This window comes from Spermophilus citellus, assembly GCF_964194105.1.
Source record: "Spermophilus citellus genome assembly, chromosome: 4".
Taxonomy (NCBI): Eukaryota; Metazoa; Chordata; class Mammalia; order Rodentia; family Sciuridae; genus Spermophilus; species Spermophilus citellus.
In genome coordinates this window covers 33,474,820-33,618,998 of record NC_138185.1, presented here as the reverse complement: position 1 = coordinate 33,618,998, position 144,179 = coordinate 33,474,820, and the positions used below count along the sequence as shown (strand labels likewise).

The 144,179-nt window shown below is 36.1% G+C and overlaps 2 protein-coding genes across 2 annotated transcripts; both read left to right on the top strand.

Moving 5' to 3' along the window:
• The first annotated feature begins 26,224 nt into the window (after positions 1 to 26,224).
• TMX4 (thioredoxin related transmembrane protein 4) lies at positions 26,225 to 66,519 on the top strand. The gene is made up of 8 exons (XM_081291728.1): positions 26,225 to 26,614; positions 35,393 to 35,508; positions 43,897 to 43,942; positions 45,572 to 45,700; positions 48,477 to 48,522; positions 55,508 to 55,609; positions 60,863 to 60,926; positions 62,073 to 66,519. The coding sequence occupies exons 1-8, from the start codon at positions 26,439 to 26,441 to the stop codon at positions 62,441 to 62,443; spliced, it is 1,050 nt and encodes a 349-aa protein (XP_081147854.1). The 5' UTR covers positions 26,225 to 26,438; the 3' UTR covers positions 62,444 to 66,519.
• Positions 66,520 to 68,968: 2,449 nt separating this feature from the next.
• On the top strand, positions 68,969 to 138,863 carry HAO1 (hydroxyacid oxidase 1). The gene is made up of 8 exons (XM_081291729.1): positions 68,969 to 68,979; positions 94,447 to 94,598; positions 114,102 to 114,357; positions 121,820 to 121,995; positions 128,108 to 128,199; positions 135,639 to 135,797; positions 135,977 to 136,046; positions 138,251 to 138,863. Exons 2-8 carry the CDS (start codon positions 94,466 to 94,468, stop codon positions 138,319 to 138,321), a joined length of 957 nt encoding a protein of 318 aa, XP_081147855.1. The 5' UTR covers positions 68,969 to 68,979; positions 94,447 to 94,465; the 3' UTR covers positions 138,322 to 138,863.
• Positions 138,864 to 144,179: the final 5,316 nt, after the last annotated feature.

Here is a 144,179-nt window from a genome sequence, read left to right as displayed (position 1 = left end):
CCATTTATGTGACTTTCTAGAAAATAAACTACTGGACCAAGAGCAGACCAGTGGTTTCCAAGATTAAGAATAGGAATGAATTTGACTACATTGATTAAATATTGGAAACTTTGGCTGGGCATTATGGCTCCTGCCTTTAATCCCAGCAACTCAGGAGACTGGGGCAGGAGGACCTCAAGTTCAAGGCCAGTCTCTACAATTTAGTAAGACTCTGTCTCAAAAAAGTGGGGGAGGGGCTAGGGTTGTAGCTCAGTGGTAAAAACCCCTGGGTTCAATCCTCAGTCACACACACACACACACACACACACAAAAAAAAAAAAAAAGGAGGGTCAGGGCAGACTTCTATGGGCTAAGTTTCTTCAAAAAACAAATGGTAAGATATAGATGATTGCCAATTTATAGTAGTTAGACTTGTAAGTTTTCCTCTTTATGATGTGAGCAAGTGATAACACATTTGATAGAAACTGTACTTTGAACTTTGTATTTTGATCTTTTCCCAGGCTGGTAGTATGTGGTAAATTACTCTCTCTGATGGGCATCTATCTCTCACTTAGCTGAGTGATCTCAAGGGTGAACAACACTTACTATACAGTACTCTGTGTTGCCAGGCTATGATGCTCAGAAGGTTAGGTATATTAAAAACATTTTTGACATACAATATTTTTTAAAATGGGGCATAATCTTACTGGAAATGAAGACCATCTGTAATAAGTGTGGGAAGGAGAATTGCCAGTGATTAAAATAAACTTCAAAACACATTAATTAGTTGCAATACATTGACCTTGTATGTAATCTGATCATATCAACAGCTAGAAGACATATTCAAGAAATTAGGAAAACTTGAATCGACTGTGTATCAGACAGTGTTAGGCATTCATGATATTCATTGCATGCTTACTCTGCTCTGATTCACGTTCCCTTTGCCTCATGAATGCTGGAACCTCCTTCAAAGGCCACTGTAAAGCACCCCAGACTCACCCATCTGGAATTGTGACTCTTCCAGCCACCTGAGGACTTCAATAAAGTGTTGTATCACAAGAATTGGGTTGTGGCAATCCAAGAAATATCTGAAGGAGCCAAAGGATGCCCATGAGGAAGTGCACTTCAACTTAAATTTGGAGAAAACTTTGGCCCCCTGAGAAGGAGGAGATGATAAGTAAATCTCAGCTAATATATTCCTTCTTTCTCCCTAAGAAGAACTGATCTCATGCATGGGTTCTCTCTCTCTTGCAGTTCTGGGGATTGAATCCAGGGGCAGTCTACCACTGAGCTACCCTTTTTATTTTAAGATGGAGTCTTGCTAAATGCTGAGGTTGGCCTTGAACTTGAGATCCTTCTGCTTCAGCCTTCTGAGACACTGGAATTACAGGTGTGCACCACTGCTCTTGACTGGATTCTCTTTTTAGCAATCTAGGAAACCTTGTGCAAGGTGGACATATTTGCAGGAGACTATGGCTCTGAATCTCCATTAGCCTCATGTCACCTCTTTTTTTTTTTGGCTTCAAAAACATGTCTGGAGTTTTATTGATACAAATTGAAAAATTCCCTAGAAATGACATCCTGAAGACAAGGGACCAATGAATTTAGGAGGTAATTGGTGATCTGAAGAAATATTTTGGTTAGCAGAGACTATCACAAGTTTAGTGAAAGAAAACATGGCACCTGGGGTTAAAATACACAGAATGGGTTTTACAGGCATTTTAAGGTGGCAAAGGGATTTAAAGCACCCCTTGAAACCTGAGAAGACTAACATTTAAATTAGAAGATTTTATTATTTGGAGATATGAGAAGCTAAAAAGAGGTGAAGGAACAAGTTCACACCTCAAGTTTCATAAAAGGGCTGGGTTTTGAGTGCTTCTGCTAGATACTCTTTAAGACCCTGTCTTCAATGCAGCATCTGCCCTGGATGTGTCTAACTATTATCTTGTTATGGCCAATGCACAGATCAGTGTGAAGGTTCAGGAGTCTTCAAGCGGTTCATTGGTTCTTACCAGATCCTCCTCTTTACCCTCTTTGCGGTGTTGGCATCAACAGCTTTCATCTTTCTAGGTAAGGAGTCCTTATATTCAGCACCGTGGACTTTGACTTGGAAACTGCCTTCATTTTATTTCACAAATTGCCCCAAATGACTCTAGCATTCCACTCTTCTGGATGCCCCTGAATGTCACCTCTTCCTTACTCTTACAGCTCCAGATTTTCACCTTCTCACTCCCACTCCCCAAAAGAGTATTGGTGCTTTCAATCTGGCTCCAGGCTTTGCTCTCTCGAGAATCTGGGCTCAAATAGTTGGCATTGATATTCCTTTTTTACAGATGAGGATATTTATTTGTGAAACTCAAGGAAACTGAGTAACTTTGATGTCATATAAATAGCAACTGTCAGGCCAAATCCAGCCAAAATCATACTATATCTGCATATCTGAACTAAAAGCAAGCACACACACACACACACACACACACACACACACACACACACGCACACATACGGAGTTATGTCTTGCTAAAGGCAGTGAAGTGACAAAGATGGGACAAGTAGAGTAATGTCCTGAAGCTCAGCCATCATTTCTGAAAGAACAATAAAAAACAATGGTCAAACCTAAAAAGGGCATTGTTACTAATATATTCAGAAAGTACATCAAATCTACTAATATATTTCAGGAAGGGTAGAAAAGGCTTTTATTAGGCAGAGTTCCAAGGATCTCTGCTGTTTTTCGCCAAAGGACTTTAATATTGTCACATTCTTTAACTTGGTCACAATCTTCCCTATGCCAAATACTCCATTATCAAAATTAAATTGGCAGTGTTCAGGTATGGCAGAGAAGCATTTTCCATGAATATGGACAAATAGTGATCCAAAAATATCATTTCTTTGATTATAAGTTGCATGCTTCAACTTCACTTTTGCTAATTGCATTTATTTAATCATTTAATAATAGATAAAGATTCACATGGACTACAAAGATACTCAGTTGGAAATTCCCATCTTACCCTGTTCCCAACTACCAGCTTCTTTAATACACTGCTGAGTAGCCTTCTGAAAGGAAGGAGTTAAAGTCATTTCTGAGAGCCATTCACTTTCTTTATCAGGGTCATGCATTCCGGATAAAGAGAGAGGATCTGATCTAACCTCCAAGCCATTTGGACCTCCAGGTAAATAGACTTATTGATTTTAAGAGGAAGAGGCATTATCTTTGAAGGGCCCTTGGAAGACAGCCCCTGTATAAAGAGCCCACAGTCATCAGAACCCGGAAAGGTGCGGCTCCTTACTGACCAACTGTCAAATAGGCTACACTTGAGTACAACATGAAGCCTCTTCATCCTCCTTTGAAACTTACATTGAGAATGCATCTGCAGGTGTTGGGACCACAGAGCCACCAAGAATTCACAGACATCTCTCCATTTCATCTGAGCATTTTGATTGTCATTCTTAATAAAGCTTGACAAGGGGAAATATGTTCCTGATTCTTGGCATTATGAGCATTATCTCAGCTTTTAGGACTTCTGTGTATATACATGAATACATCTCTTTTCTAATTTATTTTTATATCAGTGGTGATATACTATAAACATTGTTTTGAAACTTGATTTCTCTTCCAATTAATTTAAAAATCTAGAAAACAAGCAAAGAGAAAAGGAAAAAAGGCAAGGGGTCACTTATAATATCACCAAAATACTTATCTGTGATTTTTACATTTGTTCAATGAGCAAACTTCGCAGAGAAAAAAATAAATGCAAACTATGCTAACAGAAGTGTGGAATCTGGCAATTTGATACATTGCTTCTGGGAACATAAATTGAGAAAATCTGTATGGAGAACGGGTGCTATGGAGCACTATGGCTGTCAAAGTTACAAATGTGTATTTCCTTTAAGGCAGAGATTCTGCTTCTAGGAAACAATTCTACAGATATACTTTCACATATGCAACACAGTCCAGGCAAAGGATTATTTATTGCAACATTGTTTACAAGAGCAAAAGTTTGGAAATAAACTGAATTCCATCAGTGAAAATCTCCATAAATACATTATGCATAATTTATTATGTATAAATACACAGAAACTGTTAAAAATGAGAAAGCTTGTGTTTATGTACTGATATGGTATTGTCTCCCATTTTTATTAGTTTCAGCTAGACACCATAATACTTTTTATTAACAACTAGAAAGATGATGGTATATATCCTTCAAGTGATTTTTTTTCTTGTGATCAAATATAGTTGTGTATTTTCCAAGATGATGTCATACTAGACATACTATTTTATAAGATAATTAATTACATATTCCAATATTGTCAGCATTATCTCATGTTAATAAACCTCGACAAGATGAAAATTTTAAATTCTTTGGTTAAGGTAACATACACTGGAAAAGTGTGCAAACCCCAAATGTAAAACACCGTATGTCATCACTAGGGGAACAAACCCATTTCAAAACACCCAGGGCAATCCCTACCTACCGTCTTCTGACTTGTTAATGAGTTCCTCATCAGTTCTGTTGGTAATAGAATCACATTTTAACAACTGAAAGTGCTCTCTCTGTATTCTAAATTTTGCATTTTAGAGATTTCAGAATATTTTCCATTAGCAATATAGGGTGAATTATGACTTTCATTCCTGACAATAAATCAACTACAACTTATTTTTCTGTGGTCTTCTTACTAAAACCTCAATTGATCATTTACAGATCTGAGCCTGGGAGGAGTTTATGATGTAACCTATATGAAGCTGAAGTTTATCCACATAACTTCACATGTCCAAAGTCATAAAGATATTTAACAAATTTAGGACAAAATATCTGAGTAGCTTTTTAAAGGATTGACCCTGGCAGCAAATTGCATTATTTAGTACACTTTCAACAGGACATCTCTATGTCACCTTAAAGATGGTGACCTGAAAGAAATGATTGTGAAAGACATCTAAAAACACAGTGATGCTTTCAAATATAACAAATTTTGAGACTTGTGTTTCTTGGAAACTTAGTGTTCCATAGAAAGCTGATAGAAATACAAGTGGAAAAAAAAAACAATCATAGGAAAAGTTTTTCTTAGAAAGTTTTTACAAATATAAGTAAAAATGACTAAATGTGTACCCCAAACTGCTCTTGTTAGCAAGTCTTAACTTGCTATTAGGGATAGTGTACTCTATTGACGTGTATCAGGATAGATGAAGCTCATGAATTGTCAATGCATTTCTAGACTTTGTGTTGTTTTTGCTAAAGTTAAGCTGGATTGTCTCTTCCATTTTCTGTTCCTCTCCTGTCCTCAAGTTTGTTAACTGCCACAGTCTGGCTGGGCAAAATAACCGGGGGGGTGACAAGCAACTTGTGAAGATTGAAACAGTGGGAACCGCTTTATTGCAGGACAGCAGAGGTATATATACCTAACTGATTATACACAGCTTGTTTCAATTAACATCATCTAGATACAGCAATCAGCCAATAAGGAATCTCCATCATCTTAATGGCTCGGTGGCGTTAGCTCACAAACCACTCCTCCTGGCAAACTGCCAGGCGCCATCTTGACTTGGTTGTGGCCCTCAACAGTTAACCATATGGGTTTTTTATTAAAAGAACAGAGGTGAATAAAGCCAAGGTCAAGGAAAATATTATTTTCTCAGGTATGTGTGTGTTTGAGTGTGTGTGTGTGTGTGTGTGTGTGTGTGTGTGTGAGTGTTTTGAGAAGAACTTTGATGCCTTAGTTATTGGATGGGAGGAATTAGATTTGATTGTTATATTTCTTTTTTTTTAGTTAGAGGAGAGAGAGAGAGAGAGAGAGAGAGAGAGAGAGAGAGAGAGAATTTTTTAATATTTATTTTTTCAGTTTTCGGTGGACACAACATCTTCATTTTATTTTTATTTGGTGCTGAGGATCGAACCCAGCACCCCGCACATGTCAGTCAAGCGTGTTACCGCTTGAGCCACATCCCCAGCCTGATTGTTATATTTCTTTTAATTGTCTTTTTTTTTTCCTTTTTTAAGAAGCCCTGTGGCTTAAATGTCCCTTTCATAAGACTTGAGAGATATAAACAGGGTTCTTTTGGCATACCTTTTGAATGTGGCATTATATTCTTGCTCCATAACTGAGCTATGTGGTGTATACTTTTCTATGCATTATGAATGAAAAAAATCTGAGATTTAATATCTATGGGGTGTTTATCAACACACTAATGTATGCCAAGTCAATATTTAAAACTGGCATGTAATTGTCTTATCATTCAGAGTTTTGAGTTTATGAAACTCTATGTTAAAAGAAACCTTGTCCTTGGATCTTTGAATAAAGAAAAGGTTTTGGGATAACAAAAGATATCTGTTTCACAAATTAAAATTGAAGAAGCATTCAGTGGTCAAATAAGTTTAGGAAGCACTGTTTTACAGTCTTATTTGATCTCTACAGACATGTTTTTACAATGCCCATCAACTGAGAAAACAAGTTTAGCTTGCTGTACTGTGAGTGTTTCTGATCATTAGCATAGCTACCATATTTATCCTGACAACCTCCAGACACTACATTCACGTCTTCAGTAGTCCTTGGGGCTTAGATATTTTTATCACTAATTTCTAAAGTACATGGAGGAGAAAAACATTTCAATCTTATACAATGCTTTCAGAGAATTCACTGTATAGGACTAGCATATCCTAGATATGAAAACACTAAGAATAAAAATAAAAGATAATTACGAATCCTTATAGGTCACTAACAAGGGTGATGCAAAAATCTTAAGCTAATATTGGCAAACTGAATCAAAAAAATTATTTGGATCCAGTACTATTACTAAACTGCTTCTCCCACTTGCCCTCACCCAGAATCAAAGCTTGCTTTAATATTAGAATGTAAGTTAATATAATTCATACATTATACATTTCAAGCAAAAAATCATGATATTTTCCAAAGATACAGGAAGTGTTTAATAAAAGCCAACACTAATTCCTGGCAAAAATTTTTAGCAAATGAGGGATAGAAAAGAGTTGCTTAATCCAGTTAAAGAGTGTCTATGAAAAAACTGCAGTAAATGCCATACTTAATACTGAAATATTGAAAACTTTCCCTTTACTAAAACCACTAATAACAAAACTAGACAATTATGCCAATACTACTATTTCTAGTCAACTTTGTATGAAGGTCTTAAATAGGGGAGAGTGGAATAAGAAATTGCTTAAAGACAGGAAAGGAAGATATGAAATGCTCATTCCTTTAGAACAAATTTGTGTATGTAGAAAAATAAAAATCAGAGTGTGTAACAAATTAGCACAAATCTGGGAGTTTAAAACACACATATTTGTAATTCATAGATTCTGTGGGTTGTAAATCACGACCTAATAGGGTTTTTGACTCATGTTCTCAGTTGACCCAGGAGTTCCCATCTGGTGCTCAGGGACTTTTTCCAAACATACTCAGGTTGTTGGCAGAAATAACTTTCTTGAGGTTGAGGCCAGCCCCATCCAGAAGCACTTCACCTATGCCTACTTGCTTCCCAAAGGTTAGCAGGAGAGCATATGTCTCTTCAGGAAGAGTCTCATCTCTCTCTTAGTTTTTAAATGATCAGGCTGGGCTCACCTGAAGAAAACTACATTTTGAGACCTTATTGATATCTGCAAAATCCCTTTACCTTTGCCTATAACCTTACCTAATCATGGGTTATATCCCACAACACTACACAAGCCCAACCCACACTTAGCAGCCTGATACCAGAGGGCAGGAAGCCCAGGTGCCATCTTAGAACTTGTCCTGCCGCAGAAGTTGAGACAATTTTTTTTTTTTTTTTTACGTGAGTAAGAGTTTAGGCAGGGCTGGGGATGTGGCTCAAGTGGTAGCGCACTCGCCTGGCATGCGTGCGGCCCGGGTTTGATTCTCAGCACCACATACAAACAAAGATGTTGTGCCCACCGAACACTAAAAAATAAAGATTAAAAAATTCTCTCTGTCTCTCTCTCTCTCTCACTGTCTCTCACTCTCTCTTTAAAAAAAAGAGTTTAGGCAGTTAGATGTATACAAAATTTATATAGATAGTCATTTGTGATTTTTAAGTAATAAAAACAAAAAATTAAAAAGACAGCATTTAAAATACCATTTAAAATTGAGTAATTATTAGCTGATACAACAAAAAATGCAATCTCTTTTTTTTTCTTTTTTTTAATTTTTATTATTGGTTGTTCAAAACATTACATAGTTCTTGACATATCACATTACATTTGATTCAAGTGGGTTATGAACTCCCATTTTTACCCCGTATACAGATTGCAGAATCATATCGGTTACACATCCACTGTTTTACATAGTGCCATACTAGTGTCTGTTGTATTCTGCTGCCTTTCCTACCCTCTACTATCCCCCCTCCCCTCCCCTCTCCTCCCATCTTCTCTCTCTACCCATCTACTGTAATTCATTTCTCCCCCTTGTTTTTTTTCCCTTTTCCCTCACTTTCTCTTATATGTAATTTTGTATAACGATGGGGGTCTCCTTCCATTTCCATGCAATTTCCCTTCTCTCTCCCTTTCCCTCCCACCTCTTGTCCCTGTTTAATGTTAATCTTCTTCTCATGCTCTTCCTCCCGGCTCTGTTCTTAGTTGTTCTCCTTATATCAAAGAATACATTTGGCATTTGTTTTTTAGGGATTGGCTAGCTTCAATTAGCATAATCTACTCTAATGCCTTCCATTTCCCTGAAAATTTCATGGTTTTGTCATTTTTTAGTGCAGAGTAATACTCCATTGTGTATAAATTTTTTTATCCATACATCTATTGAAAGGCATCTACATTGGTTCCACAGTCTAGCTATTGTGAATTGTGCTGCTATGAACATCTATGTAGCAGTATCCCTGTAGTACGCTCTTTTAAGGTCTTTAGGGAATAGTCCAAGAAGGGGAATAGCTGGGTCAAATGGTGATTCCATTCCCAGCTTTCCAAGGAATCTCCATACTGCTTTCCAAATTGGCATCACCAATTTGCAGTCCCACCAGCAATGTACAAGTGTACCCTTTTCCCTACATCCTCTCCAGCACTTGTTGTTGTTGGACTTCATAATGGCTGCCAATCTTACTGGAGTGAGATGGTATCTTAGGGTGGTTTTGATTTGCATTTCTCTGACTGCTAGAGATGGTGAGCATTTTTTCATGTACTTGTTGATTAATTGTATGTCCTTCTCTGAGAAGTGTCTGTTCAGGTCCTTTGCCCATTTGTTAACTGGATTATTTGTTTTCTTATTGTTTAATTTTTTGAGTTCTTTGTATGCTCTGGATATTAGGACTCTATCTGAAGTGTGAGGAGTAAAAATTTGTTCCCAAGATGTAGGCTCCCTATTTACCTCTCTTATTGTTTCTCTTGCTGAGAAAAAACTTTTCAGTTTAAGTAAGTCCCATTTGTTGATTCTTGTTATTAACTCTTGTGCTATGCGTGTCCTATTAAGGAATTTGGAGCCCGACCCCACAATATGTAGATCGGAGCCAACTTTTTCTCTGATTTGATATCAAGCTCTTTGATCCATTTTGAATTAACTTTTGTGCATGGCGAGAGAAAGGGATTCAGATTCATTTTGATGCATATGGATTTCCAGTTTTCCTAACACCATTTGTTGAAGATGCTATCCTTCCTCCATTGCATGCTTTTAGCCCCTTTATCAAATAAAAGATAGTTGTAATTTTGTGGATTTGTCTCTGTGTCCTCTATTCTGTATCATTGGTCCACCTGCCTGTTTTGGTACCAGTACCATGCTGTTTTTGTTACTATTGCTCTGTAGTATAGTTTGAAGTCTGGTATTACTATACCGCCTGATTCACACTTCCTGTTTAGAATTGTTTTTGCTATTCTGGGTCTTTTATTTTTCCATATGAATTTCATGATTGCTTTATCTATTTCTACAAAAAAAAATGCCGTTGGGATTTCGATTGGCATTGCATTAAACCTATAGAGAACTTTTGGTAATATCACCATTTTGATGATGTTAGCTCTGCCTATCCATGAACAGGGTATATTTTTCAATCTTCTAAAATCTTCTATTTCTCTCTTTAGGGTTCTGTAGTTTTCATTGTATAAGTCTTTCACCTCTTTTGTTAGGTTGATTCCCAATTATTTTAATTTTTTTGAGGATATTGTGAATGGGGTGGTTGTCCTCATTTCCATTTCAGAAGATTTGTTGCTGATATACAGGAATGCCTTTGATTTATGCGTGTTGATTTTATATCCTGCCACTTTGCTGAATTCATTTATTAGCTCTAGTAGTTTCTTTGTAGACCCTTTTGGGTCTGCTAGGTATAGAATCATGTCATCTACAAATAGTGATAATTTAATTTCTTCTTTTCCTATTTTTATGCCTTTAATTTCTTTTGTCTAATTGCTCTGGCCAGTGTTTCGAGAACTATGTTGAACAGAAGTGGTGAGAGAGGGCATCCCTGTCTTGTTCCAGATTTTAGAGGGAATGCCTTCAATTTTTCTCCATTCAGAATGATGCTAGCCTGAGGCTTAGCATAGATAGCTTTTACAATATTGAGGTATGTTCCTGTTATCCCTAGTTTTTCTAGAGTTTTGAACATAAAGGGATGCTGTACTTTGTTGAATGCTTTTTCTGCATCTATGGAGATGATATTATGGTTCTTATCTTTAAGTCTATTGATGTGGTGAATAACATTTATTGATTTCCATATATTGAACCAGCCTTGCATCCTAGGGATGAATCCTAGTTGATCATGATGCACGATCTTTTTGATATGTTTCTGTATCCGATTTGCCAGAATATTATTGAGGATTTTTGCATCTATATTCATTAGAGATATTGGTCTGTAGTTTTCTTTCTTTGAAGTGTCTTTGTCTGGTTTAGGAATCAGGGTGATGTTGGTCTCATAGAATGAATTTGGAAGTTATCCCTCTTTTTCCATTTCCTGAAATAGCTTGAAAAGTATTGGTATTAGTTCTTCTTTAAATGTTTTGTAAAACTCTGCTGTATACCCATCTGGTCCTGGGCTTTTTGTAGTTGGTAGTCTTTTGATGGTTTCTTCTGTTTCCTCAATTTATATTGGTCTGTTTAGGTTATGTATATCCTCCTGACTCAATCTGGGCAGATCATATGACTTAAGAAATTTATCAATACCTTCAGAATCTTCTATTTTATTGGAGTATAAGGATTCAGAATAATTTCTAATTATCTTCTGTATTTCTGAAGTGTCTGTTGTGATATTGCCTTTTTCATCCCGTATGCTAGTAATCTGAGTTGTCTCTCTTCCTCTCTTCGTTAGCATGGCTAAGGGTCTGTCAATCTTATTTATTTTTTCAAAGAACCAACTTTTAGTTTTGTCAATTTTTTCAGTTGTTTCAATTTCATTGATTTCAGCTCTGATTTTAATTATTTATTGCCTTCTACTTTTGCTGTTGTTTTGCTCTTCTTTTTCTAGGGTTTTGAGATGAAGTGTGAGATCATTTATTTGTTGTTTTTTTTCTTTTTTTAAGGAATGAACTCCAAGCAATGAATTTTCCTCTTAGAACTGCTTTCATTGTGTCCCATAGATTCTGATATGTTGTGTCTGTGTTTTCATTTATCTCTAAGAATTTTTTAATTTTCTCCTTGATGTCTTCTGTAATCCATTGATCATTCAGTAACCTATTGTTCATTCTACAAGTGATGCAGGATTTTTCCTTCCCTTTTTTATCGTTGATTTCCAGTTTCATTCCATTATGATCAGATAGGATACATGGTATTATCTCTACTCCTTTATAATTTCTAAGAGTTGCCCTGTGACATAATATATTATCTATTTTTGAGAAGGATCCATGTGCTGCTGAGAAAAAAGTGTAACTTCTTGATGTTGGGTGGTATATTCTATATATGTCAATTAAGTCTAGGTTATTGATTGTATTATTGAGTTCTGTAGTTTCTTTATTCAACTTTTGTTTGGAAGATCTGTCCAGTGGTTAGAGAGGTGTGTTGAAGTCTCCCATAATGATTGTATGGTGGTCTATTTGACTCTTGAACTTGATAAGAGTTTGTTTGATGAACATAGCTGCACCATTGTTTGGGGCATATATATTTATGCTTGTTATGTCTTGTTGGTGTATGGTTCCCTTGAGCAGTATGTAGTGTCCTTCTTTATCCCTTTTGATTAACTTTGGCTTGAAGTCTATTTTATTTGATATGAGTATGGACACTCCTGCTTGTTTCCAAAGTCCATATGAGTGATATGATTTTTCCCAACCTTTCACCTTCAGTCTATGTATGTATTTTCCTATCAAATGCGTCTCCTGTAGGCAGCATATTGTTGGATCTTTTTTTTTTTTTTTTGATCCATTCTACTAGCTTGTGTCTCTTGATTGGTGAGTTTAAGCCATTATCATTTAGGGTTACTATTGACTATGGTTTGTTCTTCCAGCCATATTTGTTTATTTATGTTACTTAACATGATTTTTTTTCCTCTTTGATTATTTTTTCCCCTTAATGTACTACATCCTACTGTTGGTTTTCATTGTTATTTTCCATTTCATCTTCCTGTAATGTTTTTCCGAGGATGTTTTGAAGTGCTAGTTTTCTAGCTGCAAATTCTTTTAACTTTTGTTTATCATGGAAGGTTTTAATTTCATCTTCCTTTCTGAAGCTTAATTTCACTGGATACACACTTCTTGGTTGGAACCCATTTTCTTTCAGCATTTTAAATATGTTGTTCCAGGATCTTCTAGCTTTCAGAGTCTGTGTTGAAAGATAAGTTGTTATCCTGATTGGCTTACCCCTAAATGTAGTCTGCTTCCTTTCTCTTGTAGCTTTTAAAATTCTCTTCTTATTCTGTATGTTGGTCATCTTCATTATAATGTGTCTAGGTGTGGATCTCTTATGATTTTGCACATTCAGCGTCCTGTAGGCTTCTAGGATTTGGGATTCTGTTTCATTCTTCAAGCCTGGGAAGTTTTCTCGTATTATTTCGTTGAACAGATTGCTCATTCCTTTGGTTTGGACCTTTATACCTTCCTGTATCCCAATAACTCTTAAGTTTGGTCTCTTCATATTATCCCATATTTCTTGGATGTTCTGCTCATGGTTTCTTAACAGTCTCACTGAGCTGTCTATGTTCTTTTCAAGTTGAAATGCTTTGTCTTCATTGTCTGATGTTCTATCTTCTAAGTGTTCTATTCTCATTTGGGTTTTTAATTTGGTTTATTGCTTCCTGCATTTCTAGGATTTCTGTTTGTTTGTTTTTTATAACCTCTATCTCCCTGTATAGTTGATCTTTTGCTTCTTGGATTAGTTTATGTAATTCATTGTCAAAGTTATCTTTCATTGTCTGATTTTGCTGTCTAATGTCTTCCTTGAGACTCCAGATCATCTGAAGCATGTATATCCTGATTTCTTTATCTGAGATTCCATCTGCTGCAGATATTACCTCTTCTAAAGTTGAGTTGACCTGAATTGCTTGTGGTCCTTTCTTTCCTTGTCTTTTCATACTCCTCACGTTTCTTTCTGCTTTGTGAAACTGTTGTTTTATTGATTTTCCCCCTATATATTTATATTGCTCTTGTATAGTTGCAAAGTCTCCCTTTTGTGAAGCAAGACAATGTTAACAGTTCTCAATATCAATAGTACATCATCTAAGCACATGTTTTCCTTATTACTACATTTATAGCTAGACTTTATGTCTACAAATGTTGGTTTTGATTATCTTTTACAAATATAGTCATTAGTTTCATGAAAGGCATACCATTTCTGGTAGCTTGAAGAAAACTGAATTTCAGGTGTAGGATGTTAAGTTTAGGAGGAAAGGAGTGAGGGTATGGGGTTAATCTAACTTAGTAACTTTGGAAAGCTCTAACCAATAGATGGGTAATTTATGGAAGAATGCATAGATCAAATTCCTATCTGTATTTATAAGATTACCCTACTTATAAATAGTAAAATTTAGGGGGTTGCAAGTGGGATAGAGGGAGTAAGAGCGAGAAAAACAAATAACAAGGAAAGAAAGAGAAAAAAAGAGAGCGGGAAAAAGAAAATCAGAGAAAAAAGAAAAAAATAAAAAGGGGGGGAGGGAGGTGGGGCATATGCAATTCCTCTATATTATATTATTCTGGTGATTCAGTTGTTAAAGACCTTTTTCATGCACAATTTTTGGTTTCACATATGTTGAGGTTGCGAGGACCAGAGGGGGAAGGGTAGAGGAGACTGGATGAATGGATGAAAAGAGAGAGAGAAGAGAAAAAAAGAAAGAAAAAAAGTCTCTCAGAACTCTGTTTTCTTTTCTTCCAATTGGTGGCGTTGTCTATTCCTAGCTTGAGTCTCTGGGTTCAGGGTGGTGGTGGTAGTCAGTGTGAGAGGACTTGAGCTTCCACCTGTGGCCTCTCTACTCTTATTCTCTGAGATGTGAACCAGGTGCCTGATACGCTGCAGAACCGAGCTGGTAGCCATGCCCACCAGTTGGTGGGTTTTAAGGGTTGGTGGGATTTTCCAATATGAGTTCCATCAGTTTTTCTCATAAGGTGTTTGATGAGGTGGGGGGTGTTGGGGAAACCTTATGTTTGTCCAGAGCTCGGTCAGGTGACCGCACGGGCTGGTGGCTGGGCCCCTCCTCCAGTTGGGGTGGTCTGTCTACTGCGCTGGCGGGCGGCTGTCCCCCTTCTCCAGGCTGCATGGTCTGCCTACCGTGTGGGCGGGAGGCTGGGCTCCTCCTCCAGCTGGGGTAAAACAAAAATGCAATCTCTGAAAAAAATACAAAACTTTAATGAAGATATTAAATAAGTTATCTTTTTCTATCTTGTTACTGTATATTGAACCCAGGTTCATTTTACTACTGACCTACATTCTCAGCCCTTTTTATTTGTTGAGACAAGGTCTTGCTAAATTGTCAGGGCTGGTCTTGAACTTGTGATTCTCCTGCTTCAGTCTCCTGAGTAGCTGGGATTACAGGTGTGTGCCACCCTCCATGCTTAAAAAGGACATCTTTAAAGAAATGATATATATTATTGATAGATTGAAAAACTAACTTGATATACCTAGGGTAATCTTTTTTAAAAATCCAACAGGTTTTTGTTTTTGGTTTGTTTGGTTGGTTTTAGGATTGGCCAGAATATAATAATTCTAAAATGTATATGGAAAAATAGAGAAACAAGAATAGTCAAGGAACTCACGAAAAAGAAAAAGAGGGATAATTTTCTCTACCAAATATCAAAATATGTCATAAAATATATTAATTAAAGCAGGATATTATTAATATAGGGACTAAAATAGGTCAATGTTATAATTTTGAGCTGTTTATACTTAGCTTGTGACTTACAAATGTGCATGTACTCTATGGCAAACAGGTTAGTATATCAGATCAGTTAAGGTAGTATATTATTTCTTGGACCACTGAGGAACCATATTGAATTGAATTGAGTTGAATTGAACCGAATTGAATTGAATTAAATCCCTACTTTACATCATATTAAAAAATTAAGGAGTGTAAAAGCCTAATAATTAAAAAGATAATTGGATACATTTTTGAGGATAATATAGGAAAAATAGATTTGTGACCTTACATTAGAAGACAAATTCCTGAATAGGATTGTGAAAGTACCAATAAAATAGAAAACACAGGTAAGTGTATTAAAAACTTTTACAAACTTTATTCATCAAAACTAATTTCACCATGAAATTAGTAAAAAACTATCTAGGTTTCATGGCAAAAGACTAATTTCAAGAATACATAAAGAAATACTTCAAATGTATAAGAAAGTCTCAGACAACCCAACAGGAAACAAATGAGCAAAATACCTGAACTAGTTCTTCATTAAAGAGGAGAAATTGGCAAATAAACATTTGTAAAGACTCTGTAGGATATGACTAAAGATCCACCATACAGAAGATTCTTACAGTAGAAAATAGAGGAAGCGGGGTGTAGTGGTACACATCTGTAATTCCATCTATTTAGAAGACTGAGGCAGGAGGATACCAAATTTATTAAAAAAAAAGATGGAAAAAGGGGGATAATTTTCTCTACCAAATATCAAAATATGTCATAAAATATACTAATTAAAGCAGGATTGTATTAATATAGGGACTAAAATAGCTCAATGTGATAACTTTGAGATATTTATACTTAGCTTGTGACTTACAAATGTACACCTTAAAGTGGATAAATCAAATTTTTTTTCGTACAAGCAATCAGGTATAGTAGTTTAAATGGAGTACAGCTACATTCACTGAAATGAATAAGGCAAACCCCAGCGACTTAGCAAGACACTACCTCAAAATATAAAATGAAATGGACTGGAGATGCAGCTCAGTGGCAAAGAGCCTTTCTTTTTTTTTTTTCTCAAAATATACTTATTTTATATATAATAAGTATATTATGCTTAGTACTAACAAAATAAAGGACAAGAAAATACTGGAGAAGATGACACTCAAGAGGGATTTTTGTGTACTACCAGTAGAAATATAAATGGATACAACTATTTTGGTAAAGAATTCAGTACTATCTGGTGAGGTTGAAAATACACATACCCTGGGATTCAGTATTCAGTCCTATGATGTCCACCAACTGGTAGACAAGCATGCTAGTGTTTGTGTACACAGATGGTCCCACCAGCATTGTCTGTGGTCCTCTGAACCTAGAAGCAATTTAAACATTAATCTACCTTAAAGTGGATAAATCATATTTTGTTCATACAAGCAATCAGGTGCAGAAGTTTAAATAGAGTATAGCTACATTCACTGAAATGACTAAGCCTTAAAAACATAATAATGGGTAAAAAAAAGTATCCATTGCCTATTATCTAAAAGTATGAAAGTCACTTGAAAATTCTATTCACAAAATAGGACAGGTAGAATTCTTTTCTGATATTTAGTGACATGAGCTGTGACATCAACTGTGAAGGTAGGCAAGCAAACAATTGCCACATAAGTTGAGACAGAGATCACCTCTGAGAGGGATGGAGGTTTTTGTGATTAGGGAGGACCAAGTGAGAGACTTCAACAGTGCTGAAGATGTCCCATTTCTTCACCTGTTTGATTTACATGTGTGCAAATGTTCACATTTGTGCAAGGTTTCTTTTAACATTTGACTATTGCGAGGTGTTGTTCTGTCATTATACGATATTTACTAACATCCCTTGTCTTAGTCCACTAGATATCACTAATATCCCTTCCCTCCAACGTTTTCTGATAACCCAAAGTTCTCCAGACATGGCCAAATGTTCCCTGAACGACAAAGTCACTTGTCACCCTCTGTTGAGAACCACCTGTACAGTAGTTTTCTAATGAAAATCTCTGACACAAGATTAGTTGTTACTCTTGCACATCGGCCAACACCATTTCAACTTGAACCTACATTTTTTTAACATAAATAATACATGGTGGACATTGTATACCACCTCCCAGGAGTTCTTTGCTGCTTGTTTAAATCCTGGGTATGAGATTGCTTCTGTTCCTTTATCCAGTGAAAGCTTTAGAGGCCTCTATCTTATAGAAGAATATTTGATTACCTTGAATGATTTGATGAAAAAAACTTTAATTTGCATGGCACAAAAATAAGAGAATGTGCTTATATTTTCAAAATAAATGTCTTAAATGAGCTTATTATTTCTGTTCTATTGGCATGGGAAGACTAGTATTTTTAAGAGTTATCTGGACTTATTTTCATTTTTGTTGGTTAAAAAAAGAGTGAAAGGGAAAATTTGACAACACAGAGCATGTTTTATATTACAAATGTTTTAAAGTATGTGCTGTCTTGTATATAAGTATAATTTGAGAAAAATAATGTTGATTAATTAGGGTTTAGGCACTGCTGTAAATCTGTTATGGAACACAGGAAAAGCATCATTTAGTTATGTTAGAAAGAGGATCATTGTCACAACTCAACCACCTGTATTGAATCAAATCATTTAAATACTCAAATGTGTGCTTGTGCAGTGGGTGTGTGTGGGAGTGTGTATGTGTGTGTGTGTGTGTGTGGGTGCACACACGTGTGTGTGAGCATGCACAAATGCAAGCAGTCATTCAACACAAGTTATATTCCTACATAAAAATTCACTTAACAATATATTTGTTCTTAGTTATGTTTTAAAAACTCCTTTAAAAGAAAGACATTTAATAATAAGTGCTAAAAAGCATAGGATTAAATCAGGTACAATATTTTAAGTTCATAAATATGCAACATACACCTGTAAAATCATACATTTTATACAGGTATTTAAGAATTTTTAATTTATACCATTCATACTCAGAACAAGTAGAGGGTAAGGATTTTGATACGCCGTAGTATACTATTATCAGTGTTTATGATGTGGATCTGGAATAAACTTGCACCCAACTGTAATAACCAATTGATAAAATGTAGAAATTTTGTTAGCTGTTGAATATCGAGTAGACAGTTTAAAATAAGACATAGGGGGATTCTTAGGTCATAGAATTTGGCAAACTCAACAGATGAGGGTACCTTGGCCTCTGGAATGTGGGTTTTAAAATACTAGCACACCACATGTGCTTAGGCTGAGTGCTGTAACATGAACTCTATCTTATTATATTAGATTTATTAAGTATTATGTACATGCTTTAGCAGTAAATTGTAGAAATGATTCATGAAAAATATGAACTTTTGCTGGGCACAGTGGTGCACACTTTTAACCCCAGTAACTCAGGAGGATGAAGTAGGAGGATTGTGAGTTCAAAGCTAGTCTCAGCAACTTAGCAAGACCCTGACTCATAAATAAATAAATAACTAGATAAATGGCTGAGGATGTGGCTCAGTGGTTAAGTGCCCTTGGGTTCAATCCCTCATACCAATAAATACATAAATAAATAAATAAACACATAAACAAATGGACTTTTTAGTTAGGTTTTCACTTAAAGAATCTATCTCTAACATTTTCCCTGTTTCTATCACTAACATAGAAATCACTGCCCACTCCAAAATATTTTATTAGGTAAAACGCAAGGTATTATCTAATATGCTAATGCTTATCTGTATCTAACTTTGGCTTTAAAAATTTTATATGAAGACAATTGGAGAAGAGCTTGAAATATAGAAAAAAGATTATAGATTATAAATGTAAAGTTATTACCCAGAGAATATTTGATTTCTACCTTTATTGAAATATAAACACAAAAAATAATTTAAAAATATGAGTTAAGTATGTTGAGAAAGATTTGGCTCAAATATCAAGAAATATTTCCTAAAATAAGATCTATAGAATAAGGTCAATTCTTGCTAGACATGAAAGAACTGATGGTATAGTTAGCATGTTTTATTTCCTTGGAACACAGCAGTAAACTCAGTGGACATCTGTGTTCCTTTCCAGTTTCTTCTCTTCAATAAAAATAAATCTTGATTAAATGTGTCAAGTGCAGAAATACAGATCCTGATTTCTCAACCTTCAAATGCCAAAACATAAGAACAGATATTTCTTCATAATAAATGTGGTTGAGATTTTGTTTTTACGTTGAATTTAAACCTCAAAATGTTTTCTTCTTTATTTTGCAGTGCTGGAAATTGAATGCAGGGCTTTACCTATGCTAGGCAAGTGCTGTACCAGTAAGCTACATCCTTAACCCAATGTAAATTCTTTTTATTTATTTATTTTTCAGATACCAGGGATTGAACCAAGGGGCACTTAACCACTAAGCCACATCCCCAGTCCTTTTTATGTTTTATTTTGAGACAGTGTCTCACTAAATTGCTTAGGGCCTCTTGCTAAATTGCTGAGACTTGTTTTGAACTTGCAATCCTCCTGTCTCAGTATCCTGACTCGCTAGGATTACAGGCATGTGCCATTAAGAAAGCATAACTGGCTTTCTTAATCTTATGGCATTTTCCCAACCTGAAAATTTCTTTGCTCCTCTTCTTCATCTTTCCTCTTCCTACCTACATGTCAGAGTAGTTCTGAAGTTCACTATCTTGCATGCTGTATTCTCAGCCTTTCCATTGTGAAATGATCTAGATTACTGAATAGTTTAGAATATGAATCAGTTCAATTAGCCTTTTTTTCGATATCTTATACAGCATCTTTTGGGTTACTAATTTCCAAACACTGCTTAACTATTATTATTTAACATATTATTGATTAATGTTCTGTCTCATTTAAAACAGAGATTCATACCTCCTTATCTCACAAAACCTAGCACAAGGTCTGTGTACCATCTGTTTTCTATGAAATTTGTTCAATAAAATGAAGACACCACAGGTTGCGGTTGTGGCTCAGCGGTAGAGTGCTAGTCTAATACATGTGAGACCCTGGGTTCGATCCTCAGCACCACATAAAAATAAATAAAATAAAGGTATTGTGTCCAACCAACTACAACTAAAAAATATTTTTAAAAAATTTTAAATGAAGACACCAGTTCATGTGCTCCAATATGCAAGGTCTGATGATTACTGGAGAACACTCAACATTGTAGGTAATGTTACACATTATACATTTATTTCCTTTCATATATGATTTGACCTATTTAAGGTACATGATTGCTATTAAATAAATTTTTTTCTCCTTCTTTTCCAGTTTCCATTTAGTTGTACTTTGAAGTTGATATGTACATGCAAGTCATGTACAGAGAAAAAAAAAAGTCATGTAATCAAAGAGAAAAATCATAAAGTGAACAGTATTTATAAAGGGAAAATTGTGACTGAAGTCCTCTGAGGATTTTATAATATTGGGGTGTCTGTCTAGTCCTAATAACAGTTGGTTGACCCCTAAGGAGTATCATAGAGAAGTATCAAATAAACACTTAGTAATTACAAAATGTACTTTTCTGATGAGCAGTATGCTTGAGCAGCTTTTTGTAATCATCTTGTTATTTTTTTCTTCTGTGAATATGTGTAATCTTGTAATTATGTATAATCTTGCTATTATCGCTTTTCTTAATTATTTGTAGAACTTCAACTTTAGTTATTAAACCATTGTGTGCTATGGAGATTTCAGACCATTTCACTCTGTTTGGCTTTACTTTTTCACTATTGTTTTTTCATTATGTGGCCAATTTCTAGAGCAAAAATCTCCTTGCAGTCTTTTACATGTTTTTCGCCCTGCAGTGATCTTGGAGACAGTCTCATGTTGAGAGAACAGAGTCATAAGTTTGAAACAGTGTAGTGTGTATTGTGTACACCTGACTGGTTTACAGCTTTTTTGGAGAGTTTTTTGAGTTTATTGTGAATTTGTATCACAGAGAATGGAGATTTGTGAGTTAAGCCTCTGTGTTTGTTATTGTAGCTTAAGTCTATCTTATCCTGACTAATATGTTGCATATGTAAATATATATGTTGCATATATGTTACACACATACACACACACACAGAGTATGTTTATTTCTTGGGTCTTATCTATGAACTATTTATCTGCTTGCTGCTTCTTATGCCATTATCTCCATCTCTCTATTTTATTGCAACTTTACAGTAGGTTTTAATACCTAAAAGGACCAAAACCTACATAATTGCTCTTTTCAAAATCCCTTTGACTGGTCATAAGTATTAAGACAGATTTTTAGAATTCTGATAAAAAAAAAGACCTCGGTTGGATTTTGAATCATTTCGACATTATATTTATAAGTTAATTTGGGAAAATTTACTTCTGTGTCAAAAAAAGTATTCTAGTATGTTCCCTGTATCTCATATGTTTCTTTTAATTTTTAAAAAGGAGTTTTTGTTGCTATTGTATAAAATCTTTGTCTATATTATATTTTTAAATAAATTCCTACTTATACATAGAAAGAGAACTGATTTGCCTACCTTATATGCAGCTGCTCTTTTCCTGGGCTAACTTATTAGCAAATAAATAAATAATGTTCTGTAGAAACTTCGTTGATTTTCTTTCATCAAGACATGGCCCAAAGCTTCTTTCTTAGAGACTTATTGAGTCTCCTTCTGGATTTGTTTCTAGTCACTAGTCTGCATACACTTCAGCTTATTTCCATCCTTCATGGTTTCTTCTGCCATCTGTTCTAGGACATATTACTGTGTCCTATTTAAATTCTCCTTCCACCTCTTGTTCCTGTAAGGCATTTAGCAAATCTGTTTGTGTAATTAAATTCCTGTACTCTCATTACTTTATAGACTAATTTTACAGCATTGCTTAGCTTATTTAATATTTCCATACCAGTTTCACCATTCTCAACAGGAAAACCATTGCATATCATTATTTCTATAACTTACAATTTTAGATTTTTGTGATCTGAATGCAATCTCCTTACCTTTTATTGATTATTTCACTAATATCAAGTTCCAAGTCGCCAGTTTTATTGAAGTCTTTGATTGGTAACTCTGTATTAAAACTTGGTACCATTAGAACATAAGATTTTATCTCTCTTGAAAATTATTTTTCTACACTCATTATTCAAGCAAAAAAGTCTCAGAATACAGATAGTTATCAGATTTTTACAGGTTTGTTTATACAAATATTCTCATTTTAAAAATCTTTTGGAATGTGTTTAACCAAAATTTTATGACCTTCTAAGGGTACTTAAATATCACATCGTCAAACCATTTGGCTGTAGCAGGCTTAAAAATCATTCTCATAATTTTGCACAAATCAGCATCTCACAGGCACCTACCCACAAAAGTTAAAAGGGGAGAGGGAGTTCCCATTCTGTTTTGTAGAAATACCACTGTGTTTTCCCTCAAAACACCTAACCTACTACAGAATAAGTCATCAAAGGAAGACAGAGGGTTGATCAGAATTGCATAAATTGTGCTTCAATAATAAACTATTCCAAATTTTTTACTTTTTGGTAGATTAAAAATGGTCACAATTGCTGGGTGTGATGATGCATGCCTATAATTCCAATGGCTCAGGAGGCTGAGGCAGGAAGATTGCAAGTTCAAAGCCAGACTCAGCAACTTAGGGAAACCCTAAGCAATTTAGTGAGATCCTGTCTCAAAATAAAAAAGGGCTTGTGATATGACTCAGTGGTTAAGTGCTCCTGGGTTCAATCCCTGGTACAAATAAATATATAAGTAAATATCAAAAAGGGGGTCAAAATTTATTTTGCTGTTTCTTGTTAAGTGGTAAAATCCAATTCCTCTTTTCTCCATTAGGCTGGCCTTTCGTGCTTTGTTTGACCACTGGAATATGGTACAGGTGACATTTTCACATCTTTGAGTTGAGGTTAAGAAGCAGTGCAACTTCTAGTTGTATATGGGAGCTTTTGCTGTAGAGGTCTTAAGGAGGACACTCCCAAAGTGCCAAGCTATAAGGAAGTCCAAGATACCCACAGGGAGAGGATGTAGGATAAGAGAGATGTCTGATCAGTCTCTTGTTATCCCACCAATCCTGTATCAAATGCCAGTTGTGAATGAAAAGATTTTGACTCTGGCCTTAGCTCCAAACATCTGCCACCACATGAACACACACACACACATCATCATCATCATCATCATCATCAATCCCTGGAACCATAGCGATGAGTTGGTTGGTTATGTAGTAACAGCTAAGTTGAATAGGTTATCATAATGAATATTTCTTGCCTTTGTGAAGTGTGTTACCTTCTCATCACTGTGACCAAAATACCCTATAAAATCAACTTAGAGGAGGAAAAGTACAAGAGATTCCTTTTCTTAGTAGGAATCATGTATTTTTGTGTAACCATAAGTGCCCCACAATACGGCCATTACAAACTTACTCTGGGGACCGAATCGCTTTCTCCTAGTACCAGATACCACTCTTCATTAAAATGTAAAGCAATATTTCACATATGAAAATCATGTACATGGCAAAGTATCGTAAATCTTTATGGATTAAAACACCAATATTTATTATGTCATAGTTTCTGTGGGTACAGTGCTCTGCTAAACTCTTGTCTTCTGGCTTTGAGTTACTCATCAGGCCCATGTATCTCAAGTGTACTGGGGAAAGATTCACTTGTGGGTTACTCACATGGTTATTTCCAAGTTTCTGGTTTTGGCTGAGTGTTGGACTGAAGCCTCAGTTCCTCATGAGATATTGGCTAGAGACTTCCCTTAGTTTCTTGTCACTTGAAGTTCTCTATACAGTGTCTTGGAGTGAGCAAGCAAGCGGGGAGTCTGAGCAAGAAGGAAGATCTGATATTTTGTAAGCTTGTAATAGAAGAGCAATGCCACCACTTTTATCATATTCTGCTAATTCAAAATGAGTTGCTGGGCCCAGTCCACACTCAAGAAGAGAGAATTACACAAGGGCCTGAACACCAAGAGATAAAGATCTTTGGGCCTGTGTCAAAAATTGTTTACCCCAAGTACTGCTATGAGGAGTGAATTCTGCTATTTTGGAGATACAAAGATGCCTAAGGTAAGACCCTTAACTTTGAAGAGTACCTAGTATGGATTGGAGAACTGAGGTGAGAGAGTGATAACTAAGTGTAAATGTGTTGAATCTAAAAGGGGTGTGGTAGAGTTACACATAAGTGTTATTGGATCTGAAAGGAGATAGCAGCACATTTTGCATGGTCTATTGGAGGAACACTGTGAGCTACACGACAGAGGTTAAATAATGCCTCACTAGGCAACTAGGGAAGAGGAGTGTTTAAGCAGAATAAAGATGCAAGGAGGCATCAAAGTACCAGTGTGCTTTGGGAAAGGAGGGTAGTTTTGTGTTACTGGAGCAAGGGAGATTGTGGGAGGCCATCCTTGCACGTGATTGAGGGAGATTGGAGAATGGTAGAATGTAAGCAGGTACAAATGAAGCTGAATGTGAAGGACATTACTTCGGGAAAATTAGAAGGCCTCAAAAGTATTATAGGGTATTATTGACTCCAAATAATAATAACCTCTTCTGGATTATACCATGTCATAGGCATTATACTTTTATTATCTTCGTAGCCACCTTTTAAAGCAGGTTCTATCATTATTTTCATGTAAGTTGAAGTTTGGTACAAGCCACAATCACATGGCTAGGAAGTGTCAGAACTGAAAGGCTGTCACAGTCTGACAGCAGCTGCTTCCTTTTACACTGCTCTATGCCTCCTCAAGACAAAGTCCTTTCCACACATTCCTGCTATCCTGTTTCCTACCGGTCTTCTCTGTCCTCCTTCATCTGAAGGCCAAGAAATGCAATTCCTGAACACACAATTTGTAGTTGAGATAGGAAGTGCTCCAGCAGTGAGTTTCTTTGGTGCCTGAGATGATTTCTCCCTCTTGTTAACACAATAAACTATTTTCTATTGACTGTAGGATTGATGTATAACAGTCTTAGTAACATTCATTGCAAAGACATTTTTCTAATTTACAATAGTTTGTAAACTCTTTAGGGTTATATTTTGATGATAAGAGCTGTGTCTACATAGGTTTTATCTAATACTAATTAACATCTAATTCAGACAAGCTCTTTTCTGCAAGTAAAACTCATCTTTCTTATATTACTGATTGGAGAGTGATTGCAGGTGCTTGAAGTACTCTTAGTGTGTCTAAGCAACCACCTCTTTTTTCAAGATCTAGTAACTACTCTACTGTTTCATGCTTTGTACACCTAGTAAACGCTTATAAAGCAACTTTGAAATCACTCACCCACGCTTTAATTGTAACCAGTCTTACATACTCAGGGTGTGGTGGTCTCGAAGATTCATCTAATGTATTATCTGCAAAGAGATTTGGAAATCATTTAAGACTACAGCTTATTTTATTTTTAAAATTAATTATTTTGTTTATTTTTAGCACAGGGGTTTGAATCCAGAGGCACTTTACCACTGAGACACATCGTTAGCCCTTTTTATTTTTATTTATTTTTTTATTTTGATACAGGGTCTCCCTAAGTTGCTTAGGGCCTTTGTAAGTTTCTGAGGTTGGCTTTTGAACTTGAAGACTACTTTTATTTTAAGACACTAACAAAACTATAGCTGAGAGAAAGGTGAAGTTCATTGCATTGCCAATGGCCATATTCTTATTAACTGATGCAACCATCTGTCAGTGCTCATGTTTTAATTTTCAATAAAATTAAAATATTTTAGTAAAAATTATATAAAATCGAATCGTCTAGTTTCGTCATCATCTCCAATTACGCGGTGATGCTTCAATGTATACATGCAGAAAGCACTTAAAGTTTTCAGCGAGAAGCCAGCCCACATGTCCCTCCAATTTTCAGTGACCTTAAGATTACTCCACAACACCCTGCTGCTATTTTAAAGAGCGTGGATTTTAAATGACCGGCCACTTTTCTCTTTAGAGAAACGCACGCGCTCCAACCCGCTATTCCAGGGGTTTGAGCGGTGCTGGCACAAACTTAAACAACGTTGGGTCATCTGTTTATTTTCAGAGTGGCAGTCAGGGAGAAAGGGCGGCTGTTGCCATGGCAACCAACACCCCGGGCAACGGCTAGGCAAGGCGGGAGGGGCGTGGCCTCGGCGGACGCAGGCCGATAAGAGGCGGTGCCGGCCGCCCGCCGGTGTCTTCAGCGGGGTCTGTACACACTGCCAGGCGGAGGCGGGGCGGCTGGGCATCTCCTCTGACTACCTGGCAAGGCCCCGCCAGGCGGGCAGGCGACCAGGCCTTGGCCCTGTAGTTTCCTTGGCCCACACTCCCTGCTGGGGAGTGTCGCTCCGCGCCCAACATGGCGGGCGGGCGCTGCGGCCCACTGCTGACGACGCTTCTGGCTGCCTCGGTTGTGGCATTGGCGGCGACCGAGGGCCCCGAGCAGGCCGTGTTGCCGGCGGAGCAAAGCCGAGTCCAGCCCATGACCGCCTCCAACTGGACACTGGTGATGGAAGGCGAGTGGATGCTGAAATTGTGAGTGTGCCCGCCCGCCCCGCTCGCACATTATCCTCTCGGGCGCCACCTTCCCGAGCCCGCGTGGTCGGCTCGCAGAGTGGTCCGGCTGGGCTAGACCTAGGGCCGGGTACCCACCCTGCCAGCGACCGGCGGCGCGGGGGCCGACCTCATTTGCGCATGCGCGCACGACCCTCCGCGCTGACGGCTAGGGGTGCAGAGCATCCCCACACTTTTCTCACTTGCTTTAGGGGAGATTGTTTCAGGGAGAGAGAATGCAGCTTACCAAGGGAAAGAGGGGTGGAGGGGAGGAAATATGCATGAAAACCGTGCCCTCACAGGAGCGAGTATACGTGTACGGGATAATTGGCAGTCATTCAGTGACATCATGTACAGTATGAATACGGAGGAAAGGATAGGTGACATTTGTGTTGAATAAGTTACAGCAGAATGGAGAAGGGAAACCACTTTGTATGAATGTCTTAGTTTTTCTTTTGAAGACCTTGAGATGTCATTGTGAGAATAAAACATTAACATGCGTGCATTTTAGTTTTAAAACAGGATTACAAATAAATGCTGATACTATATAATTTTTAGAGGTCCGACTCTTAGATGAATTTAATAATTTAATTGTGCTGACTTTATAAAGAGTAGGTTATTAACAAATTGTTCCTTTTAACAACAGAAGGTAAAATGTTTTCAGTGCTTTTGCTTGAAAGGGATGGGCAGCTGTTTTTTAGTTAGGAGAAGGCAGGGGATTTGTTGGTTGTAGCTTTCAATTAACTCTGAATAGTAAGGGAGTGATCATTTGAAAGAAGACTTGAAGTTGACAGAGGACAGTTGTTTGAATAGACTTGAGAGACCATCATGATGGGCTTTTAGGGAAAATGAAGTTCTGGAGAAATAATATCTGAGACCACATCTCTGTAGCCTGTGGTTTCAGGCCATATATGTGTATATATATTTCCTAATATTTGATAATTAATTTTTCATTCAGCACAAAAGACTCAAAATTGGAGTTTCGATTTTTTTGATTTTAAGACCAAATTTTGATTCTTTAGACTGCAATTTAGATTGCAAGCAGATGCCTAGTAGAGTAAAAACAGTGTTGAGATGATGGACGTAGTTGTCACTTAACAAATTACATTGCTCAAAGAACATAATGCATACTATCTCTTCAAATTTGCATTTAGCTTTTGGTTACAAAAAAGGGAATATTTAGAACTCAAAACAAATGCCCTTGTTATCATAATAAATCAGTAAAACTGTTGGAAGAAAGCTAGAGACACGAATAACTTATTAAAGTAAACCGCTCAACTACTTTGGAAGGAAGTGAGGAAATCATATTTAAGAGAAACTTTTAAACTAAGTGGAGCTTTATGTTAGGAATGCCATGTTTCCCTCGAATAACTATAAGAACTTTAGAGAAACTGCATTTTGCCAGCTAATACTACGGAAAGGTCTTTTTTTTTTTTTTCTAGTAGATTTTTACACCATGTTCTTTTCCTGGATGTTAATTTTCTCATTAAAACAGTTTGTGTATGTAGGTGATAACAGTCAAAGAAGAAAACCCTCATATTTAATGTTGTCAACTCCTCAGCTCCTTTGTGTTTTATGGTTTCTTTTGGAATTGCTTCTTCTTCTTCTTCTTTTTTTTTTTTTGGTAAGTCAGAGAACTAAGAACACTAAATCAATGGTGAGTTGAAGCCCCACTAAGTTTCTAAAAATGAGTGACAGCCAATAACTCTTATGTTTGGTTATGTTGATGGTTCACATTGTACCTTTTTATAAATGTATAAGCCTAAATGGGAGAGATCATTTGCGATAAGCTTGCCATTTGTCCAGTTGTCTGGTGTAAGCTTGGACTGTGATGCAAAAAGAGTCTTGTAACCCGGAAGTAAGCTGTGTACATATTGAGATCATTTTAGTAGGAGTTCTCTTTACAAGGAGTATTCTGCAGAATTAGTGGATAGGAAATGACAGGAAAGTAAAGGATTCACCCAAATTACATTCCAATTTCTGCATACCAGGACCTCTTCAGAAATGTTTCCTCTGAATAAATACTATGGCTCTTGTCTATTTTTGATTTATTTTCTGTATTATTAGATGATACTCCCTCTCTTCCCTTTGAAAAAAAATCCAACAGTATAAAAATTTAAGATTCATTATATTATTGATACCACTATAGGCCTATGACATTCTAGGGATTCAAACATTATCAGGTTTTTTTTCTCATTAGAGAAAAACAAAATGTGTTTATGATACTTCCCAGATCAACATTGTGCTCAAGTGAACTGGTTTTATAATTGGAGGTAACTAGAGTCTGCTGATGATGTGTTGAACTACCTAAAGAAGAAATGTTGGGAAACTTTCTCATGGTATTAAATGTTTGATAATGGGGGTAGGGCATGTGTGAGGCACTGTGTTGGATTCTCAGCACCATATATAAATAAATGAATAAAATAAAGATTCATCAACATCTAAAAAAATTTAAGAAAAGAAAAAAGTTTGAGAATCTAACATCACTTTGAATGACAGTTCTTTATTCATTTGCTTATAGGGAATTTTTCTTCTGGGAATCTGCTGTTCTATATCTCATGTCATATAAAGCCTCTTTAATGCAATTTATGGTTATATTTGTGCTGTGCTGTTAATTTCATTTAGTTTTAAGGAACTACCAGTGTTTGCCTGGCTCTGAGACATGAAAAGATCCAAATACAAAATTCAATTTGTTATATTTTCTGTGTCTTTCAAACAGTCAATTTTGGGGATCCTTGTAGCTGAATTTCCAGTTTTAGAAAAGCAGTGCTGTGTTAAAGAGAAATTATCAGATAAGAATATATTTGCAGTAATTCATTTCTATTCTGAAACCTTTTTACAAATCTGCAAAAGAATTTTATTACTGCTTATATTTTCTTTAATGCTAAGGGCTTACTGTATTCTCTGTTTTCTTTTTGTTTGCTTTCATATAATCATTTTATAACACTCATCCATTTCTACCACAGCACTACAACTGGCTTGCTGTGCTTTTTTTTTTTTTAAGATCTTCCTATGTTTTCTTTTCTTTTTTATGTTGTGTTCCATTCCGTTGCTTTGCAACCTTTTGCTGTTTTAAATACTTGCTTGGCTTCCATTATGTCAGTCCTTGAGAATACCGCTTTTATTCTTTTGAAACACAAGAGTATGTAATATGATACACTCTGTATACTGTTTTGGTATCTAAAGAAAGCAGATAAACAAGCAGATATCCAAGTAGCTTATTTTTGACCTGCTTATCGTTAAACCAAATGCAATGAAAAAAGATAAAAATATTTGAGTTAAATTACATTACTTCTGTAAATCAGATCAGGTTGATTTTTATAAAATACTTTTCTGACCTTGTTCTTGGGCTGCTCATGTTTCAAAACAGATTAGACACCGGGTGATGGAGTAAAGCCTCATTTATTTGCTTAGGACCTCTAGATTTTGGAATTTTCTTTCTAGTATTCTTCTCATGCCTAGAGGGTGTATTGAACATTATTTCCTTAACTTATCTGTCAAGTAGTTGTCATTTCCTGCAGTTTATAGATTGTCTTGATTTTATTGATTGACTGTTAAAGAGGTAGTTGCTTAAATTCTTCTTGTAGATTCGTTACAGGGTTGAAGACTTGGGAAGGTGGAGATGAATGAGCTACAACCTTGATTTTAAGGGTCTGGCATTTTATAATGCCCTGAAGGAAATAAATAGCATAAGTTACATTCATTTCATTTAGCAAATGTTTGCATGTCTCATTGTCCTTCTCACTTGTATGAATGTAGTATGAAATACTAGTGAGATTGGAGTGAAGACAGAAGAAAAATTGTCCATTATTGGTGAATAAAAACTTATTTTTAGTAAAAATTCCATAAAATAAATTTAACTAAGTCCTCCCTCTGAAATGTTTAGTACACCTAATGAAATTGAATTTGGTGACTTCATACAATAAACAAATGAATCATCACCGTGCATCTAGCAGAACCTCGGTGTACTTTGTATATGAATACTACCATAGATAACAATGGTTTGCCCAGAAATGATTAAAAACATTAAACTTGTATCCAAGTTATGTAATTTAACAGCATTTTGGTTATCTGAAATATATTTCAGATGTCTTTATGAAGCTTTGTAATTTTACATATCACTGTGACTTGCAAAATGTTTTAATAGAAAATATGTTGACCTAGTTTCCAGGAGTACAATGGTATACTAATTCCCCATAGAGACTCTGAAATCAAAGAGGATTACATTATGTGTAAAGGACACACTTACTGGCAGATAAGATTTTTTTATAGTTCTTAAGAAAAGACTGCTACTATGAGGTAACTTTTTTTTTTTTTTTTTCAGTATTGGGAATGGAACTCGGGGACTAGAAAATGGTAGGCAAGCCCTCTATACACTGACCTGTGTCCCCAGCCTTTTAATAATTTTTTAAATTTTAAGACAAGTTTCCCAGGATGGTTTGAACTTTTGATTACAGACATCTGCCACTGTGCCTGTCTCCTTGTTTTAAACAATGTAAAGAAAGACCATGTTTGGTTCTTTCCAACGAGTTTTATTTATGCTTACATGCACATGTACATAAATAAATTATATATATGTATAGGTGGGGGGGAGAGAGAAACGCAAAGATCACATGGCATATCTATGCATTCATTTTACCCCTGTCAATATTTTATTTATAATAGGTTTTAAATTCTTGTTTAAATTATTATCCCTTATATACAGAAGAATACAGGAGTACACATAATTTTAAAAGCTGTGGCAACAATGGGTCAGTTCTCTTACTTAACCCAGAGCTGGCTTATCTCCACAATTGAAGGAACATGTTGGTGTATTTCACCACAACCAGCTCTGACTAAATATCAGAAATAATGGCTTTGACAATCCATAGCCCAGTGGTAGCAGCAACATAGAAAATGGAATAACTAAAATTACTTCAATGGCTTATCTGATGGTATATCATAATTGCATATCCGAATACCAGTTTCACCAAAAATCTAATTTACATAACAATCTAGAGACTAAGGGCTTGATTTTTTTTAAAACTTGTGATATTTGCAAGGTTTAATAATTAGTAATGTAGCACATGTATGCAAAGACAGAGTCCTAGAGAAATTGAGCAGAGAATATCTAAAATCCATTAAATTGTCCTTCAAGGGTTTTTCCTTATTTTTGTACATTCTTTCTTATGCCTCCTACCTCTTTCCCTCTGAATGTTGGTGTTGATGTTGTCTTTTTGTTGTTGTATCTTGAAGATTTTTTTTTTTAATCACAGATACGTCCATCTGTGTTCTTGCTTCAAGTGGTCTTAAGACTTAAGCAAGTCTCTCTAAACCTGCTTTCTCTCTTTGTCAGCAAGGATATGAAGTTCAGATGAGCTGAGGTGAGGTATCATAAAAGTGTCTTGGAAACCTAGCAGAGTATTGCAAATGTAGTTTGTGTTAATGATCATTCTTACTGTGTGCTTGCTTTGTATGTATCATTTAATCTTCCAATAACCTTGTAAGGTAGCTCCTGTTACTATCTCATTTTATAGTTGAGGAAGCTTAAGCATGGAAAGATTATTAACCTGCCCAAAATCACATGGGTAATTCATGGTTGATCTGATTCCTGTAGCAGAGCTCTTATTCAAAATCCTGAAATGCCTATTGAAATATTCTGAATGATTTAGTGTTCCTTTTTCTTTAAAGTTTGCCAACTGCCTAAGACTCATCTGCCTTTTGGATATTTAGAAGTTATATAGAAAATAACTGTTTTTTTCTATGAAGAATGAAAATGAAATTTTTACTGAAGTTTATACATTTGCTTATCCAGCATACATTTCTAGACCACTTACTGTGTAGCGGGAATATACTTTGCCCTGGAAATATAGAGATAAAATTTAAAAAAAAAATCCATGTTAAAAAATGTTACAGGAATGTTCTCTAGCCCATATCTTCTAGATCTTCTGTAATGGGAAGACTAATGATCTTTTAGAGCGATCTTTGGATTAGCTAGAATAGTCTTTTCTAGAGATGTCATTAGGGAGTTTTGCTAGTCTTGCTGCTTCTGGGGCCTGATTGGATAGAGGTTTGGGCATCCTATTTCTTCTGATTTCTGCTTAATTTCCAGTATTTTACCTAAAATAAATGCATCCTTTCCCCTAGTCTTGGCTTTTTAACATCCCCACCCTACCTTTTTATAATGTGAAATATTAAAATTTTTCCTGATTGCAGTTTTTCTTTTTTTTTTTTTTACTTTGTTGTTGTTCTGCAAAGTGCATGTGTATAATTGCTTTGATTGTTTGAATGGAACTTTGCACAGTTCAAGATTTTAAAAAGACTTGCTTGCACAGGTGATCTGACATCCCTTTATCAATTTACTACCTTTCCCCTTTACTCTGTTTCCTTTCCTAGGACTTGGTGTATGTGTTTGTTTTTTAGGCAGGCATTTTTTTCCTACTTCTTTTTCTCCCCTGCCTCTTCCCTCTTAATGCAGAAATAATTTTTGTGAAAACGATTTTGTAAAAACAGTTCTGGAATTGAAAACATAAAAAATAAACTGAGCATTTTATAATGTTCACCAAAAACTTGGTTATCTCTTTAATCAAGTCTTTTAAAAAATATTATTAAAAAATCTTACTACACAAAAATAGAAGTTGTGTAGTAAATCCTCATTTTACCCATCATTCAGGTTTAGCAGTTATTAATACCTTGTCAGACTTGTTTCATCTGTACTTTCTGTCCATTATCCTTTGGTGGTATAATTTTTATATTGTGAGACTCATTACATGTGATCAATCTAGGGATAGCAATTCTTTCTTATGTCTATTTTATTTATTTCCTCAATATTTTGACATGCATAAAAGATTTTTTCAAAAGTTTAAGTAGATTAAAAAAAATATGTCTAGTTGGTGGCATCCTGAAATGATACTTAAAATGTGCCCAATGATTTATTTATTTTTGCCTGGAGTATCCTATTCTATTTTGTGAGCACTAATTATTTTATTTTCTATTGTTCTGGGAATTATTCAGCAAAACCAAATGTTTCTCCACTTGTTCCAATGTATTTTTGTGCCATTATTCTGAAAATGTTAATTTTCCTTTTAATTTTGTCATGATAGTATTTTGAATGTATTTCAAGCATATGGTATTGTTTGTTCACAATATTTTATATTAAGCATAATCCTGCAAGCTTTGTTAAGTCTCTATACAGCTTGTTTTATCTAACTCCTTCTAATTTCAAAGGATATCTTCCTTTCTGTATTAGTTTCTTTGATCTGCTATCACAAATTACAGACGGGGTGATTTTAAACAACAGAAATTTATTTTCTCACCTTTCTGAAGGTCAAATTTCAAAGGCCAGCATGCAGCAGGGATGGGGGCCCCTGTAGGCTCTGTAGGAGTGTCCCTTTGGTGCCTCTATGAGGTGGCTGCTGGCATCCCTGAGTGTTCCTTGGCTTGTAGCTATATTACTCATTTCTATGCCTCCATCTTCACATGGTCTTCTGCTTATTTATCTTTATCAAAGCTCCCTGTTCTTCCTCTTCAAACAACTGTTATTGGATTTAGAGCCCATCTTAAATCAGAATGATCTCATCTTGGGATCTTTAATTATATGTACACAGACTCCTACTTAAAGTAAGGTCATATTCATGAATACCAGGGCCAGCACTTGGACATGTCTTTTTGGGGAATATTATTCAACTGACAACACTTTCTGAGCAGCAAACTTCTCTGGATTCTCATCTTAACAATTGCAGATTAAACCCTGAAAAAAATTTAGAGCTTTGTAGTATGTATCTTTATGGTGTTTTCCAGACACGGGAGGGCAAGGTGAAGCCACTAATGTATTGTCTCAGGGCTCTGAGTCTTCACACATATTGTTTTTCTCTGCTAAGGGTTGAACATTCTTTGTCCCCTCCCTGATGGTATTCCTGTTTTGAATCTTTCTTAGTGGCTCTTTCTGAGGTACCCAAGCTCCTCAATGTCACTATAGCATCTGTTCAGCATTCTCAATCATAGCATTTGTCACTTGGGTTGTATTTACCCGTCTGTATCTTCTCTTCACCCCTGGATAATATAAGCCACAAGGAAAGGAGACACCACATCTATCCCATTTACTGTTGTGACCTCAGATTTTAGTAGAGTGCTTAATGTTTTTTTTTTAATGTAAACATTAAATGTAAATTAATATTTTTATTGAATAAGAAATATATATAAAAAGTGGGATTTCTGCTTGAAGTCCCAAGTATTTTTAACTCTTTTTTCAATTTAAAAAAAGTGTTATATAGAACTTTTCCTTTGCTTCTTGGAATGATTCACAACACAGATATTCAGATGTTTGGAAACATGCTTGAGGACCCACTAATGACAAAACTTCTGGCCTCTCCCTAGTAGATCTACAGTTTTGATGGATCTGAAACTGGTTTGTCATAGGGGTAACCATGTGAAAATTACTTTCCTTTAGTGGGGCACTCAAAGTGCATTCATCCTCAGAGATCAAAATATATTTAGAAAGTAACAAAGTTCAGTTTGAAGTGTAAGAATAGTATCAAAACATTTTATATATAGCAATAATTCCTCAAACTTTGACTAATTTTTGCAATAGAATTGATATTCATGTATTAAATTCTAGAGGGAAAATATGCTTCTCTTTTTCTATTTTAAAGGTCTTTGGAAAAGCTTGATTTTTATACTTCTCTTTAGTTTAGAATTTATTTTTTCATTTAAATATTCCTCTATTTTTTTCTTATAATTTTTTCCATATATTTGTGCTAATTAACTATTCTTCTCTTCTAGTTATGCCCCATGGTGTCCATCCTGCCAGCAGACTGATTCTGAATGGGAGACTTTTGCAAAGAATGGTGAAACACTTCAAATCAGTGTGGGGAAAGTAGATGTCATTCAAGAACCAGGTATTGTAAATGTTGAACATATGCAAAAAAATCACTTTTTATTTTGTAATTTTTTTTAAAGTTTATTGAAAAGTTGGGAGACTAGGACTACCTTAAATCATCAGATTACATTTTAGCACATCTGGGTCTGTCTGTGTATGTGCATATGTATTTGTATTTTCTGAGACATTGGCAGTAAGTTGCAGGCATCATGACTGTTCAGCTTCACTGCTTCACTTCTTTATCATGTAAAATCTTCCTGATTATTTCCCATGGGTGAGGGGGAGTGAATCAAGGTTTTCAAGCTGCATTTGTTTTGTTCTGTGTTTTTAGTCTCTCTCAATTTAGAATAATCCCTTTTTTTCTTTCATGACATTAATATTTTGATGAAGATAAGCCAGGATTTACCTATGTGTTTCCTTATGGTGATATTTAACTTACTCTCGTATTTTATGCATTTTCTATAAAGTGGGATTTTGATCCAGAGGTATAGTTCAAATCTGGCTAGACATTATGGCAATAGTACTTCATAGGTGATACTCTGACTTTATGTTGCATCTCAGCAAAAGCCAAATGTTATCACCATTAGTGAAGTTAATTGTGTGCATTTGGTTAAGGTGGGAACACTAACTATCTAAATATTTTAGAAACAACCTGCTTATTAGCAAATAATCAGTGAAATGATACTTTGGGATTTTTAAGATTCATGATGATTTTGCCTGACTCAGTGGGTTCCAAAATGGTGAATATCTAATTTTGTCATTCCATCTATACTTATAAGCTCTGAGGACTGTAATTTTTTAAGAGAAAGAATCACTTCACCAAAGAGTAAAAGCGAATACTTTATATTTTGGAAAGCTAATATACAATAAATTTGTATTTGTAGTTTAAAAATAACTTTGTGTATTATATATAAGTTGAGAAGTTGTGGGCTTTTATGATCTAAATCTCTGAATGTGCCTATTTTTCAAAGTTTATCAGTCATCTTATAGAAATTCAGTTTTTAGCTATGACGTCACTTTATAAGTGAAAAACAAGTTAAGCGTGGAAAGGTAGCTATTTACCTTTCTATAATAACTGTGAATTAAAAAAAACTATACTAAGTAATGAAGTACCATTTACTTGGACAAAAGAATGGATGATATATGTTAATACTGACATAAGAACAAACCCATGGAGAGATATTTTTTATTATAAGCCATGTAAGCCATGAGTCTTCAAGCTTCTACCTTTTAAGCATTGGAACAAAGTTGCTTCTGTCCATCCTCTACTTGGGGATGGACAATTATAATTATTAGTTCTTGGTTTTGGCTGTTGTTGATCAAGAATACGGTAAGAGAAATTGCTTTGAAGAAATATTTTTAAAACATTTATTGTTAACTTAAAGTTTTATGTAGATGTAAACTAATTATATTTGAAATACAAACAAATGACTCTTTCATCTGGTATTTTACAAGAATAACTAAGAAAATAAAGTTCAATGAAATAAAAGTATTTTATGTATTAGCACAATTTTTTAAGGAAAAGATTCTAAAATTATTTTAAATGATAAAATCTTGAAGACTGCAATTCATAAATACAAATTAGGAGACAAAGTTATACATGCGTGAATGTTTGAATGTCCTAGAGAATACAATCATGGGCTACATAATCATGTTTTGGACAAGGACAGGCTGCATAGATGACTGTGGTACCATAAATTCTTATTGCCTAATGATGTAGATTGTTTGTAGAATATAGTTTGTGTCAGTACATTCTATGATGTTCACACAAAAAAATTACATAATGATGCATCGGCATGTTCTGATCTTTAAATGATGCATGGCTGTATGCTTCTGATTATACTGTTTTAAGTTTATAATTTTACTTGAAATTTCAAACCTCATGCTTTCATTAACCCTTTAATAGGACTTATAAAATGCATTCAACAAATATTTGAATTCCTACCATGCATCAGACTTGAAAAGTAAATAAGGAATATAGAAGGCTGGTTCTTCATTGAGCTTACATTCTAGTAAAGGAGATAAGTAGTAATAAATACAAATAAAAAATTATGTCAGATAGGGTTTGGCGATAAGAAGAAAATAGAAAGGTAAAAATTGTAGAAACCAATGGGAGAAACTTTTTTTTTTTTTTAATAGGATGGCCAGGGAAGAAGTCTTGATATAATAAGAGAGTGAACTTCAACAAGATTTGGGGCAGGAGCATTGCAGGTAGAGCAAACACTATGTGCAGGTAGGAGTATCCCTGGCTTATTTGCAAAAGTAATAAGAGGGCCAGTGAAGTGTACTCTGAATGAATGGAAATGGAGGGGTAGCTAGGCAGCAGACTATGTAAGTGTCTTTTTGGCCAGGCAAGGAGTTTAGATTTTATATGAAGGATGATAAGAAGAAAGATTCTGGAAGGTTTGAGTAGGGAAGTGACATGATGTGATTTTATGTTTTAAAAGAATTCCCTCTGGCTGCTATGTGGAAAAAGCTGACTGTAGGGAGCCAGAAATGGAAAGTAGGGAGAACAATTAGGGTGTTAATGCAGTAATTCAGAGTTGAGAAGACGGTAGCTTAGCCTAGAAGCAGTAATGGTTAAGTGGTTGGATTTGAGAGTAGGATTTCCTGATGGATTGTGTGTAGAATGTAGTAGGGAGACAGGAGGAAGTTCTGAGGAGGAGCAGATTTGGGATGGGTTAAGTTCAGAGTGTTAAATAAACATCCATTTAGAAAGAAGCTAGAGAAATGTATTTGAGGATCATTTATGCAGATGTTTGAAACTAGAGAAAGGAAGAATTGAGATTGCCTAGGGGGCATGTGCTAGAGAATGAGAACTTGGGCACTCCAACATTTGGAGGATAAGAATTTTCAGCAGAGTAGTAGAAGCCAATAAGGTAGAGGAGAAGGGTGAGGGGAGAGAGGGTGCAAGCATGTATCTAACCTGGTACCAACTCTCAGGCAAACCTATGTGGCAGCTTGTCCCTATGTCTAGAAACAATTTTACTATTTATTTTTACAAAATTTATTATCCTGAATGAGTAATGGAAAACCATTGAAATGTTATTGATTACTTTTCCCCAAGTTGAGCACTCTACTGGATATTTTTCTTTTTTCTTTTTTTTTTTTATTAGTTGCTCAAGACAATACAATGATCTTGACATATCATACATTTTTCAAATGGGGTCTGAATTCTCATTTTTCCACATGTACAGATTGCAGGATCACATTGGTTATGCAGCCACGTTTATACATATAGCAATACCAGTGTCTGTTGTATTCTCTACTGGATATTTTTCTGTGCAAATTTCTATTTGGTTATAGAGCTTCATTTGCATATTCTTTCATCAAGACTGACTTGCCACAGGCATGTTAGTCAGTAGTAATTTCATTTTTCTCTAAGAGTAAAATTTATAATCAGGAAAGCAACAATATTTTAAGTGTTCATACATAAGAAAATGCATTAGTCATGCCCATGATTATTCTCCTTTATGTATTCTAAATAAAAGATATTTCACAATTATGAAAACAGACATTATAAACATATTGTGTTTTTATAGCTGAGATGTAGAATTCAAGGAAAGGACAAGCTTTAGATTCTAAGTTACATTACATTACATTGGCTGTTTAATACTGTATAGATAGGGTGATATTTCAGTTGGGTTCTCTTTTTGAAATTGAATTTTATGTACTTGAACCTTTTGTTCCATTACAGATGAGCTTAGTTGACAGGGATAGAAAAACAGTAGCTGCTCATACATCACCCATGGGTGATGGCTATGTCACTGGATTAGAAGGAAACCAGACCCTACCTCAGCTAAGAATAAACATTGTTCTTAAACCACAATTTAATACAGAAGAAGTCAGTTTAGTTTGCTGTACTTCAGTTAGTGTTGTATTTTAAATTTTATAATATAACAACTTTGTATTCTACTATAATTGGCAACGTTATTTCAATCTCAAAGATTAGGTTAGTTCTACATTTTTTAGTTGTTGTTTTCCTTCACTTTCTTTAGTGATAACTAGAATTTAATAAGCCTTTATTTTTGTTTGTAATTGTGTTAGGTATATGCATTTTAGCTTTATAATAATTATGTGAGGAATGAACTGTTATCTCCATCTAACTCAGAAAACTTAGCCTCAGGAGGTTTAGTAACATGACCAAGGTATCACAGCTAATAAAAAGTAGAACAAAAGCTATTAGTTTTCTCAATACTGACCTTAATTTCTATTGTGTTTTTGCATACCAGTATAATATTTTTCCTCTAAGTTTTTAATCTTTATGTGTTTTCTGATAAGAAATTTAAAACTTTGTGTATTCTGGATTTATACCCTTTTTACATTGTGCTGTAGTCTTTACTTTAAAGTAGAAGCCACCCTTACAATAGAAAACTCACACAGAAATTTTGGGAGTGTTGGTCAGACTCTGAATTTCAGAATCCACATGCTTTTTGCAGCTTACTGCAGTGAATTATCATGTGCTCCTGGAAATGGCTACTGCCATGCTGTTCTAATTCTTTGCAAAATTCACACTTGGCTTACTGGTTTTAAATTCTGAAGTCCCAACCTCAGATAGTTCCTATATGTTACAGAGTGTTCATATTTTAATTTTGCAGATAATGAAAAGATGTCTCTTGTTGCTTTATAGCATCAGTATAAAAGGTTAGAACATGTTTGGAACACTGGCATGGATTTCCTATGGTGTCACATCTGCAAGGGTTTTAGTAGTGTGTCACACTTCAAAGATGACTTTGGCTCTTCTAGATTTTGTTGTTGGTTTTACTGAATTCATCCTCAGTGATGATATATTATTATAGAATAAACTGTACTCATATCTACAGTCCTATTATGCTGCAATCCTATTCTTAATATTCCATACATGTATTGTCATTTGAAGTCAAATTGACAAAAGAAGTATAAATGAAAGCAATCTTGAGATGGTACTATTTATTAGCAGTAGTCTTTATTTTAAATGTATCATTTTATGGCCTTGTAAATTGATACAATGGTTACAGAAAACAAATCAGCAGTTCATATCAAGAGCCATAAAATTTTCCTACATTTTAATCTAGCAATTTTGGCAACAAGTGTTTTAGTATAACCCCCTAGCCTGAACCAGAAAAATGCAGTAAAATTTTAGAGACTATCTGTTACTTGTTTGGTTTTCTTATTTTCTTTGTACTCATTTGTTTTCATGGATACATTTATTTGTATGGACATAATTTATATTTTCCAAAATAATGTGCAGTTTACAAAGAACTGCAGACAAAATTAGTTTGTGCCTATCACATCATCTTATTTAATCAGAGATTTAAATATAAAATATCAGAGCTAGCAATTATTAGTATTTATCATATATCAGGTACTGAATTCTATATGTTTTTAAAATATAAATATAAAATCATTTAATACTAAATACTAATTGGTAGAAAATATGGTGCCTATGTATAAGAAAAAAAATGAAGCCCAGAGAATTTAAAATTATCCGGCTGGGGGTGGCTCAGCGGTAGAACGCTCACCTCACATGTGTGAGACCCTGAGCACCACATAAAATAATCGATTCTCAGCACCACATAAAAATAAATGAATAAAAAGGTATTGTGTCCAACTACAACAAAAAATAAATATAAAAGAATTTAAAATTATCTACCCCAGATTAAAAAGGCAGAAGTGAGATTAAATTGCAGGTATGCTGGCTTCTGAAATTGGAAGTATTTTCTGTATTGTGTAAATAAATATTTAAGAAAATTTTTGTACTTTTATGCATTTACTTATTTATTGCTATAGCTGATGATGACTAAACATATATAAAGGACTTTAAAAGCAGATTAAGAAAATTGCAGTGATATATAACATTTATTAGAAATTCCATTTATTCTGACAAAATCTAAATAAAAAACTTTAAGAATAAATGAGATACTCTTTATTTTTTATTCCAACTAAAAAACCATGTAAGAAAAATGTATTTCTCCAACACTATAAATCTCAGATAAAATTTCAGGATAGGTATAAGAATTAATAGCTAGGAAAGAAGTAAAACATGACACTATTTGTAATTATTTTAAATCAAAGCATGTAATAATTTTTAAATACTTAGAAATACCAATACATTTCCACATGGCAATTTAGAGTTGAAAGTTTAGTACAGCAGAGGTATCCTTGCTCTTCATTCTGGTGGAATTCCAAGTCACGTCAGAGGTGAAAATGCCCTCAGAAGTGCTTGTCAAAATAAAATCCTCATTTGACCTCTCCTTGGGTCACTTGCATATTTATAGCTGACAAAACAATTTTTTAAAAAAGAGTAGAGTGAAAAATTTTTGTAGTAAATGTTTATTTTTGTGACATTGACTTTTATACCCTCAAGTGCTGTGTTTTCTTAAGAGTTTTATTAGAGTCCATTTGTTCTGTTATGAGAAGAAATACAGAATCTTCCTTTAAGAAGACTTATTGTTAATCAGTAAAGTATTATGTTGAATATAGATTTAATTTATAAAATGAATTAACAGTAAATCTCTCATGTTGTTAAAAGGAACACTTCAGTATTTCAAAGTTCAGGTGACTTTCAAGATCTAAAATTTGAGCAAGTTTACTTTAATAGCTATTTCATTTTGTTTGGATTATTCTTAAATGGGAAAGGTAGAAGTAACGAGAAATGTTAGAATGATGTCTCTGTTAATTTTATATGCTGGGTTCTTTTGCATTCCTTCTCTTTACTCATTTTGATGCCCTCATTAATACAATTTATTTATAAAATATCATTTTTATAAACATTTGAAGGGCAGGGATCTGTTCTCTACTTCTAGTCTCATTAATATTTTGTTTTATGCCCCTTTATCTCAACATCATCTATCTCTGTTTATAATCATGATTGTGACTATTTGATTAAATTCTTTTCCTTTGCCTCCAGATTGTAAGCTCTATGAGAGCAAAGTTCTCTGTTTGTCTTGAACAATCATCATAGTTTCTGTGACAAATAAAGTTCTTAGTAAATATTTGTTGGAGTTACTAAGGGTTTCATAATCTTTGCCTTTATATATATGTAGTATAGCATTTTATTTGTATTGAGTGTTCAGTAATGTTTGCTAAGACAAATTGGAAAAGCATGGTTTATATAAACCATGCTTTTATTTATATATATATATATACACACACACACACACATACATACATACATAAATATATACATGTATGTATACATGTACATGCATACATAGATATACATACATACATGTGTATGTGTGTATATGATATATGTGTATATGTATCTATATGACATATATGTGTAATATGTGTGTATATATACCTATATGTGTGTACACACACACACATACACATATTCCTTTTATAGTACTTGGGAATCTTATAAATGTACAAAGATTATATGTGATCTTATATAGTTTATATTCTTTACTCTTCTTTTTAAATTGATAACTCATAATAATATTACCTGTGATTTATTGAGTTCCTCACTTTTTATCAGGCACCAGACTAAGCTCTTAACATCCTTGATGTAATCTAACTTCAGAATAATTCAGTTAGGTTTATTTTATTTCATTTCATTTTTTTGATACTGGGAAATTAACCCAGGGATGATTGACCACTGAGCCACATCCCCAGCCCTTTTTAGTTTTTATTTTGAGATAGAGTTTTCTAAGTTGCTTAGGGCTTCAGTAAGTTGCTGAGGCTAGCTTTGAACTTATGATTCTCCTGCCTCAGCCTCCTGAACCACTGGGTTTGTAGGTATATCCCACTGTGCCTGGCTCAATTAAGTTTTAGTATACCCATTTTATGGAGCAAGTGACTGAGACTTAGAAAGGTACATATATGATTATACTACAGTAAATCTCGCCATCAAGTATATCCACAAGACACTAATAAAAAAAAAAAAAACTATAAGTAAAGAACAGAAAGATCACTTGAGTATAGGGAATGGAATTGGGGGTAGGAGGAAAGGAGGGGAAGGGGACTGATTAGAACAAATTATATTTCATGCTTAGAACAAAGTATATTCTATTGTCATGTAAAACTAAAAAGAACCAATAAAAAAGAGAAAAGTGAAATAATTGATCTAAAGCCATAAAATTAATAAATAGGGAAGTTAGTATTTAAGATTGTATGACTTTATAGGTATCTTTTCAACCTCTCTATATTACCAAATGGCACATAGCTAGGAAATTCCAGCGGACACATGGAGGATAAGCAAATTGTATGTCAGTGACTATAAAATGTTATGTAATCAAAATATGTAAAAATAATGTTTCCTTAAGTCAAAAAAGAAATAATAAATGTGATTCAAAGATTTTAATTATTTTAATAATTGATTATAAATATAAAGGTAAGTTTGAGGAAGCTTTTTCTCAGTACTTAAGTTGCTCGGTTTACTCTGAAATTGACTTATAACCCTTTCTGTTTATGCTTCTTATAGGTTTGAGTGGCCGTTTCTTTGTCACCACTCTTCCTGCATTTTTTCAGTAAGTAGAAATAATTTTTCTGGTCTTGCAAAGATTATAAATCAGTCAGTATATACCAGGTATTCTGAGGAGTTTTTCATGACGACCACACTAGTTTAGCAGAGTGTTTGAGGAGAGGAAAGCCTGCATTGCTCTGAATGATAGATGTCAAAATATCAGGTTGCCTGAAGTGCTATGGAGAAAGAGAACCTAATATCAGATGGGGAAAAAGGTATAAGTAGGGGTCAGAGAAGATTTTCTGACCCCTATATATAGATATAAAGGTGTGATAACTCTTAATGGGTACGTAGATATGAATTAAACCAACAAGGTGAAGAAAATCTTCCCAGATAAAGGAAATAGCATAAATAAGCTCAGAGAAATGAGACAGCTTCTGAGAATTTTAACTGTTTCTGTATGGCTGGCCCACAGGTACAGTTGGATCATGCTGGGTGATGAGGCTAGAGAGATTCAGTAGCAGGGGAAAGAGAAAGGAAAAGATGGATTTCAGAGATTCTTATAGATGAGATTATTGGGGTTTGGTGACTTATTATCCAAGGAAGGAACAGTCTGTGATGACTACCAACAGGTCATTTAAAACTATCATGTGATATTTCTGGCCTACAAAATCAGAAGCCCTTAAAATAAAATGAGACCAGAATGGAGAATATAGTGTTAAGTGCTTATTTTGATTCCAAATGGAGAAGTTCCAGTGGCAGTTTGATGTCAGGATCTAGAACTATGAAGAAAGATTAGACTGGAAATACATGTTGGGGATTCCTTGGGCTTGGGTAATATCAATTGAAATATATGTAGGGAGAGCATATACAATGAGATGTGAAGCAGGTGAAGGCTAGAGCCTGGGGTTGACTAATAGGACATCTGCCAAGGAAGACAGTGATTGAGGAAACTGAGAAGGGATGGTCAGAGTAGTAGGAATTCAGGCTAAATGAACTGGGAGTGTGGCTCATTAATGGAGCAATTACCTAGCATGCACAGGGCCATAGGTTGGATCCCCAGCACTCCCCTCCCCTCAAAAAAAATGTCAAGCTAAGGGAAGAAGGAAGGAGTGTCCAGTAGTCAACAGTGCCAATATCATGTGAAAGAAAAATGTCAGAAAAGTACTCCATTGTCGTGGCATTTATGAGTCATTGGAGAACCCCAGTCAAGTTCAATGGAGTTGTAGGAGTAGGACCCTCCCTCACAACAGTCCCTGAGTGGTGAATGAGTAATGAAGAGAAGAAAATGGTAAATGCAGACACTTGCCCTGGTGAGACTTGACCATGGTAAGAAGGTAAGAGGGAGGGAAGACTGAAGGCGATTGTGAGTGTTTTTTTTTTTTTTTGTTCTTATGATTCCCAGGGGATGGACTGAATGCCATAAGTTTGGAAATGTGGATACAATTTTTTAAATCTGATAATAATGGCTATTTTGCTTTTAGGACAGAAAAATTAAAATAATTCTAGCAAAAGTAATGAAAAATAATTTGGCAAATTAAACACTGTCGAGAACTTTGCTTGAAGTTGCAAAATGTTAAATGCTTTCAGTTTTAGAATTTCTCATGTATAGCCATACTTATTTTGATTTTTATGATCTATAGCCAGTTATATTTTGATTTATTTCTATTCTACTTGTTCTTATAATCTGTAGTGCAAAGGATGGAATATTCCGCCGTTACCGTGGTCCAGGAATCTTCGAAGACCTACAGAATTACATCTTAGAGAAGAAATGGCAGTCAGTTGAACCTCTGACTGGCTGGAAATCTCCAGCTTCTCTAACGTAATTTTTAAATTTTTTAATGATAAAGTATTAAAAACAAAATACTAGGTATCAAGTTACCCTGCTTAAAAGCCTACATTTTTCTTCATATTCACTTCTGTTACTCATATCACATACATATGCCCATAATTGGCTCATGGAGGGTTTCTGATTTTATGATCCACTTGTATTTCAGGTAGTTTTTATTCTGTTGAGAACTGAGTAGCCAGATTTCTGTGGGTTACAGAAAGCCTCCCCTCCAGCTTTTGCCTGTTGACCACTTTCTCTTTATAAAATATCATATTGAATGCCAGTTGTTTTTCTTTCTTTTTCTTTTATATTATTGGTAAGATGGAGGAGCAGTTCTTTCCTGAATTATAGTAATTCAGGAAATAATTTATAAAGGAATAAATTATTTGTTGTGTTTTATGTGAAAATAAAGCATATGTGGTTTTTAACTGCCTGGCAGAATATTAGTGGCAAAAACTTTTGGCCATGATCATAAACTTTATAATACTTGACAAGAAAGATAAGGCCAGATCATGGTAATTTTTTCCGTAGTTGGTTTTAATTTCAAATAGACATATTTAAGTAATTTTATTTTAACATGCAGGCATAATTTCCCTACTAACATAGGAACAAATGGTTTAATATTTCAGGAATAAATCATCTAGTGGCTTCTATGTTAATGTTCAGGAAACATATAACTTACCCTAAAAGCAGCTTACCTCTAGCCTTTCTTCTACAAATAATTAAGCCTTGATTTTATGCCAGATGTTTTTTCAGGGTGCTAGGTATTTATCAGTGAATGAGACAGACATGATCCCTCTATTATTTTTAGGTAACTCAAAGTGAGTAAGATTAGAAAAAACTGGGGATATCAAGAGTCATAATCTGGATAAACAAAAATAGCATAATTGGTTCAGTCCCCAGCACTGCAAAACAAAAACCAACCTGCCAAACAAACAAAACTGTTCTTTACTAAGATAGGTAGAAACTGAGGGGTTCTGGGCCTATTAATTTAAAAGGGAGGGTTTAGTAGGAATTGCTTGGAGGGAAGAACTTGAAGTGTGAGATCTGAGGGACAAGGACTAGCCCAGGTAAAGACAGGGGAACACTATTCCCAGCGACAAGTATGGCATGAACATAAGCCCCAGTCTGGTAAACACCTTGATGTACACGTGGAGCAAAGTGGTGACCAGATTGGATCATGGTGCAAGGGAGAAGAGTAACATTAACTTTACAAGTAAGAGGCAGGCTGAAGCTAGATCCTGTAGAGCCTGTGACCCTGGAGTCAAACTTGGAAGTTATCAGTCCATGCAATGAGAAATGAATGAATGATCAGAGTCTAGTTAGAAGTATTTCATAGTGTCCATCTTTGAGATGATAGCTTGTAGAAGAGTGACAGTGGTGGAGAAGGAGAAATGAATGGATTTAAAGTATGTTTTGAAGGTAGACTTGGCCAAGGTGAAAAGAGGGAGAATTCACAAGTGAAAACTGGGTTTCACGTTTGAGTAGCAGATGAATCTTAGTATTACTTACTTATTTAGGGCAAGAGAAGATCAATGACTCTGTGTTGGACTTAATGAATTTGAGATGTAGACTTTGTAGAGCTGTTAAATTGGTTACATGGAAATGGGTCTCCATGATTTCAGGAACACAAATAGAGGTGTCCATCTAGGACACGCCTACATGGTGTTTAAAGTCTCAGAAGGGAAAAAAAAAACACCTAGAAAGAAATAGGATTGCTTAGTATTGATCCCCGAACTATTTCCAAATTAAGAATTTGCATAGAGAATAAGTCAGCAAAAGAAAACTGAAAATGAATACAGAGAGGTAGGAAGAAAAATGGAGTGTACCATTTTCCAGATAACAGGTACTCAAGAAGGAAGGAGTAGTTACTTGTGTCCCTGTTACTAAGAGATTAAGGAAGATCAAATGGTGACATGGACATAGAAGTGAGATCATGTAATATTAACTTTACAAGTAAGAGCCAGGTTTGAATGTTAAGATATGATGCGGAAGAAATAGTGAACACTATTCTTTGGAAAAATTCATCTGTGAAACTGAAGGAACACTTGAGGTCCAGGGTTGCTCTTTTTAAAAGATGGGAGGAAATATATATGCATGCTGAGGAGAGATGTCCTGCAGAGATGGAGTAACACAGGATGAAGGGATTACAGAAAGAACCAAGTCATTAATAGGACAAAGTGAAAAGAACTAAGGCACAAGAGTAATTGGACCGTAGTAGGGAAGATAGAATTTCTTGTTGAAATGTTAAGGTAGATGCAGGTATACACCAGACTTAGATTTGGTGGTAGAAAGATAAGAGAGATCACATAATGGCTTCTGATTTCAAGGTGTTTGTTAGCAATGAGTATTTTAGGAGTGGGTATACATGTAAGGTTTAAAGAGAGGGAAGAGGAAATGAGCTATTATCCCAGAGTCTTTAAAAGATGCCCTAAGACTAGGTGGAACTGAGTATTCACTTAGACTGGGCTTCATCTGTACATGTAATCTTTCCCCAGAGACATTCAGATGTTTATGTTTGGGATTTTTGCCAGACATATACAATGAAGGGAGAAAAAGCCAAGAAATTGTAATGTATTTACCTTAGGCAGATTCAAATGACGACCACAGATTGTAAACTGTGTAAGAACAGAAGTCAATCCAAGAAAGAGAACAATGTGTAGTGAGATCAGTGAAGGGTAGTCCTTCTGATCTGAGTGTTTTTTTTTTTTTCTTTTTCTTCTTAGTATACATGACCAGTTGTTCTCTTCTCTCTTTATTTTTTAAGGATGTCTGGAATGGCTGGTCTTTTTAGCATCTCTGGCAAGATTTGGGTGAGTAATCTTAAGTAAAACCATCACAATTATATTTGCAGAGAGATTCTTAAGAATAATTGTGTAGCTTTTAGGCAAATGGAAAATTCTGCTTTTCTCCTTAAGTTATACAAATTGTGTTTACAAGGGAATAATTTGATCAGGGATCTGTCGCTACTTTGTCTAAGTCATATCTTTTTTTTTTTTTTTTTGGATTGTAAATTAAAATTCTTATCAAGGCAAAAGGACTTATATCATTTTATTTCATATATAGTATTTTAATTTTCTCATTGACAAATCTCCCTACAGATCAGATTATCTAAGTATGAAGGTATTAGTATATTTCAAAGGTCACTAAACGATAGCCTATGGGTAGGCCACTATTTTTGTAAATAAAACATTATTTGAACACAGCCATTTTCATTCAGTATTCATTATCTATGACTGCTTTTATATGATAGTGGTAGAGTTGAGTAGATGTTACTGACAGGGAGTTGTGGTTCATGAGCCTAAAATATGTCTTATCTGACCTTTTTATTGTTTGTGGACTTTTGCTGTATGTAATTATAAAATTTCACTTAGTTATTTCAGTGTACTGTTGTTCAGGTTAAAATGTTGAACCATTATATAACCTTGGCTATGTCTCTGACCTTTTGTTTCCCTTTTCTGTAGAGGAGGCTAAATTCAAAGATTGAATGAAAGTGCTCTGGAATTAATTATAGCTCAAAATACTTAAAAAAATTCTTCAGACATGAATTCTTGTTTATGTTTTTTTCTAAACAATGATCATAGGTCATGGTATCATATTTGAAACCTAACATTTAAAGAACTCAAGAAGACTCTGTTTCTTATACACATTTATATATAGTGAGGGAAATTTAAAAACAACCTTTCATATACCAGTTTCTTATATATTCTGCCTTGTTAGATAGATATCTATTTCATGGGGGGGTTTTTTGTTTTGTTTTTTTTACAAGAAGCTAATCAGAGACTTGGATTCAGTCTTTTTGGTTAAACTTTAACTGGTTTTTTTTGGCATTTTTAAAATCACATTCAACAATAATTAGTATTTTTCCTTTTTCTAAATAGTTTTCATAAGTTTTCCTTCTGTTGATTTATTAACATTGGTGCGAAGTTTAGTCAAGAGCTGAGAACTGTGAATTGCAATCCGAAAATTGAGAATAAGGATTTTGCCTTTTGCAGTATGTTGACATTAAAGGTTGATTATCATATAGTCTAATAGATATCTGAGCCTTGTAGATTTGTTGGCTATCAGACAGCACTGAGAGCAAGATCTTAGCACAGAACCTATGATCTAAAAATTAATAGGTGAATTTATCCTCCAGGTTGAGAAAAAAATCATGACTTTCATTGATGCTAGAGAAGAGTTTTACTTTCAAAGACTATATCAGGGAAGATATATAGTTAGTACATTCTACTAGCTCTTGACTTCTTATTTACAAGATTTATGATATTTGGCCTGATGGGGCCTAGTCCTTGATGTCCCATCAGGTCTTTCTGGTCCCCATTTCCAAATCTTGGCATAGTCTGGCTTTGTTGGCCTTACTTAGCAGTCTTAGCTGACTGTCCTACCTGCTTAGTTATCTGACTTTTTCTTTTGCTCAGGAGTCTCTTGTCAGGGTCAAATATATAATTGTCTGGAATGTCATCTGTTTTTAACTTATGTCTAGATAAAATAAAACTGTAGTATTAACAATGAACAGAAGTAAAACTGTAGTATTAACAATGAACAGAAGAAGCACAGCACGTGGTGTGGGAGGGAGAGACAGATCATGGATGAGGCTAAAACATAAAGTGTGGAAAGTCTCAGAGAAAGAAGATAAAAACATTTAAGCAAGAAAGAAGTAATGTGTCTAAAGCTAGAGAAGCAAGATTGGTGATGTCTGTCTATAGTCTTTTATCCTACTGAGATTTTGTGGATATGTATACAAATAGAAGTCAATTTTTCCTCAGCAGTCAACTTTCCTGCGTGACTAGCTGTTAGAAGTAAATTTTTCTGAAAAGAAAGATGCAACTTATTAATTGGGGGGAGAGAGCAAAACATTATGTATCACTTATATAGAAAAATGCCTAGACAGATCAAATAGATTCTTGACAATGATATTCTTTAATACTGGAATTCTGGCTGATTTTAAAGACCTGTTTTTTTTCTGTACTCTCTAATTTTTCCGTAATGGAAAAAAAAACAATAGAAAAAATGTCAATATCTAGAACATCAGATCCTACTAAACTAGTGATTCCTTAAAGTCCTTGAATTTCTGTTTTAGGAGTGAAGTCAACTTGCTTGTCTGACATTTTGGAGTTTAAAACTGGACCTTAGGATTCTAGGGTTGCCTGGTATTGTGATACCCACTTAGCTGAATTCCTATGAACTCAAGAGATTTTATTTGGTTTGCATTTGTCCTTCTTCATTTTGCATCAGCCTCCCCTATCTTCTTATTTGAAGTGAACCCTTAAGTAGGGCAGTTGCTTGAATAGCCTTTTTGCAGTTACCTTGAACCCTAGGATTTTTTTTTTTTTTTTTTTTTTTTTTTGTAACAAGGATTGAATCCCAGGGCAATTATCCACTGAGTCACATCCCCAACTTTTTACATTTTGAGACAGGGATTCACTAGTTTGCTGATAGCTCATTAAGTTGCTAGCTTTGAACCTTCGATCTTCCTGCCTTAGCCTGCTGAGCTGCTAGGACTATAGGCATGCTCCACCATGGCCAGTGGAACCGTAGGAATTTTTGATTGGTAATTTGTACCACAATGTGGCTAAGAGTAAATGATCATCAGTGTTCTCTCCATCAACAAATTCAAATTGTCTTTCTAATCCAATCATAAGGGCATTCACCTGTATACTAGATATCTTTGTATAAACTCATAGAAGTAATCCTGTCCTCATGGATTGTCTTGACATTCCACATGCTTCACTCATAAAAGGAGTCAATGAAGTCTAGGAGGTGAACAACTTAAAAAGTTTCTCAGAGAGGAGACATCCTCAAAGTCCAGAGTTGACTCTGATTTTCTAAGGCAGTAGCAATATAAAAAACTTTAAACACTTTTATTAAAACTTAAAATGATTCAACTTAATGCAATGTTAATACTCTCAAAACAGTATAGGGTGAGGTGAATGTCATGAAGGTGATGTGAAGAAGATTGCATTTTAGGAAGCACTGCGGTTGGCTTTGGTTTCATAGTCAGGACTAGGGTTCTCCAGGCTGAGATTTTTTTGTCTGATGGCACATGTGTGGACAGAGATGTTCTAGTCTTTGTTTTCTTATCTCTCTTTATGATTGGATACCATGCTTCAGAGGCACTATCCTTCTCCCTTTCAAAACACAAGCCATCTTTTTCCTCCTTGTGTTCATGTTTCTGAAGCTGTTTGCTTTCTCTGACATAGACTGTTCTTACCAGAACTCTTTGAATGTTTAGCATAGAATCTGGCACTTAGGTTATATTTGATAACTACTTTTTGTAGTTATAATCATTAATCATTGCCGTCTTTATTATTTTATTTTCCCCTTCTGGTGATAAACAACAAGAATACTTTTTAGTTGTTGTTTTTGTTTATTTTAAACAAGACTAATTATAAACTTAAAACACAATTCTGTGGCACTTGTACAACATACATACTTTTGATAACTAGGTTTAGTGTTTAAATATTTAAAATATTGTTTGATCAAATTTGGTGAATTACTAAAACTAATATAGGATATAACTTATGTCTCCTAAAGGTCACTGTTGTTATGAAAGGGCATAGACATGGCAAATTTTAGCTAAACTAAGGCATGCTTCATCCTGGAGAGGACAATCTGTTTGATGAATATCACCTTCTCTTTTGATTAGATTATCATAACAGAAAATTTAGTGTTTCATAAATATCCAAGGATGAGAATTAAAGGTCTTGCATGTTTATATTGGAGAATAATACTTTTTTAAAACTTGAGGGCTGGGGTTGTGGCTCAGTGGTAGTGCTGCTTGACTAGCATGTGGGAGGCACTGGTTTTGATTCTCAGCACCACATATAAATAAATGAATAAAATAAAGGTCCATCAACATCTAAAAAAATTAAAAAGAACTTGAAAACATTCCCTTGTGATTTACATAGCAGTGTCTCTTGTTTTACTGTGTTTTTCCCCCGCTTATAAAAATGTCTAGAATGTTTTGTAGAACATTACAGTGAGACTGTGCCATTCACGAGGTTCCTTTCATGGACTCTACAAGAGATTGCAAGTCTGTGTCTCATTGCAAATATTGGGGGTAGAACATGGAGGAGGATTGAGTACTCCACTACCACCGAGGAGTCCTTTCTGCCTGCTCACACATAGGGAAAATATTTTGGCAGTTCTGATATGTGTGTGTGAGGGATCAAGCCTGTCCTTGACCTCAGAGTATATATCCTGTGATATAGGCAAGTTCTAAATCCAAAGACACTCTGTTTTTCAGGGCCAATTCAGCTTTGAGTGAGACTGTGAAACATTGGTTTGGATGGGTGGATGCTCTGGGTGGCATTTTATTCAGCCTGTAATGGTTTAGACTTCTGGAGGGAGTCCTGGCCTTCATGGGGAAGGAAGGTTCTGCCTCTGACCATGGGGACCTTGGCCTGGTTCCTTAAATCCAGTCTGACCACTGATTGGTCTGTTCTCATTTACTCTGTTGTAGTGATGTTTTTCATTTGGTCTTCTCAACTCAATTATATGTTTAGCCAGAAATTAGCCCTAAGTCAGATAATATAATATATAATGGTATAGGTTATCATACCCATCAGGTGACATTTGAGTGCATTTTCAGTAAATACTTCCTTGTAACGAGAACATGTAATATTGAACAAGGACCAGGATTTTACACAAGTGAAAACTGGTATTTAAAGAAACATGGTTAAAGAAACAAACATGAAAATGTAAAATTAAATCAAATAAGTGTTAGTCAGTTATTATTTTGGACACACATACATACACACATGCACACATGTACACATAGGCAAGGGGGACCAAAAAAATCTTTGATGATGGAAGAAAAAATGAGCAAAACAATTTTATCATAGTTCTATCCAGATCTTGAAGCAAAACTCCAGGTACTTAATATTGTGACTTATAACATTCACAGAGGGTCCCTAAAGCCATTATGAACTCAAAGTAAACAGATAAAGATTCATATCTACAGTTTGTGAAAACATAACTTGATTAATATCTTTAGTAATAATTACCTGAAAAACCACAAGATGGCAGAGTTTCTTTAAGAAGCTCAAATCGCTTCAAGAGTGGGTTGGTATAAGAATTGAAGTGAAGCTCATTACAATAAGATAATGTTTTGAGAATGCTAAAAAATGTTGGACTCAGAATGCAATGATTCAAAAGCAAATAACTTACTAAAATCTAAAAGTTAGAAATTTTCTTGAAAGTTGCAATCATTTATTTTGCAGAAAGGGCATAAGACACATTCATCTAAAAATTTCAGTTTTTTTATTCCAATCACATAAATGAGATAAATCAGAAGACACAAAACAAGTTCCAGAATGCATCCCTGAGTCAGCACGGAGACAGATTGACTTTTAGTATCTTAATTAGTATCTTAATTTTTTGGCACATTTCAGAGCTTAATCATGTTGATTGCACTGAGTCATCAAGAAAAGCATAAATTGTCCAATAAACATTGTGTTCTAAAGTAGGAAATGTATAATACCTTTTGAACTTACATTGAAAGAGTTTTAAACTACCCTTCATAAGCAATCGTCCTGACTAAGCACAGACTGATGACAAGTGCCATCAACAGAAGAAAGACAGCAGCTTTACAAATTGTTTGTTTATATTTCATGTGATTAGTTCAAGCATTTGGTATCTTTTCCTTATCCAACAAGTGTTGATTGAATACTTTGATTGCATGTGTTAGTGCTTAAAATGTTTGCTGAGTCTTCATTTAGATCTATCAGATTATATGAGATCATTTAACCAACTTTTTTGTTTGCTTGTCTTTCATTCAGAATTAAGCCAGAGTAAAATGTATTATTAAATTGCCCAAAATAAACTAGGAAACCAATGGGAATGATTTAAATTTTGAGAAATATGAAATTAAACAGAAACTTGAATTCATTTTCATCTATTTTATCAGTTCTAGGCAGATCATTTAATCATTTTCTTTGCTTGTTGATTATATCTATATAACTTGGAACCATTTTACCCTGTGTCTAGAAATTGCTTGGATTAGGCAATGTAAGGATCAAAACAGATGACTAAATTACCATGGGGAAGCATTAGCTCTGCAACTTCGCATCTAAGTGGACCTTGACATTAAATGAGCAGGTTCATGTCTATACCCTGTGTGAGTTAGTAGGTAACTAGTTCCTAGCTAAGATTGTGTCTCTTCAAGTATTTGTGATTAGAGTCCCAGAGAATAGTAAGCATAAGATAATGTATGCTCTACTGAAAGACTAATAAAATCTCATTTGCTTAAAATAAATTAATCAAAAAAAATTATTTTGTTCAGTATTGCATTTTATTTCTTGTAGTAGTTAATAAAGTTGTTAAAGGGTAGAATAATAAGTCTTATTTGAAAAAGTAAATATGGAGACAATTTTAAATAGTTGGTTCTGTAGTAATTTTGCTTTAAAAATTTCTAAAGGACCAAGAATTTCATTTTTTTAAAAGATGCCATGTTATGATTAAATACTGAATATATATAATTATTTATATGAGGGACCAAAACAAAACAAACAAAACAATTATGATCGAAGAAAGGACTAGCAAAACAGTTTACTAGAGTTCTGTTCAAGTCCAGAGCTCTAGGGAAAGATAACTCTTTTCAGATACAACCTTTATAATTACTCTGAGTATTTCAATGTTGAAAAACTTGACTTACTCATTAAGAGTCATTTGGGTACATATTTGGGGTCATTTTGTGGAAAAATGTATGGATAGACAATTTACAGGTTGGTGTTAGAAAAGATGATTAAAATATTTTTGGTCCTCATTACAAGTAATTTTTTTTTCTTTCGTTTGCAGCATCTTCACAACTATTTCACAGTGACCCTTGGAATTCCTGCCTGGTGTTCTTATGTCTTTTTTGTCATTGCCACTTTGCTTTTTGGCCTCCTTATGGGTCTGGTAAGAGAGAAAACCAATCTTTTTCTTCTTTAAAGAAATGTGGATTTCCTGTAAAACTCAAAGGGGACTAAGAAAGAAAAAAACACAAAACATTCTTTTGTGTATAATCAAGTAATTAAATAGCATTTGATTATTTAATGTTACTTTTAAGGGTAATATGAGATATAATAGAAAGTTCATTAAATTATTGCTCCCTAGTCCTATCCCTTAACTATTCTGAAGATGTGTTTTTCCCAGAACATAAACACTGGTGAACGAAGAAACAGAGACCCCGACTTGATAGTTTCCAAGATAATTGAGTTGACTATGGTTTTTACACATTGCCTACTTGATTAGACTATGGTGGTGATAAGGCCAAAGTTGTGAATTTGTTTCTTACTTAGATCAAAGTTTTGTTTTTTTTTTCCTGTTCATATCCTCCAATTGAACCTCTGCTCCTGACCAGCTGCTTATACATACAGCTGCTTATACATATTTGGTTTTCCTGAGGTGAATTTTGTAAAATAATGTGGATGAAAGAACACTGTCATTAATGTGGGGGGGGGGAGATTCAGAGTAAATCACCATGTTCTCCTTGGACATGAAAATCAGTATCCAGTAGGTATCTCAGTATTTTCTCCCTAGGTGTTTTAGGTGAAAGTTGAAATAATAAATTTATTTATTTAATTATATAGGCAACTATAAATGTGTGGCATATTTTACTTTTTTTTTTTTTTGAAGGGGGGACTGGGGATTGAACTCAAGGGCACTCGACCACTGAGCCACATCCCCAGCCCTATTTTGTACTTTATTTAGAGCCAGGGTCTCACTGAATTGCTTACTGCCTCGCTTTTGCTGAGGCTGGCTTTGAACTCCCAACCCTTCTTCCTCAACCTCCTGAGCTGCTGGGATTACAAATGTTTACCACCACACCTGGCATATTTTACTCTTTGATACAAATTATTTTTTGTCTTTCTCTTAACCTGCCCTTGATCAACTTGATTTCCTGTTGAATTCTTAGAAGTTCTGAAAAGCCTTTTTACTGTATGGTAATTACATAGCTGTTAACTACTCCATGGTGAGAATAATTAAAGATTATAAAAGTTTTATATTAAAGAACAAACTTTTAGGTAAGATTGTGTACATTTCTTTTTAATAAGCTTAAATGCTTAGCAATTGACTTGATACTGAGTCACAACTTGGTCTGACAAAGTAATAACTCTAAGGAGTGGAGGACACTTGGTTCTTATTTTTCCAAGAGCATGCTGTATTCACATTATGGCTTATCTTTGAGATTTACTACTGGTGTTAACTTTAGAGGTAGGGATGAAATTTAGCAACCTGAATAAATTAATAATTAAGTCCCTGGTGTGTTATATTCTGTTATATTAATTGTATTGCTAGTTAACATGTCTCCACTGCCCTGTTTTAAAGGGATTTGACTTTGGATTTAAGTAGGATTAACTGTTTGTGCTTCTCCCATGTATTATTTAATGTTAGATTTTTCTAGCAGTGTGAAGCTTTTGTAGGGGAACAGGATGAGGTGTCCTGGGTAATTCAGAGATGGAGACAAAGGGAATGTAGGTTGAGTGTACCTGTTGGAAAACCAGTGAGAATTCTCAGCATAAAGAGTTTTAGACTTTGAGGTTACTTTTAAGTCTAAGAAATTGAGTCAGGCCTGCCTATGCATGAGGTTCATTTTGAAACTTAGATTGAAATAACATTATAGGAAGGTGATTGGAGGCTTGATTTGAAGAAAGAAGATTCAAGTGATAAAGAGAACACTCTATTGTGCCTTTATTAAAAAATGGGATGATAATGTTATTTAGCAAAATAATCTGTTAATCAGAAATAGCAAATACATCTTTAAGATCACATTTTTGTAAAATTCTAAAGTATGTAGAATTTTTGCCTTCAGAAATCTTTATTTTTTTGTAGTTTTAAATCTTTTTTTTTTTATTGGATGTTCACAACATTACAAAGCTCTTGACAAATCATATTTCATACATTAGAATCAAGTGGGTTATGAATCTTTAGGAATTAGTTGTACAATTTGAAAGAGCTGAATTATTTTATCTCTTTTGAAATCATCTATTCCAGAATGGCCTTTTCACTAGCTTCTAGGATTATAGAAGAAGCATTTCTCAATTGTTTTCACCTCTTAGCCACAGAGAGAATGTAGCACACTAGGGAAAAGGATGCTGCTGCTCAACAGAATCACTGAGACTGGCTCTAAATGGCCCAGAGAAGCAGCTGCCCCATATCTTGCCCACATTCCCTGGGGAATGACACATCTGTTGTGAAGCCAGGATGTGAAGATGACTAGTTCAGATAGAATAAATCGGAGATAAAACTGCTGAGTATAGGATTTCTCAAAATAGAAGAGTAGGAATTGCCTGAGTACTCAAAGGAAACAGCCTTTAAAATACTCTATTTCACCACCCCCTTCCCAGAGAACCTGCAGCCAGCAGAGGCTTTGTGACTCACTTGCTTTTTACAGTCAGGATTAGAGGCCAGAGCTTCAGATGTGAGTTTTAGCACTCTGTGACACCTCTGCCATTACCTGGGGCTAAAAGTCAAGGCCAGGCTTGCAGACATGTGAACTTGGTTCTGATGACTTTTGACACATTCCTTCCTTTTATGTGTGTCTTCATAGTGCTAGGAGGGCAAGATGTTTTCCATAAGAAATGTTCTCTATTATTTCTTCATTTAGCTTGACTATTGTATTTACTACTCCCCCCAACCCCAGCTTTAAAATATGGGAAATGAAAACAAGTCTGCTGATTTGATTTTTGTTTGTTTTCTTGATTGAGCCTGGTAATGGTAGAAGTATTTTATAAAATGTTATTTTTCACATTAAATAAAGAGCTCAGTTTTAGAATCAAGTATATATTCTGTATTTTTAACTAACATTGGAGTGATCTTTAGTTCATAGTCTATAGATCAAATGACTGTGACAGGATCACATTCTGTTGTCAGTAACTGGACTCTGAAGGGTGAAAGGCAGCAAAGTTTTAGAGAAGCAGAAAAGTCCTGCAGAACACAGGCTATGATCCAAGTAGCTTAGGTCTAAAAGCTTTTCAGTTCAGATAGTTCTTTCATGGAAAAAGAAGAGGCTGACTTGCTTTCTCCTCTGCCATATCTATTTCTGTTGCCATATATAGGCACTATCCAAATTCTGGTGCTTAAGTAGATTATTTTTCTAGATGCTGATAACCAATGTCTAGCTTGGGGCCTTCCACAGAGGAAGGTCCCCAGTGTTAGAATCATGAATGTCATAACTCTGTGAAAAAGCTCCATCTTTCAGTGCACCTCTTCATTTTGGAGCATGGCTATCTGCATCTAGGTAGAAGCCAAAACCTATTATGGTCATTGTAGAAGATGAAGAGAAAGGTACCATTCTCCTATAGACTGTTTCTGAAAGGTTTTCTAGACCAGAATTAGACCTTGAAGTGAAAGAATCTAATGAAAAGATGAGAGGATTTCCTCCTAGTTTCTGAGAAGGAAGACAAAAGACCTTGGTGGTAGGCTAGCTCAAACCTGTCCTTTTGAGCACAAGGGAAAGCAGTTAAGGGAATTTCAGGTTATTCAGCTAATGCAAGAAAGACAAAGGTGGGACTCCTGTTGAGTCTTTTCTCCAGTACCAGCCTGCCCTCTAGTATCATAAATGCAAGTTTCTCCCTGTGGCATTGTTGGAAATGCTTGTATTGTCACTGAAAGATGTTTCTTCTTCACTTGCAATATATTAAGACTTTGTCCTTCCTGGTGAAATTAAGAAAGAAAAAAAGTCACAAGAGATATTATGTCCTGAAAATAGCTAGTAAACATATGAATATCACATTGAAAATGTAAGATCCTTAACCTCAGTCCTAACACATGGAAATGCTTCCTCTTTGCTGGTAAGGGTGATTTAATGGCTTGGAGCTTATTGTTCCCTAACCCACAAAGCCTTCCTGAAATGCACTGCCTTATTTCATGGGTCTCCTGAACCTGGCACTTGTGACTTTATCGAGATCCAGGAGCCTCAGGAATCTCACTGGCTGCAGCTTAGAGCAGCCACGCAGTGAATGTTGCCCATGCTGTCCACTCTATGCCCTGGCTCAATGCTTCCTCCATCCTTGATCCTTCTCCACTCCATACCTGGATGTAAGCTCTTTATCTCTTAAGTATCAGAGTGCTTTGTATGAGACTTATTTTCCATAGACTTAGTTTTTTCCTCTTTGCAACACACGCCCCAGATACTAACATGCATGGTACCTTGAACCTAATGAACCAAATATCAAGTACAGTAATAAATGAATATATGCCTAGTAGTAATCCTGAACACAAAGTAGAGTACTCATTTGATGCTTATAAAATTGAATCAAAAGGACTATGAATTGACTTATTTAAAATTTTAGAGCACATGTAAAACACTAGTATATGTAGCACTATTCTTGTTTTTAAAGACTGGACAATTATTCAAAAAGAAGTTGTAATCTAAGCATTAAATACAAGAAGAAATGTATAGCCTTCTAAATGGGCAGCTTTCTTTATCCTTGGATCTGTTCATGTTGTGCTTTAAGGGCAGGGAAAATTGTACATGAAGAGAGTGAATCTCAATTTGTTCTGGCACCAGGTGCCTTATTGGATGTAGCCATTAGTATCATCAGTATGGCCATGGCAGATGGATCCTATCCTTAAGGAGCTTAGAGTTCATCAAGGAAAAAGACATGGTTATTACAATAGAAAATGACTTATGCTTCAGTCAAGGTCAGAGATGAAACTAATCCATCACTGCCTCAAATAGGATTTAGTTCACATTTTTTAGTAGTTTTCTCACAGTTTGTCTGTAGAAATTGCAATGGTATTCATAAGAATTCCAGACCCTGAAATGTTCTTCCACTCAATTGAGGGTTACTCATTAGTGTGAGGCAGCTCAAATAAATACATAGTAGTTTTGTTTGTTCAAAATAGTGTTTTTAGGGAGACCATTTTAGACTTGGCTTGTAGAGCCTGTTTTCTTATACCTGTTTCACTCATCTATTTATAGTAGACTCTCTGTAGGCTTTTGACTTTGTGGCCCTTGTTCTAAATTATTGGTATTTTCCTGTGTTATGTCACATTTGAAAGGAGGAAATTCTTAATTATATCTTTATCTTTTTGAAGACTTTTGATCAGCTATTAATTATTAGTCTAAGAATGTCTGTTTATATAGAAGCAAGGCCTAATTTTGATACCCTTTGGTAATAACTGTTATGTGAACTTACTATAAAATCACTTTTCTTCCTCCAGATCTTGGTGATAATATCAGAATGTTTCTATGTGCCACTTCCAAGGAATTTATCTGAGCATTCTGGTAAGTCTGAAAAGCTCATATGTTAGAGTATGTTTAGAATTTTGTGGTGTTCTATGGTTTGGAATTCTTTTTGTGCTTCGTATACATAGGGGGTTTCCCCTGTTTTTTTAGATGAACAAAATATCACCTTGACTGTTTTCTTAAAATATGTTCTCTGAGTATATTTGAAAATAAAAAATCCTTTTTCTCCTCTGTTAAGTTGGAATATATTTTATATTGGTAATTGCTCTTTAGTTTTATGCCCTTTATTAATCAGTGGACAGCTTTTCCTCATTTGAATTGAACAATAGGAGGGAGAGAAGTGCACATTTATTGAGTCTCTACTGTGTGTTACTGTCCTTTAAGGCAGTATTCCTGAATCCTAGCAGTGTTTCACACTGCTTCTGGAAATAAGTGGCCCTGGATTTGAATGTCTTTTTCATGGCTATTTTTTGAGACTTTGCATAAAGACTTTGTAATTGTTGAATTTTATTTGAAGTTTAGATAAATTTGTATTTTCATACTTGAAATTTTGGGGGCTTTGAGACTTCCATAGATAATTGAATAATATATGTGATCTTTAGAATTCTTAAATGTAACAGAAACCCAGTATAAAGCATCTTCAGGGGGGAACATGAAAATTTATTAGCTTAATTGTCTGAAAAGTCCAAGGGTGTTCTGGCATCATTCCCAGCCTGAGTGATGTTGGGTTTCTGTTTCCATGGTGTTCATTTAGTGACTATCAGCAGTCCCAACTCACATCTTACCAGTTTAACCAGTTACTAAGAAACAGGATGGCCTTTCTTCCTGACTCTCCTGGGGAGTATTCTGATTGGTTCAGCTCAAGTCACATTTCCAAACCAATTGCTATGACCAGTCAGCCACTGACCCTTTTAAAAGCCACAAAATACAGAGCATGAAGGAACCTTTGCTCTCTGCCCACATGTTCTGCCAAAGTCAACAGTAACTGAAGGCCCTCAGGGAAGGAGAAGCCTAGGTAGGGGCTAGGATGCTAAGCAAAGAATTGTTCTGTATAATACCAAGAGCTTCAAGGTGGATAAAACTATCAATTCACCTGTTTTTTCATTTCATAGATAAACACACTCAATTGAATACTGAATTACCATCATTTATTTGGAGGATGTTTTTCCTGTCTTCTCTCTACAGAGCAGAATCAGAAGTCTGAGGAAGCTCACAGGGCTGAACAGTTGCAGGATGCAGAGGAGGAAAAAGATGATTCAAATGAAGAAGAAAACAAGGACAGCCTTGTTGATGATGAAGAAGAGAAAGAAGACCTTGTCGATGAGGATGAAGCAGAGGAGGAAGAGGAAGAGGACAATCTGCCAGGTGGTGTGGATGAGGAGAACAGTGAAGTCAGTGACCAAGGGCCCCTGAGAGAGGGCAGTGTGACCCAGGAAGAAGTTGAACCTGATGAGGCTGAAGAAGACGTCACAGAGCAGCCCCATTCACCTGATACAGAAGTGGCAGAAGATGCATTGAGGCAGCGCAAGAGTCAGAATGCCAGTAAGGGACCATAGATAGGTTCGGTGATGCAGTTTCCAACAGTGTAGCCCAAAAGAATATGTCAGCTTTCCTCTGGTCTGCAATTTAAACCAAATCCTTAATTTTTCCTGACTGAGAAAGCTTCTCCCTTAAAAGATGATCTCTAGTGGCATTGTATCATAGGCACAGGCCTCATGTACCCTAAGGACAATCTTTCAGTCATGACAATCGAGAGATAAAAACAACATGCTGTTATGATCTGTTTGGGGGATCTGGATGGGAACAAGTTCATTTAATTGGGGCTTGAGAGTCTTAACCAGAGGAGGCAACCCCCAATCATTAGCACCCTCTGGAGAAAAAGCTACAGATCCATAAAATGAAGGCAAAGCAGCCTTTACTTCTGAGCATCCTCAAAGAATAGCATAAGTCTTGCTTCCTTTTCATGTGTTAACTATTTATTTTGTGAAACTGTAAGAAACATCATGCACCACAGTGCACAAATATTTGTTTAGAGATAGAAATCCAGAGGGCCCTGGGTACAGTTTTAGAAAAGAGCTTGGAAATATGCCAGCTCTCTAAATCTCCTTTGTTATGTTTTATTTCTTATTTATTTCTCCAACTTTTCTACTATGAGCCTGCAGACTACCCACACTCTTCACAGTTGTTTCTCACTTAGGAGATGCAGCAGCCAGGTCTGCTTCCACCATGTTTATTCTCATTTGAAGGTTTAGAAAATCTAACACAACTGATGAAGCCCTGACTGCCAGCTATCTCAAATGAAATGTTGTAACCTTTGGAGTTTCAAAAGGAAGTAGGGATTTTAGGACAGATTTTAAAACAATTTTTTGGCCAACCTGTAGTAGTTTTCTTTTTTCAGAAAGTTTCTTTAGCAATGCTTTATATTTTTTTGAAGCCAGGAGTGATCTAAGTCTTTCCCAGTACAGGGTAGCCTTGTGAAGAAAACTTGAATACTGTGTTGTTTTGTTTCCATCTCAGGGGGTTCCCTGGCTCTTGAAACACCTCAGTAATAACTGGAAACTGTTTCTAGTTTCGTTCACTTGATGTGCTTTTGGTGAAAAAATTAATGAAAGTCAGTATCAGGAAGTAAAAGATTTGATTTTGTTTCCATCTTCCTTAACTTCTAGAGAATTGTATCTTTGTAAATCTCTCACTCCTCAATCTACTATACGTACCCAGGGAACCCAATTTCTTTTCAAAATCCATCCATCTACTTTTTTCTTACCTGATTTATGTCTTAAAATAAATTCATAAAATTAGATTCCAAGCATATGAAAGATGCTTAAAGTCAAGCTTATACCCCTTGGATCCAGACAGAATAATGAGTACAGGTTTATGAAATTCAGAAAGTTTCTGTCATCTTTAAAAAGGAAATGCAGTCTATTTCTATCTGACTATTTATATAACCCTTTCCTTGTATTAACTGTGAACAACAGGGCTCACTGGTGGGGGAGGCTCTGAAACTCTCTGCCCTCCTGTAGTTGATTGAAGCTCCTTTCAACTTTGCACAAAGGAGGTTTTTACTAGGAGAACTGATTTTCAAAGATAGTTATTTTTCATCTTTCCAACTCAGCTAATAGTCTCTTCCCTAATATGCTGAAGTTTGTTAAAGTTGCTAGTAATTGTGCTCTTCAGACCATCACAGAATTGATGGACTGGGAGGAAGAATTTTGACCTGACCTGTGCCTGTTTCTTCCCCTCACTCCAGTTCCCGCCCCTCTGACACACCTTCACCCAAAGTGCCATGGTTCTGATGGGGGCAGTTCTACTCCCTGACACCAGGACGCTTTTCTGGATACTCTCAAGCTAAGCTGTGCCTGTCCTCCTGTCACTGGATTTCTTTCTCTTACAATCAGCTGTGTAAACAAAGATTTCAAAGAATAGTGAGTTCAAGTTTAGAGTTAGGAAATAAGAAAGGTTTCATAGATTGGCTTTTCTATATAATGTCCCTCCTGCAAATAGAATTTTTTAAAGTGAAATTTTCAACTAGAGAAAAGGCATGAGAAAGAAAACACGTTCTACTTTGTTTTTTTGTTTTTGTTGTTGTTGTTATTTTTGTTATTTTTTTTTTCTTAAGTGTAAGCCCAATTTACACTTGGACCTCAAATAATACCTAACTACATAATAAGAAAAATGTATTTTCTTTTTTAAAAATATAGAGTGGGAAGAAAAATATCTTGGGAAGAGGATCCAGTAAAAGTTTAAGTATCGATCTATAAGAACCATTTTTTCCTGATTTTTCCTTTTTTTTTTTTAACATCCTAACAAAAGATAGCTTTTCTATGAGGTGGCCTGATCCATACACATCTAATTTATTATCTTTTCACTTGAACCTCTAGGTTTGTTTTCAATACTTAATATAAACCTAAAGAAAAACATCAACCTAAACTTAAAGTCAGATCAGCATTTCAATTGTTTTTTTTTTTCTATAGATAATATATTTAATCCAGTGGTTAAATGCATGGAAAATGTGATTTTGATTTTAAAATTTTTTAAAAATGTCATGCTTCCCTCTATTGCAGTATCAGTTTGTTTAATCATACAATTGTGTTTTATGCAAATTCAGAATAGGTGAATGAAGTAAAGTAATGATTGTGGAGTGTGGGTACATAGCACTTTATGTGCAGGTAGTTGGAGCAGGGTGCCTTGTCACTGATTAGAAGGAATGTGAAACTTCTAGTTACCCTATAGTGATTTCTTTTATTATTCATCTCCTGCTAGATCTGCTAAAAGAAGCCTGCTTGGTTAGGTATCTCACTGAAGCAATGCACAAGCAATTCCACTTTCTTTCCCTTTGAAGTATAATTGAATAGGTCAGGGATAGTGCCTGTTCAATTCACAGGGCATTGCACTGTTTGGCAAGTACTTGCAACATTCATTCTTGTGAATATGATCTCTGTAAGCTAAAAATAACTACCTATAAAAAGTAAACAGGCTTTGAATAGGTTGGCTTTTGCAGCTATGAAAGCTGCATTTTGATTTTTTATGATCCCAAACTCTGTTGATAGTTTGGAGGTTGCTACATGATTTGAGTGTATGTAAGTTTGCAGATCTGCATCCTGTACCTCCTTTGGGTTGGATGATAAAAATGCTATTTAAGGGAATACTTGCCATCCAACTTTGTTAGCAAGGCTTTTGGGACTTTAGCTGCTCTGTTGCTTACAGGATGGGAAACATTAAAGGGTCCAAATTAAAATAAAAAGGTAGAAAATAAGAGTAAATTTCAGTGTAAAATCTTGAGCATGAAGTGAGAGAAAGAAGAGGGATTGGTGCTTTTGCTAGTGTTTGTCAGTAGGTCCTTCATCTCAGTGTTGTAGTGTTATTTCTGTCAGTATTATACATGTGTGGTGAACCCATCCTGTCAAATATATCAGCATTTTGGAGGTTATTCATGTAAATCTTTTGTGCCAACAAAAAAGTTCCCTCTTGTAGTATCTCTTTACCTCAGTCTTACATTTTGATTCTCTTGAGAAGATTATAGCTTATCTTGCAAAAGCCAAATGTTATCAAGTCTGATGAAACCTGATGGGGCTGTTGTGAACAGCTTTCTGAAAGTGGAGGTTTATTTGAAAACTTCAGCCCAGGATATGGCCTTAGATGGCTTATTCTCAGTAAAATTTATGTAGACTGTGATGCTTTATATATGTGATATGTTTTCGGTATAGTTAGATCATATTTGTTAGTAGATACTTTCTTTGTGGAATGCAGTTGTTATACTAAAGACACTGCTTATTTGTACTGTTATGCATTATAAATTTGTTATGTATATTTTCTGTAATGGTATTGATTATTTTGCCGTTTCATTTAGTGTTCTGTTTATCCATGTATTCTTTGTTTCCTTAAAAAAGCATCTTTAGCAAGTGAAATGAGAAATCAAGATATTGTTTCAAGCAGTACATTGCCTATATTATAGATCATCTGATACAGAACTGTACATAATTAATCCTGTGTGGTTTCACTTTATTGTAAATTTTCATTTATGTCAAAACCCAATAGTGATGACTACATAAATGCAAAATAGTGTATTGCTTTTCATATAAATATTTTCACAAAACCATTTGCCTAGGCAGTTAAAAATATTACTTTGTTAAAATTTTTTTTTTCTTCTGTGTTTGCTCTTTATCTGTCTGTTCATTCCCCACCTCTCCCACCCCAACTCTGTAAAGACCAAATTATGTGCCATTTAGCTGCTCAAGGACGAGTTCTATGATTCAAGAGCTCATCATCATCATAGCCAATTGTATTGCCTTTACAAAATCATTCCACTCACCTCCCAGGTTCACTTTGTCCTGAGGTCTGGGGGTGGCAGGACTGGAACTGATGGCAAATGATGCTGTGATTCCTCCAAGACACTGTGGACCGACCTGGTATCCTAAATAAGACATTTGGAAAACTCCATTCTACACCTGGCTTTCTTGCCACTATTACAGTAAAATAGCACAAAGGAGGTGAGGCAATTCTTTAAACACATTCAGGCCTTAATGTGACGGGAGATTTGATTTTTCTCTTGGAAGATGATAGTGGGATATGTAGTAAGAAAGTTATTAAATTGGTATACCTCTAAATCCCTCCCTCAGAGTAACTAACTCTGAATCTTATTTCCTCCTACAGAGAAATATGTATGTTAGCTTTGTCTCAGCCTATATAAACTTGGTTATTCTTGGTAGAGATTCTTTGCCTACCCAGCGAGATAAATTCTGGCCCTTTTTCTTTTTGAAGAGAAAGTTATGAATTCACTTTCTCTCTAATCTTTGCATGAGCTTTTCCTCCCATTTCAATATCTGATACTTTTATCAGAAATTTATAGATTTCTCAAATATTCTGTTTAGTAGACATTTTACTATTCATGTTAACTTAAATATTATCCTTTGGAAAGACTTCACCATCAGAATTCATTGTGTACTACTGTCACTTATGGAGACCTTTTCTAAAATTATTTGTTGTTGTTGCTTAGATAGAGACTATAGGATAGACCCAGAGAATATATGTGTTCTAGGACAATCTTAATTACTGAGCTGTTATTCTATGGAACTGCTCTTCAAACAAGCTCTCTCTGTATAAGTTCTAAGCATGAATCTCAGTCTAATAAATAGCATTAAAACCTAGCAGTTTATAAGTTGACCACACACTCGTAATTTCTTTGGCCACTAACATTATTGTACAATGCATTCTTTAATACTTTTGATATCCTTGACTGTCAATAGAAGGGAAGGCTGTCTCCACTGGTGGAAAATAGCATACTACTGCAATAGTGGTGAGAGAGCCAGGTATAGAATGGAGTTTTCCAAATGTCTTGTTTATTTAGGTCAGTCCATATATAACACCATGGGCCAAGCCATTGGATTATAATTTTGGCATCAAGACATTTGACCCTCTTTTCAAAGCATTTGTTCTGTAGACTCTGGAAAAGTAGGAATTACCTTCTAACAGAGGTAATTATCTTTTTAAATAGCATAAAGGAAGGTAATTTTTTTAACGTAGATATTGACATGTTTTAAAACTGTAGTTCTGCTCTTATAAGCCCCTGTCTTGTGATTTAAACATGGTCTTATTAGTAGGTCCAAGTAAATGACTTCAAGAAACTAGTTCATGGCTCTTCTTGAGCTAGCAGAAAGGTCTCATTCATAAAATGCATGAAGTGGTGATTTATGGCCCAACCCAAAAAGAGATTTTTCTGCATTGTATGTCAAAAAGAGTTTTTGATCAAAGGAATTTTTAAATTGGTGTCCTCTAAGGAGCTAATAATGTGAATCTTCAAGGAGGAGTTTAATCTCTAGCATTTCCAAAACACACTTTTCAAGAAATATGATAGAAAACATTTGAAAGCTCACTACAAAAGCTAGAGATCTTGGCTAAACTGTAACTGGTATCTTTTTAAAGGCAACGTTGATCTCAAAAAGAACATGAGGCTGAAAATTTACCATGAAACAAATAAACATGAGTTAGTACCAGGACTCTCCCAGTGCTGGTGATAATGGTAATGGTGGTGGTGGAAAGCTGTTGCCCTAGGAAATAGCAGAATATACATTTTATTGGCCACATGGTTAGAGGATAAAAGGTGTTGGCTGCCTCAAGATGGGATATTGGAATTTAAATAATATCCAATTTACATACTTGGCAAAACAAGTCTGTTCACTAGCACAAGAAAACCTTTCTTAGCCTGGTGTATGTGTTGATACACAATAGGCTTCTCTAAGAAATTATAATCATGAGTGTGACCTTATAAAACTTGGAGTTTGAGATTAGTTCCATAGTCTCAAAGAAATTATAAGGCTAATGGAGCATCAGGTAAGGTCATATAGGTGAAAGCAACAAAACTACTCTTTAAAACATCCCCATCCTGGCTTAAAGATTCACATTGGTAAAACCCCATTTAAGATGAATTCACAATCCAAAATTAATGTATTAGCTTTTCTTATCTGTGACCAAAATAGCTGACAAGAGAAACTTAGAAGAGGAAAGAATTTAAATTTTTTTTTTTGACATTTTGGTCAATTGTAGGTTGCCTGAGGTGAGGAAGGAGAGAGAGAGAGAGAGAGAAGGCCAGGACAAGGTACAGTCCCCCTAAGGAATACCTCCAGGAACCAATATCTTTCAACCATGTTCTATCTGCCTACAGTTTTTATCACTACCCAGTGGTCATAGATCATCAGTGGATTAATCTACTGATGAAGTCAGCCCTCACATTTCAATCAGTTCTCAAAAGCCCTACCTCTAAACATACCTGCATTGGGGACCCAAGGCTTCAATACATGATTCTTTGAGGACACTTCATATCCAAACCATAACAATTACAAATCACACAAGGAAGCAATTCATCAGACAGCCGATTAGACTTGTCTAAATTCTTGAGACAAAATTATTATAGAAACATCAGTTTTTTTTTTTTTGGAAAAACATTAGAAACCTGAAAGAGTATGAAATATAAAAAGGTACTTTTTTTTCAAAATAATGTATTTGAGTTTCATTCATCCCATATATATTGGTTCAATACTTTTTATTTTATTATTATATCAACATATTACCCATAAGTTCTATTATTGTCAGGTATACACAATGTTTCTATGTAACTGATCTTTTGAACATTTTGACTGAGACATTCCCTGGATGATGATGATGATGATGATGATGATGATGATGATGATGATTATCACCTTTGGGAGAAATACCATAATGTTAGAAATATATTCCTCAGGACTTTCCATGATTTGTTTTGGAAACGCTAGAAAGCAACATATATTTCCCTAGCAGGTGGGTAGCTGATGATTGAGAATAGACACTGGAACAGATCTTCCTGGGGTTGAATCTAGGTCCACAGCTTGCCGTGGATCTGAATTTAAGCATGTTACCTAAAATTTCTGGGTCTCATATTTACAATGGTATTAATAGGAAACTTTCTACATCATTAATCAGGAGGTAGAGGATTTTAAATAGCTCTTTCAATGAGAACAACATGAAAAATTGCTTTAGAAACAATATAAATATGCATGTATATATTTTGTATTATATGGCATTAGAGTCTACATCAAAGAGCTAGGAGTTATCCTGGCATTCGGGGCTATTTTTCTCCTGAGGGCATTTGCTCTTTCTAAGAGGAGAAATAGGGGAGTGTTGATACGCTTAGGGATGCCTTTGAGAGTATCCCCTGGCTGAGGAGACTGATTGGTTAAGAGTGGAAGGGTTTATGAGACCCTTTCATTTGGGTTGGGTCTCTGAAACAAGTAATGTTAAGAATAAGGATGAACCAGAAATAAACAGATCCATCAGAGATCAGCACTCAACCTTTATCTATCCAACTCCTGAAATCAGAATAAAATGATCTTGGAAGCAAGTGTAAATACTGGGAGGAAGCTAATTGGTGATGATTGTGTTCTTAGGTTGGATGATGTTTTTTTTTTTTTTATTTTGCTATGAGGTAGGATGCCAGATACTAATTAAATTCTGAGGCTCAGATAGCCCTATCTGTGGATTATTGCATTCAAAGGACTATAATCCAGAAATCGAAAGTATAAATGATTTTCTAAATATTATTATAATTCTCTCTTTTTATTCCCTGAAGCTATTCATTCCCCAAACTAGTGTATTGCCTCATTATATTTTTTATTCTCTCCCTAAAAATTCTTTGTGGTATTCCCCCAAAGTATCAGCACCAATTGTTTTCTTCTCCTAGCCACTTTCCTTTTACTACTAACTCTCTACTTTCTCTAAAAGAAGATCCTCTTTCCACAGATCCTTTCTGACATAGATATAAATATACTGTCTCTGTTTCTAAGGTTCATCTTGCTGTACAACAAAACCATGGATCTCCAGGAAAGTACTAAATATCAAAGACAATGGCCAGAATTCTCCTTTATTGAGAGAGGAAAAGGGTAGGAGGCTTTCCATATCCATGTGTCCAAAGGACTTTTCCCTGTATACCTACTACATTTTCCATCTATCAGCCCTTATCTGACATATTTAGTTTATGCTGGCCAGATCAGAATTCTTTCCAGGCTTTTGTCATAGAACTTTTAGACTTAGTTCCCTCTGCCAAAATTCATCTTTGTCCTCTCCACAAACATTGTAGGTAGAAAATGGAAAATTTCCTGAAGGATACTTATCAGATTCAGGATTTAATCACACTCATACCCTCTCCTCATTCAGAGAATCTTCAGTTTCCTCCAGTCCCTGTTCCTTGTGTAAGGAAAGCTTATATTGCTTTTAAGCACCCTCATGGTGGAGACTACTCTGGAAATTCCTTCTCTACAACAGAAGCAAGTGTTGGACACTCAGCCCTCCAGATTTGTCTGGGCAGGTTGGGGTGATCCTCCTATGGACTCACCCATATTGGATTCTTTTAGATTCCTCACCATAGGAAACCTATTGTACTGCAGTCAAATTGGTACCAATTATTCAAGAAGAACTGTGTGTGTAGGGGATCCTGAAGGAATTTGGGCCCTGTTTATGCTTACCTAAGATCTGAAAAAGATGGATTATGCTTGCTATCACTCCCAGTTCCCTAAATCTGCTCAAGGAATGTAGTATGGGCTCCATGAGATGGTTCTTGAGGTTGTTGCTATCCATTCTATTGCCTACTCAGGTTGGTCAGCTACTTTAGTGCTAAAAATTTATATGGTTCTTGCTCTTGGATTAAGAATGTAGCAAATTGTGGCTCACTCACCTATCTACTTCAGCCAAGGGATTGGCCAGGGCTCATGAGTCACATCTTGCAGACATTCCACCTCAGGAATTCTCCCAGCAACATATGAGCACATCCTGTCCACCAAACATGACATTAATTTCAGCCTCTTTAGTTTTACCTGCATAAGTCATCCTTGGAGTAGGTGCTGCACCTCTTTAATTTTGTGCCTGTGCCTTTGTATCACTTTAGTGGACACAACTCAAAGCTTTTTTATTTGGACCTTCATTGGCATATTTTTCCAGAAATTTCTCAAGTTTCTGGGAGCTATTAGCCTGTTCTGACTGCTGCAAAGTTGGCTTGAAGTTGACTTCCATGGCAGAGCCAGATCCCCCTGGAATGAAACCATTCACCACCAATGGAGCAAGGCAACAGCTTTTGACGGTTCCAAGTGGTATTGACGTAGGCTGTTTTTCTTTGTAAGGGTATAATATAATGTCTTTAAAAAATCAGATGGCTATTGAAGCTGTCTCAAAGATAATATCCAGTTTATAATTTCACAGGGGAAGATTTGCTTCTGAAGAGAATCTCATGTTTACTACATCAAATTTGCTCCTTCAGTCTGATTTTCTAATTGGAAACATGCATCTCCCTACCCGCAATCCACCACCAAATCAGTTTTCATATTATCAAAGCCTTAACCACATTGCTCTGACTTTCTGGAGTTATTTCAAAAAAAACATTCTTCAGTTCCCACTTCTTTATTCCATTGTTCATGCATTTGGCTTTCATGCCAAATATGCACTATTGATTTGGGTAATTAATCCAAGGTGTGATAAGTGTCACATCACAAATCTGAAGACCTATAGATTCACTGCCAGAATATAAACTGACTAAATTTAGTGACCCTACATGGTCCAGTAATTCCAGCTAACAAAACTCAGAATCACAAATAATTATTTTTATCTCTGGAAAGAATTTTAGTAGGGTCTACTTTGTTGTCTAGATTAACATATATTAAAAGCTCCACACATTTCTTTTGTTTTCTTGCTCTCTCCTACACAGGTCTAAGTGAAGAAGCACCCTGGAAGGTGGTATGAACATTACTTTTGAGTCAGAACCTTCAGGGTCCATCTTGACTCACTCACTACTTGTGTAATACTGAGCAAGACATTTCACCTTCCTGGAGCGAATCCAGCATGTCTACACTGCCTAAAGTCTAAATTAACTTGACTATTATTCCTTACTGTGTTTGTCATGATAATTTTTCCAGAAAACACTTGCCCAGGAAAATAAAAGTGACAAATAACTGTATGTTCTATCCAGGGACCTTCTAAAAGACCCACCAGATTCTTCAATAGAACACATAGTAGTTTTCACATCATTTTGCCTTACTGTGTTCTCTGATCTTGTACACTTGCATTCTGATCTTTACCCAATCCTAACCAAGGCTTCAGTCACTTCGAATTTTAATAAATATTTCAGTTTTGCCATCCTTCATCTGAGGTGCAATGAAGACTTCTTTGAGGTAGCACTCTGCCATACCATAGTAAGCAAAAAAGCTTGATTTTGTCTCATTAAAATTTGTTTTAGAGATATTCTGGTGTACCACCAAAGGGTCTCAGTGTTTTTAACTTACTGAAAGCTATTGTTGAACTACATCAGTTGTACTCAACTGTGGTTTCACACTAGAATAACTTGACATTTAAAACAAGTCCATACAACTTATTTCAGAATGCTTTGGATAAAGGGAACTCTGTGGGGGACATGATGTGTGCAGTCATCCCTACAAGAACTCAGAGCTTGATTTAAGTGCTAAGCTGTTGTTATTATTTTGAAGTTTATAATAATTTGTGATTAAGGAGCCCTATACTTTTTACATGAGGTCCTGCAACTTATATAGCTGGTCCTTGCTGTTAGGAGATACAGCATGAGCATTTTATACTTCTTCAAGTGGTTTTAATGTACAGAGAGAGATAAGAAACAGAGAGCTCGTACTTCCCTTGAACTATAAAACATAAAAATAATAACATTTGGTAAGTATTGAGTGATTATATAAAGTGCTTTGTACATACACTCTCATGAACCTAACAGACAAGACCTAAAAATTCTTAATATACAACCTCCCTCCAAAGTATTATATTCCTCTATTAAGTGGACTCATTAAGTGAATTCCTATTGACTGCATCTATATTTGTTTGCTATTGCCGCTAAAACAAATTGACCACAAACTTATGGCTTAACACAAACATTTATTAGCTAAAAGTTGTGGGTCAGAAATGATGGGTCTTATGGGGAAGTTTAACTTAGCTTTTTTTGTTGCTGTGACTAAAGGATTTGACCAGAACAACTATAGAGGAGGAAAAGTTTATTTGAGGACTTAGGGTTTCAGAGGTCTTAGTCCATGGAAAGCTGGCTCCATTTTTCATGGCTCAAGACGAGGCTGAACATCATGGCAGAGGGAAACATCTCACATCATGGTGATCAAGAAGCAGAGAAAGAGAGACTCCACTCTCCAGATACAAATATACACACCAAAAACACACTGTAATTACCACCTCCTCCAACCACATCCTACCATTTCAGTTGCCACTCAGTGAATCCCTGTTGGGATTAAATCACTGATTGGGTTAAGATGCTTACAACCCAACCATTTCTTCTCTGAACCTTCTTTCATTGTCTCACCTGTGAGCTTTTGGGGGACACCTCCCACCTAAACCATAACAGGTGCTAACATCACAGTGTCTGGAGGTTATTGTCTTCTGGAGGCTTGATGGCAGAATGCATCCTTGCCTCTTCTGGCTTCTAGAGGCTGCCAGAATTCTGTCTCCTCCCTTATCATTTTCAGTTTCATCATCAGATCATCATTGATATAGTTGCCTCTCATAAAAAATCTTTGATTACATTTAAGGCCTTCCCAGATAATCAAAGATAATATACCTATTTTGAGATCACTAATTTAATCCCATCTGAAAAGTCCCTTTGCCACTTAAGGTAACATAGTCACAGTTTCTAGAATGAGAATGTGACCCAATGGTGGTAGAGGAGGATATTATTCAGCCCACAATGGCATCCTTTAAGCCACACCCAGTTGTGGACATTGACAAGTCAACTGTGAAAGAGAGATGAACCTGTGATTTCTAGGAGTTGATGTTTTAGTATGAGAGAATGATAATAATAAACACATGGATATGTGATATAATTTCAGATTTTCATATGTGTAATTAAGAAAATAAAGTAGGAAAAGGTCAGGGCTCTGGAAGGAAGATACACTTTTAAATAGGATGGTCCAGGATGGCTTCTGTCAACAGCATTTGAGTAATGAGTCAGCCATAGAAAGTTCTAGAAAGTGTTTCTTGGAGAAGGGAGAGTGATCATGAAGTCTTTGAAGATAGAATAAGTTTGATATCTTCAAGCAAAAATAAGCAAGAGGAATAACAGTTGTGTGTGTGTGTGTGTGTGTGTGTAGAGAGAGAGAGAGAGAGAGAGAAGAGGAAAAGACTATTAAATAAGTAAAAATCACCTGTAGGAAAGGTGGATTTTATTCTCAGTATGATGAAAAGGCATTGGAGGGTAGAAAGCAGGGCGAAACATGATTTGACTTAAGTTCTAAAGTTTGTCCTTTGGTTATCACTTCAAGAGAGATAGGGTGATGGCTTGGGCCAGGATGGTTAAATACATGTATCATTTAATGGGGAGAATTGGCATATAATTTAATGCTACTGGACAAGTTGTGGACAGTGAAAGGTAAAGAGAAGAATTAGTAATGTTTTCTAGTTTTCATTATGAGCATCTGTGTGAGTGATCATGCAAGATGAAACTATTGGGTTAAACTACTCCTGTGGATGTAATGTTTGTGTTAGATTGCATTTCCATCAGATCTCTCTCTAATTTATGAGTTGTAAAATTGTTCAAAGACAATGAGAGACTAGAATCCAATAAGCTTGGAGTCTGTGATCTCAATAATCATAATTTTTCATTGAAGCTATTTTTTGTTCTTACATGTAAGATAGTTTCTCTGAAAGAACATTTATTAATGACCCACAAAACCCAGTTTCTTTAGGAGTTGCTGCCTTCCTACACATGCCAATCAAGGGATATGGAAAAAGGCAACACAAAGATTATGTGTCTCACTGGTTGAACTTGAATTCCAGGTACTGCTCATTTTATATGTATCCAAACATTTTGAGAACTTACATATCCTCTATGGGCAGGAATTATTTAACATTATTAAATGTTGATTTTCTGCCCCAGTAGGTATGGACTCCAGACTGCAAGAATCATAAAAACACATTTCATTTCTGTTTAGAAATATTGGTTAAAATAAATAAGCTGCCTGCATGACCATAATTTTTAAGTCTATCATTTTTATATTTCCTGTGCTTTTTGAACCTGACTATCCATTGAGAAATTGCTTCCTGCACATTGGAAATTATGCCATTTTCTTTCTGGAAAATGTTGATGTCTATCAATACTGAAATCTCATTAACAGACACTTTCCTGTTACTGAGAGCTGAAAAAGCAGAATAATTGGTATGATCCTTATCCACATGATTTCTGGAAAACCCTATTAAGATAAAAGGGCAGAGTTGTGAGTTGGCTTGATTCCTAAAGTTGTCTAACTATGGTCTCACTGAGGAGATGAATGTGGAGACTAGGAGAGGAGAAAATGTCAGAAGCTGGTGTGCTAAGGTCTTGGGAGAAAAAAAAAAACAGAGACAATGTATAGTTATATTTTCAAAAGGAACATGAGAAGTTGAAGGGGGAACCATTGCTTTAAATAATAATTTGAAAACTATTTGATACCAAGAATGTCAAGGTGGATATTTTTTCTAATTTTCGTTCTGTTGCAAATTCACCATATTCTTTTCAACCTTTCAGAAAACCTACATTTTTGTGTGTGATTTTTCTTTCTCTGAAACAAGGAGTACAATAGGAATGTTAAGCACATGTATATCTAATTTTCAGGAGTTATTCTACAATAGGTAAAGGAGAGCTTAACAAAGAAAAGAACTATAAGGTTTCATTATAAAATGGTCTCACTTCAACTGGAAAGGAAGACAGCCATGCAAAACCTGTGATTTGCCTTTTTGCTGGGGCTAGGGAGACAAAGAATAATACACTTGGAAAATTACTACTTTTATATTTCTATAGTGTCCCGAGTGATAGACTTCACATAAATGCCATATAGAAGTTGAAAAGCAGCTTTTTTCCCCTGATTATAATGAAGCTCTTGGCATGAGGTATATTTGTAATAACCTATAGAACTTGGGAACATTTTGATTTGTTTTTAATAATCAGGAGATTGTTAAAATAGTGATGGTCTCATTCAATTGATTGAGTCTTTTTAAAAAACTAATAACTGTTGAATGAGTCTATTTAAGGAAAAAAAATCCATTATTCAGGACAAAATCATGTTAGCATTGCCCTGGCAGGGTGGCAAAGGTTAATATCCCATCAGAGAAGTAGGCGTTTAGTGTCAGAAAATGTCTTGTATCCATCCACTTGAACAGAATGGAAAACTACTTCTGCAATTTCTAAAAGCCAAGTTACTTGGCTTAGAGGTTGTTAGTCACCTTACTATTCCCTGCTTAAGAAACTGTAAGGTCTGAGGTCTTCCTTCTTTATTCTCCTGTGGTACTGGGGCTTGAGTCTAGGGCCATACATATGCTAGGCAAATACTCTACCAATGAGCTACTTCCCCAGGTCTGCGAATATCATTTTGTGTATATTTTATAAGGGAAATCAAGAAGAATCAATCATTCAACACTTGGTACATCAGAAAATATTGTTTACTATTGTGAATATTCTCCTAGTTTCCTCCATGTCCTCACAGATAATATTTGCTTATATTAAAAATTTCTAGTTGCTAAAAACCCACATTTATGAGATTTTAACCTTCAAATTGAAAATTTTATTTTAATCTTGAGTATCAACATTACAGAATATACAAAAACATATCCATACAGCCATCCCAATAAATTTATGGGAGAGAAAACAAAACAACATGAGTCAACATTTAGGAGGGTTTTGGGGAATTAACTCAGACTTTCAATGTTTTCTACTATCTATAGATACTATAATATTTATGCATTTAACTTTTAGCCATGGTTTTAGCTTATCTTATATATAAGTTAAATTGCAATTTCATATAAATCAGATGGCATTTCCCATGTAGCACCACTAAATAAAGAGAAATTTATTTCTTATTTCCATCCCCCTTCATGCCATTTGGACCCAACATTTTTTTTTTGTCTTAGCTTAAGGTCTTTTGTTAGTGAGCTTATATATATTACAATGACATTATATTATGCAATATGATATGCAATATGCATATCATAATATGCACATATGTCAATATGATATTATATTGAATGGATGTTTTTGTAAGAAAAGGCAATGAGGCTATTATAGTCTATGAATTGTAATGTGTGAATTCATGAGTTCTATTAAGATTTTAAAAAACGGACAATTTTCACATAATTAATATATGTTGATCTTAACTCCCACACTGAACAATTCACCACTGTTTTAGTCAGCTTTTTGTTACTGTGACCAAATGCCTGACAGCAACAATTTAGAGGAGTAAAAGTTTATTTCAGCTCATGGTTTCAGAGTTTCATCCCATGTTTAGCTGACTCCTCCATAGCTCTAGGCCAAAAGTGAGGGAGACCTTAATGGTAGATGTGTATAACCGTAGAAAGCAGCTCAGGAGACAACAACAAAGAAGCAGAACTCTGCTCACTAGGGGCAAAACATATACTCTAAAGGCATGTTTCCAGTGTCTTAATTCTTCCAGCCACGCCCCACATTCCTCCTAGTTAATCTATATCTGTGGATTAATCCACTGATCTGGTTACACCTTTCATAATCTAATGATTTCACCCCTGAAAACTTTTGCATTATCTTATACATCAGCTTCTGGGGGACCTTGTATCTAAACTATAACAGCCATCAACAGTTGAAAATCAGAAAAAGAAATAATATTTCCGGTAAACAATTCCCTCAGTGATAGTAAATTGGAAGATAATTTTTTTTTCTTCTTATGCATTCTCCTTTGTGGTTGGGCACCTACCTTTGCTTACCATAATGGATATTTCAACAATGGAGTTGAAGTACCAGTATATAAAAAAAGCATTTTATATATCTTTAAAAAAACTGAGTTAATATTATTTTTATGTCTATCAACAAGAAGAGGGGAAGGATAAAAATTTATCCAACCTGATCCTTTTCTCAAGTCCATTTGCTTTGGAAAAAAATAGCCTGGTTCCTGAACACATTTGACATAAAAATATTATTTTGAAAACTTTCATAAGAGTCATTCTTAACAATTTTCTGGTTTGCAAATATGCTAAAAGAAAATTTTCATTTGAAATGGCCTTTGAAATTTAGCCTTTGGTGATCAGGAATAGTTTACAAAAAAAAAAAAAAAAAGCTATTAATAGGCATCCATTACACTCAAAACCGGTCAGGTACTAGTTAAAAAAAACCTAGTGGAACCTCGTGCCTGACCCTGAAGGCACATCTGTTCTGGGATGTGCATCCAAGCACAGTGATTCCCTTTTACCATGGCCTTTCAGCAGAGATATCTTCACTGTCTTGTGGATTTTTCCCTATAATCAAGTGATTAACCTAAAGAAATTGTCTTTTTTTTTTTTTTTAATATGGAGGGCTTTTCCTCCAAGCAGAAGACAACAGTTTAAATAAAATTGTACCATTGAAGGTCATTTTGATTCTGAATCCTAATCTCCAAAATCAGAGAGTGTGACATTTCATTATTGCTCTTTCCCCTCTTGCTCACTGGTCCGAACTACACTTGTGTTTTTAGAATAGCTTCCTTAGCTTTACCTTCCTGTTCACTGCTTACAAACCCCATAATGTCTAGCATCTATAACCCTTCTGCTTTCATTATTCACCTTGCAAATATCTTTATGTCTATGCAAGAAATATCCTCATAAAGTTAGTCTTTTGTAAACTAAAAGGAGAGGTTTAGGTTTTATTGGTCATAGAGTGTGAACAATTCTGTTTTAATGAATATTATTATTAAATGAGTGGGGAAGGATGGGTTATCCAGCAAGTGATGATGAAACAACTGGTTATTTTCTTGGAAAACTAAATTAATTCCTACCTTAGGCCATATGTATATATGTGAGTATGTATGCATGTATATGTGTGCGTGTATATACATGTATAAAACATTGATATATATTATGTAACTTAAGAGCAACATATATATACATATATATGTACATATTGTCATGTGACTCAGTGACAATGATATAACTTGAGATCACACAATGTGATGCCTGGGGTTAACATCACCCAGGCTGATACTGTGGCAAGCATTAGGACAGAGCTGGCTACTCTGCCAAGGAAAACACATCTAGGAAAGATGTTGCATTGGTGATCTTGTGCTCCAACCCCAATTTGAGAGTCCCATACACTGACAAATCATTGCCAAGAACTCAAACCAGCTTGGCCCTGTCCACAAGGAACCAGAATATTTGGTCTCACTACGGTGCCTTGAAAGGGAGGAGCTGATACATTTCCTGAGTCAAACATTTGGTCCACTTAACTTACCAAAGCAAAATGGCAACTACCCCAGTGCACAAAGATCAGTTCCAGATGAAAATATGGGAGAATGCCTTTAAGACCTCTGGGAGATTTAAAAAATGAGACTAAAAAGCTCATCAGTAATGCTATGACATGTTTGACTATATAAAGCATTTACATTTCTGTATAAGAGAAGGCCTATATTTAAAGAGCCATCATTAGAGATACATGGACTTACTTAACTAAAATGTTTTTCACAAAACTCCTACAGATGTGAGATAAAATGTTATAAGCATACTTTACAGGGTGTAACTGGAATGACAAGAAAGTAAGGAGTATTTTCAAGAAGCCAAAAAATACAACAAATCTGTAAAAATAAAAGCAATAACAGGCTGATAAGTGACAAAAAGCAGAAAGTTCCCCATCTGCTGAGCCTCTTTTAAGTAGCATGCTATGGAGAATGCTGTACAAAGATGAGATGCTGAGGGCACCCCCAGGAAACAGAGTTCTGGAAGATCTTGCTTTAAGGGATGATCCATGAGAAATACTGTATGTGGGATAATAAAAACAAACAAACAAAAAAAAACCTGCTAATTCGTGAGCACTAGTTAGTAGTCAAATGATTGGTTGCTTATTTTCATGCTAATAAAGGTATTTCAACTCTTCCAATTCAACCACTCTGCTGAACATAATGGAAAGTTACTTTAAATATAACAAACACATTTCTAAAGGCATCAGTCCCTTTAAAGTAATAAGGACTAAACAGATCAAAATCTGTGAGAGCAAGAGCCCACAGAAGTAAATAGCATCTTGAAGCCACCTTTACCTCAGGAACATGTGCTGAACTCAATATGGCATTGGGGCTCTGTTTTTAATGGCCTCTTGGACCTTGGAGGAACTGCAGGCAAATCTTATTTATCACTTTATAAACCAATACTCAGAAGGTTGTTAACTCACAGTAGTGGAAGCACAAGTCAACCTTCTGCACCCCTCCTATCAGCCTTCATCCACCCCAGGTGACTGCTTGCCAAGTCATATTGTTGCAGAAAATAAAGAGGGAACCTTTCCCAGAAGTCTGTAAGTACTCATATACCCTTTAATCCTAGCTCAGAGCCAGGACCTCAAAGGGCAATGCTTTTAGAGTATAAACAAGAAAAAGAAAATTCAACTAGCTGAAGGTAAGTTACCTGTCTAGGACTGGGCTCTGATTGGAGAGAGGGAGATAAAGGAAAGTTAAAGAGAGAATTGATAAAAAGAGAATCAGGAGGAGGAGGAAGAAGAAAGGGAAAAAGTAAGACCAAAAAAAAAAAAAAGTCAAAGATGAGGACAAAGCTGGGTGTATGCCTGTAATCCCAGCAGCTCTGGAGGCTGAGGCAGGAGGATCGAGAGTTCAAAACCAGCCTCAGAAACAGCGAGATGCTAAGCAACTCAGTGAGACCCTGTCTCTAAATAAAATGCAAAATAGGGCTGGGAATGTGGCTCAGTGATTGAGTGCCCCTGAGTTCAGTCTCCAGTATCCTCCACACCACCAAAAATGATGAAGGAAAGAGGAAGAAAGGAAGGGAGGGAGTGAGGAAGGGGAAAAGGGAGGCCAAAATAAAGAGAAAGAAAACAGAAGTTCTAACCACAAGCTCACAATCATGCAGATTTGAGGCTGACACTGACATTATTAGTATGTAAAGGCAAGTCAAGAGCTTAGTAAAAGTGCAATTTACCTGGGCATAACCTCAAAGGACCTATGGCCAAAATATATAAAGAAAATCTACTAATAAATAACAACCAGAATTCTATTTTAAAAAATGGCCAAAGATTTCACTAAAGTGTGAAAATAAAAGGGCAATAAAAAGATGATCAAAATTGTAAATCATCAGGGAAATATACGTTAAACCACAACAAAATGGTCCCCCTATGGGTCAGAGGCACTCTCTCCAGCCATCCAGGGTACCCAGTGCCTGCTTGTCAGTGGTGCTGGGTAATTGTAAAACTTAGCCTTTTCCAGTGTGTAGGATGGTGGAAATGACTAAGATTCCACCAAACCTCTCTCATTTAAAACAAGAAGCTTTGTAAAAGGATAAAAGCTGGAAACAAGACATTCTTCAAACAACAGTCTAAACTGCCTGTGAAGTGACAATGAGTACCCTGAAAAAGATAGAGAGATCTCCTTGATTCCTCGGAGCTCATGCTTCAGTTTTTCTTTAAGAGTTTTGCTTTAAGAGTTTTAGCATCAGGTGAGAGTTCTGCAAGAGAGCCCTGTGGCTTGGAAACCATCCCACAGTTGTGGAGATGTTGGGACATTGTTCTGCCTAAGATTTTATTAGGATGCTAAGGAAGGTTTGAAGTAGAGATTCTACAGTCCAGTGCAGGAAAACAAGCAAACAAAAAACCCTGGTCTTTCTCTGACTGCTAGCGATGGTGAGCATTTTTTCATGTACTTGTTGATTGATTGTATGTCCTCCTCTGAGAAGTGTCTGTTCAGGTCCTTGGCCCATTTGTTGATTGGGTTATTTGTTATCTTATTGTCTAATTTTTTGAGTTCTCTGTATACTCTGGATATTAGGGCTCTATCTGAAGTGTGAGGAGTAAAGATTTGTTCCCAGGATGTAGGCTCCCTATTTACCTCTCTTATTGTTTCTTTTGCTGAGAAAAAACTTTTTAGTTTGAGTAAGTCCCATTTGTTGATTCTAGTTATTAACTCTTGTGCTATGGGTGTCCTATTGAGGAATTTGGAGCCCGACCCCACAGTATGTAGATCATATCCTACCCTAAGGTACCATCTCACTCCAGTAAGATTGGCAGCCATTACGAAGTCAAACAACAACAAGTGCTGGCGAGGATGTGGGGAAAAGGGTACACTTGTTCATTGTTGGTGGGACTGCAAATTGGTGCAGCCAATTTGGAAAGCAGTATGGAGATTTCTTGGAAAGCTGGGAATGGAACCACCATTTGACCCAGCTATTCCCCTTCTCGGTCTATTCCCTAAAGACCTAATAAGAGCAGGCTACAGGGACACTGCTACATGGATGTTCATAGCAGCACAATTCACGATAGCAAGATTGTGGAACCAACCTAGATGCCCTTCAATAGACGAATGGATAAAAAAAAAAAAGTGGCATTTATACACAATGGAGTATTACTGTGCATTAAAAAATGACAAAATCATAGAATTTGGAGGGAAATGGATGGCATTAGAGCAGATTATGCTAAGTGAAGCTAGCCAATCCTTAAAAAACAAATGCCAAATGACTTCTTTGCTATAAGGGGAGTAACCAAGGACAGGGTAGGGACGAAGAGCTTGAGAAGAAGATCAACATTAAACAGGGATGAGAGGTGGGAGGGAAAGGGAGAGAGAAGGGAAATTGCATGGAAATGGAAGGTGATCCTCAGGGTTATACAAAATTACATATAAGAGGAAATGAGGGGTAAGAGAAGAAAAATACAAGTGGAAGAAATGATTTACAGTAGAGGGGGTAGAGAGAGAAGAGGGGAGGGGAGGGGAGGGGAGGGGGGATAGTAGAGAATAGGATAGACAGCAGAATACATCAGACACTAGAATGGCAATATGTAAAACAATGGAAGTGTAACTGATGTGATACAGCAATCTGTATACGGGGTAAAAATGGGAGTTCATAACCCACTTGAATCAAACTGTGAAATATGATATATTAAGAACTATGTAATGTTTTGAATGACCAACAATAAAAAAAAAAAACCTGGTCTTTTGGCCACTGTGAAAGGGGGTGAACCTGAACTAAGAAGATGTCATTTGCATAATTTACTATCTGATTCTCAAATTAGGGAGTGGAGGAGGGAACAATTGTGACACATGCAGCCCTTAGCAGCCTGAACAAGACATGAGCTTTCTTTCCCCTGGGTCCTGCTTAAGCATCTCACTTCACCGAGCCTCCAGAGGTTTACAAGATTGCATTGTCTCTAAAAGGATGTGAGATATTTCCGGAACGTAATCATCACAAATTAACAAGATCTGTTTAAACACCAACTACTTCATTTTGTCCTTCCACTGAGAGATGAGTGAAGCAGTGTGAGGATTGCATTTCCATCTACTAAGATGTTATTCCAAATCAATTGATGAGATGCCCTCCTATAGAAGAAGAGTGGGGGGCTTGTTTGTTCTTTTTAAATTCAAGCCTCTTTCAATATACTTCTGGGTTCCCCATTTTTGCCCAAATTCTGGCTCTCAAACAGTATTACATGTCAGCATCATCTGATGATTCTTGCCACACCAATGGCCATAATTTCTCCTTCAGGCTAGTGACTGAGACTGCCTATTCCTATCAGCCTTCTGGGGAGGCCAATCAATGATGTCGGTACAGGATCACATTTTGAGAAATGCTGGCCCTTATTCTCTTCCTCAGTAGTACCAGGACATGACCTGCTGAAGTTTTACCATAGAACACCAAACTGCCTGTTCATCCCAATGATATTAGTTGCAAGATGCAACTTTCAATAACAGCAAATTAAGTCTTAATAATTGACAGTGATGGAATATGTAAATAAAAGATCATGTTTAGTTTGCAAATTTTGAATCTATACTCAATAGCAACTGAGATTCCTTGGATCAACGTTCATGATGGCTTTATTAATTGTCAAAATAAATTATTTAGAACTTGTTTATCTTATCAACAGGTTTTTTACATTCTTATTTTTGTTTTATATTATTAATATTATTATTAGGTACCAGGAATTGAACCTAGGGGCACGTAACCACTGGGCTACATCCCCAGCTCTTTTTTTTTTTTTCCAATTTTTAGTTTTGAGGCAGTGTTTCACTAAGTTGCTTAAGGCTTTGCCAAGTTTCCGAAGCTGGCCTTGAATTTGCAATTCTCCTGTCTCAGCCTCCTGAACTGCTGGGATTACAGGTGTGTGCCACGGTGCCTGGCCCCAGTAGCAATTTTAAATTAAAATTTTTTTTATTTCCTTTTTTGGTGCTGGGAATTGAGCCCTTTAATAGCAATTTTTGTATATCATTTTATTTGTCAGTAAGTAAGAATCTGTAAACTTTAGAATCAACATAGGTATAATTAATGTCAATCCTAACTAAATAATAAATAATTCAAACAAAACGTGTTTGATTAAATCAAAACTCATTTCCTTTTTAAAATTATGTTTTTCACAAATGCCAAATGTTTTCTCTGATATAAGGAGGCTGACTCATAGTGGGGGAGGGAGCATAGGAGGAACAGATGAGTTCTAGATAGGGCAGAGGGGTGGGAGGGAAAGGGAGGGGGCAGGGGATTAGCAAGGATGGTGGAATGTGATTGACATCATTATCCAAAGTACAGTATGAAGACATGAATTGGTGTCAACATACATGAATATGAAATATGAAAAATTGTGCTGTATATGTGTAATAAGAATTATAATGTATTCCACTGTCATTTATTTAAAAAAATCAATTTAAAAATTATGTTTTTCTTAAAGCTGAGAAAGGCCTAGATATGCTTATAGTTTGGGTGCTTATTTCATTCCCAGTTTGTCCAATGAACTGCTATCGAACCAGCATCTTTGGTTTCTAGTTGCTTTGTTAGTTATACAAGTGGATTTGGTCCACATCCTGCCTCTGCTCTGTTTGGTGATGCACAGAGCAGGAATTTTACATGATAGTTGACTGGACTCTGTCTGCTCTGTGGCCACAGGTAGGTCAAAACTGTATTACAGATTACATACCAAATCCTAGTAATTCTTTTCACCTTGGATGCTTTTCTCACTACAAAATACTTAGAAGACCCTCACCCAGTGTGAGACCCTATGATTCTACATCCTATCCTATTTACTCTATGGAATTTCATAAAGTACAAGTTAAGACAATTGTTCAAAAGATCCAGATATAAAAATCTGTATTACTTCAGAAAGGCATTGTTCTTGAGGGCATAGAAAATAAATTGAACTAATTGCAAATGTAACAAGAAAATACTCAGGAACCAATGGACTTGCAGAACAGCAATGATGTCATAAAAGCCCAAGAATCTATTTTTTCATTCTCTTGCATGTGAGGGATTTGTTTTAACATAATTGGTATTAAGCAAAACTCTTTTAGAAAAAAAAAATACTTACAAACTATATCGAGAAGAGCAGAGAGTATTTATTGCATATCTCATACATGCTAAGTGTTTCAATAATGATATGCCCTTCATTCATGACAGTCAACCCTCAAAATAGTTGTTAATATTTATCCTTGTCCTAGTTTGGGTTTCACCAAAAGAAGACTGTGAGACAAGCATTCAAATAAAAGGGTTTTGTTTGGGAGATGGAAAGAGCATTGATAAGGGGTAGGGCAGTGAGACTGGAAGGAAAGCACTCACAACCGCTGGGTTATCAAGCAACTCACTGTGGGTAACTGCAGCCTGTGTCATAGAATCAGAACAGAGGAATGATCCCACCAGAGGAGTGAGGGATTTGAGATGGTATTTATGCACCATCTCCCTTAAGTTCATGGTTGAAGGCTGTTCCATGAGATATTGATTTCATAACACTAAGCATTTCAGTCATGTGGATGGAAAAGCAGGCTCCAAATTTAGAAGAAAATTCTCATACAGTTGTAAGCAGTTGGAGTTCAGCTGTTGAAGAGATGGGAACAACTCAAAGTAGAGGCTCCTAGATTGAAACCCAGGCATGATGTTAAAGGCATTGCTTTCTTAATCACATCTTGCTGATCCAAACTTTCATTGGATATTCTGTGATTGGGTGAAATTTTAGGTTGAGATCACACTGTCCTTTGGAATGGCACTTCCCTATATCCCCTCCAAGGGATAATTTTTAAGAATTAGTTGTGAATGTGGCCATAATGTTCCGTGTTAAAGCCAAAGGTTTATAATCAGCTAAATTTCATATTTGGTAGAAGTGTATTTCATTTTCATATAATATGTACATGATCCAAATGTGGAAGGAAAATGAGTGGGCAGCCTGTTCTGGGAACAAAGCAAAGACCAAAGGCAGGTAACGAGGAAGAATCAGTCATAGGCACAACTCAACCAAAAGTGATTTCACATAAATACTAAGTCCTTATTTTTTTATTAATTTCTCTGCTTTTTCAATGTGATAGACACTTCATTGCCCCCTTCTGCCTCCCCAATCTCAACTTCTTGTCGCTTAGGTGTTCTTTGGTGGATAACCTTGCAAATTAAATTTCAAAGTCTAAGCATATAATGTTTGCTTACTTGATGTAAGCAACAGAGAACTAAAGATGAACTTTGACAAAAGTCTATTAATAATTGACAAATAATGGAATTGTCAGGGTGTAGAAGGCAATACTCAAAAAATAAACAACAAAAAGCCAGTAACAGCAAAGGTTGCAATAAGCTAGGAAAATGTGCTCCCGGCTAGTTTGTATCGATGACTATGAACAACATGCTAAATCAGTGCTTCAAAAGTCTATATATGACTATTATAGATCTGGGGCAAATGATCAGGAGACCTTGGCTGATAATATTACAGCATTCTCCAGGTAAGAATTTTTTAAATGTAAAATTGTGCTTTAATATTACACTAAGATATAGCATCAAAATGAGATCCAGGTTTGTGCTGGTGGTGTAGAATTATTTGTCTAGATATGCGTTTAATAGAGAGGGGAAATTTCTGGGGGGATGTGAAGAATCTTGAGTTCTTGGATTGTTTGAAAATATTCCAAAGCTGAGAATCTTGAACAATTGACTGTAAAAGCTACCCCTCTGTCTACACTTGGAAGTATGATGGTAGTTAATTTAACCACACATAACATTAGTCATAAATTTTGATGCCTTTTTAAAAATTTTATTTATTTATTTTTCTGTGAGAGTGACAGTGAGTGCTCATGTTCATGGGGTAGGAAATAACACTAACTGCAAGATAGCCATCTTATCTGGTTGAACCAGATAGGATTACTGCCTCAGATGTTTCCATCCTGCTGGTTTCCTGTGTTATCATTCATTTTGATTGCTGTTGTTTAAACTTCCACTTTAGATTTCAATTTGTCTACGTAACATTCATCTTTCAACTTCACTGTTTCATCTCTCCTGCAAAAAGCTTCATTTCTCTTCCCAAATTAGTTTTCCCTTGACTTTCATATTTCAAGATACAAGATGGTGAATGTCATGGTTTATGTTTTCTGTTTGTAATAAAAACAAGAAACAAGATATCTTTAAAGGAGTGTTTTTCTCTCAGCAGATACAGAAATGGTTTATTTTCTGGAGGAGGGGAGGGGAGGCTGCAATACACTGTTAGTTCCATCCATCTTCCATGACCATCTTTACTAAAGGCAATGAATAGTGTAGGTGCTCATTATGGTGATAAATTAAAGGAAAAGAGACAGAAAATATCCAGGGAGGGAGAGTCTGCTTCTTTTTGAGTTCTTGAATTTAGAGTGAAATCACTCAAAATCACTTTGCTATATGTAAATTAGGACAGATAAAATCATTCTAACCCAGCTGATCTCCACAGGTCATGATGCCCCAGGTTGGCCATGGAATAAAGGGTGGGACCTGTCCCAGACCTTGCAACCCTTGATTCAGGTTTTCCCCCATTTGAACTCAAAAATTCTGGGGAATTCTTGATAGGGATTGTTGCCTAAGAGTGGAGGGGCTTACATTTCTGCATAATCTAATCTTTTCTAATCATTTCTTCCTATGTTGGACCCCATCAAAATTTTCTGCTTCTGGAAGATGTCCCTTCTTGGACATCTTGTCATGTCAATTGCCCCCATGTCAATTCTGTTCGACAGGTGACATGGTTCTTCTGTGAGTGGTCTGAAAACAACACCTGAAACCAAATGGGCCATTACAACCAAGGGAATTTCAGGCCCTTGATAGACGCAGGGAGCTGGTGTCTCAGCATTGGTGCTGGTGACCACCCAGGCCATTTCTATACAGCTTTCCACACTCCTTGGCCCCTCCCCCAATGCTTGCCAATGAGTTAACTTCTGCTTATAGCAGTCTCTAGGGGCTAGGTTCTGTACTACCAGCTGAGGACAGAGCAGTGAGCCAGAGCAAATTCCATCCACAGGAGCTTAAATCCCATGAATGCATATTGACTTTGGGTTCCCATAATTCTGGAGGATTGAATTAATATTAAATGGACTCCAAACAGTTGGCTCAGAGAAGCCTTCAGAGAAAAGAGCCAAAGGGTGCTGCAACCCTCGAGAGAGAAGAGACCAGAAGACTTGGGCACTTCAAGTTATGAACTGGAAAACCATCCTGTGGCTTATTTTGAATCATGTGGCACTCCAGAGATTATTACCTTCCTATGTGTGCACTGAGAAATTTAGGGAAGGGTGGCAGGTAATGGGAAAGAGTTTGCAATGCCACCTTTTCCATGGATCTTGACAATTCATTTTTGTTCATCCTTAAAGAAAAAAAAAGACATTATCAACTTTGGAAGACAGCTGATACTCTTTTGTTATCGAGCACTTGAGATTGTATTGCAACACATACTCATGGTGACCTATTTCACATCTCAATTCCTCTTTTGCTGTGTGACTTGCTGGGTGACCCTTGATTCTTTGTCTTGTATTATCTAGCTGTCACATGTAACTAAAAGATTTTCTGCCAGGGTTTTGGTGGCTTTGGGTTGATAGCATGAAAGAAATCACCCTGAAATTTTTTTTGACTCTGATTCAAATAAAGGGTGCAACACCTAAACCTCAGATAACCCGTTGTAACCTAAGGTCAGGGTATTTCAAAGACATTTGTGAAATGGTCTCCTCCTACCACAAGGACAACAAAGAGTCATTTAAAGTAACAGTGTTTATCTCTCTGTACTCAGATCGGACAACTACATTTTGGAGTTTTGGGGACTGGGGCCACTCATGTGACACAGCTATCGCTTGGAGACATTTATGTTTAAGACTTGGGACTTTAGTATTACTGTAACCAAAAACAAACAACAAAAACAAACAATCAATCAACAAAAACAAAAAACAAAATGAAGAATAAATGGAACCACTCAGAAGAATGAAATTTCCTATTGCAAATATAAATATGATAAGAACAGAGTGAATGTCAGCTTGCTGCATTTTTTGTGACCTGACCTAATTAGGGCTAATTTGAGAAGGAATGGTATATATTTTTTTCTCATCTACATGCTCTCAAAGCAGTCTCCTAAAGCATGATCTGCACATATATTGTGGCTTTTTCTGAAATAATTATTGATAGAAAATCATTCTATAATTTGGGTACTCAGAGGCCCTCTGGTTTCAAAAATAGAAGCTCCTCTCTTTCACTCTAGGTCACCTAATGACACTGACAACTGTGTGCTTTTCTTCTGTTAATCACTGAAGAATAAAAGTGATGATGTTCTTGCTTTGATATTCCAGAAGCCATATAAACTCACCAGTAGCATTTTCAGTGTTCATCACAATATCTATTAACTAATAGCCACCAGAGGTGGTTAAGGCACTTTTTGCATTCTGTCTCAAAGTAAAATATTAAGGTAAGGGAATTGGAATGCAAGGTGACAGTGTTTGAAGGACTTAGGCAACAGTCATTCATTGTGCTTGGTAAGTGTGATCAATAAGCTCAAGGCTTTAAAGCTGGGATGTCTTCCAAGAGCAGTCACCTCTTGGAGAGTGTGTGCCTGTGTTGATTTTTTTTGATAAGTTAAATTTGAGGGCCTCCTTGGGCTAAAAGTCCTGTTAATGGCATCTTATTTTCCATCCTTTGAAAAAAGTCTTATTCTTCAGTTGGTTCAACCATTCGATGCATCTTTAAAGACTTTTCAAAGCTGAGGCCCCATGAGAGAGCATCATTTTTGCATGATCCTGGGACAGTCAGTTTCATTCGGGGTGGGCTGGGTAGGGCTTGGAAAGCTATGGGAACCATCTGGCAAACTCAGTGTCCTTGAACTTTGGAAAATGTCCAAACGTGGATGACTCTTAGAGGATGAACATTTTCCCGCTCCATTGGCTTTATCTGATTTTGCCCAGAATTGGATTTCGTTCATTGGCTGATGATTCACTGTAACATCCTCAGCACAGAAAATAGCATTTGTGGCGAAAGCAGCAACAGCAGCACAGTTATTAAGGTGACTGCGCCACCAGGTGGAGAAGTGTAAAGCTGCTGTCTGGAGAGAGCCTGGCTTTTCAAACAGGAATAAGACATTGAAAAAGTCCCCTTTCACACACACACACACACACACACACACACACACACACACACACACCCTTAGCCCATACCCTGCAGCTTTGTGTATCCTCTCCATAAAGGCTTTCATTGTTTCCCCAGCCCTGAGTCAATATTAGTGCCTTCCTAGCTGGCATGCCAATGGCTGCTATTAAATTTTTTTTCCTCTCATTCTAAGAACACACATGGTTGGTAATAAAAGCTCCCTTCAAGGCTTTTGCCTCTCTCCCTTCAACACGGAGATCAAAGAATCATGCTGTGAAGGTCAGTGGAGAAGAAAAGACTTCCAGCAGCAGAGCGTGCAGTGTGACATAAATAATGACAATTATGATGTTCAAAGGAATAGCATAGAAATCACACAGTGAAACTACTTTATGGTGCTTTTAAAGGACTGGATGTTTTACTTTATAATGGACGGGTTAGATTACAGACCCTTAGCTAGTTCACAAGCAATATTAAGGCAGAATTTCTCAATTGAAGTCGGCTTCAAATGAGGACTTTTTTCCTCAATTACTCCATTACTATATCACACTTCACCATATTTACTGAAAAAAACCTTCAATCTCTCTAGGAAAGGAAGTGTGAGTTAAGTGTTGGTTATAGATGTGTGTCTGTGCAAGCAATTCATTAGACCAATACTCATTAGTAATAAGACTGAATTTTCTTCAGCTTTAGTCGTTCATTAATGAGGAAAATAATGAACCCAAATGAGTTAGAGATGTACATTTTGCTTGGAGAAAAGAGAACTGTTGCGTCTGTAAGTTTTACTAGTGAATTTTTGTTTGTTTTGTTTTTGAAAATTTTTACTCCAACATGGAAGAATCACAGAAAAAAAAAATCATGTAAGATAATTTTCAGGAGTCAAAAACTGTTTAAGCCCAAAATTCTGGTTTCAGTTAACTAACATTTTCAAGGAAAATGTTCAACTCATCTAAAAAGGGTTATCCTTCCTCATTATCACACATCAATGAGTATAGCATTCAGCTCAACCATGTTGAAGAAAGCAAATTATAATTTAAAAAGCAATTGCAGCTACTATGCATTACAGAAAAAAGAAGAGAAAGTGATGTAATATATCTTCTTCAACTCTAATCTACCTTCTGGGCCTCTGTCCATCTTCAGAATGACCAGAGGGAAGTGAAATAAAAACTATGTTTTCTCAAAAACCTGTAGGTCAATGTTTATAGTGGCTTTATGTAGAATCACTTCAAACTGAAAACATTTCAAATGTCCCTTAGTTTGGGAATGGATACACAAACTGTGATACCCCTGCATGGTGGAGTGTTAGTCATTACTCAAAAGGCACCAACTATTGATAAATGCAACAACATGGACAGATTTCAAATTCATTATATTCAAAGGAAAAAGAATATTATTAAAGACTCTAGGATATTCTTGCAAAGCAAAATTTTTAAAACAAAAAACAAAACCAACCAACCAAACAATCAAACAAAAAAACAAAAAAAGCAACCCAACAACAAAAAACACATTTATGGTTGTCAGAGGATTGAGATGGGAAGTGTTTTACTGTAAAAGCAAGTGGGGCTTTGTCTCTTTGCCTCCCAGCTGCCATGAGCTGAGAAGCTTCTCTGTGCTATACTCCATGATGTTGTGTCTCACCTCAGGCCTACAGCAATGGGATAAGCTGACCATAGCCTGAACTTCTAAAACCATGAGCCCCAAATAAATCTCTCCTCCTCTAAATTATTTTCACAGGTTTACTGTGAGAATCAGAAGCAGAATGCAGAAGAAAATAAGTTTTAAAAATTTGTGGTTTGGACAAAAAAACACAAATAAAACTGGGGCCAAAGAAGATGTGGTTGCTGAAGAGATTATCACCAATAAAGTGAAGTTAAGTACTTTGCACAGAAAGAATAGGAAAGATGCTTTGAGAGGAATCAGCAAGATCACACTCATGGCTGGTTCAAGGGTGTAAAAATGAAAACTCCTTTGAGAAGACACCTTGGTGGAACTCTGCCAATGGGGGGAATCTGGAAATCTCTTTGCCCAGGAATGATTTCACTGCACTCAGCTGCCCCGGCTTTCAGAAGCTGGTGCGGCTCTGATCCAAGGAGTCCCATGTACTGTTGGAGCTGGCAGCAGCTGTTGATATCTCCTTGGTGCTGGTTCTGCAGGAATGCAGGATGCTGGAGTTAGGGGGTCAGGGAAGATTCCACTTAGATTTCAAAGGTCTGGGAGGCCAGGAAAAGTGTAGCAGGGTTGGAATCCTTGCAGGCATCTTTGAGAAGACAATGCATGAAGTCAGCAGAAAGAAGTCAAAGCTGCAATAAAGACCCCTGGGATTCAGAGATGCCAATTAAATAGAACACCTACCAAGGGAAGCTGCTGACTGCAGACAGCTTGCCTAAGAGAGGCCAATTGGATGACAACCAACAAGGCCACAGGGATGGAATTACACAAGTCTTTTGGTTATCACATCTCACTACCAAGTGTCTGTACACATGCAGGACTTGTTTGCCTGGCTGGATTTTAGACCCATTCCTTCATTACATGCATCTATTCCTTCCTTTTGTAATGAGAATGTTTACTCGTGGCACTATATATTGGATATATATAACTTGCTTTTGCTTTTTACAGTGACTCACACTTACAGTAAAGAATTTGTCTTAAATCTAACATGAGACTCTGGACTTGGACTTTTAGGCAACACTGAAACCGTTAATACTTTGGGAACTCTTGAAGATGGACTAAATGTACTTTGCATATTCAGGAAAGGTGGCAGGCATGGGAAAATTTAGGAGTAACTGAGCTATTAAGGCTCCTCATTTTCTTAGCACTTATGCCACTATATATGTTTTTCACAATCTACAAACATGTACAAAAGTGTTGGTAAATTCTACCATATGCTCTTTATACTTTAATTAAAAACTGCTAGTAAGAAATAATAAATAAATAAATAAGTAAATAGCTTGGGAAATTCATTGTCATCTTTTTTTGTATGTTTGAATTTTGATTGATACATACATAAAAATAAAGTTTTACATGCTAAGGGGTGCCATGTATTGTTCAATACATGTACACACTGCATCATATTCCTTATCATCTTATTATTAACTTTCTGCCCTAGCAATTAAAATTGCTTCTTGTCTTTTAGCTTTGTGATATCATCTGCTTGATGCAAAAAAAAATCTAATATTTTTTTTCTTTCAGAATAAAATGCCATATCAAATCATTGGTTATATTTTGAAATTCTAAAGCTATTTATCTTTTTTAATCGTAGATGGAAGCTATATCCAAGGATGCTCCAGAATGTTGCTGAAATCGATTTGTCAACTTCTGTTTTAGGACAGTGGGTCAGCATGCCAATATGTGCTGGGGCTACTGCCATGCAGCGCATGGCTCATGTGGATGGGGAACTTGCAACTGTGAGAGGTAGGAAGAATGTCCTTAGCACAGGGACAGAAGAAGAAAAATGATTAGCAAATCTTCTCTGATGCATCAAGCAAACACTTCCCTGAACTCAGAAAAAATAAGCTTGTTGGTTCTATCATAAAAATGCTATATATCCTGCTCTTCCATTTTCTAGTTGTATATCTTTGGGCAACATACTGCTCTACACCTTGGGTTCCTCAGCTATAAGATGAGGATAAAATTCATACCTGCCTCATTGGGTTACTGAGAATATAAGTTCACACATATTAAGTTCCTGGCATAGATTAGTGGCTCAATAAATGTTAGTTATGGGTGTTAATATCAACATCTCAGAAAATGAAGGTCTGAGAAATGGCTCTTCCAAGGCCACAGCTATGTAGGGGCAGAAGTGGGATTCAACTAGGTAGCTACCCTATTTCAAAGATCTTCTACTTTCTCCAAGCCAAAGTGATTTCACACTGAAAAGAACAGAAGCAATCAGATTGCTTGTGTTTTCTCCTATGATTTTGGATTAAGATTCTTTTTTATGGATGCATTATTTTTCCATTAGAGCGTTTTCAACTGCCTTAAGAGACAGCAAAGAGAAAATCAAATATGATGTAAAGAAATCTCCTATTGTGCCTAATTTTTGAACTTCCTAGTTCCTTAGCAATGATTAGCATTTAAAAGGCTATGCATATATCACTGTAATTTCTGCTTTAAAAACTCCTATAAAAGTTGGTAATAAATTTTACTTGACATCTTTTGATGCTCAGTAGAACTGGAAATGAAGGCCAAATGAGCATGAACCAAATACTATTTTAGTTCTAAAAATTAAAGATCTTGTGGATTAATTTTCCTCTTTGAAATGTTTGCCACAAAATTCTACCAGGGATGTCAGAATGGATTCTTCTGGGTTTTTGGCAGACTTAGGCAACTGGGGCTGGCACTTATTTTTGTTTCTTTCTTTCCTTCCTTCCTCCCTCCCTCCCTCTTCCTTCCTTCCTTCCTTCCTTCCTTCCTTCCTTCCTTCCTTCCTTCCTTCCTTCCTTCCTTCCTTCCTTCTTTCTTTTTAATCCTAGACCACATGCAGGTAAGTGGCCTTGGGATTCCTGGCATTGATTTATGAGAATCCTGAAAATTAGGCAAGGAGAAGGAAAAACTGGTTACTAAATACGAAATGGGTATATGTCTATTTAAAGTTGGGCTAAGATGCCATAGGAATCAACCAGTAAAGAAAAGCAAACAAACATACAGAACTAAAACATTATTGCTCTAAAATTTTTATAAAAATTTAAAGAAAAAGGCAAACTGGAAAAAAGTGATAAAATGTGACAGCAATGGGTTAATGTCCCTTCTGTATAAAAAAACCCATATATTTGAGAAAGAAAATAACATATCACCCAAAAGGTACAAAAATATATAAGTGGAAATAAATATGTAAGTAGGAAATTAACAAATGGAAACATTAAAACCACCAATAAACGGATGGAAAATATTTAATTACACTGATAGGCAAAGGAATGTAAATCATAACAATATTTCTCATTTTCTAAATATCAAATTGTTATTTTCAGATCATACAGTATGCTGAGGTTAGAGGTAAACTGTGCATTTTAGAAAGCTGATGAGGAACAATGTATGGTGGAATAATCTTTCTAAAAATGTTTAGGCATTAAAAGTATTTTGGCATAGTAAAAAGCACTAAAAATGTGAATTCCATGTGATGCTACACATTATTTTCTAGGAATTCCAAGAAAGTAGTACTTTGAGGAAAAACACTTCTGCAAGGACTTTGCCATCTGTTATTTTTCTTATTCTTAATTTATTTTTTTTAATTTTTATTTTTTTGCAGTGCTGGGGTTCTAACTCAGGGCTTCATACATGCTTGGCAAGAGTGTAATCTCTAGCACATCTATTATATATTTAATAGGCAAAAAGTTGGAAAAATGTCTCAATCATTGGAGATAAGTTGCAAAAAGTAGGATGCATTGAAAATGGAATGAAATTTTTAAAAATGATATCATAGAGTATAATGACATAGAAAATTGCTATTATTTAATATTTTAAAAAGTATATATTTAAAGATGAGGATGCCTACCAGAGTTTACAAAGGTTTATGCGTGAGTGATGAGATTATTCCTGATTTTTTATTCTTCTGACTCTTGGTCCATAGTTATAAACTGCTCTTTGGATGATTTTTTTAAGAAGAATTCAATACAAGTTAGATTTAAAATAGGGGAGAAAAAAGGAAAACCATAAAGAGAATGGAAATGAAGGGAATGAAGTATAGAAATTAATAAGCAGTGGGTAAGACATCCCAGAGCTAACAAGTTGCTTTTATACATACACCTTTACTTGATGTTTGACAGGTGTCAGTGTCTCATTTTGGCCAAATGGCTATAATTACAGAGAAAGCAGGTTTCTTAGTTAGTAAGGTCACTTTTAATGGTGCCAAAGTTAGTGTTCCTTATTCTTGGTGAATATAGGGTGTCAGTAAAGAAGAAAAGAAAGCTATTTAGAAACTATGAATGACTTCAGAGCCTAGTCAGTATTTAAAAAAAAATATATATATATATGTAAGTTTTATATATAACTAATATATATATATATAAATGGACCTTGATCTATTTATTTATTTATTTATTTATATGTGCTGCTGAGTATCAGACTCATTGACTCACAGATGCTAGGCAAGCGCTCTACCACAGAGCTGCAACCACAACCCCTAGGTAGAACTATTTTATCTAACATTATTTTCCTGAGCACTAAACTGTGAGAGGATATTAAATGCTCATTAGAGTCTAATCCCTTTAGAGTTATTTAGCAGACACTTATAAATCACTATGAAGGCCACTACAATTATTAAAGGATTGAATTTTCAAAACAGCCTGGAGAATCAAGCCATATTGTTAAATCCATTTTACGCATGAGAAACCAAGTTACACACCAGATGAGTAACTTGCTCGGGATTACATGGATAATAAGGGTTAGAGGTAAGATTCAGATCCAGCTATTCTGTCTCCAGAATTGGAGTCCCTCCTGGCCTTGAATGTCTGGAAAAATCTTCTGAAGTGTCAAGAGAAGAAATCCATTTATTTGCCAATCACAATTCTGTGGAAGTAATTAATTTATAACTTTAGATGCATGCAAAGTAGTTCTTCCAGGATAACAAAATATATAAGAGACATTTGAAAAAAGTGGAAAAGACAGAATGAAGAGAATATAGTGACATTGAGGTCATAGAGGATTTGGTGATGTCAATGAATGGTTACACTGCTCTCAAGAGTAACCAGATTTGTAAGATCAACCTCCCTTGAGGTTTATTCCAGACTTCTTGAGTTTCAGAAAGATTATATTCCAGACTTGTGAGAGAAACCTCCCTGGAGAACTTCAGAATTTTTAAGGCTTTCATCAATGGGTTATTGGTCTGTTTAACATTCAGATTAACCCCCCAAACCAGTGGTTATTGGCTTGTAGTCAAGTGGATTTCTGGGTCACAGTGTTTTCGTTGTGGAATGATGGGTTATTTGGAAGGGAGGGATGTGTCCCTGGAGTAGATTCTGTTGGTGCCCCAGATATATTCCAACATTGTTCCTCCTTTTTTTCTGAACCTGCAACTTTTTGCCTGACATTTTCTCTGGCCGCAGGAGCCCATGGATGGCTAAGTTGGGAGTAAATGGATGAATGTGTGATGTATGGATAAATAGCTGGTGGATAAATAGCTCAATTCTCTTTGTGCATTTACTAATACTGTCACCCAATGGAACTGAGCTCTAATTGTCCACCAAAGATTCCTGCCCATCAGCCTTGTCTTCCTGGTTGGCTACCTTCCTATATCTGTCTCTCACTCCCTCCATCGTCCAGTGATCACCTTGGGATCATCCCTACCTAGAACAACTTGCACTCAATCATCCTGTCATCGTTGGCTTCCAGAGGAATAAATACCAGGATGATAGTTAACTGAGGGCTATATGCAGCCATGGGAAAATTTTAAGTAATAGTATAAGAACATTCATACTTGGTAAAGATTACTTTCTTTTCTGAAACTCAGAAAACCATCATGCAATTATGAAGCTTCTATTTGATTTACTCCATCATCCCTCAAAAGAAAATGGAATCGTTTCTAGTAATCACAATCCTTGGGCACATTGTGAAATCTATGGATGTTATTATGAAGAGATTTTTCTGTAACTCTCCTAGTTAACTGGCCCCTGAATTTTCCAGATTTCAGGGATGTAGCCCCTTGCAAGGAAGAGAAGTAGGTGCCAAGTTGAGAGGACAGAGGTTAGTTAGCAATCTGTCTCTTGAGAAAATGTCCCCATCACTGTAGTCAGTGAGAGTGAAGGCCATTTGAATCTATAGGGAATGATCTGGCTTAAGTAATTAGTATGTGCCTCCAGAAAGTTCTGAATGTTGCCAGGGCAATGTAGTCTTCAATTCCCAATGAGTTCTTCAGACGTTTTCACAGAGTCTGACTTTAAAGAAACTTTGGCCTTTTCTCTCACCTCATAGTATGATTGCTGTTTTATACTTCAGAATTACCAGCAGAGCTAAACTTTTTAAAAAATATAAAATGGCAATTAATATAAGGTGGCCAGAAAAAAATACAGGGACAAGTTACATGAGAATTTTAGATAAAGAACAAATCACTTTTTAAACCTAATATTTACTAAATGTGGCAAACCTATACAAATAAGAACTTTCAGGGATTCTTGTGAGGATTCTTGAAGTAAGTGCTTACAGAAATGGGGCATATTTTTTTATTTATCCTTCTTCCAAATCCAAAGCCCTCCAAATATTTCTCTTTCACATGTAAAAACCCACTTTCAGAAAGTCCTCTCCATTTTAACCTTGGTGGGAATGAAAATTCCTTTTTCTCAGCTAAAAATATTTTTGTCTTAAGCTTTATAAAGGGGGCCTCAAAAAAGGCCTTTAAGGGTTAAGCTTGTAAAGTTAATGTCTGAAGAGGGAAGGAATTAAGAAAACAACCGCACAAGTGGTGGAGAAAGTAGTAAACCTGAGATCACAAGTTCCATCCAATCCTTGCTGAGATTGTATTTGTATCCCAAAGAGGGCAGCCACATCTTAGGGCTCACTGACTCTTCCCCCCAAGGAGTGAGGATGAGGGGTTGCCAAATCTTCAAATATTTTAAGAGAAGCCAGAAATCTTGATTTTATGTACAATCTCCTGGTTTTTATATGTTGGCAAATAAATCAAAATGCTCTAAAACACTATTTGAGGAAACAATATGTGGGCCAAAGCAAATACTTCTGTGGGCTACAACTGTCCCCTGGGCTGCTGAGCTGGGACGTCTGATTTATGTGAAAATCTGCCACTAACTGGTTTTGCTTCTTGTGGCAGGTCATTTTCACTCTGTAGGATTAGGTTTCTTCACTGATAAAATGAGGGGCTTAAGCCAAGAAAGTGGTGCTAGGGTGGTTTCCAGGATCTTAGAGACCTTAGTTGTGTCACCAAACATACAGGTACTTGTGTTTCATGTTGGATCTTAGGAGAAAAATTTTTTTTTTTTAAATTGCTGCTAAGATGAAAAGAAAACAAAGCAAACAACTAAACAGCAGCAGCAACAACAACAACAAACTCTTCAATAAGAAAACTCCAAAAATAAAACCTGAAAATTCCTAACAGAAATGCGGGATTTTTTTTTACAATTTTTTTAGTATATAAATAAATGGTTTTATCCCATTTAAACGTTCATTGAATACTCTGTACAAAGGACAGAGCTGCCCTTCCTTATTTTCCTGAAATCCTACCTCTTTCTACCACATTTTATGCCAAATGTGGAGAGTTTAAATGGGGAGTATTTGTATGTGCTTGATTTCTTTCTCATACTGTACACCTGAGATAGAGCAGAGGAAGTAGATACCTATTTATCTTTGGATTTTGCTGAAAACACAAAAACACATTTAATAAATATTGCAAATTCTGAAAGTAATACTTCAGAATCTTATGAAAAATGATCAAAGTCAACATTTGGTGAGCAATTAATGTGTGCCTGGCAATTTGAGTTTGTAATCTCATTTGTTTCTTATTACCACGTTAAAAATATGAGAGTCCAAAGCTGTAAGAGCATTATTTTTTTGTATTTTTATTATTAATTAATTTATTTTAATGACAGAAGAATGCATTTTGATTCATTGTGCACAATTTCAGAACAACTTTGTATTTCTCTGGTTGTACATGATGTAGCGCCACACCATATGTGCAGTTATACCTGTACCTAGAGTAATGATGTCCATCTTGTTCCACCATCTTTCCTACCCCATGCCCCCTCCCCCACTCCTCCCTCCCCTTTGCCCAATAAAAGTTCATTATTATTTTTTTTAGAAAGTCTTTTTATTAGTGCATGATAGTTATACATAACATTGGGGTCTACTTTGACATAATCATACAAGCATGGAGCACAATTTGTTCCACTTTAGTCCCTAGTGCTACCTCTTTCTCTCCCCTCCTCCTTCTCCCTGTTTCCCATCCTCTTCCTATTGTTTATTTATAACTTTCTATATTTATTTTATATATCTATAATTTTTAAAATTGGCACTTTAAATAAAGGCAAAATTTACTGCAGTGTATTCATATATGTACACAGTACAGTTTGTTCAATTTCACTCCTCAGTCCCTCCCTTTTTATTCTTCTATTTCTCCCCCTCTATATCTTCCCTCTACTCCACTGATGGCCCTTCTATATTTGTAGGATTCTTCCCTTTATTTTCCTCATTTTCTCTATCTTCCTGAGAATCTTTCCTCGATTATTCTTCAATCCCTGTGGATATGGAAACTGAGGCTTGGGGAGGTTAATTACCTTTCTCAAGGTTATCATTCTCTTAGGAGCTGTGTCTATAATATCCTAGTCAGTTACTGATATTTCAGATGTCATGAACTGTAGCCTAAGGCAAACCCTATGCTGTAATCATGGAATATTAATTGAAAACATATTATGTTTTTATAATTTTATCCTTTTGACTTTGAGAAAATGAAGCAAGCCATAGAAAGTGAAAATTATCAGAAAATATGAGCTTTCCATAAAATTTGGGAGCATATATAAAGGTCTTAAAATATCAAAAAATTAAAAATAAAATTCCTGGATCTCTGTTGAAGAAAGAAAATCACTAGAAAACATTGACTGGAATTTCTTACATGCTGTGCTATGCATGAAAGATGTTGCTACAGATTATTTAATTAGCATTTTAATAATTGTCAATTATTGTAACATTATAATATTACCATGAATCTGATAAATGGCGCTATCAATAATGGCACATCCACTTGAGGCTCTGGTAGATTATTTAAAAAATTTTTAATTATAAAGTTTTGTTCACTATTTTCTTTAGGGAAGGGCACAGAATCCATTCTAAAAGTATTTAACATATTTAAGAAAACAGCAATATTAAATGTAAGTGCCATCAGTATATACAATAGGTAGTATCATTTCAGTCTTGCGAGATAAATAGAGCATCTCTGATTTATCAGAGAACCAATTAATACAATGCTTTCTCTGTCACTTGATGCTTTATGAACATAAATAAGGGAATCGTCTGGGTTTGCAAATAATGGCTGTAAATAAAATTTTACTTCACTTTCCATGGTTATATAAACTCCTCCTTTCCCCAGCTTTTAAACATGGGTAACAAAAAAGAAATTTTAAGAAGATTAAATATTCACTCATCCTTGGGCTTCTGACTTGTTATATAGACAAATGCCACATGAGGGAGCACTGGGACCTCATATAGAGGAAAATTAAAATCCACCTAATGCGTTCCAGGAATGCTCAGCATATTAGCAAATTCGTATTAAGCTGTCAAAAAAAAAAAAAAGTTTAAAAAGAAATTCCTGCCCCTGAATGTAATTAGAGGCTACTACATAGGATTTGATGGACCATAAAACCATTAAATCTAAACACTTTCTTTTTGAGCCCCAAAGCCAGGACATTCCAAAGTGAAGTTTGAGGACTCAGCTATGCACTGACCACCTATAAGGTGCAGGTGGAACAGATTGCAGTGTAATACAAAGAGCCATACAGACCCCAGAGAACTGAGTTAGGGCGTAGGTGAGAGCTTTAGCTGTTGAATTTTTGGATTTTCCGAGATTAAGTGATCAAACTTAACATTGAGTGAAAGAACATCTACAGAAAAATTGTCATTTCCTTTGCTCCAAACACAGACCAATTATTTTTGAAAGTTTTATTGATTTATGTGTTTATGTGTTGTACTATGTGACTGAGTAGATATACATTTCAGCATAACTACTAGGAAAATATCCCCATGATTCTCAATTTTATTTAATCCAGGCAAAACACCGGACTTGCTTTAAAGGAAACTTTTAGTCTTTCTGAAGTAAAGTGGCTTTTATGCACTTGGTGTAATGCTCAGACATCCCTATTATTTACATCCCTATTATTTCTCCTCAGGATAGACCTTTAAGTTCCTTGTCAGTGGCTTCTAGTAGTAGAGGGAAGGAAATCCTTGAGCAGGCACTAGAACCATTCAATGGCGGAGAGGGAACTTGAACCCGTTCTGTTTCACTCTGTAAAGTCTGACATCATGGTTTATTTTGTGCATTTTTATTAAGAAGAAACAAAACTAGGGAGGAACAAAAGGGAAGAGATTCCCTAAAGTTTTGCCCAAATTATATTAACTAAACATTTGGAAGCAAATATTTCCTGGTGTCATTGTAGTAAAAACAAACAAATTAAAATCCTAGTTCACCCTTATTTCGATCAGTTTTAGCTCAATTTCATGTTTTGAACTGCTTTTCTAAGAATGGAAAAGTAGTGCATGTGATACGCATTATATGTACATGTGCATTCACACACACAAAACACATGTGTACATATACACACATATTAAAAGATTATTGGCCTCCTTTGTATATGTACGTGCCTATGATGCTATATTATATATAGATGGTCCTTGACTAAAAAGTGGGGTTATAACTTGATAAATACCTTGAAAATGGGAAATATCATTAAGTTGAAAATGCATTTAATATACATAACCTAATGATCACTGTGGCTTAGCTTCGTAGTACACTGCAGAGCATTTGTCATTTGCCTGAATGATGCCATATCTGACAGGGAGCTGTAGCTCAGTATTGCAAGAGAAACATGAAATATGAGATATGGGTAGTCTGGGAAAAGATCAAAATTCAAACTTTAAAATGTTTCCACTGAATACATATTGCTTTTGTACTATCATAGAGTTGAAAACCAGAGATTGCATTATTGTAAGTTGAGAAAGGTCTGTATCTAGACAGTGAGTAATTCATTTCTAAACATTTTCATAAAAATTACATTTTTGTTTTCACAAAAGTGCATTCAGTTCACTTTGCAATCAGACAAATTTTTAATGATGTTTAAAACATATTAAAACCTACCAGTATTAAAGTCTAATATCAAATGCCATACTATCAAGAACTTTTTACCAAAATTTAGCCTCTAGAGCATCTTTTTTGAGAGCATGGGATTGCTTCTCCTCTGAATTAGTATGCCTGCGTGCATTAAAATGAGACAGTGAGAAGTCAGAGGCTCACATGTGTGTCCCAACACTGAGATTGTTAAACTGTGAGAGGTTGATTGAAGTTGTCAGGTGCAAACTTGATACTGCTCAAAGTCATCATAGAAAGGCATCTCACTGTGGTGTGGTCTCCGTGTGATCTGCCAGTTATGCCAGGACCTGACAGCTCAATCAAATGACAGAATAATAACCTGAAAGTCATTGCAGTAGAGCTAATGTTTTAGTCTATTATAGAGTTCTGTCCCAGATATAAAGCAAAGGCAAGGCAGGGAGGTCTAAGATGTTACTGAAACTATTTGTTCCTTGCAAATATTTCTGCATAGTAAAAAAGAAATCTAGAGATAGAGTGGCAGTGTGGTCACTCAGGTTTATTCTGTTCCTGATTCAGACAATGAAGCATCATGGAAGTATTAGAATAATTAAGTCTTAGTTTCCTGGCCTTTCTTGAAAGTGTTTAAATGGGTTAAGTTCCCTAAATAGTATATTAAGATTTGTTTGACTACGTCAAAGAATTTGGATCATAATTGTAGTGGAAGTTTTATTCTTTGTGTAGAGCAGAGGCTTCAGAACTTTATTTTCTGGGTAATATCAATCGTAATTTTCGATATTTATGCAACAATGTTAATTGTGTCTTCAGCAAACCTGTGTAACCTTAGTGCACTTATGATGAAAGGCGGACACACACAGTGGACTATATGGCCCACACTTATGCAAACACTTCAATATGTCAGACCTTGAGTTTAGAACCACACAACGGCTTGATACTTTGTCATTGCATATTTTCCCCATTACACAATGACTTCCTGTGCAGATGACAAAATTCGTTTTCTCAACAAAATTATTTTCAGTGCAGCTGTTTTGGTGACTAAGTTTTGCAGAAGCCTTTTAATCAAATGTACCTTCAAAAAATCTGAGGCCCTTTGAACAAATTACCCCTTTCTCTCCTCCACCCCTCCCCTTCTTCCTTTTTCTTTAAAAACTTAATTCGGGAAAATCAATTCTTTTTTTCCCATTAAATGGAGGTATTTTCAAGGAAACCATTTGTACCCAAAGTAACACATTATTTAATTGTTCTACTCCAGTCTGGGTACATGGTTTATTCCACATGAATTAATTTTCCAAATAATGGACCTTTACTCCCCTTGATAATGTTTTCTCTGGTGTCGTGAGGGTGATGGTGGCTGTGGATTGGCATCCTTCTCAGATGCACTATAATTTCCTTCCATGTCAAGCCTTTGTGATGTGCTTTAGTTTTAACTGATGACTGAGCAACCTGTTGGTAAGATTGTTGGACCTGATATTAAACATTTGGAAGCTATTTTATAATTGGTAAATTGTGTCTTCTTAGCTTTGAGTAACTTCTTTCTTTTCTTTCTCATCTTCTGCCATTTCATTTTTATTTGGTTATTTATTTTCCCTTCTAATCTGAAATCTAGGAAGCAGTCCAAAGCACATATAAGCAGGCTTATAAAATACAAGTGATGATGGTTAAGTGTGCTGAGGGGTTGTCACTCTAATGCTGTTTAATTCCTTGACATTAAAATAAGTAAGAGATGAATACGTGAGAAACCATGGCAAGAGAATTTGTGTCCCTATTTGGAAGGTTACTAACAGGTAATGACTGAGTAATCAGCAGGGCATGACTGGATGTTGGCATGTGTGTCATTGCCCACCTTACCACCCTGGTTAGTTTTTCTTTCCTGTTTTCCATAAGGAAAATCTTGAGTGGCCCTTCAAAGATGGGAGGACCCACCACACATATCATTAGATGAGTACTCATGAAAGAAAATATCTACCTCATTGTTTTCAAATTATGAAATTCTATGAGTCAATAGAATAAACGTCACTTGGGATCTATTAGGAAATGCACAATCTCAGGTCCCACTACAGATCAAATGGGTCAGAATCTGAATTTTGTCAGCATTTCCATGTGATCGCCATGCACATCAAAGCTGGAGAAGAAAGCAGAGAAGTCTGGTATGAAAGTTACTGGTGGTTCCCAGTTAGAGGCATAGTTGAAATTCTCAAACATGAAGCATATTAGGTGGAGTACAAATACATTCCCTTTTGAAGACCATCTAAGGTCTGACTTGACTCTCTGAAGTGAGTGGGAGGTAAGAAACAGACTGGATAAATAAGAGGGTCACTCAGTAAATTTTCAATTAAAGACCTGGCATGGGCGGGCTTAGTATCCAGGTCCCCAAAATTGAAGTACACAATATGTTTCTCATTTTCACTTCTTCACATCCAGATTACCTTGATCAGAAATGAAAGTTTTTGTTAAGGCTTGATATTTAAAGGGAACTTCCAGTCATTAGAAGCATAACTTTGATCCTTAGCTTTAAGGAAGGTGCTCCCAGTGCAGGCTGCTTTGCAAAGCTTTTGACCTGTTCTAGTCCAGGATATCACTGTCCCTTGGTGTTCAGGATTGTGTCAACCCTAGAGGTAATGGCATTCGTATCTGGTACAAGTCGATGTCAACCTCAGTAGTTGAATATGGGTTCCATAGTGTATGGAATTCAGCTAGCCCTCTATAGAATGGTGGTCTAGGGAGAAAGAACCACACCCTACACCAGGCTATTGCAGGTCCTTGTAGCATTTTGTTTTTCTAGTGCTGGGACTTGATATTAATCTGAGCATGTATTGTTTCTGGGTCTGAGGACATCATCCATTCTATAAAACTGAAAGCATTAATTCTTTCCATCAGCCCAGAGTCCATTTTTTTTTGGGGGGGGGGACACAGATAGGGGTGATAGTAAGCTGTGCTATTTTTAAAATAGAAGAATAACTGGTGAATTATAATTAAACACGGTAGGGAGATTCATTATGCCATCTTTGTATATGCACACAATATAATTATAATTAAACACAGTAGGGAGATTCATTATGCCATCTTTGTATATGCACACAATATAATATAATCTCACTTACCAGTACCTTCTGTTTTCCTCTCCACCTCCCCTCCCTTGGTTCTCTTGTTCTGCTCTATGGTCTTCCTTCTATTATTAGTATTATTTTAATTGGTGCCTTATAATTATATAGAAAATAGGATTCTTTTTTGTGCATGGACATAGAAAAATTTTAGATTTTATTAACTAGTACTTCCCCATGGCTCCTCCCTCTTGATCCCATTTCGCCACTCAATTGCTTATTTATTTATTATTTATTTTACTTGGCATTGAACCCAGAAGCACTCTACCACTACCATATCTCCAGTTCTTTTCTTTACTTTTTTTTTTTTTTTGAGAAAGGATCCCCTAAGTTGCTGAGGCTAATCTCGAATTTGCAATCCTGCCTCAGTCTCCTGAGTAGCTGGGAATACAGGTGTGGGCTATTGAATCCAGTTCTCTCTTCTATTTTCATTGGATAACTTGCTTGATTCCATTTTTCTTTCTAACTCCCACATATGAGAGAAAACTTTTGACTCTTGACTTTCTGATTCTAATTTCACTTAGGTGTTTTTCAGTTCCATCCATTTACCAAAAAATGACATAAATATATTCCTCTTTATGACTGAAACTCCATTGTGAATATGTACATTATCTTTATCTGTTAATCCATTAATAGATAACTAGGCTGATTCCATAAATTGGCTATTGTGATTTGGGCTACTGTAAACATTGGTTTACATTTGCAGTTAAATCATAAGTGGAATAAAGGAAAAAAAAATACATACAAAGGATTTCTTCATTCTTCCAGGTATTATTGGCTAATGTAAAACTCTACAATTCTTTTCATGGAAATCTATAAACAGTTGTGGATGGAGGTGGGGAGAGACGGGATTTGCTGCAATTCCTGAATTTTTTGCTGTTATCTTGTCACTGACCCTCCAGAAATATATGCCTTGAGAATTCAGAAATTATTTCTTTAGATATTGGTTCCTATACAAGGCCCTATAGGGAATTCCTTGGCATGGAAATGATTTTTCTCTTTTTAAGAAGCTTTCCCTTAAAAGGAGTGAGCATTTGACACTATTTGGGAAGGAAAGAAAGAGAAGAATGGGTTTCCTGCACATCAAAAACATGGCAGGAAAACTTCCATACTATTTTCCAAAATGTGTGTAGTAGTGTACATTCCTGCCAAGTGTACACCAGAGTTCCTTTTTCCCATTCTAGACAACGTTTACTATTATTTGTCTTTTTTTTTTTTTTTGGTACTGGGGATTGAGCCCAGGGGCACTTTACCATTGAGCTATATCCCCAGACCTTTGTAAAATTTATATTTCGAGACAGGCTATCTCTCAGTTGCAGAGTTTATGCAGAAAATGTTCAAACATCTGTGTCATTGGACTAACCAGCAATGCTATAAACTGGGCAGGGCAGCTGGGCATACAGATGTTTTGCAGGTGGAATGTGCCTCAGGGATTCAAGGTTGGCACTGAAACCAAGGCCTTTAGACTTTCAATCAACCAAATATCTCATTGTGAGATATCAATATTATCTCCCAGTTCATATATGTAGCTTTATCTTTGATGCCTGAGTGCCGATAACCTCACCAATGTCTCTTTAAGTGATAATATGTGACTCCTATGCATTTTTCGATTTGCTTCCCCTAAATATAGATGAGAAAGAAATGCCAACATATAACCAGAGTCTGAATAAATTTAGAGAACCTCAAAAGTGTAGCTGTTTATTCTCAAAGATATGTCTTAAGGGTGTAAAAGAGAGGGTTAAAAATAAGAAATTTATTTGGGGTAAAATTGGGGGTTCATAACCCACTTCAATCTAATGTATGAAATATGATATGTCAAGAGCTTTGTAATGTTGTGAACAACCAATAAAAAAATAAATAAAATGAGAAAAAAAATAAGAAATTTCTTATAAGAAATTTCTTATTAAAAATAAGAAATTTTGGATTTTCATATGAAATTGATGTTTAGTTCATGGTGAAGGCTCCTGGATATGTTATCTCTAGGATGTGCTATTAGAAAAGCCCAGATTTTTAGGCTTAGAATAACATTAGGGACTGTTTAGTCAGCCTTTTTACTGTTGTAACCAAAAGGCATGGTAGAACAACTCAGAGGAAGAAATGTTTAGTTTGGTTTATGGTTTCAGAGGTTCAGTCCACAGTTAGCTGGGTCCAAGGTGAGGCAGAACATCATGGCGGAAGGGCAGAGGAAACAGCGCAGGATATGGCAACCAGGAAGTGGAGATAGTTCTGTGTACCAGGGACAAGATATAAACCCCCAAAGCACAACCCCAGTGACCTACTTCCTCTAATCACACCCTATCTGCCTAGAGTTACTACTCAATTAGTCAATATTAGTGGATTAATTCCCTTATTATTATATGTCTCATAATCTAATCATTCCACCCATACAAATTTTTGCTTTGTCTCACCCATGAGCTTTTGAGGAATACCTCATATCTAAACCCTAATAGAGAACTTCATCATCAGTATGAGCCAGGACTTGCCTTTATAGTAATAACCCCTTGTCCATAAACTCCATTTGTCAGGTGTTGTGAAAATCTTAGTACAGTTTGATAAAAAGCCAGAAATTTGGAATGGAAATAAAAATTGATGCCAGTCAGTCCTTTGTAGCATGAAATCTGACTGTTCTTACCATTTAGAGCAGGAGGAGAGAAATTCAGAGATGCACACGTAGAGTAAAAGGACCAAACACAGGAGTCCTCTCAAACCCTAGACCAGGATATCTCTAATGAGTCTCAGCATGTTAAATTATTCATACAATTTGAAAGATTATAATTTTTATCCACCCAAATAAATGTGAGCGAGAAGGATTTAATCTTCATCTCTCAGTAAGTTGATATTTGAAATCCTTAACAACAAGTTTAGCAACTGACCATTTAGGAATGGTGTTTGGATAATGGTCTCCAGTCTTCCAGTAGGTTTGTACACTTCCAGGCCTTTCAGGCATTGATGTTTAAGCTGTTGGGTGATAGAATGGTCTGATGTTTCCTTGGGGAGGGAAGGAATGGATGACATGTTGAAGCACATTGAAGGAAACCAAGATTGGTGATATTCACTTCAAAGTCATGGTTACTTACCAATTGGGATGGAATTAATTTGATATTTTAGCAAGGCTCTTTGCCATACTGGTATGTATCAACTTAATCTTAGATCTGTCCTTAGTTGAAAGAGCAAATTTTTAAAAAATTTTCTCTAAATTTTTATTTATTGTAGTTTAGCATACATTTTATTCATTTTTATTTGCTCTTTTTAGATATGCATGGGAGTATAGAGTGTATTTTGACATATTATGCATACAAGGAGTATGATTATTCTAATTAGTGTACCATTCTTGTGGTTGTACATAATGTGGAATTTCACTGGTGGTATACTCATATGTGAACGTAGGAAAGTTATGTCCAAATGATCCTACTGTCCTTCTACTCGCCTCATTCCTCCCTTCCCTTCATTTCTCTTTGTCTAATCCAATGGACTTCTATTCTTCCCCTTCCACCCTCTTATGTAGATTAATGTTCACATATCACAGAGAATATTTGACCTTTGATTTTTTGGGACTGGCTTGAATAAACAAAATTTTAATTGTTATTTTGTAAAATCTTGTAAAATCTTGTTCTTGTAAAATATCAGGTTCTTGTAGCTCATTTTAATATTAAATTTTGTTAAATACAATGGATGCAATTCATCAAAAATTTCCCTTTATCACAGAAAATAATCACAAGCAAATGGGAAACACCATGATCAGCAGTATTTGGTATAAGAGGCATGGGACCTTATAGAATTTTTCCTTCTGTTTTCTCCTGGGAGTAATAACAGCCTCAACAGATAATACGTCAGCATAGCCTCTGATAGTCCCCCTGCATCTTGGAGACTCTTTTTGAATAAATGCATTAAATCACCAATATTTATCAAGTGCCTAAAAACTTGAAACAATAGTAACTTGGAATTTGAGGGATCCAGATTCCAAATTTCAGCCTCTTAAGTTTGAATCATGAAAAACAAATAAGGATCAGCAATAGCTCCATAAGCTGCTTGTATCAGAACAGGTAAACTCTGGAAATAAATGGCGTGGAGAGACTGTCCTTTCTTTTCCCAGAATATCCACATTCAAGCCACTTGGGTACCATGCTTGTGAAGACTGACACCTTGCACAAATTAGATGGTTTGAGTGCCTTAGGAATTAGCTGTGCATTTGTGTGTGTGTGTGTGTGTGTGTGTGTGTGTGTGTGTGGCATGTTGACAATCTAGGTTTAATGTCTGCAGCTATTTCTTATGAAATCAAGCAAATCTTTTTGCAGACTTCGATGTTATTGTTGGCAGAGCCACTGCTAAGCCTACATGATGCTTTAGTGTTATTTATAAAAAGATGCCCTTTATCTGAGTGGTCCTCTTTGCTGGATCTCCTTTGTGCCACCTCACTGCACCTCTGGCATATGGCAGATCTTCTCATTGAATTCCAAGATTCTGTGCCTCCTCAGAGATGTGAGTATGCTAGCATCTCTCAGGCACATGGCAAACCTACTCTCTTGGAGATCATGACTATGAAATACAGAAGAAGTAAATTTATCCATGCTTGATACCAGAGAGTCTTTTGGACATCTGAGAGTTCTAGAAAGATCCTTTCCCTGGAGGAATGATCAGATGTACTCGGTTTTTTATGCTACTTTGCTGTCCAACAAACACTGTGTGACCTTAGTTAGGTCACATCTTCTCCAGGACATCCTTTCTTTGTGGTAAGTTGATGGTTAAGAAGATTCTGACCCAAGCAATCAATGTCCCCTGGCATTTTTTCCATATTTCCAAATCTTAATGAAAATCAGACAATGGTCCAGATGTTCATATGTGTTATTGCTTAGAAAAATATGGGGTTTTTCTTGGACAACAATTTGCAAGTCATAAGACCCTATGATAGAATTTCTCGGAGGAACTCTTGGGGCAACATATTAATGACCCATAAACTTAATGATCTCCAGCTTACATCTTCTGAATGTGCCCAAATGACCTGAGAACAAGGATGAAATCACCTTCAAAGTCATGGGAAAAGTAGCATTTTTCAAAAACCAAATCCATTTTATTACTATTTGAACTTGGACTTTTACTATCAACTGGTGATGCTACTACTTAAATGTCAGAGTATGATTCAGCACTGGCAGCATCAGTATTGTAACAAGTTTTCCTTGTTAGAAAGGAAAACTTGGGGCCCCATCTTGGACCTGTGTAATTATACACCAAAGGTGGGACACAGAAATCTATTTTCATAAGCCTTCTAGGGACTTGGTTATTGCTATTAGCTAAAGTTTGAGAAGCACAGAAGCTTTATTTATTTATTTATTGTTTTTTTTTAATTTTTTTTTTTAATTTTTTTTGGTATTTTGGCAGTGGTTGGAATCAAACCCAGAGCCTTAGGCATGATAGAAAAACACGTTACCACTGAGCTGCATCCACAGCACTTTTGATTTTTTATTTTGAGATGGGGTCTTCCTAAATTATCTAGATTGGCCTCAAACTTGCAATCCTCCTGCTTTACCCTTCTGAGTAGCTGGGATTACATACAGGTGTGCACCACCATGCTCTATAGTACAGAAACATTTTAACCTGCAAGTGCAACTTTTTAAGTAGCATCTCACCAATTTATCATCATTATCTTATGAGTGTCACTTTGTAACTACATTTACTCCCAGTTGGTAGGACAAGGCACTAAGAGCAGCCAAACACCTGGAGTCATATAGTCAGTTTTAGATATTTATAATGTATCTTCTCTCCTCCTCTATATAGTATTCAAACATTCTATCAATTTTTCCTCCACTAAGTTGACTCCAATTTTAATACTTTTGGAGGAAAACCCAAGATCCATATTTGTTAAAGTCTTCTAAGACAAATGTTTGTTTACTAATTTTTCATTTTGTTTCTTGTTTCTTGCTATCTTGCTCAAGAAATGTTGAGTCTACTTGAGATTTCAAACATATATACCTTTTTAAAATTGTAAAACAAAATATGTGGTAGAATACATCATTAAAAATGAAATTTTAAAAACTAAGGAACAAAAGATAAGAAAAATAAAGGAAGAAAAATTAAACTCACTGACAATTATCTTTCTCACGGTAAACATGTATTTTATTTAGTTTCCTATACCAATAATTATAATTTGAAAAAATATGGAATTATACATGTTTTGTAGAATGTTTTTCCTTAAAATATCTATATCTCAAACAACTTTGTATGACTGTGAACATTTTATAAAAATAATTGTAATAGGGTTATCCAGAGAAACAGAACCAATAGACTTTCTCTCTCTCTCTCTTGCTCTCTCTCTCTCTCTCTCTCTCTCTCTCTTTCTCCACACACACACACACACACACACACATATAAATATGTATCTATATCAATATCTATCTCTACCTATGTTTCTTTATCTCTTCACAGGAGATAGAGATTTACATTAAGGAGTTGGCCCACATGATTATGGAGTCTGATAAATCTCAAATCTGCAGGTTAGACAGCACAGAGGAGAACTAGGGAAAAGTCAAGATTGCTGCTCAAGTCTAAAGTTAAAATCTAAATCTGCTGGCAGATTTCCTTTTTCTTTGGGAAGTAGTCTTTTGTTAAGACTTTCAACTGATTAGACAAGGCCCATCCACATTACAGTGGATAATCTGCAAATCTAATCTATCAATACCCTCACAGCAATACACAGATGTGTTTGATCAAATATCTGGGTAACACAGCCTATCCAAGTTAATACATAAAATTAGCCAGCACAATAACATTACTTTAATGTTTGTGGTGCATATTTAATTTTGTGTGGGAATTACTGGTAAACCAATCCTCCAAGACTAGACATTCAGGTTGTTCTCAATATTCCCATATGTATATGGCAAATCTTTGATGTTACATAGGAGCCACATACACAACGTGAAAAGGATACATTTCCAATATTTTAAAGATGTGGCTTCCTATTGCCAAGTTGCTCTGGCGGAGGTCTTTGCCCACTGATCTACAACTTAAAGACTTGGGAGAGGGAGATATAGCTGACCTGCTTTGATAGTCTCCTTTCTTTCTCAGCCTGTCAGACCATGGGAACTGGCATGATGCTGAGTTCCTGGGCTACCTCCTCAATTGAAGAAGTGGCCAAGGCTGGTCCTGAGGCCCTTCGCTGGCTGCAGCTGTACATCTACAAGGACCGTGAGGTCACCAGGCAGCTGGTGAAGCGAGCAGAGCAGATGGGCTACAAGGCCATATTCGTGACCGTGGACACCCCTTACCTGGGAAACCGCTTTGATGATGTGCGGAACAGGTTCAAGCTGCCTCCTCAACTCAGGTAAGGATGACGATGTGGTCCCTGGGCTGATTTGCTCGTCCTCTTTGCTTGCCATGAGCTGACAACAGAGGCTTTGCCCAGTTTTCAGAAGGTGCTCTGGGGAATTAGATCTCCAAAAAGTCTGAAGTGTGGTGTGTTATTCGGTTTTTCACCACTGTGACCAAAACACCTGACAAGAACAACTCAGCGGAGGGAAAGTTTATTTGGGGCCCACAGTTTCAGAGGTCTCAGTCCATAGATGGCAGACTCCATGGCTCTGGGCCCCAAGGTGAGGCAGTGCATCATGGGAGGAAAGCTGCTCAACTCTTCAAGGCCAGGAAGCAGAGCAGGTGGGAGAGGCCACAGGGAAGATGTGCCCCATTAGTGCCCCAAACCTGGCCTGCCTACAGTTACCATCCACTTAGCCCATTCAAACTAGGATGGACTTATAGGGTACAGTGCTTACAGTGCAATCATTTCACCTCGGATATTCCTACATTAACAGGAGGTTTGGGACTACACCTCATATTTAAAGAATAACACATGGAAAAAGGGATCTATCTTGTCTAGGCATGATAGGCACTGGGTTCCAGTAGCTGTCATTGCTAAATGTCCACTTACTCTCTAGCAAATAACATCTTCTTTGTGGGTGTCACATATTAGAGCTATAAAACGGGGCCATGAGTTGCCAAATACTTATAAAATTAAAATATATTTATGTGCCAGAGCACATTGGAGCTTTGATATGTACTAAATACCATACAGATGAAAGATAATGAATTTAACATAGACAACAATTTGTTACCATGATCTTGGTTCCCTATTTCTTGTGTGTTGAAATCAAATAGCCGTTTTTAGATATTATTTTTAATTGGATTAGGAGCAGCTAGGGCTAAAAAAAAAACTTGAAAAGAATTGAAGTGAAAGAAACCACATCTTCGATCCTTCATCTTCTACCCCTTTCAGCAATATTCTGCTTTCATGTGGCTCATCCATGGATCAAGATTCATTCATTCACTCAGTCAGTCATCTTAGCAAAAACTATGTATCCAATAATGTTAAATTGAACTGGGATGATTTTTATTAGTTCATTCAGCCTTTATATTAACTTTGAGTATTGTCCCATTTCTTGCTGTATTTTAGGGTTAGAAATGAGTTGGAGCTGGGAACTCAGTGGAACTTACTGAGAGTCCAACTTATCCTAAGTCTAGACCTCTATTCCCTATTGCTTTTTCCTTCCTATAGTTCCCAGAAAAATCATCCCTTGGATTTTTGGTTTTAATACCAACGTGTGACTGATGTGTGATCATCCTTAGGGCTGTAAGTATCCAAACAGAGATCCAACTTAGAGTTACAGGAGGAGTTTTTGGTGGTGGAATTCCACAGCAGCCAGCAGAGTGTGAGATGATGAGGGATGGATTTGGGAGACTTAACCTCATTCCATAGCAGCCATTCCTCACTGTGTATATTTTCATTGTGTTTAGAGCAACTGGGTTTGGGAGGTCAAAAAAGGATAAAATACTGGAGACAAAAGAATTCAGACATGCACACTCTGTCTACCCTTCTAAGAGTCCCACACTAAACAGATCAAAAATCAAATCAGAATTCTATGTAAGGACAAAAGGATTGTTGGAAACCTATAATTTGATACATAATATAATCAGATTAGGATGTATCTCTACTACCATGTAAATTGTAAGTCTCTATATAGTCTTGTATATGTGACACATAATTGTCATTTACCTGTGTTTGGTATGTACATATGCAAGTATAAACTATTGTCCATAAAATCTTGTGGTTGAGCCAGGTGTAAATTAACAGTATGATGTTTTTGCTCAGATTCTTCCAGGCAGGTTAAGATATTATTTCTGTGTATGGTACCTGTAGTGGACCAATCCAGAGAGAGAATGCACTGTCCTTTTTCAGGCTTGCCAATAAAGCTGCTTCACATATTACCCAAACAACCTGTCTTTAAAGAGAACAAAAACAAAACCTCTGACATAATCCTACACCTTGCCAAACTCGTCAGAAAGCAGATGACCTCAAACTTCCCTAACATGCAACCTGTAATTACATTATTTCTCTATTTTGACTACCTAATTTATTTGAGACTTTCTAAAATAATTAGTTTCCCACTATCTTGGCTTCTTTTGAGAAACATTCCTCATTATTTCCCTTTGGTCATTTGAAAAGGAATTTGCTATTACTTTTCTTCCTTCCTGCAAGAGCACTCCTGCTAACAATAATAATAATAATAGAGCAGGGTTTGTTTTTATTGTTCTGTTTGTTCTTTGAAACTTAAATACTTTCTTTTTCTTTTTTCTTTTTTTTTTTTTTTTTTTGCATAGCAAAGTGCATTTTGCAGAGGTATCTAATTAGGTGGGTGAGATGACATGGTTACTAATTCTGGCTGGTTCCTCTTACTCCTTCCAAACTGGGGCCACTCAGTGAGGAGCGGGGAGGGGGATTTACTTTCTCCCTTTTCCATTGCTCCTGGGCTTCTGCCCAGATGACGTGAAGGACCATGAAACAAAGATTCTTTTCAGCTGTCTGTGTGCACAGGAGTGGCTGTGGATCCCCAGCTTGTCACATCTCTGGTCTGAAGATGAGCAAATAATAAGCCACACATCCAGTTTATGGGGAACATGGGAACATGGGAACCATCTTGCAGCTGAGTGTACCCCCTTCCCTAGGGTGCACACTGACTTTGCTTGTCAGGATGGGCTTCAGGGCAGGTTCGTGCCATCCGGTCAGCTTCCCAGTGGCTCTCATTCAGCTTTTGAAGTCACAGTATATTAATGGGAGGTCCTGGCTTCCGCTTTAAGCCTATTACACCCCAGAAGCTCATCTGTTATAGCTTGATATGAAATTGGTTTCACAACTGACCTGACAAACAGAAGGTGAAGCCTGGCTTTTCAGAAGTGAGGTTTGGCAGGCGAAGGAGGCAGGAAATCCAGAGGAGAATGAGTCTGTAAAGCAGTGGCTCCTTCCATCCCTTGCTACTTCCTCTGCCTGGATGGGGGAGGCTCCTGACTGTTGGCATCTGGGAGCAGCCAGAGTTCAGGGGGTAGGAAATCTCTGCTTGGTCTATATGCAAAACATATGTAAGTCTGCACATTATAAATGGCATGGAGGTGCCTGAAACTGAGAAGAGTACGGAAAATTTCCCTCTGCTCTGGATGAAGCAAGGAATGAAGCTGAAGAATCATGCTGATTCTTGAGGCTTTAAGACAATGGTCTGTCTTTTCATTTCTTTGAACCCTAGTGGAAATGGTTAATTTACATTGGGTTAGGATTTGGCTCTTTCAGTGCAGTTTCAAGAGAAGAGAGATCACTTGATTAAGACTGAGGTACATCATGGAGGAAAACGTCCTCGCTAATTGGTGAGGTACGCCAAAGCTGTCCATACCTAATGGCTGGAACCTCTTACTTCACATGCAGATCTGATTAAGGACCTTGAGATAGGGGGTGATCCTATCTTAGCCTAGAAGACTTGATGTTTAAGGAAACATGAGGCATGAGTGTCAGAGCCAGGGAGGGAGATGAGATAACAGGAGCAAAGGCTGGATTGATGTGGCCAGCAGGCAGGGGAAGCAGGAAGTTCCCACAGCTGAGAAAGGCAAGGGAATGGATTCTCCTTAGCTCCAGAAGGAATGATGCTAAAGGAAACCTTGAGTTCCATCCAGTGAGACCCATTTTGCATTTCTGACCTTCAGAACCTCAATGTAATAAATCTGTGTGGCATCTTATGCTTCCACAGAAGTGGTTGTTTGTTACAGCTACAATAAATATTATGTAGCACTACCTATTTCCTTCTCAAAGTAGCTTCTCAACAAGTCAGCCCTGGTCACCATTAACTAAAACTTCAATGGGAAATTCTGCCAGTTCGTATCCCTTTATTCTGTCCCATTTTTATTTTTATTTCTTTTCTTATTTGCTAGTACTTACATTCCAATATGCTCTATAATTTAATATAGTCTTGACAATGGATAGGGAATTTGCACTGTCTTATTTACTGGTGACAGTAAATAAGTAATTGCTCAATAATAATTGTTGAGTCAATAAATAAAAATGTAGTAGAACATAAGATTTTCTCCATATAACATTACTATGAAGAAGTTGATCATGGATTTGAACTTGAAATTTATAGCTATAGCCTGTCTTTTAACTACCAGGCATACTGAGAAACAAATGACCAGGGCTATCATCTGAACATAAGTACTTTTGTAATCAAAGAATTCAAGGCTGGTGGTCTGTGAACCAATCCTATGTGGATTTTGAATGTTTCCCTCAATCTCTCTTTTAATTTTTACTGTGTTGATATTGCAAGCTTTATTTTATTTTAATTTCCCAATATAGAGATGTGGCTTTACCTTTAGTGTTACATTAAAAATATATATATATATATATATATATTATACATTATTCAATAATAATAGCATTGCTAGTAGTTATCTAATAATATTTAACCTTATTTAGTAATTGTCACTATTACCATATACTAACTTACTAAAAGCTAAAGCCATTTCTATAATAGGTTAAATTATATTAAGAGCCTCTAGGCATAACAAATATTTTACAAAAAATGTACTTGCCTTTGTGCCATTAAACAGACTGTTTTTTAAAAACTAAGCCCTAAGCAATTGTGTTATTATTTTGATATTGCTCTTTTCCTTTTTTACGAAATGGAATACTTTGGTTATCAGAAGCGCCATAAGTGATATATATGTGTGGGGTGTGTGTGTGTGTGTGTGTGTGTGTGTGTGTGTGTGTGTATGTCATAATCTGAATAAAAATAGCATTCATAGCGGTTTCTCTTGGAGCCATTGGTAAAACACTCCATTGTGGGTCTCTGTCAAGATATCTGAAAACTTTTTCTTGGCTTCTGGCTTTGAACAATTTTGAGAGCAACAACAAGGCTTCATTGTGCACTGAGATTTCTGTAAGGCAACATTCATTCAAGTGTTGATCTGCATTCACCGTCCAAGAATAACAACAGTTATTTATATAATTTTATCCATGTTTCTGTTTTTTCCTATCCATTTCACCCTTTCACCCCACCCCTGCTGAAGCACTGTGGCTTGTTTGGGATGGGGGTGGCGTGCCATTTAGACTCCATGCACATAGAAAGTTTTTTTCTCCTGTTATTGCTCTGGGATAGAGAGACTGCACTTTTTCTTATTAACAACATTACTTGAAAGTTTGAACTTTAATATAATTTATAAGTAGTGGAATAGGTCTCACCATAAGTGTATGGTCATTGACCAGAAAGGTAAATTCAATTCAAGTTAGTGTGACCACAGAAGACCAAAGGCTGTGATAAAATGTACAATCCTATGTGGTTTGATTTTTTAAGAAGCCCAGTTAATGTCCCTATCAGAGCCCAACAGCTAGATAAGTGTTCTTATGACTCTCAAGGAGCTAGAATTTTCTATTACTTTTAGTGGTCACCTGAGTCCATAAAACTATAGGGCTATTCAATTCTTATTGAGAAAATGTTGCCAATGGCTTGAATCAAGGATTATGGAATTGAATGTTCATGTCCTTATGATAATATATGCCACTTGAGCTACACAACCTGTTATTTGAGCTGAAATATACTGAAATGTAAAAAGTATCAAAAAGAGTTTTGTATTAAAGGATTATTTAAAAAATAATTTAAAAACAATGTTCCCAGATAGTTCTAGTTTTATATAAAGGCATTTATAGCCATGGCTCCAAGGTCTTTTCTATGTTCAGTGCCAGAGGGGAGCAGAGAGCTAGAACTAAGCCAGAGGTCAATATATAGTTCTATTTATACCTGAAAAGGAGACTGACTAACAGGGTTAGTTACACTATGCAGAAGATCAAGGTGAACCCAGTCATTGTCATTATTTACAAGCAGCCTTTCAGGGACTGAAGATTGCTACTGGATTTGGGGCTGTGGGTAGATAAGTCACATGGATAGTGCTATTGTGTCCAGGTGACCATGTATTTACCTAGTGGTCAGACCCGTAGGCAGAAAGATCTTTTCCTTTAGTTTGGGGAACTGTCAAAGTCTAATTAGAATATGAGGATATTAGGTCCAATGAAATGACTTCAGGTTTAGGATGAGCCAGCAGCAGAGACTTAGAGGTGAATTAGAAACTCGGGACTACCCTAGGTCAATGCAATTAGACACGGGAAGTTAGCAACTCAGTGGTGTACCTGATTGGGTTCCTTGAGCAGCAGACTGTGAGCCAGTGGTTTGAATGCAGGTAGTTCATTTGTAATATGAAGAAATATTGTTAGAGAGCCAGGACAGTGGGGCAAGGAGGGGTAGGCAGCATACAGAGAACTTTTTATCAAGGCAGTTACAGAGGGCAACTGAGGCTTAATCTTGCTGGAAAACTCTGGGAGTGTATGTAGATTGCATCTCAGAGTTAGTCTCTGGAGTGGTGTAGGAGCTGGGTTATTTACACTTCCAGTCTTCTGTATGGCTAGTAACTTAAGCTCCTAAAAGCAAGAAAAAGCCACAGGTTAAGGTGTTGATAATTGGACAGCTCATGATTTTGAATCAGCAGGCACAGAGCTTCAGAAGGAACAAATAATGAAGGATGGATGGAAAGCCAGTTCTGACAACTTATCTACCAGAAAAGACCTCTTGTACCCAGGACCCACCACCACTACTACCCTAGCAATATGGCAGGTAAAATTGACCACAGGGGAACAGACAGGAAATATTAACACATGTTACTGCAGTTCCAGCCTTCTTTAGTCTGGACCCTATGGCATTGTCAGGTTGCCTGAGGCCAGTTGTAATAGCCAGGATGCAACTTTTAGAAGCAAAGAGAACCTAATCAAGAGTTCAGTGGAGAGACCTGGGTTGCAGCCCAAATGCTGTCATTAGCTATCTTTATTCTTGGGGCAACTCACTCTACATTTCTGTTTTCATTTGTGTGTGTGTGTGTGTGTGTGTGTGTGTGTGTGTGTAAAATGGGAGACAAAGAGTCAATTTTACTTTCTAAAAGTTTTTTTTTAAAGAAATGTGAACATATAGAGAACATATAGATATATAAAAACCCTTTGTAAGTTATAAAGCATCATGCAAATGTTTTTCATTATGATTAATTTGCATTGCTGGCTGAAAATAACATCAGGTCTATTGTTTAGATCCATAAACTGGCCTAAACAGGAAATGTTTGAACATGGCCACATATTTTTCTTTGAAATTGCTTATAAATATACAAATGTTTAACAACACACACACACACACATACACACACACACACACACACACACATACACTCTTTAGTTAATCAATGAAGACCACTGAATTGTCACATTTAGCCTAGAGTCCTACAGCAAAACATGGAAAATATAACTGCAAGCAACCTTCAGTGAGTGATTGAGGAATGAATAGCTAATTGATTTGAAAAGAGTCACTTTTCTTTTTTTCATTGACTCAATCATCATAAATATTTTTGTGACTTTGAGAATTTCTTATTTTATGTAACTATTTCAGGTTGAAGAATTTTGAAACCAATGATTTAGCATTTTCTCCTACGGAAAATTTTGGAGATGACAGTGGACTTGCTGCATACGTGGCGAAAGCTATAGACCCATCCATCAGTTGGAAAGATATTGAGTGGCTGAGGGGACTGACGTCACTGCCTATTGTTGCAAAGGGCATCTTAAGAGGTTTGTTTATTTCTCAGTTGGAATCCATGCTAACTTTAGTGGATATGGCCATGCCTTTTTTTTTTTTAAGGGAAAACAATCAGAAAGAACTATCAAAAGACACATTCCAATTCTCAATTCTCTCTTCTGATGTTAGTGAGTAAATATCTACTCATTCTTAGGTAATATTCAGAAACAAAGCTGGTAAGTAAGAAGTTACCTTTTTCAAAGTGTTTGTGATGTCATTGACTTGTTCTGGAGCCATTACTTAGTCATGGAACTTGGCAAAATCTTGATAGAACATCAGGAATACATGGCTTTACCTAAAAGATACAATAGTTGCTCTTAGACCAAAGATGCCCCAAATGAAGGAAGCAGAACAGCCAGACCTGTTGTTTTAAGAGTCTTTTCTCTTTTTCCTGTGCTACCTCCAAGTACCAATGGCCAGGGCTAATATTTGACTGTGGCGAAATTCCCATTATCTCTCTGTGAAGAATGGTGGATAATTCTCAATTATCAACCCATGGATAGTAAGGAAGTTGATTCTTACTCCAGAATCCACATGTATACAAGTCCTACAAGGATTTATAATCACTATAATGACTTTGGAGTGCCAATGTTTTGGAGTGTTCTCTCAAAAAAAAATGTTTTCTTTGAAAACATTTTGCTTCCCCCCACCTCCAGCATGGTTATATAGATAGCTAAAAAAAAAAAAACTTGAAAAAAAAGAGAAATGTTTGAGTAAGTGGTTTGGGGATGAGAGAGTGTATTAACTTATCTCAGAGTCTAACAAATCAAACTTTGTTCATGAGGTTTACTTGAATGTGTGTCACGTGGTCTCTACTTATAAATCTCTAAGCATGCTGCCTACTTTGTGTCATCTATGCACTAAAAAAAATTAAATGAAAGAATGGGCTCAGTGCAGCTTTTGGAGATATGTTTAAACGGGGGTCTAGCTTAATCTTTGCTTTTGAAAAATCCATTGTCACACTGTTTACTATTGATCATTATCTGAATTCAAAATTTCTATGGATTTTATACCATAGTGATTAAATTCTGATTTACATACACCTTTAAACAATAGTTTCACTTCTTATATTTGCAACCATCTTGTCCCCCTACTTTCTGTAGCCACAAAACCTTAGGTACTAAAGATCATTAACAGGGATGTTCTGTGTCATTTATTCATTGATTCTTGCTTCTTTTCATTCATTCATTCATTCCATGCACATTTATTGTACTTATTTTGTGCTAAAAGTTTTTATGGTTATAATTTAAGATGCTTGGCCTAAAGAAGAGCCTGTTGTTATAGGAGACAAACATATAAAAAAGCATTTGGGGTTGTTTAAAATGTTGAAGTATAAACCATTAAAGATATACTAGGCAGTGTAAGGCAGTGGCTTTAAAATGGTTGGACCATTAGAAGAGCAGATTAGAAAAGGTTTCATTTCAGAATGAAGATACTTGAATTTCACTCTGATAATGGGTCAACAGATTGTATTACAGACTGAAATAGTAGTGGAATAAAGCACTTATGGGTAACAACTTATATAAAATGTAAGGCATTTTAGGGAATGTAGACTTTAAGGTGGTTGAGAATCACTGAAGCATCTGAATCAGGGAAGCCACCTCATCAGATCAGCACCTTAGAAAAATCATGTTTTGTAAAATTGACCTAATGGATGGAGGTGGCCAGGAAGAACATTCAGGAAGTGTGATTGTCCAGGTAAGAAATGATTGTCAGGGAAGGGAATGAGAAGATAAAATTGAATTAGAAGATTAATATGGTTAATCTCAGACATGGCCTGGGAGATCTGGCTTGAAATCACTAAAGAAAAACAAACTTTTAGTCTAGTTTCCAAATGGTCTCAGTTAAATAAGAAATAATTATAAAAAATGAGGTCATTTTATTGAACCCAGTTTTCAATTCTGGATTCCCAATTTATGTAATTTTCTATTTTTTGCCCAATAGGTTATTATGCAAATCCATTACATTGCATTCACTGTCATGGGTTACATTGAAAAATACTTTTGCTTCTAGAATTTTAGTCTGTAATCATTTTTCCCAAGACTACTACCACCACCACCACCATCATCACCTCTCTTTTTTCTTGTGTATATGGATTATCTGGCTTATTTTTACATGTTTTCACAATGTTTTGCACATATCAGGTAGCCCAAATATTTACTGGATAAAATACTTGGTAAAAACTCTAAGCCTATATAATTAGAACTCAAAAAGCAAGATAAAGAAATAGAGCATTTGACATTTGAAAAGAAGTTAGTTATTTATAAATGTAAGTTTATATTGTCCAGTTTTCCCTGTAACTATTTGTTTCATTTATTTAGCAAACAACAATCATCTCTATAACAGCAACTACATCAAATAATGCTCATGCACAATCTGGAGATGAGGAGGGGAATGTGGATGAGTTCTGGGAAATCCAGACTCACGTCACAAGCCTTCTTCCAGAATCACATGGATTGACTGAGAGTCATCCCTTTCCTTTCATTTTCCTTTTACCAGAAGTATGCAGATTATGTTCACTGGAACATAAACTCATGAGCATCTGGAAAGATCTAGGTGAAACATCCCATCCTTACCACCATTTTAAGAATTACATTTTAGTGGATGCACATTGGAATGCAAGATGTAATCCCTTGCTGTGGTTAAACTTGGTCCTTGAGAACATCAACACAAGCTCCAAACGTGTACTTCAGACAGGATTTGGTCTTTGCCAGAATTCACACTAATAAACAAATGACTCATGAGCAAAGGCATAATCCTTTTTAGTTTTTTTTTTTTAAATGAGGTTATCTCACTTCCATTGTGGCTTTTTTTTTTTTTTGCATCTACGGAAGTGTTGTTTAATTAATTCTTTTTATGGTTGGTTTGCTCATTTAAGACACTTTAAATAATATTTTACTCAGGCTGTCTCAATTGTGTTCAAAATTGTTGCCCAGTTATCTAGAGTTCAGAAGACTTTAGTGTAAATCTTGAGACCTATATTTCACTTTGATATTTTAGATTAAATATGAAAATAGTATATTAATAAGATAGAAAACAGTATGAATACTCATCAATTATTTTGCTTCTTAAGTGATCAGTGTAATTTAATGGAAAATTAACACATAAGGAATGCAAACCAGTAAACTATGATGGTTAATGAAAATATCAAAGATTCGTGAATATTTTGCTAAGTCAGAATATTTTGACCTTCTCATGAAGGCACAATTGCTTTCCTGTCCAGGTTATAAATAAAAAAAATTAAGTGCAAAAGACAGATTTATAAGCAGCTAATTAAAAGAGCTTATATCCACTCACGAATTATTCTTACTGTCTTCGCTTCTCTATAAGCTCCTGCTTCTATCCCCTGAGAAAATCTTTCTGTTGTTGTTTGGCCTTATAGTCCTACACTGTCTGGAGAACATGGAAACCCATTTGAAATAATGGAAAACACCAATCTATTTCTTAAATAACACTTACTCCAAATGCAGGGTACTTTATAATCATCCTCCAGACTAGCATGAAACTTTATTGCTATAAACAGAACACAAATAAATTTCCCAAAGCAACCAGCAAATGAATCTTCCTCTGCCTAACTCATCTTCTTAGTTTATATTCCCTGCACTACCAGATGACTATATTAGTAATATTTCATAATCATCTGAGTACTCAACATGTGTCAGACACTTTCCAAACACTCAATTTATTTATTCCACAAACCAGTCTGATGGGAGAATAACCTACACTACAGTCATTTGATTTTTGACAAAGGGTTCCAAAACCATACACTGGAGACAAAACAGCCTGTTTTACAAGCAGTGCTGGGAAAATTGGACATTCATATATAGAAAACATGAAACTAGATTCATATATCTAATCCTGTACAGATACCTCAAAATGGATCAAAGACAGAAGTATAAGACCAGAAATTTTGCAACTGTTAGAAGAAGAAATAGGGGAAACAATTCAACATATACATATACTTCAGCAAAAACCACTGACTAGGACTCTTATAACTTAGAGATAAGAGAAAGAATCAATAAATGGGATGGCATCAAATTAAGAAGCTCTGCAAAGCAGAGTAAAGAATTAACAGTGACTCCAGAATGGGAGAAAATCTTCACCAGTTACTCTTCTAATAATGTCTGGAATGCATGAAGAAGTAAAAAACAAAAATGAAAACAAACAAATACCCCTCCCCACACACAACATTGAAAAAAGCATATACCCAATCAACAAATGGGCAACTGAATCAAGCAGACATTAAAAAATATGAAGGATCAACAATTATATGAAAAAAACCTCAATATTTTTAGCCGTGAGGGAAATGCAAACCAAAACTGCACTGAAATTATATCTCACTCAAGTTAGAATGACGAACATGGAGAATGTAAATAGTAATAAATGTTGATGAAGATGTGGGGAAAAAAGGAACTCTTTTGGTATGAATGTAAATCAGTGCAGTCTCTCTGAAAATCAATATGGAAGTTCCTTAAAAAGCTAAAACCAGAACTGCCGTGTGGCCAGCTATACTACTCCTTCATATTTATCCAAGAGATACAGGCATATCCATGTTTATTGCAGCACAATGCACAATAACCAAGTTATGGAAGAAGCCTGGGTGTATGTTAAGAGATGAATGGGTAAAGAAAATATAGCATTCAAACAAAATGGACTTTTATTCAGCCATAAACAAGAATGAAATTATGCATTTTCAGGAAAATAGAAACCATATTTTTGAGCAAAATAAGTCAGACTTAGGAAATTATTGTATGTTTTCTCTTACGTGGAAGCAAGAGGGGGGAAAACAACTAGAAGAAAAAAGGGATTCAATGAAAGTAGAAGAACAATCATTAGAGGAAAGGGATCTTGGGAAGGGTGGATGGGATTGTCGGAAAGGTACTGGGAGTAAAATCAATGGAATTATGTTTTTATATTTGGGAAAAAATGTCACAATGAAACCCAGCATTCTACTTACTTAATATACATCAATAAAAAATTTCAGGTAGTCCTATGACTTAGTCTAAGAAGTCAATCACTTCTTCATTCTGTATAGGATCTATTTATTAATAATATTCTATGGTGGCAGAAATCAAATACAAGTAGGAAGAATACATCCATGCTCAATTATGGGGTTCACATAGTATCATAATTCACATATTTCAATATGTGATTTTTTTAAATATTTGACTTTTCTATTTGGTATCATGCATACAAGTACATAACCACACCAAACCACATTATTTTAGAACATAATTTTACATTGCTTGTTAATGTTATTTATGACTATATCTAAACTTAAAAAAATACCCTACTGTATATCTTTATTAGGATAGGTAAGCTTATATAAACATCAGCTGTCCAATATAATAATCACCAGTCACACGTGACTGCCTAAATTAAGTAAAATTAAATAAATGTAAAATTCAGTTCCTTAGTCACAGTGCCACATTTCAATTACTGCATGTGGCAGGTGGTCACTGTATGGAAGTGAACAGATAAAGAATATTTTCATTTTCACCCAGAATTCAATTAGACAGCAGTGCATTAAGACCTCACCATTAGAGAACCATTTTGAAAGTACACTTTAATTGATATGCATTGGACTAAATACACAGGGACTCTCTTATCAAACACAAGACTTCATTCTTACTGACATATATAAATCAATGACAGCAAGGCTAAACAGATGAAGAGCACAAATAGCCAAAAACTTTCAAGGAATTTATGAAAAAAAAAACCAACAATAAGGGAGAATTTTGATTGAAGAAAAATAGAAAATTATAGCTCAAGGTGGGCTCTCTGGGAACACAGAGGAGACAAGGAAAATTATGTCATGGATTACAAGACTTTCAATCCCAATAGAATAGGAGCAGTCATAGAGGATGAAGATAGGTAATGGGTCCCCAAAATTACAAATACAGAAATGAGCAAGAAGGTAGAGGGCTCTAGGCAGTTGCCTTTAAGGGGCCATAAGATGAATGACATAGATTAGACAGAACAATGGAAAATTTTGAAGAACTTGAGGATATACTAAATTCTCAGGATAAATGGATAGAAAAACTGGATTGTTGCAGCCTCTAAACCCAAACCTGTTAAATCCTAGGCTGTTTTTTTTTCCCCCAGGCGATGATGCCAGGAAGGCAGTTAAGCATGGTCTGGATGGGATCTTGGTGTCCAATCACGGCGCTCGACAACTTGATGGAGTGCCAGCCACCGTGAGTTTCCTCAAGTGCTGAGATTTCTCTTTGGCTCCCACTTCCATCTCAGTTTTGATTCTCTCTATGTCTGCTTATTCTATGTGCAAATTTTTGTCATCACACAAGGTGAACTATGTGTGGATATGCGACATCACAGATTTTCAGTGGCACAGAATAATTGAAATCAACTAATAGGAGTATTTTAAATCAATCTAGTACATTTTAAAGCTATCCAGGAGATTTCAGTGTGCATCTGTGGTTATTAAATACTTTACACACCATGCTAGACAAATTAGAGTTTATAACCTAGATATAAAAATGAGCTAAACTGGCTGGGTACAGTGGCGCATGCCTGTAATCCCAGAAGCTTGGGAGGCTGAGGCAGGAGGATTTCGAGTTCAAAGCCAGCCCCAGTAAAAGCAAGGTGCTAAACAACTCAGTGAGACCCTGTCTCAAAATAACATATAAAATAGGGCTGGGGATGTGGCTCAGTGGAAGACTGCCCCTGAGTTCAATCCCTGGTACTGCCCCCCCCCAAAAAAAAAAAACCAAACAAAATAAAACAAAAAACTAAACTGGCTTGCAAATTGTGGCAATAAGTTAGATCTATAACAAAGAGCGGTTAGGCTCAAGGAAACCCAAAGCCAAGGATACCAGCAATCTATTTAATGCAGATTTTGGGATCAAGGATTGGGGAATGAGAACTGGATCAAAAATTGTGGAGACAGTTTTAGTCAGCTTTTTTACCAGAGTGACCAAAAGACCTAACAAGAACAATTAGAAGAAAAATTTACTTTGGGGCTCAAGGTTCCAGAGATCTCAGTCCATAGACAGCCAACTCCATTTCTCTGGGCCTGAGATAAGGCAAAAACATCATGGCCAGAGAATGTGGGTGGGGAAAGCAGTTCAGGACATGACAACAGGAAGCAGAGAGAGATCTCTTGCATACCAGGGACAAAATATAAACCCCAAAGGCACATCCCAATGACTTACCTCTTCCAGCCACACCTCACCTACCTAGGTTACCACCTAGTTAGATACACTCAACTGAGTTAATGTCCTGATCTAGGTTAAGGCACTCATAACCCAATCATTTCACCTCCAAATTTTCTTGGATTGTCTAACGCATAAGTTTTTGGGAGACATCTCATATCTAAACCATGAGACAGATACACACATAGCTTTGGATAGATTTCATGGATCAATGATCCAGAATTGAGATCAGAAGCTCTGGATAAGGTGTTAAAAAGTCATTTCCTTATAATGCTTGTGTGGAGTTGTGGAGTTGGCTAAGATTTGTATAGATGAGCAATGATGTTGCAAGTATCTTTCAGCTCTGCCCTGTCCTTGAGTGAGACTCCATCTTTAGAACTATAAGGTTTCATGTAGAATGGGAAAGAGTGGGATATGCTTGGGGAATATGAGGTAGTTCATTCTGTTTGCAGTGTCTGGTGGAAATGTGGGAGTCCTGAGAAATATACCTACCTGAATAGACAAAGGAGGAGTTTCTTAAATACTATGAGTCATTGGATATACAGCAAAAGAGACTTGGTTTAACAGCAGTGAGTCTTATAAATTGGATTTTGGCATGAATAGCAATCAGGTGATCTTCATAACTATCATATCCAAGGAAAGAGAAAAGGAGAAACTGAGCGGCTGAGGGGATTTCTACTCTGAATCCTGGTTTTCTTATCATTTGAAGTTAGACATCAGATGAAATTCTTTTGTTGTGTTTGAACTGTAATGCATTATCATTTGATTTATCACAGGCAAAAGAAACTAGTATCATATAACAAAATTAAAAAAATATATATATTTATTAAATAATGTTGATGGTCTTTCTAGATCACATTATTTTTTTCTAAACTGAATCAGCATATACATTGCTCTCTCTCTTTTATTAGAACAATTTAATCATAGTTCTGATATAGATGGCTGTGATTGGGATGACTAGTGGACTATATTTAAACAACTGGAAGGCAGAGTAGAGAGTAGAAGAAATAATTTACCCAAGTAGTCATAGGTTATCATTTCATTGAACAGGCAGGTCAATTTAGCTACATCGATAGATGAGTTGAGTGTGACATAGGGGAGAGTAAATTGGGTGGGGAATATTGGGTGTGCTTGTGGCACTGTTCATTCTATAGTACGATTGATTTAAATCAACCAAGTCTATACACTGCAGGATTATACCAAGATTTAGAATACTAAGACTGTAAGTTTCCCACCTTTTCCAGCTCAGCTTTACTCTTAGAGACACATCTTTTTAGGTGATATTAAATATTGCCTGCAAGTAAATAGAGGTAGAAAGTGAAGCCTTCCTGTGAGCAGGGTGGAGAAGTTGGTCAGTGCTCAAGACTTTTTCTCAGATTTATGCCTCACTTGTGTATGAAGACATAGACTCAGTGTGCGGCCCAAATTAAGTTTGTTTTCTAAAAATAAAATATAAATCTACTGAAATCAAATCTAACTAGATATTAAGGGGAAAAATATCTAAATGGTGTGGTTTATTTCCCTCTGGCTGAGGGGATATGGAAACTTATCTAAAAGGGCTTTTTGAGTTGTGGTCTCTGAGACTGTTTTAAAAAAAAACAATAACACTCCCTTTGCATGCTGTGTGTATGACAGGAGATACTTGAGTTTTTGCCTCCTAAATTAGAGGAAATTTAAGGCCCGTGATGATGAGAGAAATGTGAGAGAGAAGACTTCATTTATGGCAAATTGGGGTTTTCCCTCAGTGTGTGGATTTTGAGGTTGAGTGACAAAGAGCCTTGAAGGAGGCTGGGGTGTTGAACTTTTCAACAAATGAACAGAAGGGCTCAATGTCCAGAGGAATTGGTTACATCATAAGTCAGAACAACAGAGGTCGCATGATGTCATGGGAGGAATACTGCAATGGGAGTCTTGGGTTTAATTAAATCTTTGTCTTGCCTCTCCTTTGGGATGAGAGATGGGGAAACAGGATAATTTTATGTCTGAGCCTCTTCTTATTCTACATTTCTAATAATCTTGGGGTTCCTTAGTATGAAGAAGTAGTTATCATTAGGAGCCCTCGGCCAGAAATTTAACTTCAGTTCATCTTAACACGTTGCTTCTGATAACTGCTTCCAGGTCTTTGCTATATCCAAAAGGATTAAAAAAAAAAAGAGAAAGAGGGAGAGTGGAATGAATCTGACATAACTTCCCTATGTACACATATGAATATATCATAGCAAATCTCATCATTGTTTATATCCACAAGAAATTAATTAAAAATAACTATGGGTAAATGGCAAAAAGATCAATAGAGAGAAGGAAGCAGCAGGTGGGGAGAGAGAAGGGGAAGGAGGTGTACTAGGGTTTGAGTTAGAATAAGATATATTCCATGCTTGAATAATTATGTTAAAATGAGTACTACTATAATGCATAACTAAAAAGAATCAATAAAAAAGTAAAAACTTTAAAAAAACCACACACAAGAAACCCAGTTTACTTCAAGGACCTTATCATTACAGTAATAATGTGGCCCAGGTTGACCTTGAAGCCATTTGAGCATAGTATGATAGAAACAGATTGATTACTAAAATCTCAAATGTGGGTCTAAAGACAGATTCTCTGGTATGTTTGAATCTTAAGAGTATTTTTTTTTTCAATCTGCATTTTGTGTGTGTGTGTGTGTGTGTGTGTGTGTGTGTTTGTGCAGCGGGGGGAGGAGGTACCAGGGATTTAACTCAGGTGCACTCAACCACTGAGCCACATCCACAGACCTCTTTTGTATTTTATTTAAAGACAGGGTCTCACTGAATTGCTTAGCACCTCGGCTTTTGCTGAGGCTGGCTTTGAACTCTAGATTCTCCTGCCTCAGCCTCTCAACCTGCTGGGATTATAGGTGTGTGCCACTGCGCACTGGCTGCATATTGTTTTGGTGCTAAGTGGACCCAAAGTACCTCAAACTTACAAACATGACATTCTTTTCCACTGAAAATTCTCAATTGCAAAACATTTTCATAAAATTTAGTTATTGGGCATATTTTGTGAGATTTGAGATTCATGTTTTTCTTTTGAAATGGGGTCTATGGGGCTGGGATTATAGCACAGTGCTACAGCACTTGTCTATTTTAGAAGCAAAAAAGTAAATAAATAAAAGGAAAATACAAAAAGGCCCATGTAATTTCATCCTTGAGTAACACTTGACATCATCAGTTGGCTTCTGCTGTGTAACAAACCATTCTGAAATTTACTGGCTAAAAAACAATAGCCATTTATTCATTACACAATTTTGTGGGTTGGCAATTTGGACTGAGATCTTCTGGGGAGTGGAGTTGTGTTTCTGGCTGGGCTTACTCATCTGTGCCTGTGGTCAGCTGCCCAGTCTACTAGGGCAGGCTGGTGTAGGATGAGCTCAGTAGGGGTGGCTGTGGTTGCCTCATGTCTTCCTACACTCTCGTGGGCTTATTCTCAGGAGGTGGCTGATTTCCTAAAGACCTAGGTTTAGAACTAATTAGGTCTTTTAAAATCTAGGTTTAGAACTGAATGTCAACTTTTCTAATCTTCTATTGGTGAAAGCAAGCCAGATCAGATCTCCCTGCTCCTATTCCCTTGCACCATAATCCTTCAAGAAATGAAGACAGGGAGGGAAATCATGGCTACCATTTTTTTTGCATTTTGCAAACAATAAGCTGAACCTTGTGGCCCAGTTTTTTTTTTTCCTAAGTGTGCTTAGTAGGAACCTCAGATTTGCCAGTAAATGTGATAGCTAGGGTCAGGTACAGAATCAGGGGAAGATTTATGGGCAATGACTTGTACTTGGTCTTCTTTGCTTTTAACTAAAGAAGATCTGGTTTTATCTGATTTTGTTTATGTTCAGCTGTTTTGCTAAAATGTTAGAAGTCAAAAGAATAACAATGTAGGCTATAGGGATGTGAACTGAAAAGAAGAAAATTTAAACAGGGTCTTAAAATAATGGTTTTATCTACTATATTTATTTATTCAACCTGTCATGATTGGAATTATTTTGTGTAATTTATATCTCATAAAACTGTAGCTACTGAAAGGAAAAAGGGAGAATGGAGATGCTCAGCAATGGGCAGAACATTCTTGTCCAAAGACACAGGAACACAAACGTAGGCTCTGTTTTATAACCCAGGATTCACATTTTAAGTATCTTTATTAGTTTACTTTGAGGCCATGCTAGGCATTGGAAATAACCTAAACAGACTTGATTTGTGTGACTTTGAAAATGTGTATTGAACCTAAGATAGCTAATATTTTTCTTTGGTTCTGGTTTCAAATGGGGAAATATGCTTAATTATGGCTTGCATCATGGCCTGGAAATTGTAGCATTTATATGTTGATGTAACTTGCTTGAATGTAAAAGGAGGACTATGTATAGGTAAGGGCACATATGTAAATGGATCCAAAGCATGTTTGGCAAGGCTGAAAAACCAAAGGAAAAGAGGAAAATCACATTACCTGCCAAACATTTAAGGGCCATATGCCAAGAGTTGCCTCCGCTTCCTCTAACTCTGTAGCCATGTTTGGATTTCACCCTTTTACATAAAAATCTACTTGAGTTTAGCCTCAAAATTTTAGAGGAGAAGGATAAAAGCCTTTTAGTGATTTCAGCACAATTATTTCTGGAAAAAAATGCACTTGAGTGTATGGTAGTTTCTACAGCATGCATTTTAAGTAGAGTCTGGGCTTCATTTTAGAAGTCAACATTTGAGGATGGATGTGGATAGTTTTACAGATTTTCATCTACAGGAACTATTTCAATTTTCAAGTGCAAAGATCCTCATCAAATTAGCCAGTTGTATCAGTTAGATACTGCCACTTAATGCTATAAAATAAAAGACCTCTAACTCAGTGATTTACATGGACAGTCATTTATTCCCTTGAAGCTTTGTGTTAACAGGGATCTATAGATCTAGGCCTGGTAGCTGGCTGTGCTCCAAGTTTCAGGTCCAGCTTGGCTTGGCTGGGATAGCTCTGCTTCCTGAATAAGACATCCTGGGGTCCAAGCTAAGTGGGGAATATTACGGGGGCGGGGGAGAGTGTGTTCTTCTTGGGACAAATAACCAAGGTACAAGAGTGAGTAGAAAAGCCTGAAGTTGCTTAAGCCCGTGCCCAGAAATGGCCCTTTGCCATCTCTGCTTACATATATTTGGCCAGAGTAGGTGGCATGGCCAAGGCCAAAGTCAGGGAGTGGGCAAGTGTATTCTGTTTCTTTTAGTGAGAGAAAGTGAAGTTGGAAAGTAAGTGAATTCTGAGAGGTATGAAGCATAAGGGAGAATAGTGCAACCCAGCAGATCTCTGAGGATCTTGTATTCTCTAGTGTTAACCTGAGCCAGTCATCTATTGTCAATCAAGACGGGGATTTTCCCTTTTGAGAATTGAACAACAGCAGGGGAGATAGAGAGGGAAGATGGGAGGGGAGGGGAGGGGAGGGGGGATAGTAGGGGTTAGGAAAGGTAGCAGAATACAACAGACACTAATATGGCATTATGTAAAAATGTGAATATGTAACAGATGTGATTCTGCAATCTATATTTGGGGTGAAAATGGGAGTTCAAAACACAATTTGAGTCTAATGTATGAAAGATGATATATCATGAGCTATGTAATGCTTTAAATAATCAATAAAAAAAAAAGACGGGGATTTTCAAATCTCAGGTGATTTTATCTCTTTAAAAACAAGGAAAACATTTTCTCAGAAAATTCTCTAATATATGTTTCTGTATGCATGTTAGACAAGGGAATCAAGACTAAATTTTTCATTTCTGGCCAATTTGCATTTTTATACACCAGAGCTTGCAGTATCATCTGAGTGTGAATTTCAGCTGATTTGTAATAATGTGTAAACAAGATACTTTATTTTATTTATAATTTTTGTTTTCTTTCTCTTTTTTCCTTTTTTTTCTTTTTTGGTATTGAGGATTGAATGAACCCAGGAGCAGTTTACCACTGAGCCACATCTCCAGCCCGTTTTATTTTTTATTTGAGACAGAGTCTCACTAAGTTCCTGAGGGCCTTGCTAAATTGCTGAGGCTGGCCTTGAACTTGCAACCTTCTTGTCTCAGTCTCCCAAATTGCTGGATTACAGGAGCATGCCACTCTACATGTCAATTTACATTTTTTAAAAAGAAAAGCTATAAAAGATCAAATTGCTTCAAAATTATAATTTTTTTTATCATAGCCCTAGAATTTGAATATCAGTAAAACAAGCCAATATTTGACTTTGAAAGAAGAATAAGCTACTAAATTTCAAATTTGCTTTTTATTTTTGGTCATTGTTTTGTTTCAGTTACTAACATTTGTACTTCTTTCTTTCAAGGGGAAATAATTTTAATGTTCACCCAGGCCTACTCCGCTTCTTTCACTCTTAAGACTTGGTTGGATGGGCTAGTGGTCCTTGAAAGTGGAATTGAATAAAAATTCAACATTGATAGCATGACACTATTGATCTTATCTCTTCACAGATTGACGTTCTGCCAGAAATTGTGGAGGCCGTGGAGGGAAAGGTGGAAGTCTTCCTGGATGGGGGTGTAAGGAAAGGCACTGATGTTCTGAAAGCTCTGGCCCTGGGTGCCAAGGCTGTGTTTGTGGGGAGACCCATCATTTGGGGCTTAGCCGTCCAGGTAATTAGACAAATAAATAAATATATAAAGCAAGTATAAAGCAAGGTGAATCAATAGTGATATAGTTGGACTTTTAAAGAAAAGTAAGCTGTTCAATTTCAAATTTGCTTTTTTTTTTCCAGTTACTGAAACCAGTCCAACTGATTTACCCAATAGTTCTGTGTCTTTTACTTCTTTAGGGGGAGAAAGGTGTCCAAGATGTCCTTGAGATACTCAAGGAAGAATTTCGGTTGGCCATGGCTCTGAGTGGTAAGGCTCTTATTCACATCTACATCTTTATTTTCTTCTGTGGACTTTAAGTCAGGCTCCTTGATGGAGAGAAGTGGTTTTGAGCAGGAAGAAAATGGAATCATTTGGTGCACTTTAAATTTGAAGATGACTTTCTATTTTCAGTTTTGGTTCAGAGCACTCTGAACTGAGGGATTCTACAGTGAGCAGTTACATTCTATCCTTGATAGTTTTATTAGGGATATTTTGGTGGGTATGAGTACCTTAAGGGTGAGTGCTATGTTATGCTCTTTCTCATCTCATAACATATCAATATATAAATCTCACTGACCTGTCAACACTTCCACTTGGCTATCTAAGTGGCATGTCAAATTCCACTTGTTCAAAACTAAGTTGCTAACTTTCTCCATTAGATCAGTTCCACCTGTAGTTTCTCTTGTCTCAGTCTTATACGATGTGTGTTAGTCAGCTTTCTGTTGCTGTGACAAAAAAACCTGAGATAATCAACTTGCAAGGAGGAAAGACTCATGTTAGCTCATGATTTGAGAGGTGTCAGTCCATGGTTGCTGGATCCTATACCTTTGGGTCTGGAGTGAGGCTGAACATATGGTGGAAGCACCTTGGAAGGAAAACTTTTCTCCTCATGGCAGCTGGGAAGCAGAGAAAGAGAAAGAGAGAAAGGAAGGAGCAGGGGTCTTGATATCCCCTTTGAAGTATGCCCTCAAGGATCTAACCCTTTCACTACCTCCTCAATAGTCCCATAGGCTCCAGACCAAGCCTGTAACACACCGAGGGAATACCCCAGGACATTTATGATCCAGATGATAGCACTTGGGTCATTCCTGAGTCTTCTCTTTGTTCTCATTCCCTCACATCCACAAGGGCTCTATCTTCAGAATATAATGAGGATCTGCCCTCACTCATCACCTCCACTGCCAGGGCCATCATCATCTCTCTTCCCGTGGGTATTGCTGGTCTGCCTCTCCATCTGACCTCCCTTCTGAGGTTCTCTATTGACCATCGTAGCTGAATGATCAGTTTGAATTCAAATCATTTAATTCAGATCACACTAATATTCTGATCAGACCTGTCCAAGAGCTCTTGGTTTACTCAGAGCCAAGTACTGAAGTCCTTACCACGGTTCACAAGGCCGAATGCGGTTTGACCTCTGTTGCTTTTGTGATCACAGCTTCCTCCACTGTCACCCTTGGTTATTCCTCCCGGGCCACACTTGCCTCCTTGATGTCCCTTATCTCTGTTGGACACATCTTGGCCTAGGAATTTTGCATTGGCTGCTTCCTCCTAATGGATGATTCCTCACAGATATCTCTATGAAGAACGTCCTTGGGTTCTCAACACTTTCACATAGAAATTGTACTTTTTTTTTTTTTTCCACAAAGGCCCACCTTGGCTGCTCTATTTAAAATAACAATCCATTTCCCATCCCTTTGACTTCCAATTTTCTTTCCCAGTGTTCTTATGCCATTGTTTTTCTTTAGCATCCATTACCTTCTATATATAATATTTCATATGATTCACTTTTTAATTTACATGTCCTCTCAGATATAAGAAATGTTAAGCAGGGACCTTTGTCTGCTGTCCTCACTGTAGTTTTTCAATGCCGACTGCAGTACTTGACATTGAAATAACAACAAATAAATATTTGTTGAAAGAATAGATGAATGTTATTATTAGAGACTATTTCAAATTTGGCACAGAATGAACCTTTAGCTGCAAAGAATGACCTTGAATAAATCATCCACTACCCCAGTTTCAAAGCTAAAGAGAGATTCTTTTTTTTTTGTGTGACCCAAAGGATCCAGATTGTTCAAAAGAGAGAACTCCTGAAATTAAACTGTTTACTCACTACTGTCTTGAGCCTTTTAGACAGAGCATCCCCAAGAAGAATGCCATCCTGTGAATCCTCACTTTGCATTTTAATTTGGTACAGACATATATCCTAAAAGAGAGCTTTCAGCCACTAGCTCTCTATTAAATGTGGCAGAAAGAATACACTCTTTGTGTTAATAAAAATATGTGCCAGTCATTTTGTGTTAAGGACTGTTTAGGTAATAAAAATGGTCTCATGCCACATAAGATTTGGCAAGCCTACCTTGAATCATAAACCTTACATTTGTCAAGTTTTACATTCCTTGGGAAAACGATTACCTGCCTGATTATTATTGCATTCATTCCATATTAAATGTATGCATTATTTTTTTCAGGGTGCCAGAATGTGAAAGTCATTGACAAGACATTGGTGAGGAAAAATCCTTTGGCTGTTTCCAAGATCTGACAGTGCACAATATTTTCCCATCTGTATTATTTTTTTCAGCATGTATTACTTGACAAAGAGACACTGTGCAGAGGGTGACCACAGTCTGTAATTCCCTACTTCAATACAAAGGGTGTCGTTCTTCTCTAACAAAATAGCAATCCCTTTTAGTTCATTGCTTTTGACTTTTCAATGGGTGTCATAGGAACTTTTTAAAAGAAATGGACTTGCATCCTGGAAATATATTAACTGTTCAAAAGAAAACATTGAAAATGTGTTTAGACAACGTCATCCTATGGCAGGTAAAAGTGCTGGAAAACAAAAGATATCCTTTGGTAAAACTGGAGGTAGCTAACTCAGAGGTAAAAAGATAATGTTCTCACTCTTTATTAACCTGCATTGTATTTGGAAATTCTAGTGCTCAGGTTTGACATACTGGAGATGTTTGGAGAAACATGAGATTTGGAATCACAATGCAAACTAAATAGTACTGGGAATTGGAATGGATGGTGGTAATTTGTGATTTTTGTAGATACTGTTACTTTCCAACACCCTGAGCTATGCTGCTGCCTCAAAGGTAGATTTCTATTCCCATTGTTATTATCTGAGTAGATCTGAATGTTTTATGCTGTATGTAGCTTTCTTAATCAGAAATAAATAATTCTGAAAATAACGTATCTGGTTCAATGTTAACAATATGAAATTCAACCAGTTAATCTCTGACCCATAATTATCTCCCTGTTCCTCTGATGCATACCCATTAATTCTTCTATTTCTCCTATATCCGTTGCTTTAGTCACTTGCTTTTTTGCTCATTGATAGTCACATTTGGGAATCACTACATAATTTATAGGGTGATTACAAGTAAAGATGTGGATTCCTTGCTCAGAAAGAAGAAAAAAAAAATAAAAACGTTTCATTTTATCTATGGTTTTCTTTTAGTTGATCATAATGTCTTATTTGCTAGTTAATGTCAAATGTCCTTGGACAATTGGTCATGGAGAATTGGAGACTGCCCAACAGGGCAACTGTAGACCCTCCCAGGTATCTGAGGTACTCCCCTGCACCTTGTTTTGACCCTTTATTGCCTGTGCCCAGGTTCTGGCTACAGGTGCAGGACAACTTTTACTGAGCAGGATAGCTGAGCCAGGAACCAAGAACCTATTTCCTGGGATGTGGTTGGATGGCAGAAGAATAGATGATGTGTGATGGTAAGCTCCAATCCTTAGTGCATTGTCCCATTGAACTTCATTCTAAAATACCACAGAGTATCAAACCCCAACCAAGCTTGTGGACTCCTTGTGAGTGTGGTGTTTTGGTGAGTGCCTGGTGGCATGCCCATGAAACCCTGGTCATATAATTTTTTGATTTATTTTCAAACCATGCATTTGACAAATGGGTGGTAAGTTTAGTAGTAAAAGTAATTTTGAACTTGATTTCTTATTATCTACCATAAGAAATCGAGCAAAACCTTTCAGAGACTTACTACCGAAAATACGATCACTATATTGCTTTATTATTATGTTTTGTTGTTCTCAGATCTCCTTCCCTCCCTGACCTACTCTCTCTAAATGAGAGGGCATTCTGAAAAGCCAACATAAGCACAAACATAAATTCTCTTTCTGAAATCATATTTAAATTTGATAAAAATAATCAATCTGATAAAAGGGGATAGTTACTCCTCCTTATTCTTTTCTCTAAATGTAAAGAGAATGCTATTGTCCTATTACTGATTATTTTCCAATATTGTTCCATGTTGTTTCCATATTATATAATTGCTTCTCAAGATGATATTAATCAGTGAATAGGTATATAGTAAGCACCTCCTTGACTCTTTGAACTGATTCAGAAATGCCTTTGTCACAGAGTGTTCATTTTGGCTACATTGTAGTAGGTGGTTGGGGGATATCTTCTTGAAATGTTGATAACTTCCCAGAAAACAAAGATCCATCAATGGTGTTTTAGGTAAGTTACAGTGGGAATGGGGTTTACTGGTCTTAATTTGTGTATTTTTATGAGTTCTAGAGCCAAATATAGATTTCCATTTATATCTTCACAGCATATGAATGCCTAATGTCTTGGTAATTTTCCCATAGTCAGAAAGATATAGTTGTTTTTTCATTTTTTTTAAGAGAGGAACTTGGATCCAGTTGTACTAATACTAACACCAAAGGTGTCTGGTGATTGAAACAGGAATAAGGTGTGCTGATTGCTCATTTCATTCCAGGGGTTTCATTACTTAAACATGACAGAAGTTTTTTGCACAAGCCAGTGATTTTTCTACTCTTTATTTTCTTCTTTAATTTAAATTAAAAATTTAAAATGTATACATCTAACATATTAGCAGAGTACCATGTTATGTTTTTGAAACATGAATAATACAATGTTTAAATCACATTTAACTATCTCCTCAGTGAGTTTCTTGGACTATGTTGGGGGGAATGGCAATAGGGCATGGATGGTTTAATTAGGACATCTACTTTTCTACCACGTCATTTAGTGTACATAGTAAGCTAGGACAGTTTTTTTTTCTTCCTCAAACTTCAGAGTGTAGCAGACTAGCTAGAGAATTGTTAAAACAGATTGTTGGGTCTCCACCTCCCACAGATTCAGATTCAACCAGATATAAGAGCCAGTAGTTGGGGGTGGGCTAGATGCAAGTCATGCCCCACTTCTAATACCAGCTGCTCTTTGACACTATATTCTTTTAGCTGATTTTTATTTATTATTAGGGTATAAAATGCATAGTGAGTTATGTAAAATGCTCAAGAAAAAGTGTATAGGTTGATAAATTTTATATATGCATTCACAGTACTCGTCCCAGATCAAGATATAGAACACTTTCATTATCCCAAACCCCTTCCATAAGAAGTGAACTTGTTTAGACTGGCCTTGAACTTCACATATGTGGAACCAGGAAGCATGTGCTTTGATATTTGGTTTCTTTTGCTCGACATATGTGAAATCCATTCATATTATGGAGTATATCAGTAGTTATCTCTGTTTACTGGTCTGTAGTAATTCATTACTGGACTAGACCGCAATTAATCTACTTCTTCTATGGTTAGATGTTTGGATTATTTCCAGTTTTCCTGCTGAAAGCAAATTCTAACTGATTACTCTGAAAATAAAAACAACAACAACAACAACAATGTTATTTTATGACGTTTCCAGGAAAGTCAGCTACTTAGATTTTTATGCAAAGAGTCTAAACGGTAGTAAATGCATTTTAAACACTGAGCAGGTCGCATTCAGTGTGGATGTGGCCCACATCTGGTTCATGAGCCACAAAGTTCTCACCCCCTTGTAACATTTTGTCCCTTCAGATGTCTGTTTCTATCATGACTGAAATCACCCTTATTCCCTTCTAAAGAATCAGGCCTGACCCTGTAGCCATGATGTGAGCCTGCGGACAGAAACTTCCATAATCTTCTTTGTTTAAGCTTGCTTATATTCTGCTACTTGGAAGAATGTGGGTGTGAAGTAAACTTCCTTCTCTCCACCAGGCTTGGGGGCTTAGGTTCTCAGGCCTGTAGGAATGAAGAAAATGGAATTGATGCTTCTTAGCGTGCAGTTTGCAAATGGCATCTGGGTCATTGCTGTGTTATTCATTTGCTTGTTTATCTTGCCAAAACACTGGTGTTTGTAAAACAGCTTTAAAGGGCTGTGGTGGATTAGGATAGCATGAAAGGAAGTTGTGGCTTGTTCACCAACAGGGAGAAAAGAGTTTTCTCTTCATTGTAAAAGTCATAATTTATTTACTGTCTGATGGACTGAGTTGCATGACAGTTGCTTAGCAACAAAGTAAAGTTTGTCTGTTTTGAAAGTCTGAAGATTTCTTATAAAGACAGAGGATGCTTTCTGCACTTATATTTGCTTAAATGTGCCCTGGTCATATGTCAATTATAGGAAGACATCAGAGTAAGAGCTCACTTTAAGCAAAATAAATGTAAACCTGAATGACAGAAGGCCATTATTGTATGTTTATGTCATGAGAAATCTTATCTATTTTAAACGATGCAACTTCCTGTCCTCACCCAAAGCTAACTTGAGCAATAAAGATCTCCCTTCTTCCCTCAAGTAATTGCTCATAGTTGGTGGTAGGTGGGGGAATAAAAAGACACTTAAAAAATTCAGTTATCTGGTTGTTTCTCCACTGATATTTTTCCAAACTTAGACAATGAACATAGGTTTAACTGAAAACTTTGTAGGATCTTCTAACAATCAAGAATTGTGGCTCCCTGAATGTTGTTAGAACAAGAGTTGGGATTTTCATGTCTGATTTTGTTTGTGGATTTAGCTTCAGTGGGAAAAGAGCCTGGCATAATTTGCTATCTATCTTCTTCCATTGGATTATTTATCTTTAAAGTTATCTGGTTTTCCCTTGGAATATGACTACTATTTGACCTAGTTATACCCCTCCTCAGCATATACCCAAAGGTCTTAAAGTCAGCATGCAATAGTGACAATAGACATACCGATGTTCACAGCAACTCAATTCACACTAGCTAAGCTATGGAACCAACGTAGGTGCCCTTCAATAGATGAATGGTTAAAGAAAATGTGGTACATGTACAATGGAATATTACTCAGCCTTAAAGAATACTGAAATTATGGCATTTGTTGGTAAATGGATGGAGCTGGAGAATATCATGCTAAGTGAAATAAGCCAATCCTGAAGAACCAAAGTCTTAATGTTTTCTTTGATATGCAAATGCTGACTCATAATAGGCAGGGTTGTGGGGGTGGGGGGTGGGGGGTGGGGATTGGACACTGGATTGGACATGGGTAATGAGGGAAAGGGAGAGGGATGGGGATGGGAAAGTGTAGAGTGAATCAAACAACTTTCCTATGTGTATTTATGAATACATGACTTATGCAACTCCACATCACATACAATAATGAGAAGTTATACACCCTGTATATATGATATGTCAAAATACATTCTACTGTCTGTTGTAACTAAAAAGAACAAATAAAAAAATTCTAAAACAAAAAAGTTATCTGGTTCCCCATTATAGTCAACCCCTGAGTTTGTTTAGAACTTCTTTATTACTTTCACCGAACAAAGGTCTAAGGCTAACATGCCTGAAAGCACTGAATTAGCATCCCGAGGGCCCAAGAAACTAGCCCTGTGGGCCACTATAGGGCCTTCATATCTCAGCTTGAGATGAGGGCAGTAGTATCCACCTACTTCATTGGTTCAACATGAAAATAGTAGGAAAAAATAGGTGATAATATATCACAAATTGCAAATTGACAAAGGAAAGTTTTATTATCAACAAGATAGTATAATAAGTTACAATATGCATTTTATTTTATAGTATTTATTAAGAACAAAATAACTGTTTTGTAAAAAGGGTTAAAAATTTTAAGAAATTAATCAGAGTGAAAATAAAAATCTCCAGATTTTATCACACAGAGAGCACTTATGTCAGTTCAGAGATTGCTGTGTGTTTAGTAATTAACAACTAGATGGGCAGACATGACTTTGTTAAAAAAGTGTTACATTTAAGTAAAACATTCAATTTATTTTTACTTGAATTTAGTATGACGGAAGGCGAAATTGAAAAATTTCTTAAAATTAAGGAATGGACTTCTTTTATGAAAAGATTGTAATTTAAAAGAGCTTGTTCAATGTATTTTAAAACTTATAGAAAGTTAAGTGGTTGGAGTCATTTTTGATTTATACACGTTTCAATTTTGAACAGTATCAGTTCACTTGTAAAGAAAATAAAGACAGTAGTCCCTTACACCTATTATCCTTTCTTTTTTCTTTCCCTCCTCTCTCCATATATATAACATATTTGTTAATATATTATTGCTTTTATATTGTTATGGTACAAAGTTCCTCTTCTGTGTTGATAGTTTTCAAATAG

Coding starts and splice junctions, on each gene's coding strand:
- HAO1 (XM_081291729.1), top strand. CDS start 94,466: ATGCTCCAGAATGTTGCTGAAATCGATTTGTCAACTTCTGTTTTAGGA. Junction 121,996..128,107: donor TGCAAAGGGCATCTTAAGAG/GTTTGTTTATTT, acceptor TTTTTCCCCCAG/GCGATGATGCCAGGAAGGCA. Junction 136,047..138,250: donor GTTGGCCATGGCTCTGAGTG/GTAAGGCTCTTA, acceptor TATTTTTTTCAG/GGTGCCAGAATGTGAAAGTC.
- TMX4 (XM_081291728.1), top strand. CDS start 26,439: ATGGCGGGCGGGCGCTGCGGCCCACTGCTGACGACGCTTCTGGCTGCC. Junction 35,509..43,896: donor AGATGTCATTCAAGAACCAG/GTATTGTAAATG, acceptor TGCTTCTTATAG/GTTTGAGTGGCCGTTTCTTT. Junction 45,701..48,476: donor AAATCTCCAGCTTCTCTAAC/GTAATTTTTAAA, acceptor TTATTTTTTAAG/GATGTCTGGAATGGCTGGTC.